The sequence below is a fragment of the Ictidomys tridecemlineatus genome, chromosome 11 (assembly GCF_052094955.1).
Source record: "Ictidomys tridecemlineatus isolate mIctTri1 chromosome 11, mIctTri1.hap1, whole genome shotgun sequence".
Classification (NCBI taxonomy): domain Eukaryota; kingdom Metazoa; phylum Chordata; class Mammalia; order Rodentia; family Sciuridae; genus Ictidomys; species Ictidomys tridecemlineatus.
In genome coordinates, this window is record NC_135487.1 from 48,229,020 (window position 1) to 48,373,198 (window position 144,179).

At 44.8% G+C, this 144,179-nt stretch overlaps 1 protein-coding gene, 2 long non-coding RNA genes and 2 pseudogenes across 5 annotated transcripts; 3 read left to right on the forward strand and 2 right to left on the reverse strand.

The window, feature by feature from the left end:
- Positions 1 to 10,498: 10,498 nt before the first annotated feature.
- On the forward strand, positions 10,499 to 19,769 carry LOC144367719 (uncharacterized). The gene is made up of 4 exons (XR_013427242.1): positions 10,499 to 10,570; positions 11,201 to 11,264; positions 17,409 to 18,506; positions 19,503 to 19,769. It is a non-coding gene; the product is annotated as an uncharacterized LOC144367719 (long non-coding RNA).
- A 7,895-nt stretch (positions 19,770 to 27,664) lies between these two features.
- Positions 27,665 to 29,131, reverse strand: LOC144368568 (nanos homolog 1-like; annotated as a pseudogene).
- Positions 29,132 to 35,285: 6,154 nt separating this feature from the next.
- LOC120890979 (KN motif and ankyrin repeat domain-containing protein 4-like) lies at positions 35,286 to 107,524 on the reverse strand. Of its 3 annotated transcripts, XM_078026392.1 has the most exons (10): positions 107,154 to 107,524; positions 67,015 to 67,100; positions 58,756 to 60,666; positions 57,389 to 57,500; positions 54,190 to 54,405; positions 52,459 to 52,546; positions 49,984 to 50,203; positions 44,864 to 45,006; positions 40,025 to 40,225; positions 35,286 to 37,131 (listed from the first exon to the last, which is right to left on the reverse strand). In XM_078026392.1, exons 2-10 carry the CDS (start codon positions 67,028 to 67,030, stop codon positions 37,027 to 37,029), a joined length of 3,012 nt encoding a protein of 1,003 aa, XP_077882518.1. In that variant the 5' UTR covers positions 67,031 to 67,100; positions 107,154 to 107,524; the 3' UTR covers positions 35,286 to 37,026. The 3 variants fall into 3 exon arrangements, with proteins under 3 accessions (XP_077882518.1, XP_077882517.1, XP_077882519.1); XM_078026391.1 differs by lacking the exons at positions 67,015 to 67,100; positions 107,154 to 107,524 and adding an exon at positions 62,528 to 62,777; XM_078026393.1 differs by lacking the exons at positions 35,286 to 37,131; positions 40,025 to 40,225; positions 44,864 to 45,006; positions 67,015 to 67,100; positions 107,154 to 107,524 and adding an exon at positions 62,528 to 62,780 and having other exon boundaries at positions 50,049 to 50,203; positions 57,435 to 57,500.
- Positions 71,294 to 83,795, forward strand: LOC144368077 (uncharacterized). The gene is made up of 3 exons (XR_013427844.1): positions 71,294 to 72,329; positions 75,654 to 76,971; positions 81,205 to 83,795. It is a non-coding gene; the product is annotated as an uncharacterized LOC144368077 (long non-coding RNA).
- A 7,013-nt stretch (positions 107,525 to 114,537) lies between the features above and the next one.
- Positions 114,538 to 115,110, forward strand: LOC101963565 (myosin regulatory light polypeptide 9 pseudogene; annotated as a pseudogene).
- The last annotated feature ends 29,069 nt before the right edge of the window (positions 115,111 to 144,179 follow it).

A 144,179-nucleotide genomic window follows, 5' to 3' on the forward strand; every position in this document is an offset into this window, starting at 1 on the left:
CCTGTCTTAGAAGAATTACTGAACCATGTGCTCCCACAGAAGGAAGAACCAAATCTAGGAAGAGAATATGGGATCCCCATAAAAGGGGTAAGTATATTAATGTCAAGTTATATGCAAATCGGAAGTAGTAGTTGGTGCAGTTATTCCAGAGAAAATTAGTTTTGTGGGGTTTGTTTTTTGTTTGTTTGTTTTTTTGGTGCAGGGCTCTGAACCCAGGGCCTTGCGCAGGCAAGATTAGCACTCTACCAACTGATGATGAGAACTGAGCCCAGGGGTACTTTACCACCAAATTACACCCCCCCCCCCATGTATAGGCCTATCCACAATATGGCTGTATGCTGGACCGGAAGTCAGTAACGGGTATGATCCAATTGCAGTGGTATCTACCTAAGACAGGAGGCTGACGCCTAGAGGTCAGTTTTTCCCATGACGGGTAAGAACTATATGTTGAATTGGACAAGCTACCAGGCACGGTCCTTAAGCCATATTGCTTGTTGTTTAATTAATCAGAAGAGTGGAGATGCTGAGAGCCATTGCCAAGTAGGAATGACACATGGCAATTTCTTTGTCAGCCTACTCCATGTTGCTTAGAGGAAGGACTCTCCATTGTGGAAATGGGCTTGCCTTTGGACCCAGGTCATTTGCAGTGACATTGCATGTATGCTTGAGTAAGGTGACCTTGCTCAAGGACCAGGGTGGATCCAGGTTTAGGGTGTATCCTGCTGGGATTAGGGAGTATCCCGCTCCTTGGGTTTAGGGCAGTTCCAGGTTTAAGGTGTACCCTGCTGGGAATAGGGCGTATCCTGCTGCCTCAAGCGCCTGCCTGCTCCTTGAGTTCTCGTTGAGTTCAGGATTCAGAGAGTATTTGAGAGTATTTGAGATCCAGAGCCTGGTGGAGTACATGAATTTTGCCAGAACATGTATTTCCCTAGAACGTGTGTAGAGTGCCGGTGTGAGTTCGGGAATAAAGAATTGCTGTTTGAATCTACAAGGCTGTGAGTGGCTCGTGATTTTGTGCCCAGCCAGACTGCGGCATAGCTGGAGACCTGGCCTCTGCCATCCCTCCACCCAGGGATCCTATACCCTTAGATACTAATCAGAAGGTTTGTCAGGCACGTGGGGCAATGTCCAAACACAGCATAGTTGAGGGCCCCTCCATGATTTCACTTCCATGGAAGTCTCCAGCAGTAGATTAACTCTTGTCTAACAAAACACGGCCCAGGACAAGCTGAGCTCTCTCACCTTAGGCCTCTGTGAGTGCTATCCCTGAGCACTGATGGCAGTTCTCCAGGCATAGGATGGACCACCATCATCAGTGTCATTGGGAGACAAGTACATGTATGACCTACTTTGGAACAACTGGTACAGGACCTCTAGAGTGGGACCCAGAAATCTGTGTTCTGATGATCACCTAAGTTTGAGTACATTAGACCCCCATTGCCCTTTCTACTTCCAGTCTGTGGCCATTCACAATTGCCAGGTTCTTTTTGGGAAATACAACTGGACATCCATTTTAGAAGCAGATAGGAACATAGGTAAACCCTAATCATGGCCTCACTAGCGGAGGTAGGTCACACTGCAGAGCAAGCATCACATTGAGTCAGCAACTATATCAATATTTATTAGCAGCAGGAATAACATACAGCCCTCACCTATCCAGAAAGCCCAGCAAGCTAATCACTCTGTTTGTTTGAGGCAGATGGTTTTTGATTTTTTATTTCCAGTACTGGGCATTGAACCTAGGGGTCCTATATGCTAAGCAAGATCTCTACCACTGAGCTACACCCCCAGCCTTTTTTTTTTTTGAGATGGGGTGTCACTAAGTTGTTTAAGTTTACCTTGAACTTGTGATCCCTTGATTCAGCTCCAAGTAGCTGAAGCCTGTGCCACCACACCTGGCAGGACAGTGATTCATAGCCTCTGCTGTGCTTTAAAATCACCTGGGGATATTTTAAATTCCCATGCCCAGGCTACAACCCAGACTACTCAAATGGGAACTAGAGAGAGGAAGAGATGAAGAATTTTTGTTTTGTTTGCTTTGAAGCTCCTCAGAAGATTCTCAGGTGCAGCCAGAGTTGGAAATCACCGTTTTAGAGCCTCCCACAAACATTTGGCTTAAAGGCTTCAGTCATTCATCTATTAAAGAGCATCTAGGTTGGCTCTACAATTTAGCTATTGTTAATTGTGCTGCTATAAACATTGATGTGGCTGTGTCCCTATAGTATGCTGTTTTCCAGTTTTTTGGGTATAGATCAAAGATTAGGACAGCTGGATTATATAGTGGTTCCATTCCAAGTTTTCCAAGGAATCTCCATACTGCTTTCCATATTGGCTGCACCATTTTGCAGTCCCACCAGCAATGTAGGAGTGTACCTTTTTCCCCACATCCTCATCAACACTTATTATTGTTTGTATGCATAGTAGCTGCCATTCTGACTAAAGAGAAATGGAATCTTAGAGTGGTTTTGATTTATATTTCTCTAATTGCTAGTGATGATGAACATTTTTTCATGTGTTTCTTGATTGATTGAACATCAACTTCTGAGAATTGTCCCTTCTGAACCTTGGCCAATTTATTGATTGGGTTATTTATTTATTTATTTTTGGTATCTAGCTTTTTGAATTTTTTATGTACCCCAGTGATTGGTGCTCTATCTGATATATGAGGGGTAAAGATTTGATCCCAAGATGTAAGCTGTCTATTCCCCTAACAGATTGTTTCTTTTGCTGAGAAGGAACTTTTTAGTTTGAGTCCATTGTTGGAGACGAACCTTGCCTGTGACTGAGTCACACTCCCCAGCTGGGTACTGAGGTTCTCAGTCACAGAAATGTGGCAGAGCTATCACCACCCTTCCTGGGTTGGAGGGATGGTGTCTAGTGCATGGGTGTGTCTTGCTACAGCCCCATGGATGAAGCTACACTCACCTGTTCCTTAGTAATATAATCCCTTACTCTATTTATGATAGAATCTTCCATGGAAGTGCTTTGTGTGTGTCCCCTTCTCTTACTGTGCCCTTGGGTGTGGCCTACCAGATGTCAGTCAACCTGCTGACAGTGGACATCAAGAAGATAGACTCAGCCCTCTGAAACCTGGCCCCTTACCTCATTTGAATAGCTTCCCCTCAATAAAAGGGGTCAGCTTATGCTCTCTCTCTCTCTCTTTTCCTGCTGACCCTTACAGTCAGAGGAGGCATCACAGCTACCCCAAAGAAAAAGGTATTTGTGTCTCCTGTGTGGTTATTTTGATCAGCCCAGTTAGTCCAGTTTTGCCGGGGTCCTGCCCCAGCGGGGTCCAGGGAGTCCTGAAGGATGAGTGGCGTCGGCGAAAAGATGAGACAGGAGTCGTTCCGTTTGAACAATCTTCAGAGAGAGAGCTAAAGCTGCTTTCTCTGGGTCCCCTTTTTATTACAATTTTTCTCATCATTATAGATTCACAATACGTCATTAATTATATAATTTAAAACTTTGCCAAGACATGATATTTCCTTAACCATGATTGAAGGTACATTAATTTACATTTTTCCAGGATATGACCCCAAGCCATACAATCATCAAAAGTACAGAATCATCAATAAAACATGTCACCAATTTACACCCTTCAGATTTTCCCAAGATTTACTATTTTTCCCAAGATATGTTATTTTCTTATTAACTAATGCCAAACTACGTAACCAGACTCTAAGTCTCCTAACCAATCATTAACCTAAATTACACTTGTACTTTATTTTTAATCTAAAACTCCCATCTAGAAAAGTCCCTTTAAATCTTATATTTAAAATGTCCTAAAGTTTATGAATCATCCTTAAAACATCAGAAACCTATACAACTAAAGACTTAAGAATTTCTAAACTTAAGAATCTAAATAAAATAATATTTCTAACATTATTCTAAAACTGTGTTTTATAAAGCTATTTTAATTAATTCCTAAATTTATTCTCATAAAACTGGTTGAGCTGCTTTCTCAAAGAGTTTCTTTGTTTCTCAGTCAAGGTACACTAGTTCTCAAAGAGTTTGTTTCTCAGTCAAGGTGCACTAGTTCTCATGTCCTTTCAGAGGATGATTGTTGTCCGTAATCAGGTTTGTCCAGAATGTACTAAGATAGAAGAATAGCCTTTTACTTTGTCCTTTATATGCTGTCCAAGGCATGAACTACCTGTTATGTTCTAGCCATCTAAAATTTAATTTGTTTGGCATTTAACATACTCATGCCTCCTGTGAGAAACATAAGCATGAAAATGCAAAGTCCCAATTACATAAAAAGGGTCTCATGGTTTCAGTTACCCACCAACCAGCGTGGCTTTGCCAGCATTCATCCTCACTGTGACCCTGTGGGAGAGCGGCTTTGCCAACACTTTTTCTCACTGTGACCCTGTCAAGACAGTGAGTGGGGGATCGCCTTCACTACAGTTTATGTGGAGTGACCCCGGAGCCTTTTAGTCATGAGAACAAAAACCCAGCAGTCCATCCCATTTATTGCTTCTCGATTCTAATTCTTGTGCCACAGGAGTCTTATTAAGGAAGTTGGGGCCTAATCCCACATGAAGGAGATTAGGGCCTACTTTTTCTTCTATTAGACTTAGGGTCTCTGGTTGTATTCCTAAGTCCTCCATCTATTATGAGTTGAGTTTTATGCATGGTGAGAGATAGGGCTTTAATGCCATTTTGTTGCATATGGATTTCCAGTTTTTCCAGCACCATTTGCAGAAGAGCCTATCTTTTCTCCAATGCATGTTCTTGGCACCTTTGTCTACGATAAGATAATTGTAGTTTTGGGGGGGGTAGTTTCTGTGTCCTCTCTTCTGTACCATTGGTCTACTAGTCTGTTTTGGTGCCAATATCATGCTGTTCTTGTTACTATTGCTCTGTAGTATCGTTTAAGATCTGGGATAGTGATGCCACCTGCTTCACTCTGGGGATGGAGGCCTGTTTGCCTGTGTACCTGATGGAAATGGCAGGGATCAGTGGATTGGGGCTTCTGTAGTGGATGATGTGCAGAAATTTCCAACTTATTTTTTTTCGTGTTAACACATAATTTAAATCATATAAACCAAAAGTATGCATTCAAAAAAATACAATAAAATAAAATGTGCTGTTTGGGGGCTGGAGTTGTGGCTCAATGGTAGAGAGCTTGCCTAGCATGTGTGAAGGTCTGGGTTCCATCCTGAGCTCCACATATAAATAAAGGTATTGTGTGCAACTACAACTAAAACATAAATAAATATTACAAATAAATAAATAAAATGTACTGTTCTTTGGTGAAGATACTATGTAAGCTAGAACCAGCCACCACATCTGGTTTATGGCTCAGTTCTCCAACTCCCAGGTCACTTCATGCTATAAATCTCTTTAGGGATTTTAATCCTGAATCTTGGCTAAACTCTTCAGGTTTAACCTGTTGGCCTCAAAAATCCTGAGCAGTGGTTTACCTGTGTGCGTTCATTACTATAGTAATCAGTTATGTGCTTTCCTTGAAATTGAAGTGAGAGGCAACTTTCCATGCAACTCCAGTTATAAAATCTCAGGCAACTCTGCTACAAACAACAGCTAAAGAAAAGCCAAGAACCATGCCAGCACAAACAGACATTTCCACATGTGAAACAAATCAAATGCCATTTCTTGCAGCCAAAGATCTTTATGCCAAATATTCGATTGTGGGCTGGGGATGTCACTCAGCAGTAGAGCACTTACTGGTCTAGCATATGTGAGGCCCAGGGTTAAATTTTCAATCCTGCCAAATTTTTAAATTAAATTTTAAAAAGATTAGTCTCAGTGGCATAATGTTTGTCTACCATGCCATGAGGTCCTGGATTCAATGCTCAGCACAACAACAACAACAACAAACAACAACAACAACAACAAAACAAACAAAAACAGAATAAAAAAGAATAGATAAATAATTAAAGGTTTGTATGTTGACAGAGGTTGGCTTGTCTGCTTGTTTGGGTGCTAGGCATGAAACCAGGGGCATCTTCCCCCATGCTACTGAGGTTTTTACCACTGAGCACCAGTACTAGAGAGTAGTTTTGTTTTGTTTTAGAGACAGGATCTGAATAAGTTGCTTAAGGCCTAGCTAAGTTGCTGAGGCTGGCTTTGAACTCACGATCTTCCTGCCTCAATCTCCACAGTTTCTGAGATCACAGGCATCCTCCACTACCTCACCTGAGAGTCTTAAGGATCTTTTTGCTGAAGGCAGGGGCTACTGGGGATTGAACTCAGGGCTCGATCACTAAGCCACATCCCCAGCCCTATTGTGTATTTTATTTAGACACAAGTTCTCACTGAGTTGCTTAGTACCTCATTTTTGCTGAGGATGCCTTTGAACTCGGGATCCTTATGCCTCAGCCTCCTCGATGCTGGAATTACAGGTGTGCACCCCCAAGACCAGTCCAGTCTTATATTTTTGATATTTTAATTTTGACCTGAATAATTTTGATTCTTTCCTATTGAGATATAAAACAAAACTTAAATGGAATTGCACTGATTAAGTTTCATGCATATTGGAAATGTTCTCAAATGCAGTTAATTTTAAAATATTGTCTTACCATTAAAAAGTAACAAGTTGGGGCTGGCGTTGTGGCTCAAGTGTAGAGTACTTGCCTAGCATGTGTGGGGCACTGGGATTGATTCTCAGCACCACATATAAATAAATAAAATAAAGATCCATTGACAACTAAAATTTTTTTTAAAAAAGTAACAACTCTTCATCTTCCAAGCCTCCATAATGGCTTCATGGATGTCCCAGTTGATGATATTTTTATTTATTTATTTATTATTATTATATATATATATTTTTTTTTGGTGGTACTGGGGATGGAATTCAAGGTGCTTTACCACTGAGTTCCATACCTAGGGTTGCTCAACTACTGGGCCACATCCCCAGTCCTTTTTTTTTGAAATAGGTTTTCACTAAATGGCTTAGAGCCTTGCTAAATTGCTGAGACTGGCCTTGAACTTGCAATCCTCCTGCCTCAGCTTCCTAAACCTTATTAAGATGATAGGTGTGCACCTCCACGCCCTGCTCAGGCTGATGGCTTTAACAATGAGCCAGTGTGTAACTCACACCTGTAATCCCAGTGTAACAGTGGTCCGTTGATGATTTGGATACAGCCTTGCTGCTCTGCCACTGTGACTGATTTTTATTGATTGATTGATTTTTAAATGGACATACATGTTTTCTTTCTCTTCCTGCTCCTCCCTAATCTCATCATCCTCCCTATTCTCAGGAAAAACAGGATTCCTGGACAGTTTTCCACAGTTTTGTGTCCCTATTCACACACCCAGCACAGGAATAAAGTAATCCAGATTTTGGGGATGGCACCAGAAGATCTCAGAAATTACTATCTCCCAGATTTTAGTGGATTACAATACCAGACAGAAGACGTGAAATGTAGACTTTGAATAACCTCTTTACTTTTTTAAGTCTTTTTTTCAGTTGTAGATGGACACTATCACATGAGGCAAGGCAGGCAGTGACCAAAGTTGGCAGATTTAAAATAGCCGCTGAATGAGGCTTTATTCAAGATACCACACTAGGCGGAACCCATTAGACCCACAGAGTGAACAGGAGAAGGGTCTGAGAAGAAACCGTGTGGGATCTTGACAGGACTGGACTTCTATGAGGCTTACAGCAGGAAGGGAAGGGCTTGGAACAGGAAAAGGTGTGTTTATTGTCCTTTGTCCTGCTGAAGTTGGTTGGGGGACTTGGCTGAACTCCAGGATTGGCCAGGGGGTCCCGCTGATTGACAGGAGTTTCTCTGATCACCTGACTGTTTCTTTCCTGAGCCTGCTGCTTTGTTCTAAGTCACTGCCACTGACCTGACACACACAACATCTTTATTTTATTTATTTATTTTTATGTGGTGCTGAGGATGGACCCAGTGCCTCAGGCATGCTAGGCGAGCACTCCACCACTGAGCCCCAGCCCCAGCGCCTGAATCACCTCTTTAAAAGCCCCCTGCTCCCCTTGATGGGCAGAATCCTCTGGGACAGGAGTCCCCTGTGCTTGTCTTTTGCTACCAAAGCAACAAAACTTCTTTTTCCTTTTTCTCAAAAGTGTATCATGTTTGGGGACATAGGCTGAACATTCGGTCACATCAGGATCTCAGAAGGCTGAGGCAAGAGAGCCCCAAGTTTGAGGTCAGACTGGGCAATTTGGGAAGACCCTGTTCCAAAAGAAAAAGTAAAAATAAAAAAGACTGAGGATATAGCTCAGTAGTAAAGTAACTTTGGGTTCAACCACTAGTTAAAAAAAAAAATCAATGATGCTAAGATGAAAAACAAACACCAGTTTTTTTTTATTCTTACTTAGTTGGACACAATACATTTATTTCATTTATTTATTTTATGTGTTGCTGAGGATCCAACCCCGGGCCTTGCATGTGATTGGCAAGCACTCTCCCTCTGAGCCACAACCACTGCCATGTTTTTAATTATTTTTAAATTTTATTTATTTATTTAGTTAGTTAGTTATTCCCATTTTAGTGCTTGGGACAGTTCAGGGCCTTGCACATGCTAAGCATATGCTCTAGCACTGAGCTGCACCTCCAGGTCCCAACATCAGGTTCTTTTGGGGCTTGATCAGAGGTTGTTGCATGGTTTCTGTGATGATGAGGTATAGCATCAAGGAATTTGAAATCACTGATGATCACACAACTGGGAAAATTGTAAATTCACAAGCAGGTTAAACAGTTGGGGAGTCCTCAGCTTCAGACTTGATGTGCAACTCAAAGATCTAGAAAAACAGAAAAATGTGTTCCCATCCTGTCAGGTTGACTTCACTGTACTGATAATTTCAGGGTAAACATGAAGAAGCAAAAGAGAAACATAAGAGGGGGAAACCCTGGACTTTTTCTAGGGATGCAATATACACCAAACCAAAACATTTCCTCTGTTTTTTTTTTTTAATTTAGCATATACCTTTATTTATTTTTTTTTTAATTGTTGCTCTGTTTTTGTTTGTTTGTTTGTTTGTTTGTTGTTTTGGTACTGGGGATTGGACCTAGGGGAACTCAACCACTGAGCCCCATCTCCACACTGTTTTTGTACTTTATTTAGAGATAGGGTCTCGCTAAATTGTTTAGGACCTCGCTATTGCTGAAGCTGGCTTTGAACTGTTGGTCCTCCTGTGTCAGCCTTCTTAGCCTCCAGGATTACAGGCATGTGGGAGACCAGGCCCAGCTGGCCTAGAACTCTTGATTCTCCTGAGACATTGGAATTACAAGCCTTTGTCACAGTGGCTGGCAAAACAAAGGTTTCAATGGACAAACTATTCAAAAAACTTTTGCCAAAAGCTCAGTCCTTGTCCCTGTTAATGCTAATCCAATAACAAAAACACAGTTTTGAGCAAAAGGAAAAAGAAGGTTGATTGCTTTACCAGCAAAGGAGAAACACAGAGGGCTGCTGTCCCAAAGACTATGCTTCTGCCCATCAGCAGGAACAGGAGGCTTTTACAGAGGGGATTCAGAGAAAAGGTGATTAGGGAGGAGAGATCAGGAAGGAGGTGGGGGATTAGGGAAGAGAAGATGAGAGAAGCTCAAGGAAAAGAAGATCTGGTGTGAGAACATCAGCAAGAAGTTTAGGGAAAAGAAGATCAGGGAGGAGAAGATCAGGGAGATGAAGACTGAGAAAATTTAAAAAAAAATTTTTTTTAAAAATTAAGTTTCAAAGCCACAAGGGACATAGTCAAAGCACCAAGTGAACCCCTGTTACAAAGCTATTCAGGTCCTTTCCTTCTGGAGGGGTCAGTGGGCCCCACAGACAGCACACTGCAATTTGAAGACCTTTGCTCTAAGGAGCCATCACCCCAATGGCAGCCTCCCCCCCAGCCAGCTGGCTGTATGGTAGGTGCACCATAAACAGGCTGATTAAAGCTGAGAGGCTGCCTTAGTCTTTGTAGAGGGGCTGAGGGGAAGCCAGACCAGTTGGGGTTATTTCAGTGATCAGAGGGAAGATGAACTCGGACAGAGTTGGTGCATAGGAGAGGGATGGAAGTGGATTTAGGAATGGATAAACTGTGGGATTAAAGAAGATAGAAATCCTGAGTGGGCTGAGCATTAGGCACTGGGAGGTGCTTCTTTAAATTATTATTTTTATTTTATTGATACCAGAGATTGACCCAAGGGGCACTTTACCACTGTGCTGTATCCCCTGACCCATTTATTTATTTACTTATCTATCTATCTGTCTATCTATTTATTTTGAGACAGGGTCTCACTAAATCCCTAGGCTGGCCTAAAACTCATCATCTTCCTGCCTCAGCCTCAGGAGTCCCTGGGACTACAGGTGTGCAGCCACGGGAACAGGTACCTTTGCAGAGACACAAGTCTGCAGGCAGGATAGGTGGGGTGGAGATCTCAGTGGCAGGCTTAGGGAGAGACTCTAGGGAGGGGCCATGGCTGGGATGGGATTCCAGGGAGGGGAGGAATGCAGGTCAAGAGGGGATTGGACCTAAAATCTCAAAATCCTCAGGAGGGGAGGAGCCAAGGAAGAGGTGAGCAGTGAAATAGCCTTGGCTGAGACAGTCTCCCACCTTTGTTCACTGAGCCGCCCTGAGGTAGGGATCTCCTCCCAGGTAAGCCTGGCCCATGAGCAGGCCCTGCAGTTGGGCCCTCTTGCGTCTTGCCTTGCTTCGTTCCTATGAGTTGTGGGGTGCTAGGAAACAGCATTTTTTAAATCTCTAATTTCAAAATGGGGGTAGTTAACTAGCAGGGCCTTGAGAAGAGAGTGAAGCATGTGAAGAGGTCTATACAGGTCCTATCTGTAAAAAGTTGGCGCGGTGGGGGGTGAGAACTTAATAGTGTCTTTTTCAGGAGCAGTGTAATAGCCAGAGCTGTGGAGCAAGAGCCTGGTTTTCCATCTTCTCCATTGCCCACGGGGGAACTTGAATTCTTTTTTTTTTTTTCACTGAGAATTGAACCGAGGAGCACCCGACTATCCCCAAATCTGTTTTATATATTATTTAGAGACAGGGTTTCCCTGAGCTGCTTAGCACCTCCCTATTGCTGAGGCTGGCTTTGAACTCTCCATCCTCTGCCTCAGTCTTCTATGCCTCTGGGATTAAAGGCATATGACACCGCGCCTGGCTCCTGTCTTTTTAAGGAAACATAAGTAGACAACTAACTGCTCTTTTCCTTGTTGATAAGATGGTGATTTCCTGCATAAACTTAAATCTTGTCTTCAATATCATGGCCTTGACTTCTAGGTAGAGACTGCTGCACACATCGTGTAGACCACATCTGCTCTGTGAAACTGGCAGAGGCACCCAGGTGGGTGAGTAGCTGAGGCTTGGTCAATGGTTTGGGGACTGGACAGTGGCTGGCAAGTCTGCAGGGTGGGGGAGTCCACAGTGGGGGAAGGGTATCTTAGAGTGAATCAGGTAAAGTGACCCTTTACAATCTCAGGAGTTCTAGATTAGAACTTTAGTGCCTAGCTCCATGGCACACACTGTAATCCCTGCGATTTGGAAGGCTGAAGCCAGGGAATCAAAAAGTTTGAGGCCAGCCTCAGACATTTAGTTTGATCCTGTCTCAAAAAATGAAAAGGGGCCAGTCATGGTGGCGCAAGCCTGTAATTCCAGCATCTGGGGAAGCTGAGACAGGAGAATGGCAAGTTCAAAGCCAGCCTCAGCAAAGGTGAGACACTAAGCAACAGGTTGACACCCTGTCTTTAAATCAAATACAAAATAGTGCTGGGGATGTGGCTCAGCTGTCTAGTGCCCCTGAATTCAATCCCTTGGTACCAAAATAAAGAGGTTGGGAGGGGGGCACTGAGGATGTGTCTCAGTTATGGAGCTCTCCCCCAAGGATCAATGCCAACCCCCATTGCCAAAATAAATAAAAGGAGTTTAGCTTGGGGCTGGGATTGTGGCTCAGAGGGAGAGATCTGACTGGCTTTGTTGAGGCACTGAGTTCAATCCTTAGACCTTAGCACCACGCAAAGATATTCTGTCCACCTCTAAAAATCAGTTTAGATACCAAGTTTATAATGATTAAATATAAATTCTAGTTTAATTAATGAAAATAAATGTGATCAGTGATCAATTTCCCACTCAAGATCCTAGCTACTCTGAATTCAACCCACAGGCACTCTGGGTGGAGAGTCCCTAGGAAAGCAAGGTAAAACAGGTTGAGCAAAATTTCTGGTTAGCATTATAGACCTAAGGAACTGAAAAACTGAGCTTTATTTTTAAGCTCATTTTCTTGGTACTATGCAATAGGAGGCAGTATCCTTAGGAAGAAGTCAGACTGTTGAGCAATTCACAGGCCTGGGGCCTTAGGGCTGGGTTCAGTTCTAGTTAATGAGTATGCTTCCTTGGATCAGGGGCCTTTCTCATTTTTTAATGACTTCTTATTTGTTATGATTTTCTCCTTTGATACTACTGGAGTTTGGTTCTCATTCTGAGGCCAGGTGGTTGAGAACCTTTTAGTCTCTACAGATCTCTTCTCCTTGCTGTGAACTCTTCCAAAGTTTGGACCTTTTGGTGTCTTTGTTCCAAGTCAGAAGTGGGAATGTGGGTAATTTCCAGTTTTTCTCTCATGGTACCTGTGGCTTTTCAGGACACATGACCCTAAAAAGTGAGTGTTAGGTGACAGGGCCTCTGCCAGGTTATTTACTCCAAGATCTAACAATTCTTAGAGTCCCTTTAAATGCAGCAAGGGCAGGCTTTTGCCCCAGTACTGGCTGTAGGGGCTTTCAAATATAGGGATGTGGGTTTTTGTGTGTTATTTGGGGGAGTTTAGGGGATTGAACCCAGGGCCTTGGGCCTGCTAGGCAAGTACTCTGTCACTGAGCCCTGGCTCCAGGGAACTTATTTTTTGATACCAGAGATTGAACCCAAACTCAAAGGTGCTTAAGCACTGAACCACATCCCTACCCCTTTGTATTTTTTACTCTGAGACAGCCTGGGTAAGTTTTGAGGCTGGCTTTCAATTCCTGAATCCCCAGAATGACAGCCAGGTGCCCTGTACCCAGCTCCATGAAACTTTTGATTTGCATTCCCCAAATAATAAAATTGAGCATCTTTTTGTATTTATTCTCTGTGGCTTTTGTGTATATGCTTACAAAGAACATGACTGCAGTATATACTTTTTATGCTACTTTTTTTTTAAGCTGACGATTGAACCCAGATGCCTTTTACCACCAAGCTACATCCCCAGCCCTTTTTTTCTCTCTGAGGTGCTGAGGGTCTCCCTGAGTTACTGAGGCTGGCCTTGAACCTTCAGCCCTCCTGCCTCAGCTTTAGGTGGGATTACAGGCATGTCCCTCTGGCATAGTCATCTGTTTGTGTGTAAATCTATGTATATATACACACAGATTTCATATTATTTATCTTAAATTTGGAGAGGAGCAGAAGTGTTTCAGATTTATTTTCAGATTTTGGAATAAAGCGTGTGGGTCTATGTGTGTATGAAATGAGATGACAAAGTGTGATGATGTGAAGTATTTTACTGGTTTCATTTTGGTGCTCTATAAACTCTGCATTTTGGAGCATCTCAGATTTAGGATTTTGATTATGGAATGCTCAAACTACATATATACAAAATAATGTGCAAGTTTTTATTATATAATTGATGTGTCATAGATATTATAGAGAATTAAATGATGTGTAAACGTCATTGGATCAACCTTTGTCTTATCAGAGGTCATTGTTGTCTAGTCACAACACCCTCAGTATTCAAAACCTTGTTTGTGGTTTTTTTGTTTTTTGTTTTTTTAGTACTGGAGATTGAACCTAAAAGTGCTTAATCACTAAGTTACTGAGGCTGGCCTTGTACTTGGAAGCCTGTTATACCCTAGTGACTCTGGTGTAGTAGATGCATGCCACTAGGCTGTACAAGACATTCTTTTGTTGTTGTTGTAGATGGACACAATGCTTTTTTATTTTTATGTGGTGCTGAGGATCAAACCCAGTGCCTCACAAGTGCTAGGCAAGCGCTCTGCTATTGAGCTGCACATTCTTAAACAATTATATTTCCCAACTAGTGAAATTAATATTGCTTGATATCTGTTTATCCAAAATCTCTGCTTTATAATTAATATATAATGAAGAATAAACAAACATTACAATACATTTGGAACATTCTGGTAAGTCTACAAGTGTATGGCTGTCACAAGCCACATGTAAAAACTGTTGTTCTTTTTCGATAGATTTTTTGATAAGTTTTTTAAGCCTGAGAGTTTATCAAACTGAAGACAGTTTTAAAAAGTAAGCCATACACACACAAAAAAATTGGTCTATTCCAATTAGTATCCGAATAAGTCACACACATTGCATATAGCGAGTTCTGTTATTGTGAGCTAGAAAAGGCCCCTCTCTGGCCTGGGTATGAGTTTTCAAGTCCTGTACAAGGCTCTGTGTTGCGGGTTGTGTGGCTGCTTCCTCATTCGTGCACCACTCCTGGTGCTGGGTTGTCCTTAGTGTATTTCATTAAGAAGGTGATTTTTTTTTTTTTGCAACCAGTTTGTCTGTTTTAGATTTGCCCCAAAACTCCACATTTCCTTTGTTCCCCAGCTCCTAGCAATCACTTATGTGTCTATGAATTTGACTACTGTGGGAGCCTAGCTCAAATGGACTATTTCTTAGTTCGGGCTTACTTTACTTAGCTTCTATTCAGGTTTCCCTGTTGTATTCTGTGTCAGAATACAACATATCCTTTAAGGCTGGGTGATATTCCACAGCATGTATATGCCGAATCTTATCCACCTATTCACCCATGGTTAGGTATTTAGGTTATTTACCTCTGGCTGCTGTAAATAATGATGTTATGCTGTGGACTAGGAGCCAGGAACAGTGGAACCCACTTGTAATACCAGCAACTCAGGAGGTTGAGGCAGTAGGATTCCAAGTTTGAGGCCCATCTTATCAACTTAGGCCATAAACAATCTAATGAGACCCTTGTATCCACCTCCCACCATTGCCTTCAAAAAAAATAAAATAAAATGAAATTTTAAAAGGGCTTGTGATGTAGCTCAATGATAGAGCACTCCTGGGTTCAATCTTCAGTGTGTATATTCCTTCCCACCAAAAAAAATTATGCTGCAATGAACATGAATGTACAAATACCTGTTTGAGTCCCTGCTTTTCTTCTGGGCATATACATAGAAGCAGATGGCTCTTACAGTAACTATTTTTTTTACAGTAACTATATTTACCTGCACATGATAATTATACATAGTAGTGTGATGCATCATTCCATATTTTGTATATGCACATAACATTGTGATTAATCTCATCCCCAGTACCTTCTCTGTCCTCCCTTCTCCATGCTCTTGCTTCTTCTACTGAGCTACTAATTAGTATATGATGATTATAAAGAAAAGTGGGGTTTATTGTGACATATATGCACATGGGCATTGCATAATTTGGTCAGTATTGCTCCCTGGTACTTACCCATGCCTCCCCGTCCCCCTCCTGATTCCCTTTCTCTTTTGGTGGTCTCCGATCTATTTTAGTGAGATCTTCTGATAATTCTTCTTTCTCTCTAGCTTCCACCTGAGGGAAAACATACAGGCATGTGCACCATGCCCAATTTCCCTGACTTTTTGTTTTATTTTGAGGCAGGGTCTTGCTAAATTTCCCAGACTGGCCTCAGACTTGTGATCCTCTTGCCTCAGCCTCCCACATAGCTGGGATTATAGGGGTGTGTCATGGCACCCAGCTATTTGTTTTAAGATGGGGGTCTCTGTTGCCCAGGTTTTTCTGGAACCTGTGAGATCAAATATTCATCCCACCTCAACCTCCCTAGCAGCTGGGATCATAGGCACGAAGGACTACATACCTAGTTAATTCCTACTCCTTTTGATAATTTACCCTTATCTCCATTCCAAGAACCACTGAACCCCTGCAAGGTGGTGTGTTTTTTTTGTTTTGTTTTGGTTGTGTGGGCTTGAACCAGGGCTGTGTGCATGCTAGGCAAGCACTCTACCATCTTAGCTATATCACCAGCCCAAGGATATGATTTTTGAACAGCTTGGGGATTGTTGGCAGTGGTGAACTGGACTGATAAGACCTGAGTACCCACCAGGCCACAGAGAGGAAGAGGGTGGGATACGTTTGCTGTCAATCAAGCCAGTTGTTCTGTGCTTTTCCTCCCCTGTGCCTGTCAGCTGCTAATTCAGGAATGGAGTGGCCTGTTGCTGAGGTCAGGCACTTGTACAATACAGTTATTATGATTAAAACCAAAGAGGAGGTGCTGAGGCTGTGGTTCAGTGGTAGAGCACTTGCCTAGCATGTTTGAGGCACTTGGTTTGATTCTGAGCATCACATATAAATAAATAAAGTTCTATCAACAACTAAGAATATATATGTATATTCAATTTAACCGAAGCTCCTTAAGCAAAGATGGTCCTGCAGGATGAGGAAAGAGGGGTGTGGTTTACTTCTGCATTGATATTTTAATATTTGTATTCCAGAAAAATAATATTCTTCATTGACTTGACAGAAAATTTTATTATTATTTTTTTTATTTTTTTAATTAATTTATTTTTTTTTTGGTGCTGTGGGTTGAACTCAGGGGCATAGAACCACTAAGCCATATCACTATCCTTTTTTCTTTTTGACATTTATTGTTTAGTGGTAGGTGGACACAATATCTTTATTTTTTATGTGGTGCTGAGAATCAAAGTCAGTGCCTCACACATGCTAATCTAGTGCTCTATAACTGAGCCACAAACACAATATCCTATCCCTTTATAATGGGCTTGAACTTATGAGCGTCCTGCCTCAGCTTCCTAAGTAGCTGAGATTTGAGGTTGACACCACCACATACAGTTTGACAGCTGATTTTTGAGGAATGGTCCTAATGTTACCAATCTCTGTAATTAGAAAGACTTCTCTTCCTTGCTTTTGTGCAGGATTCCATCCAGGTTGGTATGATACCTTGTTAAAAAAAAAATGTTTGTTTTGGTTAATTTGTTTGCTCGTTATGCAGAATGTGAACTGAAAAATTAATATTATGGGAAATCAACTAGTTCCATTATTTTTAGTTATCAGCTGTCAGGCTCATCTGTTTTTCTTCCTGTACTGGGGAATGAACCCAGGGCCTTGCATATGCTACACATGTACTGTGCCACTGAGCTACATCCCCCACACTTTTTATATATATTTTTGTGAGACAGGATCTTGTGAAATGGCTCAGGCTGACCTTAAACTTGTGATCTTCAAGTTCCTGAGGAGCCTCAAGTTCCCCAGCTTCCTGAGTAACTGAAATTACAGTATATGCCACCACACAGCATGTCAATGGGTTTTAATGGTCATGCAAATTGTGAATACTGACTTTCTCATTCTAGTGTTCATATGCCCGTCTCATTAGGTGTCCTCTACCAATTTTTATGGAGAACATATTGTTAATGAAGTTCATATTACTGTGAAATTCATTGGTAAATAATTTTTTAATTTCTTTGTATTTCAGGATTTTATTTTTAAGGATTTTAGATTTCTGGAGCCTAGCCAGTGTGCAAGAACTAAAATTACTCTTCAAAATAGAAAACAATACGATCTGGACAATATAGACACCCTGTCAACTGTACAGTCCAAAATGTCTAGATTTGCAAGGGAACAGGAGCAAACCACCTGTGTGAAAAGAACTCAGCTAAGAGGAACTGATGAGGAGATACCTCGGATGTTAGATTTCAAGTACAAAGATTATATATCAACAACTATTGTGGAGAAATTTAAGATCTTCATGGAAATGCAGGACCTGATGTTTTTTGAGATGAGGGAAACCCTGAAAAATGACCTAAAGGAAATGCTGGTAAAAAGTAAGATTTCTGAAACAAAAGATAGAGAGCACTGTGGTAGCAGGGAAGAGTGGCAGGAAGCGAGAGATTTCGCTTCACAAAAAACAGAGTTGAGGGAACAAGAAGAAAAAAATTCTAAATTCACTGAATATCCTGAAAACTTATCTTTTAGAAAAGAGGAAATAGACGAGCCGAGTTGTAAATGGGACAAAGCCAAGATGTCCACTAGCAATCAAGGGAAGAAATTACCCCAGAATGAGCCCCAAAGTTACCAAGCCATTGGAGGGATGGCAGAAGCCTCAGATATGTACGACGACACATGGAGAAGTGGCAGTCACCACATACGACTGCCCGACAAAGAGAAGAGAAAGCACAGGGAGGGTGGAGCAGTAAGAGCAATGGAGAAAGAAAACCACCAGAGCCTCAGTAACAAAGAGAAGACCGTCAAAGCATCAAAAGAAGAAACTCTGATGGATGAAGGAGCCGTGCTCACCCTGGCTGCAGACTCTCTGGCATCAGCCACCTTGGAAGTCAGTAAGCAGTGGGGCGACATCTTCAACATTTTGAGAGAAAATGGCTTTTGCCCTGAGTTTCAATGTGAGGTCCAATTAACATTTAAATATGATTTTGAGACGAAGCTATTTTCAGACCTGCAGAGTTTACGACAATTTACCAGCCAAAAACCTGTTTTAGAAGAATTACTGAACCATGTGCTCCCACAGAAGGAAGAACCAAATCTAGGAGGAAGATATGGGCTCCCCGTAAAAGGGGTAAGTATATTAATATGTCAAGTTATGTGCAAAGTGTAAGTAGTAGTTGGTGCAGTTATTCCAGAGAAAATTAGTTTTGTGGGGTTTTTGTTTGTTTTTTTTTTTTGTGTGTGTGTGCTGGGCTCTGAACCCAGGGCCTTGCACAGGCGAGGTTAGCATTCTACCAACTGAGCTGTATCCACAGCCTGGAAAATCAGTATTTATGAAACAATTCCATTAAAGAAAAAGCATGACATTAAAAATAATTTCTTTGACATTTCTTTATAATTTTTATTTACATTTACTTATTTGGGGTGATGAGAATTGAGCCCAGGGGTACTTTACCAGCAATTTTTTTTGTCTTTAAGTTTTTAAATTCTGTTTTGTGTGTGTGTGGTGCTGAGGATCAAACCCAGTGTCTCACACCTGCTAGGTGACTGCTCCACAACTGAGCCCCATCCCCAGCCCTTTTTTGTATTTTATTTAGAGGCAGCTTCTCCATGAGTTGCTTAGACCTCAGCTTTTGCTGAGGCTGGTTTTGAACTTACATCCTCCTGCCTCAGTCTCATGAGCCTCTAGGATTATACGCAAGCACCACTGTGCCTGGTTACAAGGACTTATTGCAATAAACAGGCAAGTGATGAAAATAGTCATTTAAAGTCTGTTATGTACAAAGTATTAAAGGATAGGAATGTAGAAGGACCAAGGTAGGCATAAAAACATCATGAAAATTTGATGCAAGTACTACTAAAGTAGCTATGAATATGTTGGAATAATCATAGAGACACTTGCCTTGCTTGGGGACTAGGCCTTCCCAAACATGTAATTACTTCAAGGCCCCAGGTTTGATGCCTAGTATCACAAAAAAAAAAAAAAAGAATTATTGAAGCAGTTCTCCCAGTACTTACTCACTGTCAAATGGTCTTCATATTAAATTTAGAGAGTGAAGTGAAACTTTTTAATTCTATAAGAGACACACAATTTACAACAATTTTTTTTTATTTTTTTTATTTTCAGGGTAATGCTCTAGTAAATTCAAAATGTGAAGCTGGAGGAACAGCAAGTGATGGCTTGCACTTCTTATTCACCAAAGAGGTAAAAGTCACTATGCCAGAAGTGAAGAACATAGAGACTTGGGAGACGGAGTGGAAGGATAAAGGAATTCCTACCTTTGATGTAACAGGAGAAAACTCAGAGACCAACAAGGATGACATCATTTTGGTGAGGGCAGAAGAGGAAGAAGGGGCCTGTGCCATAGAAGAGGAGACCTCTGGGGAAGACAAGGAGGAGGAGGAGTGGTGGGAGGTTGAGGAGGAGGAGTGGTGGGAGGTTGAGGAGGAGGAGTGGTGGGAGGAGGAGGAAGACTGGTGAGAGGAGGAGGAGGAGGGTGAGGATGACTCAATATTATGTGAGAAACTGGACTCAACCTTATTCCTGCGAAAAGGACAAGTGTGATGGGAAAGATGGGAGCTGATGAAGAGATTATGGTGTTCAGTAAGGTAAGGAATTCTGACAACAAGGAGGAAGAGGAAGTAGGAGGGTTTTTATGCGGAAGACTCTTCAAACACAAACATCCAAAGAGGCAGACCTAATCCAGGAAACAGAAACAAACTACAGAACAACTGTGATCGGTGTCCTCAGAGAGATGGGAGAAGAGATTGGAAAAATTAAAAAATGCCTTCCAGATGTCCTGGAAACTAAGAATTCAATAGATGATCTGTGGAGTAGAATAGACCTCCTTGAAGAAAGACTTTGCAATCTAGATGATGAAACGGCACAATTCTCTGAGGATATCATAGATATTTTGGCCTATCACATAGCAATTAAACACTAAGGGAGAGGGAGGATAGATTCAGAAGTGCCAACCTCCGTTTGATAGGAATCCCAGAAAAAGAGAATGAAGAGAATGAAGCAGAGGACATACTGCAGGAAGTAATTGAAGATTTTCCAGAGCTTAGGCATTCTAGTCTTGGGATAGCTAGGGCTCACCGAATCCCCAACGTGATTGACAAAAACAGACTGACTCTGAGACACATCTTGGTGAAGTTTTTGAATTGTAGTGATAAAGAGAAAATCCAAAAGGCTTCTAGAGAGAAAAAAGAAAACACCTACAGAAAGGCTTTTGCCCTAGAATCCTGTATCCAGCCAAATTGGCATTTGATTTCCAGGGTCAAACAAAGATATTTTTTGATATGGAAGAATTTAGGAAGTTTATTTCTTGTGTACAAACTTTGAAAGAATTATTGGAGAAAACAAAAGTGGCTGCAACTTACACTCTCCTCACCCTAACATTGATCTAGAAAATTGACGAATACAACATCATGTCTGTCTGGAAGAGTGGGAGCTAACTGGGGATGAGGGAAAAGAAGTGGTCTTACCCAGATGTCAGGAAGGTTAAAGGGCATATTTTAAAAATTTAATGATAGTCATTGTAGTTTGCCTAGGGTGAAGATTCTGTATTACTGAGTGGGGAGGAAGGAATCTGTCCATGGAACAGATGGGGAAAGTAATAGAAATGTACAGGGTAAAGGTGGTAGGGTAGAGAAGAAAAAATGCAAATGCTGAATGTATGGGGAAGGATATTTCATAATTTTATCATGTATCAGTGAATCTGCTTTTTCCATTTGAATATACTCATTTTGCTTTTCCAACATACTTTGTCATTACTCTCTTCCCTGTGTTTTCCTTTTTTTTAATTGTTTTCAGTTTGAATTTTTAATATTTATTTTTTAGTTGTACCCCACTCCAGATGCAGAGATTAGAAAATGAGAAACCACAGAGGGTTAAGGCATTTGTTCTGGGTAGACAGTTGGGAAGATGGGTCCCTTAGTCAGAGTTGCCCCATTATCTTTTCATTCTCGAAATTTTGCCTTGACAGCTTTATAGAATTCCCACACATTTTTAGAAGACTTATTTCGGGAAGTTGCAAAAAATAATGTTCTGCATACTACTCAGCCTGCTTCCCATAGTATCATCTTCAATATCGAGTGTGACATTGTTAACTAGATGTTTAGGTTTCTATGGCCCTAAAGAAATTAATAAGATTGAAAATAGAAACTGAATTTCAGGTTTGGGGCCTGAAATAGTGCAGCATCACTATTATTTGACTGAAGTCACAATTATACCCTTCAAGGAGAATGTGTTCTTCCAGCTTCAAGTGGCTGCTGGCATCCCTTGGCTTTTGGTCAGGTGCCACGTTACTGCTGTTTCACTCTTGTCACCCCAAGGCTATTCTTTCCCAGAGGGAGTAACTCTGTCCCTCTCATAAGGATACTTGCAACCGCATTTAGGACCTATGCAGATGATCTAAGATCATCTTCTCATGTCCAAAAGACCATTTGGTCAAATTTCCAAAGTCCAATGGTGTGCCCGGGTTCTCAAAATTGGGGCATAGTTGCTCCCCCTTCAATACTATGGATTTAATTATGGGATTCTCTGCACTGAGCTACACCTCCAACCCCTATTTTAAGACAAGGTCTTCTAAGTGGCTGAAACTGTCCTCAGTTTGTGAGCCTCCTGCCTCTGTCTCCCTGGTGGGTGTTTTGAAGAAGAGTATGGCTTTGGGGCTACAGGCTGAGGGAGGTAATAAAAGATTGACAAAGCCACCCTTCACACATCTCTAGTCATCCTCTGTGAAAGCTGAAGGAGTAAGTGGTTATAGATTAAATAGCATCCTTCCTCCCACCCCCAAGTCCCTTGGAATCTCAATGTGACATTGAAAAGTGGTGTGATTCAGGTAATTGAGATACAGTCATGCTAGATTAATTGTCCTTAAGCCAATCCCTGGTGTCCTTGAAAGATCCACAAGAGCATGTCAAGGTGAGGTAGCTTGGAGTGATAGCTCCACAAGCCAAGGGACACCCTGTATGCCCAGCAACCAGCAAAAGCTAAAGGGCAAGGAAGGATTCTTGTGTTACTCTGTGAGCATGATCTATAAGCAAGTACCCTGACCTCCCTTCAGGCTGAACAGTCAGGCAACTTCTCTGTGAAGGTGTGGGGTGAATTGTGTGGAGACTCATGCTTCATATTACCTTCAGAACTTAGCAAACTATGGGTTTAATTACCAAGCCCTTCTTAAAGAAAAATGTATACACAGTGGCTGGGGGAGTAACTTGATGGTAGAACATCTGCTTATCCTGCACACATGCAAATGGCTCCACCCTGGGACATAAGATAAAAGCCAAACTTTCCTTTTCTCATCCATAATTTATTTGGGGGGGGATGAATTACTGGGAATTGAACCTAGGGATGTTTTACCACTGAGCAACACCCAGCACTTTTTACTTTTTATTTTGAGATAGTCTCACTCACTAAATGCTTAGGGTTTGCTAAGTCACTGGGGCCTGCCTGTAATCCTCCTGCCTCAGCCTTCCAAGCTGCTGGGATTACAGGTGTGTACCCCTGAGCCCAGCCACACATAATTTTTGCTTACTGGCCTTGTAGACTAAAATGCATGACCTTAAATGCCATTGAATATTATTTGTAAGCCAATCTGCTACTATTGGACACGGGAGCTGTTTCTTGACGGGAGACAGCCTGGGGAGGACCCAGGAAGTCAGAAGGTGGTGTCAGCTGAGTCTTCCCTTCATGGTAAACACTGGCCTGCTTTTTAGACACACATTATTTCACCCTCACTGAAGTCTCCTGTGCCATTATCTGCCATGTTATAGGTTAGAAAATAAAAAATCATGCAAATTACTTGCCCATATTTACAGAAGTAAATAGTAATATGAATGATAGAAAATTCCAAATGGTGCATCCTTTCCACATTTACACTATTTATATTTTTGTGTAATTCCTACATGTACTTATTATTTTGTTTATTTTTGTGGTGCTGGAGATGGAATATAAGATTCTGCTTGTGAGGTAATCGCTATACCCCTGAGCTACCACAGCCTTAGCTTCTTTTTTTTAAGATAGAGTTTCAATAAATTGCCTAGAGCTTTGCTACATTACTGAAGCTGGCCTCACACTTGCAATCCTCCTGTCTCAGCTCCTGAGTTGTTGGGATTACAGGCATGTACCATGATTTCTGGAGCCACAAAATTTTCATTTTGCCAAATTGAAACTCTGCCTGTTAAACACAACTACCCTCCCACTCCCCATAAATGTCAACTTTCTGTTTTTATTATTCAGAGTATTCTAGATACCCCATGTGAGTGGAATCATAGAATATTAGTTCTCTTGTGACTGACATTTCACTTCCATAATATCCCTGAGGCTCATCTGTGATGTAGCAGGTGTCAGCATCTCCTTGAAAAAGGCTGTGGAATATTCCATTGTACAGATGTACTGCATCAGCATTCATCATCCATAGATGGGCATTTCTGTTTCTTTCACGTCTTGGCTATGGTGAATAATGCTACACTTATTATGAGTGGGTAAAAATCCCTTTGAGGTCCTGTTCTGGATAAATATGGAGGAGAAAAATTATTGAGTCATAAGATAATTCAGTTTTTAGGGTTTTTTTGTTGTTGTTTTGGGGGTTTGGGGGAAATTTCCTTATCATTTTCCATAGTAGCTGTATTTTTTTTACATTTGCAACTGCATCTGGGTTTTTATTTTGACACAGGGTCTTGATAAGTTTCTGAAGGATTTGCTAAGTTGCCCAGGCTGGCCTCCAACTTGAGAGCCTCCTGTCTCAGCCTCCAGAGTCACTGGAATTACAGGCATGCACCACTATGCCTGGCTTAAACAAGATTTTGAGACATAATTTTTTCCTTCTCCTTCGTGGAGGTTCACATGCTGTTGCTTGAGCCCCCTGAGGCTCTGGCTTCTGGCTCAGACTGCAACCAGGCCTGGCCACCTGGCCTGCCCATGTCATTTGCAACCAGCACCACTGCTGCACCTTGACTCCACGCGCGCCCCACAAGTTGGAGCCAGCAGGACTGGGGTATCTGGTCCATGCCTTCCTGCATCTGGAGACTGCTGCTTCAACCTCCTTCTCTTTCATCCTTTCCCAAGGAGGCTAACTTAGTGGGCCTCCAAAAGTCACCTCTATCAAAAGCAAGCAAGTTTCATATGAAAGCAGGTTCTGGTTGGAAAGCCCACTGCTCTACCAAATAAAAGACCTGAATACCTGCTTCTAAGTAATCTGCATGCATCTTCTTTGGATAGTGCAGTGTAAGAGGGAAATCTCACTGCTGATCACATTTTCTCTCCACAACATTTTTCCTTCCTTCCTCTCTCCCTCCCTTCTCTTTCTCTTTTTCTCTCTCTCTCTCTCTTAGTGCTGGGGATTAGATCGGGGTCTTATACATGCAAACAGATACTATACCATTGAGCTACACCCCCCAGACCTACTGATTTAATTACTAACTCCTGATGGGATCCTCCAGTGTTTACCAAGCTTGATGCAAATTTAGACTTCTTGGACTTAAAACTCTTATAAAACAGACAGACTCAACACTGAACAACAAAGGAAGCTATGAGGGAATAAAATCAAAAGCATTAATGTAATCTTATCCACAATGCTGTCTTCTGGAATTTAATAGCTGGTTACAGTGTGATTATTGCTACCCACTGCAGAAAAGGCACATTTAAATTTTGTTTACCTTTTTTGAGATCGGATTTTAGAAGGGATTTCTCTCTTGAAACCAAAAGAAACCTTCCTTTCCCCAGTGTCAACAGAAGCTGCTGGTATTGGCATTGCTGAGACAATGACCTAGATGGTGCTGACAGCAAGCTCCTTTCTCCACCTCTCCAAGTTGAAACACAATTCAGTTGTTCCCAAGAACATGTGGACTCAATGTATTGAAACATTTTGCACTTGGCTAGCAAATTGTTGAGAAATTAACATGCAATTACCTGACGCAAAACTCCTAAATCCCCAGCAAGATGTGCTAGGTCGCTTAAGATGAAGAGGGCTGGGGTCTGTCTCAACAAATCCTCTTCTTTATTCCTATACTCTATCCCCAGGCCAAGAGCTCATAAGTGGAGACCTCTGGATTGGGTGCAGTGATGCATGTCTGTAGTCCCAGCAGCTCAGAGGCTGAGGCAGGAGGATTGTGAGTTCAAAGCCAGCCTCAGCAGTTTAGTGAGGCCCTGAGTAACTCAGTGAGACCCTGTTTCTAAAGGAAATATTTTTAAAAAGGGCTGGGAATATGGCTCAGTGGTTAAACCCCTCTGGTTTCAGCCCCCAGTATAAAAAATAAATAAAAAGTGGAGGCCTCTGTGTTCAGAGCACAGCCCAGGTGCACCAGGGCAGAAGACTAATGAGTTTTAATTGCAATCTGTTTGTAATCTAATTCCAAATTTGGGTATGGCTGCCCTATAGTAGATCTCTCCAGACTAAGAATAGACTCTGCTGTAAAGAAAGGCAAATGTTATACTCTGTTATTCTAGAATTTGTATTCTAATTCAGGAAATTTGAATTGTGAAAAGTGTATATATTCAAGAGACAATTAAAGCAAATTTCAAAATTAAGTCTAGGCAAGGAGTGAAGCCAGGGGCATTCTAGCCCTGAGCTACATCTCCAGCCCTTTTTATTTTGGGAGAAGTTCTCCCTGATTTCCTCAGGCTGAGCTCTAACCTACTAATTAAAATTATAAGTATAATTTTCATTCATTCCTTGCCAAGAGTGCCTTGGCAAGAACTTCTAGAATAGTGTTCAATAATATTTGTAATGTCAGGCATTATCTTACACCTGGTATTATCAGAAATGCTGCACTTTAGCATTAAACTCTTCCTTCCTTGGATTTACAGAATTATTTCCTATGGGCTCGACACCGCCATCTGTTGATCATCAATGGTATCACACTCACTAGAGATGGCCTTTTGGAATTAAGGATAATTTATCATTTAAAATATTTTATTATTTAATAATATGTTGTTGAGAACAGAATGTGTTTACTCAAAATTCATGTGTTGAAGCTGTAATGTGGTCATATTTGGAGGCTGGGTTTGGGAGGTAATTAGGTTCAGATCAGGTCATGAGTGTGGACCCTCATGATGTGATTAGAGTCCTTAGATAGAAGAGGAAGAGAGGACACACTGAAGAGAGCCCAGGGGAGCCCGAGGTGGGAAGGCAGCTGTGTGTGTGCAGGTGAGATGTGAGTGCCCCACGCCCAACTTTTTTTTACTTTAAAATGTTTTCATATCTCATTACAAGTAAAATTGGTCTGTAGTTATCTTTACTAGGTTCCCAGATGAGTGACATGTTGATTTTGTAAAGTCCATTAAGATGGTTCCTTTATTGCTGTATTGTTTTGAATAGTTCAAAATGCACATAATATCTATTCTTTGACTATTTAAAGAGTTGCATGTAGAATTACATGAGTCTAGAGTTTTTGAGGAGAATTCTAAAATTTTCTTTCTTATTCTTTATGCTTTGTATCTTTTTCTAATCTAATACAATTGCTTATTGAATACACATGCTTACTGAAGATCATCCATGCGTGGGTTTCAAATTTATTAAAGCAATTCGTAACAGTCTCAAGTGTATTTATATTTCTCTACATTGGAGCAAGTTTCCCTTTATTATTTCTTTCTTTTTTTGAGTGTATTGTCTTTTTTATGTTTTATTTTCAGCACCATCTCCAAGTGTATACACAATATGATTATGACTTGGCACAGTTTTTAAAGGTGAAAAAGGCTAGTTGCTAGTTCAGTTATAAAACATCTGGTACATAAAAGGAGCTGTATTCTACCTGCTCCAGACTGCATTTTACACCTCCAGTTAGGACGGAAACAAGCCACAAGGAGGGAATACCCACCCAAATTAATACTGAAAAGAATTAAATTTCACTTCTTATGATGCTTATAATTGCTTCACCTGGAATTAGAATATAACTAAGGACAACTAAAATAGTGCATCAAACAATAAAATAGTCATTTTGCTGACATTCTAAAAATCGTCCGTTTTAAGCTCAGTTCAGAGGCTATTAAAAAAATATACTAGACCTAGTAAAGTGCCTCCATTCATAAAACGAAACACCCAAGATTAGAGATAATTTCATAGCAACGCGCATCTAAAATAGGTCGACGTATACAGTAAATAAACAGCGTCTCTCGGCTGCCATATTCAGTTAGTGAAATACACATCCAGCCTTCCTCGCAGTTCTGGATGTGTGCAAACTAGAAACTAGAGACACAGTCCCCCTCGTCCATCCCACTCCAAAAAAAAAAAAAAAATCAGCGTCTAGTCTCAATCTGCTTGACAGTTCTCCGCACAGCTGACCTCATGACGTTCCAGGTTGAGCCAGTGCTGACAGCTGGGCATCTCCCCAATAAACAGGGAAAGATCGTTCGCAAACAAAACGGAGGGCAGGCAGCGAATGCGGTAGCGTTAGGAGCCCGCAGACTGGACGCCAGGTCCTCAGCGCAGCTTCCCGCCTGGCACGCTGTCCCTAGCGCCACGCGGCGGCGGACGCGCGGCAGGCAGGCTGGCACTTTGGAGAGCGGACAGTACTTGATGGTGTGCGCGTTGTCGCCGCTGGCGCCGCTCAGGGGGCACGTGTAGCGACGCAGCACCGGGCACAACACTCTCCCGTCGGGGCCCTTCAGAATGTGGGTGGTGTAGAGAGCCACCGCCTCCTTGTAGTTCCAGCAGAACACGCACACCTGCAGCTCGGGTTTGAGCAGCCGGGAGGCGGCCGTCCCCGAGGTAGCTTGCAGTCGGGTCTCGGCCGCCCACGCTGGGGCCCATTCCTCTCGCGGCGTCACCTCGGGGGTGGTGGTGGCGGCGGGCGCACAGCCCAGCAGCACCGCGGCGGCGCGACCTGCGAACTGGCTCAGGTTGGCGAAGCGCTCCTCCAGCAGACCATTTTCCGAGGGCCTGCGCAGAGCTCCAGCGCGCATAGCTCCAGCGCGCCCCCCAGGAAGCGGCTCCGGGACCCAGCTCCTCGCTGTCGTAACGTGGTTCGCGGTCCACCGCCTTGGAGGTGAGCATAGCGAGCCCCAGTCGTTCCACGAGCTGAAGGGCGCGGGGACGCGGCCACGGCGGGGCGAGCAGGGCGCCCAGGGAAAAGCCTCCACGGGCGGGCTGCGGGTCGCTCGCCGCCTCCCAGCCGAAGGCGCAGGCCTGAGGGAAGAAATGCACAGAGCCTGCTTGCTGGCCAGCTGCTCCCTTTATTATTTCTAATTTTGTGTTTTTGCTCTCTCCTTTTCGTTCTTCCCCTTTTCTTTCTTAGGCTATTATCAATCCTCGTCTTGTTCAGTGATGCACATTCTATATTTACAAATTAAATTTTCATAGTTTCTTAATCATTAACTTCTGACCTATAACACTTTTGCACTCTTTCTTCTGCTATTGGGGGGATTTAATTATTTACTTATTTTGTGGTAGTGGGGATTGATTGAACCCCGAGGCACTTAAGCCCTGAAGCATTTCCCCAGCCCTTTTAAAAAAGAATTCAGGACAGTGTGTTGCTAAATTGCTTAGGGTCTCACTCAGGTGCTGAGACTGGCCTCACTGGGGATCCTCCTGCCTAAGCCTCTGGAGTTACTGGGATTTACAGGTATTTACCAACAAGCATGGCTCAAAATGTATTGTGTTTTTTTGTTTGTTTGTTTCTTCTGTTTTGGTATTGGGGACAAACTTCAGGGCGCTTCACCACAGAGCCATATCTCCACCCTTTTTAATATTTTATTTAGAGACAGGGTCCCTTAGGGCCTTCCTAAATTTCTGAGGCTGACCTTGAACTCATGATCCTTGGTCCTCAGGCTCCTGATCCGATAGGATATCAGATGTGCACTACCTCCTCCGACCTCCTCCGGCCGTTTTGTTTGTTTGTTTGTTTTTAACTTCTTCATATAGGTGAATTTTCTTTTTGTGTGTGTGAGGTGTGGGTTTGGGTGGGGATTGTTGTTTTGTTGTTGTTGTTTTTCACTTCTGTTATTTTCTAGTGGCAGTTAGTGACTTTCTTTGGGGTAGCAGCGATGGGCTCAACTGCATCATCTGTTGACCTTCTGGGACAGCATGCCCACTGGAGATGACCTTTTGAAAGCTGACTACTTTTCAAGGTATTTTGGAACCTGTGTTCAAAAGACTAGAGAATCCTGAGCAAGATGGGAACATGCAGATACTAGGCTTGGAGACATCAAGGAGGCAGAAGGCACCATACAGGAAATTCTTAGAGGAGGGGAAAAGGAGCCTCACAGTCTAGCAGGAGGGAGTGACCCACTTGGGACTGGTGGGTGTTTGGAAGTGGGGAAGCTGGGCCAGACCACACTGGAGTGTGAAACCAAGGCTTTAGTTCAGAGAACTTCTGTAGGCAGCGGGGAGCTTTTGATGGGTCTATTGAGGGCAGGATGCCATGAGCTGAGAGGGGTTCGCCAGGTGCAGTGGACAGCTGGGCGGTGGGCACTCCTGCCAGGTCAGTTCTCAAAGTCAGGGTGTGCTGGAACTCAGGAGCACTTTGGAAGAGTCCTAGGTATAGATGTCCTTGGGATGAAAGTATTTGGAGAGGCTCTGGCTCCCTAAGGGAAAGGAGGGAAGAGAAGAAAAGAGAATGAAAACTTTTCAATGGGTAGGAGGAGAGAGGATCTGAGATGGACCCCTGAGGGAGGAGAGCCAGGGAGAGCAGCATGGCAGAAGCCCAGGACAGAGCAGCTCTAAGCTCAGGAAGTCACTGCATTAGCACTGCACATGGTGGAGGAGTGACAAAACAGAGGAAGAGAGAATGGGAGAGACTGTTTCCAGTAGAGGGCTCCCTCATTCTGGCACCAAACCTGTTAATGAGCAAAATGGAAGCACTGATGGGAAGTAGGTTCTAGAAAGAAGGGGTTCTTACTGTTGTTGGGAGGTCAGACTTTTCCTTGACTGGCTGGGTAGCACATTCTTGTTGAAGATATTCACTGGTGCTTTTTTTTTTTTTTTTTGGTGGTGGTTCTGGGGCTTGAACCCAGGGCCTTGTACATGGTAAGCAAGCACTATACCAACTGAGCTATAGCCCCAGCCTCTGGTGCTTTTTAAAAAAATTATGTCAAAGAAAAGTCCACTAGATGAAGAAACCTAAACTAAGTAGTATTTCCTTCATATTGAAGACTTGCTTCAAGTTTCTTATAAATAGATGTCTCTCTAAATATTGGGAATATTTGATTGTGGATTGTGAATATGTTGAAGTTTTCTATGCAAATGATGTCTAACAAATGCCTGTGGGCTCTCAATAAATGTTAGTCACCTCACCTTCCACTCCAAGTACTTTCTAGGTAAATCAGGCTCAGTGTTCCACCCTAAGAGGTAGGTTATTCCTGATTAGAAAGGAGATCAAGTCTGCTCCTGGGGCCATACGTGTCTGCTTCCAGGTCCAGGCTGTGTGCTTGCCAGCCTGGCTTGACATTTCCAGGCACATCAGCATTTACCTCTGCTAAGCCTGCTCTCTTCTTTGTCTCTCTCTCTCTCTCTCTCTCTGGTATCAGGGATTGAACTCACAGGCACTTGTTCACTGAGCCATATTTCCAACCCTTTTTTATATTTTATTGAGAGACAGGGTCTCACTGAGTTGCTTAAGGCCTCGCTAAGTTGCTGAGGCTGAGTTTGAACTTTTGATCCTCCTGTCTCAGCTTCTAGGATTCCAGGCATGCTCCAGGGTGCCTGGCTCACTTGGTCTGTCTACAACTGGGTAATCACTTTGGAAGTTACAGGAGAGTCCTCTTGCTTCCAGACTGCATATAGACCAGGAGGCATGTGGAAAAGGTCACGTGTCATCCAATGTGACTTGTCCTCCAACAAACACTCATACAAACCATGCTGGATTCTAGTAGATAAAAGTCTGTCCAGATCTTGAACAACTCTCCTAGCCCATGATGGAACATGAATTCAAAGGGCATCACCATGTTGTGTGGTGTGAAGGATCAGTTTCTGGTTTTCAGGATTATTTTTACTGTCTTGATAAGTGACTGAAAGGTGTCCAGGTTGACATGCTTGGCTATTCTGATGCTTATCTGAAATGCTTAGAATTAAAAATATTTGGGATTTTTTCCAGATTTTGGATAATAACATACACCTCATGTGTTTGGGATGGGAATCAAGCCTAAACATGAAATTTTAATTTGTGTATATGAGTGTATGTGTGGGGGTGGTCTGAAGATTGAACCCAGGGATGCTTTAACAGTGAGCTCAATTCCCAGCTATTTTTATTTTGAGATATGGTCTCATTAAATTGCCAAGTTTGGCCTTGAACTTGTGATCTACCACATAGGCAAAAAAAGGAAAATGCTTCCCCTCAAATTTGTGGCTGACCAGCCTTTTCATAAATACCCTTTTATGAGTTTTCTTGGACATCCATGTCAAATTACCACACATTGTGTGGCTTAAAGCCACAAAATTTACTTTCATAATTCTAGTTATTTGTTTCCAGCAGCTTCTGGCTCCGGGTTTCCCCTGCACGGTGGCTGCTTCGTTCCAATACTGCCTCAATCCTCAGATGGCCTCTAAGTGGGGTCTCCTTTGTTGAGCTGTTGATGTTGGTTTGGGACATGCTGCATTTGACCTTCCTGTGGGCTAGTCAGAGGGAAGTGTCCACATGGAAGTTAGGCTGAACAGGGGTGGTGTGGTAGATTCATGGCCTTTCATCCAGGTGTGAATGAGTCTATATTACTTATATCTAATACAATGTAAGTGCTATGTAAGTAGTAGTTTTACTGTATTGTAGAAGGACTCATGAAAAGAAAAATAGCCTGTATGTGTTTAGTACATATGAAATACATCTTTCAGTTCACAGTTGGTTGAATCCACAGATGTGAAGCCCTCAGATGTGGAGGGCTGGTGGGCCCGGGGAAGTCAAGCTGCTAAGCAGGTCTAGGGGAAGGGATAGCTCTCTGTGGAGCTCTGCCCTGAGCCAAGTACTGTGCTGAGTGCTCTAGCTAATTAAATGCTTGCAAGAACAGAGGAGGAACTCTTTTAGATCAAGAGCCTGAATGGCCAAGTGGCCCACTAGGATCCAACCCCTGAGAAGTCTGAGTAGACACCAGGCTTTGGTTGGCGTCTGCAGGCTGCATACCCAGGGGGAGTATGGGAAAGACGCTCACCTAGGGCAGTTACTGAAGGCAAGGGCGGTATGCATTGGAGCCTTCATGGAGCAAGGTTTGCCCTGGGCACATCAGGAAGTAGTTTCTCACCACTGCTCTGCTCTGACCATCTGCCCAGTCTTTCCATCTGAAGAGTTCCTTGTGACCTCAGCCCACATGGCTGACCTTGGCACCAGTAGCTTCTGAGATCCACATGTTACAACCTGGACACCAGAAGGGGGCTGAAGCCCTCTTCTAAATCCCAGCTTCTAGTTCCTGATTGGCACAGGTAGTGTGTGGCACCTGCCTTTTGGGGGCCAGATCCAAGTTAGTTCTCTTGCAGGAACATGGCAGTTTATTGGTGCACTCCATGGATGAGTGATGGGTCTAGGAAGGGAGGTTTCCAGGCCAGGGGAACTTGGTAGGAAGTCCAGGAGGCAGCTACTCCATAAGCTTATTCTTTGCTCTTGATCTGATCCCCACTCCTAGTTCCTTCTTGCTCCTACCTTCAATTTGTCTTGACCTCTACTCATGCAAATTCAGCTTCTGTCCTCATGTCTCTTGCACTCTGTGGTTGCAGTCTCTGACAATAATCCACCGCTATTGCCTGAAACTCTACATGTTTTTGTATTCGAAATGCTCAGATAATTCAATGGCTTTGCATCAATTTCCACACCACGTCATTTCAAACTCACTGGTTTACTGGCTACTTTAGGGGACCCAGTTTGTATTCAGGCATCTGCCAGGTGACTCCTTTCTGTAGGTCTTTGGGCTGAGTGCTTCCACTGTGGGCATGAACAGAGCATGGTACCAGGAGGAGACATCCACCATACCTAGCTTTGCCATGATGCTCCTTCCAAAAGGCTTTCCTAAGCTTTTCAATGATGAAGTCCACTTATGGTATAACATTAGACCCTTGAGATTGCCACAGGGTGCTGAGGACATTTGTCCAACTCAACAGAGTTCCAAATGCAACTGTGTCTTAAACAAGTTAGAATATTATTCCTTGCTCAAATATCAAATAGGGAATGAGTAGTCCAGAGCAGATTGGATGGGGACGAGGCTGCTTCTGACTCGCGGTTCCATCGTCCCTCAGGTGTGGGCCTCATCTTCAAGGATCAAACTCTCTGGTTACCACATTCCAGCCAGTGAGAGTGGGAAAATGCATCCCCTTCACTTTCAATGCAGGAGCCAGAGTTTGCACCCTTTGCCTTGCTAATACCTCATTAGCCAGAACTTAGTTGCTTGGCCACACCACACTCAAGGGGGGCTGGGTGGTCTGTCCCCTGGGTGGTTAGGTGCCCAGCTAAAATTTGGGAGTTGTGTAACTAAGGAGGAACAGAACCTAGATATGACAGACAATGGTACCACCATTCTCCTGTCACCCATTTCTGATACCTCTCCACCATTCAGTATGTCACCCCATGTTGGCATGCCCCAGTTCCTGATTCCTTTCCTGCTGGGCTCTGTCTTCATCCCCACCCAAACTGCTGTATACCCAGTGTCTCATAGGAATCTTCCAACTGATCCCTTTGCTTCCACTCTCCCCCTGTGATCATCAGAAGAAGTAAATCTGATCAAATGGTCCCACTATTCAGAAATTTTTCATTGGCTTCCACTGCCCATCGCAATTTGCTTTTTTGGTTTTTTTTTTTCTTTTCCTGTACTGAACTTGAGCTCAAGGCTACTCTACCACCACGCTATACCTGCAACCTTTTTTATTTTGTTTTATTTTTTATACCAGGAATTATACCCAGAGAGGTTTCACCACTGAGCCCTGTTCCCAGCCCTTTTTATTTTTTGAGACAGGATCTCACTAAGTTGCCTAGGGCCTTGCTAAGTTGCTGAGGCTGGCTTTGAACTTGAGTCACTGGCATTACAGGCACACACCACCATGCCTGGCCTTTTCCAATTTTTGTTTTGAGACAGGATCTCACTAACTTGCTGAGATGGATCTCAAATTGCTAACCTCCTGCCTCAACCTCCCGAGTTTCTGGGATATAGCTATGAACCACTGTGACTGGCAGGGGGGTGCATGGGATTTCTGAATCTTTGAAGTTAGCAAATTTTGCACAGATGTGCATTTTTCTGAGAGCTTCCATTCTCCAAGTGGTCTGTGAAGCAGACTTCTAGAGTTCCAGGCTCAAGTCCTAATTCTTAAGATTAACACGTGACGCATCTCCCCACTTCACCCCCAAATCTCATCTCTGTGCACTTCTCCCACACAACTAGACTCATCCTGAAGTTCTCTCATTGCTCACCAGGCCACGCCTTTTCATGTGCCCAGTCCAGTGTCTGCAGCTCTGTCCCCAGTGCTCTAGCTAGCTCCCACCCACGCTTATGGCTTTGTCCAAAGCCACCTCCTCTGGGAGCTTTCCTGACTCCCTCTGGCAGTCAGTTCCCACAGCACTGTGCAGTCCTTACTCCCCTGTGAACCAGGAGGAGGTGTGGAATGTTGAAGAAGAGGGGTCTAGTGGGTGGTCTTTAGATCAATTGGGGATGTGCCATAGAAAGGAATTGAGGTATTTCTAGGGGGACCCTGGTTAGTTCTTTTATGAGGGGCTGTCAGAAAAGCTGGAGCTCAGACCATCCAGCTCTCTAGCTTCCTGTTTCAAGATGTGATTCTTCCTCTTCCATGAGCTCCTATCATCTGTCATAGGTCCCTTGCCAAAGCCTGGGCCATGAGGATTAGACTTACAGCCTTCAAAACTGTAAGCAAAATAAACCTCTTTTTCTTCGTAAGTAGGCTGTCTCAGGTATATTGTTATAGACATAAAAAATATAGACCTGCACTGCGAGTTTCCAAGAATGAATAGCAGAGAAATGCCCAGAAATTTTGAGACAGAAGACTGAGAGGCAGCACTTTTAATATACAAACAGTAAGGACAGGCCAGAGCCCTGCTACCTGAACTCTGGATGTAGCCCAGTAGCCTCAGCATCCTCTGGAAACTGGTCAGAAATACAGACTCTCAATCCCCACCCCAGACTTATTTCTTTCTAACAAGGTCCCAGAGGATTTACATGCACATTAAAATTTGCAAAGCACGAGGACAGAGAACGTATAATTGTAGTTTTTTGCTCTAACAACGTGTTTTGTGGTCAAAATAAATCCATTTAAAGCAATTTTCCCCCTCATTATTTGCCCCAACCTCTTCACCTCTGAGCAGCATCAACACGCATGAATGCTCTTGCTCTGAGACTTGGCATCTCTTGAATCACAATAGCAAAAAGAAGTTTTCCACACCATTTCTGAGGACAGCCTTTATGGGTTACAAACTGGATTCCAAAACTTCCATCAGCAATTTGTTGTGCACCACCTCCAGGAGATAGGTTGTAGGATGATTTCTGCTTTTAGTGATGATGAATCCAGGGTCCCAGGAAGCTTTGTGACTCACCCAATGAGTGCCATGCAAGTTAGCATTCCAGCCACAAGGAAACCTCATGCTTTTGCGTTTTCAGCAGGAGGCTCACCAACCTGGATGTCTCTTTTCTTTTTATATAAAGGGGAGTTTTGTGGGTTTTTTTTTTTTTGGCATAAGAGATGTTCAGAAAGAACAATTCATAGATAATCTATGTGAGCTACTGAATATGAGCCATGCATGTGTGGGGCTAGAGAACAGGGAATTCTCAAGGAGGAATTGTCCAGTGGAGAGAGGTCAGTGCGGGAAGAGCCCTGCCCTGTTCACCCACTCCTGCTGCAGCTATGGCTCAAGGGCTCTTCAGCTAGGATCCCCGACACCTCAGAGCAGGTGCTTGCTCACAGGAACAGCACTGGGGATTACTGTGAGGCTAAGGATGAATGTGGTGGCTTCTGAATGACAATAATCCATCTCCAGGATCTCACTCGGATTCGTTGCCTCCATGGGCTGGGAATAGCTGATAGAACTGGACCCTGCCACTCTGTGATGCACATCATTGACTTGGACTTCCTGATTAATTCCATTTCTAGGGGCAGATTGGAGCCACTTGATGACTCAGAAATGGTCAAGAGCATTATAGTTGGCAATGATGCCAATATGCTTCTTCCTACCTTGTCTGAATTCAAGATTTCTCTGTCAAGCCCCAAATGGGACTTGATCGTTTTCACCTGACTTCATGGTGATTTCCCGAAGGTCCTCTTGGGAATGATTCAAACCCTTGCCATCCTCTCTAGACATGCATATTCAATGGGACATATATGTATATATTTGATTAAAAACAAAATGACAGTGCATTTTAAAATTCCTTGTAAAAAGTATTGCTTTTCTAACGTGTGAATGTGCTCCTGCCTGCCTGCCACACGGTGTTGCCAAGGCAGAGTCACAAGGAATTCAAAGCTGAAGATGTTTGGGATTTGGGCGGAAGCTAATGTACCCTGCACTCTGCACCTTGCACTCTGCAATGAAACCCTTGAAGTTCTGGGGCTTGGCCTTAGGCGTAAACTACAAAGCATCCTAATGACCAGAATTTCACAACAGGAATGTATGTACATATGACATAGTTTCTTCTCCTGAGGGGCGACCCTCAGGCTGTAACCCTGTCCTCTCCAAGGGCGAAGGAGGAGTGCAGAGAAGGAGCCTTTTCTTCCTGGCTGCTGGTTCCTCTGCAGCCTCTACAGCCCCAGGGACCTGCCCCGCTCTGCGTGGGCCCGCAGAAGGCCTGCAATTTCCACATGGGACGGTGATTGCAGAACGATGGACAGAGCGGTGTGGCCAGCCTACAGAGGAGGAAGAAAGGAGAAACAAATTGTACCCGATCTGCCTCCAGATCCAGCGAGAGAGGGGGATAGGGGGCACGCCTGGGGCGGAGGGGTCTATGTCAAGTAGCCCAGGGAACGTGCTCTGTGCCTCTGCCGGGAGTTCTGTGTTGAGAGCAAATGTTCACTGTTGATGAGAGATGCTGGGCCTCGGAGCCCCCACAGGAAAGACTCCAGGAGCAGAAGGGCTGCCCTCTCCTGTAAATGCAGAGCAGCAGGCACAAGCCTCAGTCCCCACCAGGCACCTTCCGCTGGAAGGAGACACTGTTCTCACCCAAGTCACTCTGGGTGTGAATTCTGGTGTGAATCCTGAGGGAAGCCTGAGCCATGTGACTGGCCCCTGGTGGGGTCTAGAACCCATCTTCATGCTGCTCACACTGCCTGGCTTTCCTACCCTGACCCACCTCTGCTAAAGCAGATACCTGCCTCCCTGTTCTACCTAACATTAATGTCCCTCCTTCCAGGTTAGAGCCTTGCCCTGCCCTGCCCTGCAGCAGACCTGGCCCTCAGAGCTGCCCTGGCACCTCCCCACCCAGCACTTGGGGGGGGTTGGCTGTCTAAACTCACTTGGATTTCAGTACGCGCCCAACCCAGGTTCTCACCAGCGGCTCTATTGACATTTGGGGCCAGATAACTCTGACTTCACTGCTGTCCCTGGGCACCGTCAATGTTTAGAGCACCCCGGGCCTCTGCCCACCAGATGCCAGGAACACTCCTGCGCCCCTGGTGATCCATACAGATGGCTTCAGACATTGTCAAATATCACCCGAGGGGCAAGATGACCCCCACCTGAGAACCACTGGACTAAACAAAGTATGGCAGCCAGCTGGCTTCTCCTTCAGAGGCCTGTCTCCCTCCACTGAGTGACACCCCCTGCCCCACTCCAAACCTTCACCCTCCCTATTCCCTCTGGATACTGCCTGTCAATGCTGATGTGCCAGCTGTTTGGTTTTCGTGTCACTGTTCAATTAGTCATAATCATCACAATGACCATCAACAATATACGTCACAGAAGTCCAGTATGGTGTTGTGGTCATTACAGCCTTAGGCATAGTATACTGCTAAACCCATTTTACTGATGAGCATCACAGAGGCTCAGAAGGGGTAGGTGACCTTCCCAAGGCAGAGTCACTGGACCCAGATTCAAACTCCTGGGCTTTGAGTTTTAAAGTCAGTGCTTTTAACAATCACTCTTGAGGTGTCCAAAGAGCAAAAGATACCCACCCCCATCCCCACCCCATGGCTCTTCTACCTCTAGAAAGTGGCCACTTAGCTCTCTTACCTGTGACAGAGGTTAAGGGCCCAGGAGAACTCTCACATTCCCTCCTTGATTATCTGGGCTAACCAGGAACTCCCCAAACTCACACCCTGCCGGTCCCACAGCCCTCCCCTCTCAGCCCTCTTCTGGGCAGTAGTGGTGGTCACTTCTGAGAGTGCTCTGGGCCTTTGATGTACAGCCCTGTTTTAGGTTAAGGCTGCCTCCTTCATCCGCAGGGCACCCTGGTAGGGAGCTGGGGAACCCAGACCTTCTGACCTCATGATATTTGGAAAGGGGCTTGTATCTTCAGCAGCCCACCCTGTTCCTGTGTGAATTTCAAGAGGGTCTGTGTTTTCTAATTATTTCAGAAATGACTTTGGGGCACAGCTGGGGTTTGCAGGACATGGGGACACTGGACAGGGAGCCTGATGTCTGGTGTGATGCAGGGGACTCGGCTTGAAAGCTGAAGGGTCAATCTTGGGTAGTTCAGATATGACCAGGGAAAGGTGCTATCCCTGGGCAGGGCTCCCCTCTCCAGGCTTTTGTTCCCCTAGAATTGAGGATGTTAAGAAAGCTTAAGATGTCTGCTTGAGCCCTGGGATTGGAATGCCAGGGTAATGGATGCCGGAGTCAGGCCGGAGCTGGGATCTCTGCTCTAAGGATGGGCTCCCTGTAGCTTGAGCATGTGAGGGAACATTTCTAGGCCTGTTTCCCTATCAGCAAATGTGAGGAAAACTGTGCCTGCCTCGCTGGATCATGAAGAGGATGAGCAGTGATGCGTGTGAAAGGTTTAGTTCCCATGAGCACTTCAGAAACTGTGCCTCCTGTAGCTTCTGATGAGTGGTCTCTAAAGTTTGGGGTTCACTTATTCAACTGATGATTCATTTGCTGATATGTGGTAGACTCTCTGAAAGATGCAAAGATTCACCTGAGACCTAGAGATATGCTGCTTCGGTGGGACAACAATGAGGATGATGGGAGAGCTGGATGTTGGGCTCAGGAGTTCAAGGGAGGTGGGTTCCACCAGCTGTGTGATCTTGGGTGCTTTACCCCATGAATCTTATTATTTAGGACCTCAATTTCCTCTAGCAAAATGGTGGCAGCTATATCAACCTCAGAAGGTCATCATGGTTTTAAATGATTTTAGCACAGGTTAGTTATCATCATCATCATCATCTCATCATCATCATCATCATCATCATCATCATCATCATCATCATCATCATCAATGTCCTCACCTTACCGAGACATTTATTTAAGAAGCCTGGGCCTAGCAGGTCTACTTCACAGGCTGGCTCGGTGGAATGGGCCAGTTTGCAGAGTGGATCAATATCAGAGAAGTATTTCCAGTTTCACACTAGAGATGACTCTGTAAAGTTTGCTTCTTCATCCAGTTGTCCAGAGCCGTGGGTTTCCCAGCCGTCAGGCTCCAAGCACTGTATTGCCTCATTAAATCTACAACAGCTTTGTAAGGTTGATTTTTTTTTTTTTTTTTGCTACCACCATATGGTTCCCTGGATTCTGCTGGCCTTCGAGGCACTTTTCAGGACCAAAAGTTAAACACTAACCTACTTGTTAACTGCCCATAAGTCTCACCTTATCAGTCAAGGTGCTGTCACAAGCCGGGTGGGCCAGGAGCAGGCGCACCAGGTCGGCATTGCCATGGTGACAGGCCATCATGAGAGCTGACAATCCATCGTGGTCCTGCAGATTGACGTCTGCCTGGCAGCTCAGTAGCGCTTGGACCATGTCCTCCCGGTCGTGGGTGACCCCCAGCATCAGGGCAGTCTGGCCTCCCTGCACACGGGGCAACGGGGATATGGTGAGGCTGCGGCCGGTGCCAGGGTGCTCGGCAGGAACTCCTCAAGAAAGTGACCATTCCTTCCAACGTGGCTTTCCTTCTCTGTCTGGCAGAATTCTCCTTCCCCAGGGTGCTAGTCAGGTACTCCATCTGCTCTAAAGGCTTTCCAACCCCACCCCCAACACCACTACCCAGGTGGGATTCATCACACTGGGCATTGCAGCTTGTCAATCTCTCCTATTCTCAAGGCTACACCTCCTGTAATTTCTGATGATTGGACTCCAAAAGTTGGGGTTCACTTATTCAATTGTTGTTTCATATGCTGATATATTGGCAGGGACTGTCATCTTTGTCTCTGTCTCCACAGGACCTAGCACCCAGCACTGATACATGTGGAGCCATGGGGGACATGAAGGTTGAGTGCTTCAGTGGCCTGCCTTCCTATCACCTCCCTGGCCCAACCTTCCCCAGGAAGCCTTGGTCTGCTCCACGCCTCTGGTCTTTTAACATTAAAGATGCCCAGAAGCCTTTGTTTCAATAAGCACTCAGGTCCCTGTGGCTTTTCTAATACATAGTCATTGACATCCCTGTGATCACCAGCGGACAAAGCAAGAGAATCCGAAATCGAGTCCCATCTCCAGCTCTGCCAACCACCAACGTGGGACACTGGCTGACTCGATGCCTTCCCTGAATTCTAACTTTGTTTACAAATGAATGGCCTTTCTATGTGTATCTCACAGGACTTTTGTGGGAATCACATAAGATAAAGGATGTAAATATAGTAATGCGTGGTGGTAATTTTTCTGATTAAAAACTGACAATTTCTTACTTCCCATAGATTTTCTTGTATATACTATTTAAATTTTTTTATTGGTTCTTTTTAGTTTCTCATGACAGTAGAGCATATTTTGACATATTATATATATATATATATATATATATATATATATATATATATGGAGTATAACTTCCCATTCTTGTGGTTGTACATGACGTGGAGTTACATTGGTTGTGTATTCATATGTGAACATAGGAAACTTATGTCTGATTCATTCTACTCTTTCCCATTCCCATCTCCCTTGTATACACTATTTACATGTTGATATTTTTCTATAGTCCTCTTATACAGATTTATTATATTTTGCCCCTGTGGTTCTCCTGAGTTCCAGACAGGTCAGCGATTTCTCTCTGATGGGATAATGGGCTTTGTAAAATGGCAAGAATCAGGAAAAGTCTGTGTTTTCTTTCCTTTCATATACCTTATGACTCTGAACACCATGTCTAAAAAGAGCTGAGGACGTGTTTGCTGCTGTGCTGGCTGATTACAACCTCAATCTACAGTCCCTGTGCATTCTGCTGCACTGTTCAGCACCCTGGGGCTTTGAAAAAAGAAAGGGGGTTTGGAATCAGAAAAATCCAGGCACTGCCAGTTAGGACCCACATGAATGTGTGCAAGATATCCTCCACATCTCTCCCTGGTCAGGGAAGACAGGAGTGACCAGCATTCTTGGTCTAGTGGACTTGTAGTGAGCGCTGGGCATATGTTACCTGTCAGGGTCTTCATGCTGGTTGGAGATGGTGTATGGCAATTGCCAGTTCTTGACAGTTATGCCATCATCTATGTTCACTCCAAATGGATAGGGAAGGGGCTAGGGTTATGACTCAGTGGTAGAGTGCTGGCCTAGCATATGTGAGTCCCTGGATTTGATCCTTAGCACTACATAAAAATAAATAAATAAAACAAAGGTATTGTATCCAAGTACAACTGAAAAATAAATATTATAAAAAGGGAGACAGGAGAGTGAAATGTACCTATTCATTCCTGTGTGGTCAACATGGCAAGTGACCTTTGAAGGGCTCCCCAATGTTCTATGCAGAACCTTGTCCAATTCAAAGTCCTGCTAGGTAAGACCAGTCCCCTGCCCTGTGTTCTCAAGAAGAGGATTCCAGGCCCCAAGGCTCTGATTGCCTTGAATACCTTTGCTGTTCACAAGATCTCTCTTGGTGTGAATCTCAAACAACTTCTACCTAATCACTCTATGGGAAGTTCAGAACACTGATTTTGGGTCACTTTACACATTTATCAGAGTTGTTTGGGGTAACAGACAGGCTGCTTGAGAAGAGCATCGGGTTCCTGACATTGCAGGTCATGGGCTCAGAGAGCATTGTAATGAAGCTGGAGGCTGGATGCCTGGCATATGCCTGTAATCCCAGCAGCTCAGGAGGCTGAGACAGAAGGATGTGAGTTCAAAGCCAGTTTCAGCAATTTAGCTAAGCCCTAAGCAACTGGGTGATACCCTGTCTCTAAATAAAATACAAAAAAGGGCTGGGGATGTGGTTCAAGGGTGAGTGCCCCTCAGTTCAATCCCTGGTGGTAATAATAATAATAATAATAATAATAATATTAAGATGAAGACTATTTGGTATTTTACAAATTAAAAAAAAAAAAAAAGGGAGGGGAGGAAATCACCGAGGTGACTTTCAAGTGTTGTTCTTACCAGAGGCAAAAGTACCCAGTGAGTTAGTGGGCCCATGTGTCCTAGTAGACCCTAATGTCCTGACTCCCTGGCTACTACCTTTGTTGTAGGGCCCTTTTAGCTCTGGCAGAAATTACTCTCATCATCTTGACCCACAGGACTGTTCCTGGGAACCACAACATGATTTATGTGCCCAAAACAATGTCATCACACTGGTTGGTGGAGTGGGAAGAAACACAGGGGCATTTTCTTTATTTTTATGTTTTATTTTTTGGATACCAGGGATTGAACTCAGGGGCACTCAACAACTGGTCCGCATTCCCAGCACTTTTTTGTGTTTTATTTAGAAACAGAGTCTCGTTGAGTTGCTTAGGCCTCAGTTTTTGCTGAGGCTGGCTTTGAACTCACAATCCTCATGCCTCAGTTTCCCAAGCTGGTGGGATTGCAGGTGTGCACCACTGCACCTGGTCCTCAGCGATGTTTTCTTTTCCTTGTCTTTTTTCCTTTTTTTTTTTTTTTGTTACCAGAAATTGAACTCAAGGTCACTTAACCACTGAGCCACATCCCCAGTCCTTTTTTTATGTTTTATTTTGAGACAGGGTCTTGCTAAGTCCTTAGAGCCTCATGAAATTGCTGAGGCTGGCCTTGAACTTGAGATCCTCTTGCCTCCGCTGTCCAAGTTGCTGGAATTACAAGTGTGTGGCATTGTACTCAGCGATGGGTATTTGAGATCTGGTTATTTCAAGGACTGTGGAAGTGTGCCAGGCAGAGTGCTCACTCACCAGCAAAACTCTCTAATGATGCTCTCATCCAAGCTGAAGCCTGGGAAATGAGCGTCCTTATCATTCCTGGGACTGGTCAACAACAGTTCCTGTATGTCCTGGCTATCTGTCAATTCTGTCCACCAGGCTGGAAACTGATGACTTTGTTAAAAGCCTTTGGAAAGGAGGAATGACAGAGGTGGTAACTTCCTTAAAGGACTAGGCCTCCAAAGAGCATCCTCACTGACTAGATGCCTGTGGGTCATGATCAAAGTAGACTGCCAATGGGGCTTATTTTTTTATTTCTCAAAAGGCTAATGGTAGAAATGTTTGGTTCAAAAAGCCAAGTGCAGGTGGAATATGCTCAGCTTTAGAAGGTCACTGACCCATTCCCTGGCTGTCTGGGTCTCAGGAACCTTTAAAGAAACCAAATGTTCTACCTCTAGCAATTAGAGAAATGCGAATTAAAAGTACACTGGGATTCCATCTCAGTCCAGTCAGAATGGCAATTATCAAGAATACAAGTCACAATAAATATTGGCAAGGATGTGGGGGATAATGTACGCTCATATATTGCTGGTAGAACTTCAAATTGGTGCAACCTATGAGGAAAGCAGTATGGACATTCCTAAGAAAACTTGGAATGGAACCACCATTTGACCCAGATATCCCATTCCATGGTTTATACACAAAGGATTTAAAATCAGCACACTACACTGACACAGCCATATCAATGTTTATAGCAGCTTAGTTCACAATACCCTTAACCTAGGTACCCTTCAACAGATGAATGGATAAAGAAAATGTGGAATATATATACAATGGGATACTACTCAGCCATAAAAAGATGACTTTATGACTTTGCCAGTAAATGGATGAATCTGGGCACTATCATGTTAAGCCAATCTCAGACAATCAAAGGTCAGATGTTGTCTTTGATATGTGGATGCTAACATACAACAAGGGTGGAAGGGAGAATGGAAGGTCAGTGGATTAGACAAAGTAGAATGAAGGGAAGGGAGGGGAATGGGAATAGGAAAGACAGAAGAATGAATCAGACACCACTTTCCTATACTTATATATGAATACATGACAAACGTGACTCATATCGTGTACAATCTCAAGTATGGGATCCTAATTAGAATAAGCTATACTCCATGTATGTATAATATGTGAAAATACACTCTACTATCATGTCTGTCTATAAAGAACAAATAAAAATTAAAAAGAAAACCAAATATTCAGGCTTTGGATGGATGAGGATTGGAGGCCAAGCCTTCTTGGGTGAAAAATTCTCCATGAATCTGTATGGAATTTCTTGCCTCACCGGCAGACTAAAATTTGAAGGTTTCCCACATCTATTAAACAGGAGAGAGATCTCCTTCACGCCACCTACCTGAGTTGCTTGGATGTTCACATTTCCTTCTCTTAAGAGCTTCCAGACAACAGCCATGTCTTCATCGGTCTCCGCAGAAGCCAAGGGAGTGATCATCACGGCAGTATAGCCAGCTTTGTTCTGGTGGTTGACATTGCAGACCCCTGCAAGATGAGCAACCAGGGATGGAATAGCCTCAAGGGGCCAGAAGGCAGCCTCCACTTTAGCCAGGGCAACAAGACGCTGCTTGCTGGTTAATAATCCAAGGAATAGAGCCTCGCCACCCACAGCAGGAGTCACTGGTTTACAATTCTGGCAACATTTAAAGCTGGCTACCTTTCTTTAACAACTTTTCTGAGGATACCCAGGAAGGGCGGTCCACAGGAGGCCAAAGATGGCCAAAGGGTCAATGACCATGACTTTACTTCCTAAACCTGAGCATATAACATTATTCTCATTTTACAGATGAGGACTCTGAAAGGCTAAGAAGATGCATAAACTATTCATGTGCAGGTGAAGCAGAACCAGGGCTCAGGACTGTCTGGGTCTTGAGCCCATCCGTCACCAGCCACATGTACCCACAGCTGTGTACTACAGGTCTCACTCTCACTAGCTCATATCTGTATGGAACTCAAGCTGGTGGCTGGGCATGTAAGTCCTTTAGGATAAACATAGAAAATCTTCCAGAAATGACCATCTCACTTGAAAAACAGTGAGATAAAAACACCATAACTTTTGAATAAAAGAAGAATAAACCTTTCACAACAGAATGAAAAAATGTGCGAAAAATTCTCAAACATGCACACACACATTTTAAATTTTATGTTTCTTTTTTAAACATATTTCTGTTTTTGAAACAGGGTCTTGCCAAGTTGTCCAGGCTGGCCTTGAACTTGTGATCCTCTTGTCTCTGCCTCCCCAGACACTGGGATTACAGGTGGGTGCTACTGCACCCAGCTAAAACTGGTATACTTTTTGAGATGAAGTAATAAAGAAGAAATGAAAAGAAATTCTTGGTTTGTGGTCCTGAGGCTATCCAAAGGAGAAGTAAGGATTGTGAGACACAGATGTCTCTTATGTAAATGATGTCACTTCTCCAGGGTAGTATTGTGTGCAAAACCAAATTGTCCCTGTGCAGTTGTTCATTAGAAAAGCCTAGGTGGCTCTTTTGGGCAAAATAACAAAATTATCTCAGTAGATCAAGACAGTCTTTCTTAGGCTGCCCTCCTCTGTGGAAAACAGTGAACTACAGAACCTACCTCATAGGTTTATTGTGGAATTTATAGTTAATGTATTTAAATCTCTCAGAGCATGCCTAACACATAGTAAAAGCTTAGTGTTAACAATGATTATTCAGAATAGTATTCTTGTAGATTAGGAATTCATTAGAAGAAATCTAATTATGGAACAATGTCAATTAGGGCTACTTACAGGTTCTGTGCAAGGAGAGAACCCAGCATTTGTTTGATATTCCCTCTGCTCCACCCCAAGCATTTTTAGGAAGTGTGCCATTGTTATACCTGAGTGCCAACGGATCTGCAAACCTTGGTCTGGCTGACTCATTAGCAGTTTTTCCTCTCAGCCCCTCTGACCATGGCTGTGATCGAGTGGGTTACGAACCTTGAATGATAACCCAGTGCACCACCTCAGCAGCCTGTCCTGATTAGGAGTGAGGGTGGACACTGCTGTGTTAACAATTTTTGGTTTTACCCCTACTTTTAGTTTGCTTTAAGATGTGAATAGGCCTCAGGTTACCAGCGCTCTTATCTCTTCAGAACATGATGTGCCCCACACTGCAGTGAGGTCCTCACCAGGGGCCCAGAAAAGGGCTGAGGATCCACATTCATGCCACATACTTCTGAAAGGCTCGCCATTGAGCATGCTCCAACTCAACAAGCTTGTACCACTAGGGACACAGCTTATGGAGGTGTACTCTGTGGTTCTATTCTCAATAACAATGAGTCACAGCCTGGCTGGTGGTGCACACCTGTAATCCCAGCAGCTCCGGAGGCTGAGGCAGGAGGCCCATGAGTTCAAAGCCAGTTTCAGCAAAAAGGAGGTGCTAAGCAACTCAGGGAGACCCTATATTTTAAATAAAATATAAAATAGGGCTGGAGATGTGGCTCAGTGGTTGAAGATCCCTCAGTTCAATCCCAGGTAAGAAGAAGAAGAAGGAGGAGGAGGAGGAGGAGGAGGAAGAGGAGGAGGAGGAGAAGTCACTTTCTGTACAGCACTTTACAGTTTGTAATGTGCTTTTCATATACTTCACAATGGCCTCTGAAGGGAGCCCAGGTTTGGGAGTGTGACAGATCTGTCACTCTCAACACCCTTTCTACTGATGAGAGAAAGTAATGGCATTTGGGGCCTGTTCTCCACAACCCTTTTCACCCTCTATGCTAGTACATCAAAGGGGAAGCTTCCAAACCACCTTAAAGTTGATGAGTGTTAGCTGGATGTCTAATCAATGGTAGCAGAAATTTACAGCACCCAAATCTTAGGGTGTCTGCTCACTGTCCTGGCCTAGCCCACCTAGAACTCCTAATAGGCTACAAGTCTGGGAGCTACTTAAGACAGGGCTCCATGTTACTAGTCTTTGGATTCTTCACACACATATTAGGTGCTCTCAAAGCCTCAGACTATCCCTGTAAACCACTTGAGGCTAGTAGAAAAAGTCTAGATTGGGAGAGTGACAGAACTTGGTTTGAATTCTGGCTTTGTGACAGATTCTGGGATCTCAACCAAATTTACTGACATCGCTGGGCCTCAGTTTCCTCACTTGGAAAATGCAATTAATATCTGTTTCACAATCTCCACAAGGATTGTATATGTGAACATGCATGTCATACCTAAACCAGTTTTGGGGATGGGGAAGACACTCAAAAGACTCTAGCTACTGTTCTTCATGTTCTCAATTGAAGGCCCAGAATACTGGGCATGGTAAGGGGAATACAGAGGCATGCTCCACTGAACCATGTGCCTCCCTCAACTGAGCTACCATGTTGATGGTACCCAAGAATCCATGAATAACTGAAATCAATAACATTGACTCAATCTTAGAACTGGAACTTAATTGCTGGGATTGAACCCAGGATCTTGTGCATCCGAGGCAAGCACTCTACCAACTGAGCTATATCCCCAGCCCCAATGGAATTTAATTTCTTGATGATGTGAGAATTAGAGAGAAGTTTAGGCTATTTTTACATATGTCACCTTTCTGGTTTGGAAGAGCCTAGAGGCTGCTTAAAAGAAGAGTGGAGAACTGGAAGTACACTGGAGTTTAACTGAACTCCAAGAGTCATCCATTACTCATTCCTTTAACAGAGAGCATCATCCAGGAACTGGATTAGGAACTTGGACAGAAAGGGACAGACAAGAGCCCCTTTTTACAGAATTATTCTATTGGGTAGAAATACATAAAAAGATCATCTAAAGAAAAATAAAACAGGTGTTCCTCTAGAGCAACAGATGGGGTGTAACCCCTTTAAATAGAGTCACCAGAATGACTTTAGGTGACATTTGGGCTGTGACCTGGGTAATAAGGAGCCAGTCCTACAAAAAGTTTTAGGAGAAAGAATCTAGATAGAAATAAAATACAAAGATCCCAGGAGCAATGAGCTAGGTGAGTCTGAGGCCAGCATGGCTGGGTGGAACACAGGAGGAGAGTGTGGTGACACAGGGACAGCTATGCCAGGTGGGATCCTGCAGGGCAGACCATGGAAGCAGGCAGAGGAAGTTAAGTTAGATGAACAAGACCTGAGAAGTGGGAAAGCTGTTGGTTTCTGAGATCAGACACTGCAACCCCCACCCCGCCCTATGCTTCCTTAATAAGGGAGCAGATCAGCCTCTGCTCCAATTCCTGGAGCCAGACTCTCCCAAGACTCCAGTGCTTTTGCTCTAGCCAGCCCCTCCCGAAACTCTACTACTTTAGATTTTGGATTTGGAATTCTCAATAGCTTTCTGGACATTTCCGCTTGGATGACCACTAGAAACTGAAAATCTGCCTCCCCACACTTGCTCCTTTCCCTTTTATAACACCATCATCTTCTCAGCCATCGAAGCTTGACAGAGAGCTCTGACTCCCCAGGTCCATCACAGCCAGGTGGTCACTAACTCTCCAGTGACTTTTTGCTCTTCTATTCCTGCTATGATCATCTAGTCCTCACTACCTCTCTGTGGACCCTTGCAGTGCACTCCCAACTAGCCTGCCACCTCCTCCTCTCTTCTTCCACTAATCTGCTCCTACCACCAAATTATGCTTCTTAGAGAATTGCCCTGGTGATAGAGCTCCCTACACAAAAATCTGTACTACTTCCCAGCACCTTTCAAACAGGTGTCAGTCTAGCACACAAGGTCCTCCATGCCAATGGCTCCAACTTACCTTCCCAACTTTTGTTCACATCTTGTCCAAACCAGGAGCCATTCTGACCTCCAGGTGTCTTGTCTTTTCTTTCCCTCTATGGTGCTCTCCTCACCTGGACACTTCTCTGCCTGTGGAACCCCATCTGCTTCAGGGCACCTTTCCTGCTCCTACATTGAATATTATCTCACTTCTTCTGCATCCCTAAATCACATTCTGCATCTCTCTTCGGAGCCATCTTGCCCTGCTCTTTTGCATATCAGGTTGTAGCCAGTATTGACCTCATAAGTAATCAATAATTATCTCGCAAACAATAACGGAGTCCAATTGGTCAAATGGAGCCAAGACCTTTTTTAAAAAGTATCTTAGAAAAACAAGAAATGGTGACCTTTCCTAAGGCAGTGTGGTAGAGCTCTGAAGTTGAAAAGACCAAATCTAGAGTCTGCTCTACCATTTATCAGCACTGTGACCTGAGTAAGTTTTAGAACTCTCTGAGCTTGCAAATTGAGAATAATATCATAAGTCTATTGTGGAGAATGAATGGCATGATATAGGCAATGTGGCATAGTTCAGTTTCTGGAGTAAAGAAGGAACTCTGAGGAGTGAAGAATTTTCTTGCTGGAAAGAGGTATGGTACAAGAATGGCCCTCAGCTACAGAGGAGGCTGAGAGAGAAGGATTGCTTGATCCTAGGAGTTGGAGGCCAGCCAGGTAACAAAGTGAGATCCTCTTTAAAAAAAAAAAAAAGGTCTGGGATCCAGACTGCAGGTGCAGTCGTTTCTGACCTGTGTCCAGCAACAGCTTCACGATGGAGAAGTTGGAGTGGGACACACTGTAGTGGAGGGCTGTGTTCCCGTTATGATCAGCCAAGTTGACAAGCAGCTTCAGGAGATGTGGGGAGTGAGGCTGGACTCCAGCGAGGTAGGCGGCCACCATGGCAGGGCTAGATGACTTCCGGCTGGAAACCCGGAACCACTCTTGACTGATGGTGTTCAAGCTTTGCCTCTGAAACCCCAAAAGATTCCAATTCTGAGAGGTTCCCTGGTCTAAGATGTCCCACTAGACACCAGGAAGTGTCAGCTTTGAATGTTTCTGCCTCCATCCCTTATCTCCCTGTATCCCTGCAGGGGATTTATGCAGGGGACTGACAGACAGCAAGGCTGGGAATGCAGGAACACGTGGGACCTGTGATCAACCCTCCATGGGAGGTGGCAAGGAGTTCTGGGATGACACTGCAATAACCAGGAACAACTCCCTTTCCTAGGTGATGGCCTGAAACTAGTGTAAGTTGAGGTCACATCCTGTGTGCACCAGATTACTAAAACTCTCTTTCATGCCCACATGGTCAGATTACATTGACTTACCCCATATGGCATGAGGACTCTTGCCTTTTTATACTAGGCATAGCTGGAAAGTCACAACATTATACAGACAATCATATGCAATTTATGCTGGAAATAAAACCCAAACAGGTGGGCTTGAATTATTCTTGACTTTCTTTTCCTTTTTTTTTTTTTTTTGTGGTGCTAGGACTTGAACCCAGGGCCTTGTGCATTTTAGACAAGCACTCTACCTCTGAGCTACATCTCCAACCCTGTTCTTGGCTATGAGTTTTGTTGGGCTCTCCAAAGGGAAAAGTTTAACAATCCATGACAGGACCCCTGCTCTCTGTAGCATCTGGCTCCCCTGGACCATAGGAGTGTCCAAGTCAATGACATCAACTCTGTATGTAACATGACCTAAGGGCTTAAGATGACACAAGTTTAGATTATTTACCTAAAGGGGAGAGGAAGCTATTGGGGTATGATTGTTATGAATGATTTCATGCTCATTCTGGAAAGAGCACTGGGTTTGGAGTCACTAAATCAATGTGATTAGGTTTGAGTCCTGTTTCAGCTTGCGACCTTGGAAGTATATAATGTTTTTGAATACTACTTGTCCCTATTACAAACTGGGAATGGAAAAATGGGCTGTGTTCCTTATTTCCAAGTCTCTGCAGAGTGGGGTTCTTGCATAGCCTGCGTTGTCTCTCAGGCAGGGGCAAGGAAGGAGCACAGGGGGACATCCATGCTCAGATCCTAATGTGGGTGTGGTTGTGGGGTTGCACATACATGGCCTCTGATCACTTGCTTTTCCAAGTCAGGAACAGAGAAATCACTTGTGGCCAAAAGACTTTTACGTATCAGAATCTCTCCCTGCCTTTCTCCTTCTCCCTCCACCTTCCTTTCTCTCTCTCTCTCTCTCTCTCTCTCTCTCTCTCTCTCTCATCCTAGAAAGGAATATCTGCTTCACCCAAGGAATCTTCAAGAAAATCTGGAGAAAGACCCTCATAGGAAGGAGCATAGCACTGGATTTTAAATGAAGACGTAAGACTTAGTTTCATAATTTGTTTAAGAACAAGAAACAGGAGTTTCAATTCACATCCACATCGCACACTGCTTCTTTAAGTCTGGGAACTGCCATATGCCAAATCAGCTACAATAAAATAATAAAAATTGCCTGGCCAAGTAATAAACTCTGCTGAATTGATATTTTTACTCTTTGGGCTCTTCTGCAGAGGAGAGCAAAATAGGTTTTAAAACGCTTACAGGTTGTTCTGCTGTGTTTCTGACAGCTCTCTCCTAACGTGGGAAATGTGCCCATGTCAGTAGCTCTTGATTAAAAGTAGGACCCAATCATCGCATGTTCAAATCTCCATGGGCCATGAAGGTACAAAGGAGCAAACATGGATTTTCTTGTTTCTGGACCCATAGGTGCACTTTAAGAAAAGCAGTAATAACTATGGAATTAAGTGTCAGAGCTTCAGGGGGTGGACACATATCACTCATCACCACTGTTGTGTTGATGAGGAGGCAGGCTCTGAGCCTTGCCCTCACCCACTTCCTGCCTCACAAGTGAGGTTCTGGGACCAGAACCCACAGCTCCCATTCCACAAGCTCTTCCCACTCCACCCATACATTCCCCCAACCTCAGGGCAGAGGTTTGAGCCTCAGCCACAAACACTTTGGTGACAGACACTCGGGTGGCCATGCCGAATCTCGCTTGGTAAATGCCTCTGAGCCCCTGACCTACTTTCTCATGCAGATTGATCCTTCCACATCCTCAGCATAATCCATCATTTTGGGTGGCAGCATTTGGGTAAATGACAAAATTCTCTGAGGACAGGGACTCCTGTGTGCACACTCACACCCCGGCATAAGGCAAGGGGCCAAAGTCACACCGGTGGGAAATCTTTACACGACAATGGAAAATCAGAGTACCAAGAGCTGGTCGGTGGTGGTCCCAGTTTCCGGCAGATACTGGCTCAATGCTCGGCATGCGTTAAGAAATTCTTCTGAGGGTTTATATCTAAAGAAAACAAACACACACACAGAGAGAAGCACATTTATGTAATCATTCTCCACGTTGATAAAAAACAACCTTCATTTTCCTCTTTCACTTCTCAGCAACTCAAACACCCAAACCTGGTAACTCCCCCAGGATAGGAAACATTCCTCAGAAGTGTGGGGTGATCTGAGCACCCTGCTGATGTGGCTCTGAAGAGCCTTTGCATCCTGCTCTTCTTGGAACAGATAAACCAAGTTGCAGAGGCTGTGGGCTCAACACAATGCCTGACTCACTGGGGACTGGAGGGCTGCTGTTCTGATGCTGGATGAAATTTTTCTTCCTGGGTGGACTAGAAAAAAAAAATCCAACGAACCCAACACATACCAGCAAATCTCTTCAGGTCCTTCTTCCACAAAGGAACCACAAGGGCTCAGAGTTCATAAAATGAGAATCACTGACACTGGGTGCCACAGCGACATGCACACAGGCCTCAGTGGGCTCTAATGGCACCGATCCCCAAGAGCCCACTCACTTTTATTTATTTTTAATTTTTTGCAGTACTGAGAATAAAACCCAGGGGCGCTCTACCATCAGATTGCCATCTCAGATATTTTTATTTTTTGAAAGACAGAGTCTCACTAAGTTTCCCAGGTTGACCTGGAACTTGAGATCCTCCTGCCTCAGCCTACCAAACAGCTGGGATTGCAGGTGTGCACCACCACGCCTGCTTGCTCAGCACAGTCTTATTGGGCTGCCATACAGAGCACCCTGTGCACCTGCTCACAAACCAGCCTCTGTTGTTGCTCAGCATTCCCCCAGGAGCAGGCTGCAGGTGGTGATGATGATGATGGTGGTGGTCCTGACTCAGCTATTGCTACTCTCATCGGGAGCCCATTCCATGGCAGGAACTGTGTGAGGCACCTTAGTGCTTTTTCTTACACAATTTTCAGATCAAATCTAATAATAGTGATTATTATTATCTACATTTTTTTCAGATAAGGAAAGGGATGTGACCCCAGCTTAAGGACCTTGCCAAAGAATACCATGGCAGAGGCAGTTCTTGAATCAAGGTGTGGTCAGCTCCAAAGGCTGATCACTTTCTTTTCAAAGTAAGGAAAAGAAAAACTCCCCCTCTCCTTTCTTCTTCTCCCCCACCTTGCTTCTCTCTCTCTCTCTCTCTCTCTCTCTCCCCTCACCCTCCCCGTCACATCACGTGCCTCCCATCACTTTACAGGGTGGTGTCACCTGGCCAACAAGAGAGGCAGAGAAGTATGTGGTCAGAACCGGCAGGTCCAAACTGCTCTGCTAGAGCATCACTTCCCTCCACAGCCTCCATCTCCACACCTGTAAAGTGGGGATCATAGTGATGGCTGCCTTGCAGGATGGTGAAAAGGCTTATATAAAATAATACTTGTCCATCCATCACATTTCCAGGGCTAGGTGAATGTTGGCTTTATCCGCAGAGCTCTACCTATGACAGAATATTCCAGGAGTCATGTCTGTTTAGTTCAGCCACTGCCCAGAGCCCAGCCTGGAAGAAAACTCAACAAACTCTGCCCAACGGGTGGATCAACAAATGACCCAATGACCGGATGGAAGGGTGAGCGCATGCCCTTGCCCCTCACCAGAGGAGTGGCTGTCCCCTCTGCACCCATCTGACTCACCTCTCAGCCTTGGGATGGGGGGCTTCTTCCCCAAACCCGCTTTCCTGGCCTGTGCTGTCAGTGCCCTCAGGGACATCCCGTCCAGCCTCGCAGCTGGTGGCATCTTTGCCCCGCCTGTGTTCTGAGCCACCACATTTCTTCTCAGCCTCGCTGTCAGACAAGTCCTCTGGACAGCTGTCCTCACCACTGGTCTCCTCGCTGGAAGTGGTCTCATAGCTGGAGAAGGAGAAGAGGTCACTCGTCCTGTCCTACCTGCCCAGGGCTATGTCATCACCAAGGAGAACAAGGCAGGTCTCAGGTCACACTCCCCAGTTTACTAACCACATCCCGCAGGCCAGGATGAGGAGGCTCCCAGGAACCCTACAGTCAGAGAAACAGGCTCTGGTGCCGGATACTATTTGTGAAGAAAAGCTAATTTTTGTCTTTGCACAAATACACCAATACCCTATCCCTGAATTGGCTGATGATTTGATGATTTAGACAGGCAATCCAAGGTTCTCACAGAGCCATTTGCTTCTGGAATCCTAATGTTAGGTCCAGAGAGGAGCCCAAGTATAGGTTAGCATCCCCACCTCCACCCTGAGTTCCCTGAATTGCCGACAAGTCTTCACATCTCTGGGTGGAAGGCAGGCCTCCTGCGGCTCTCTCCTCCCCAGCCCAGGGTGAGACTGGTAAGGGGTGAGCTCACCTGCACCTGCTCCCAGCAGGACTCAGATACTCAAACACACACCTGCTTTTCTCACCTGAAGCCTGTTAGAACTACAACTTGGAGCAGCAAAAGTGTGGTCTCAGGTACTTGTGGCTTTGCTCCTGACAGTGATTCTTACATTCAGCTATAAACGATCCTATTGCCTTGTCACAACCAGAGACCAGGGGCATAGTACTGAACGATTTACCGATTCCCCTGCCGATATTCAACAGGAGATCCCAATGGAGGATGCTGGTATTAAGATCTGGGATTTGAGAACACTCCACAGACCCACAGGGATCAGTGACTATGGTTGCTGCTGAACCCCTAAGGTCCTTTATCCATCAGTGGCTTCTACATAAGAAGTCTGTGTTCACTGGATCTGCAAACCCAGCAGTCTCCCGGGTATGCCTGCATTCTGTTTTGCTTAATTCTCAGATATTTCTTCTCCATTGTGTTTGGAATAACAGTTCCCTTTTGTGATAAAGAAATGGGGGACATACTATGTTTACCAAGCTGTGTTCATCTTAGAATTGCTTCCATAAAAACTTCACCTAGGGCTAGAAGTGTCACTCTGTGGTAGAGCACTTGCTTAGGATGTGCAAGGCCCCAGGGTTTTGATCCCCAGCACCACAAAGGAAACAAAACACAACAAAAACCAATTCAAATAAAATTTTTACCTGGAAGAAATTTATTGAGCACCTACTATGTGCTAGGTAGTGTTCTAAGTGCTTATATCAAAGCCCCTGCCTTAGGGGAGCTTATATTCTAGTAGGGAGAGGCAGATACAGACATGCAACAAATATTATATACAGAAAGTGATAAGAATAATGCACAAAGTTAAAAAGGGCCATGGGCTAGTGATGGGAGAAGAGCTGCTTCAATTAGGACAGGGGTTCTTAACCTCAGCTGCATATTAGAACTCTTGGAGGTGGGTAGCATTCCCATTAGGTGGACTGTCTCCCAGACTAATTAAACCTGAGTCTTCAGGATGGAGATCAGGATTATTTATGCTCCCGCACCCCAGGAGGGGCTCAGTCTAAGCATGGGAAGCAAATGCCAGGGCCTTGAGATGGGCCTGAGCTCAGCATGTTGGAGGGAGGCGAGGCAGGAGCTGAGGTGGAAGAGAAGGCTGAACCATGATCTAGTTCCTCCAGGTTTGGGCACAGAGAGGGACTGTGAAGGGCATTTAAGCTGGGCAGCAGCATGACCTGCATTAGGCTTGGAGATTAGGCTGATCCTCCTCCTCTGCATGTGAACTGGTGAAAGCACAAAACATGGCTCTTCATGGGCCAGAGGGTCACACACCAGAGGAAGTGGGAGCAGCAGCCCACCCGAAACCTGCTTCATCATTTCTGATGTTTCTCTCACAGAAACTACAACAATGATGCCACCCCAGATTGTGTCTAGTGTTTTGTGTGACTTAAGTTTGCAGGATCCCCACTTTTTCTGGGGAGTCTCCCGGACACACCGCCTACTGGGCTGGACCCCTCCTTAGGCTTCCACAGCATCCTGTGCTTCCTTGACTAATACAACTGGTCTTGGCACGTCAGCATTTCTCCCTTGTTTCTTGACGTATCTGAGAGCTAAAGGTAGGGACCTTGATCTATTTGACTTTTTTTTTTTTTTAGTACCCACGACCTAGCATATTGCTGGCATTTAATAAATGCTGAATGAGCAATTTAGAAAATACATTCATGTGCTTAGTGACATCATAGATGTTTTGACTTTTGTAAGTACTTTGTGGTGTCCCATAGTGACAAAAAGTGCCTAATGCTGCATTTCTTAGAGGTATCCCTGGTTGTTAGGTGACATGTGACTGTAATTTTCTTTCTTTCTTTCTTTCTTTTTGGCACTGGGGAATGAGCCCCAGGGGGTTTTACCACTGAGCTACATCCCAGATCCTTTTAAAAATATCTTTTCTTTTTAGACAGGGTCTCACTAAGAAGCTGAGGCTGGCCTCAAACTTGCAATCCTCATGCTTCAGCCTCATGAGTTGTTGGGATTAGAGGCATGTGCCACTGTGCCCAGCTGCAGGACTATATTCTAAATCCAATGTTTAAGTCCCTAGACTACAGAAGGCTTGGTTCATGTTCTTTATCAATAGACTGGTTGTTTCCCTTCATTGCCCCAAACTTGGGTTTGGTTTGCAGTAAGTTAAAGGAGAATCATTTTAAACACATTCAATTGTACTAGTTTCAGTGTCATGGTTCGGGTTAAAGACCTTACTCAAAGGGTCTATGTTCCCCAAAACTCCCAGAAACCACCCAGAGTCCTGGCCCTCGGGGAGACCAAAGCCAGTATATTAAAAGCAGAGGTTCCAACAAACCAGCACATCTGGCAAAGAGCCAAACATGTGCAAACCCGACATGGAGTTTTAAAGGACCTTGGAGATTAATTCCCTTGCAGAAGAACAAAAACCAGATGCTTCCCCCTAGAAAAGAGAGCACCGAGGACAACAGCAGGAGAGGTAGCAGGGAAGGCAGTCGGGGCTTCACAAGCGATGCTTACCCACCGTTAACCCCAACAAACTGAAGGTTCTTTTTGGTCCCATTACCTCCTGCACGGAAGCCATAGTCTTTCTTTTTCATTATGGATTTAAGGCTGGTCGGCGGGGAGCTCTCTAGGTAGATACAACATCACAGGTTAGAAAGATCTTGGAGTAGCAAAAGCAGGGCTTTTCCTTTAAGGGGATACAGGTTGCAGGTGTGTGAAAAGGTGGACAGGGACAGAAACAGATAATGCAAATCAAATGTTTTGAGGACTTTGGGCAGAAGTCTGGCTTTCTGGTGGCTGTCAACAGAATGGTTCCTGTTAATGATGCCCCTCTCTGTATGGCTGAGTAGAGAGACTGGAACATTCTCCCAGGGAACCACATGGGCACATGTCACTGTTGTCCCTATCTTATGGCTAGGAAATCTGAGACTCAGGCTTCCTTGGGGAATGGCAGAGCAGGAACAGAACTGAGGTCTGTGGACTCATGGTCCAGTACCCTTCTCCACTCAAGGGCACCTCAGCAGTCCTTTCTAGCTCATGTGCACATTGACACTTGTGATGTGGGGGTAGTGATGACACTGGAGACATGTGAGCAAGGGCACAACCTCATGCTGTGCTCAGTGGTATGGGAGGCATTTCCCAAGGGACAAGATGGAAACTAGTGCCAAAATGAGAAGGCAGCCAACCTGTGACCTGTGGCAGGAAGCAGACTTGCATGCTGCCCACTGAGCCAAGCATGGTAATGGCTCCACTCTCCTCAACAGTGAAGAGTGTGAGATGGGTCAGAAGAGGAGGAGCTGCTCTGGCCCATGTGAGCCCCTGCCCCCATGCATTCACACAGAAAATACAGTGAACAGTTCCCAATCTCTATATAATGCTCATCCAAAACCAGGCTAGAGGAAACCTCTGATGTGGGAGGGACAGAAAGCATTTTTCCTGTTCCAGCAGGAATGCTGGAACCCAGGAAACCAGCAGGGAGGCTGAGGGGAGCACCCAGGGTAGGACCACCCTTGGCCAAGACTTTGCCTTTGTGTGATGAAATGAGAACAGCGCCCCCTCTGCATAGACCCAGTGCTGCAGGCACATGGTTTGGCAAAGGGAGCCTGGGCTGGATTTCAGCTCCTATTTGCCCTCCCTGGCTGGCATCTTCGTGGCTGACACTATCTGTACAGCTGTATGTGGTGGCCCTGCAGTCAGACTCACACCTACACAAGGAGAGTAGAGGTGCGGCCCCATGGTTACACAGGTCACTTTTTATTCCACTAGGCTCCTGGAGGTGCTCAAATCTTTTTAGAAATCTACTCATGTAACCAAAACCCCTTTTCCCTTGGATTTGTCATATAAAGGAGAAAAGGTTCCCTGCCTTGGGCACCAGTATTTACCAGTTGGAGGGGAGGAGGGCGGGGCTGCAGGCTCCTGTGGGGGAGCCTGGGCTGAGTAGGCAGACAGCAGCTGGTTGAGGGAGCTGAGCAGCTGGCTCTGGATGCTGCTGAGCTTGGAGGCAGGCTGCTTGATGGCGCTGGCCAGCTCCGGGTACCCATGCTCCAGGCAGCTCCACTGCTCCTGCAGGAGCTCCTGGATCTTTTTCACATATTGCCCAATGGTGGCATCTGTTGGAGAGCTTGAGGGCCTTCCAGGGTGCTCCTTCCCTGGGAGCTCCTCCCTGGCCCCTGGGGCAGCCTCTCTGTCACTGCTCCAAGAAGAACCTTGTGCTGCCCTGGCCAGGCTCTCGCCTCCTGCCTGCAGGCCTCCCTCGTGCTCAGAGCCTGCTTCTTCAATCCTGAGTTCAGTGGGGAGGCAGCAATGTAAAGGGGAGGCAAGGACCTTCTCAGGTCCCTGTGGCAGTGAGAGCTGGGGCGGTAGCACAGGCTCTGCCAGTCTCTGACCCGCTCCAGTGTGACCATTTTGCCCCCATAGGAAGCCATTCTCCTCTCCTGCGGCCCCCCAGCTTTCAGAGTCTGTGATGCTCAGAAGGTTGACCCCGATGCTCTTGTCACATGACTCCCCTGGGAAGAGCCCATGGGGAGGGTCAGTGTTCACCATGGCATCAGCCTGGCCCTGGGCATCTCTGGACGTCTCTTGGCTAAGCTTTTCTTCCAACTGGGCTACAGTGCACTCCAGCTCTCGAATCCTCCGCTCCCGCATCCTGATTTCCTCTTCCTGCTGCTGAAGGGCAGCTCGGACCTGGGTCAGTTCCTTGGTTCTGCCAGACAATTCACCCTCAAGGGCTGAGACCTGCTCCTTCAGGGTGGAGATGCTGTTGGGGTCCACCAGGGCAAGGCCCAGGCTTTCCTCAGTTACCCGGATGCCGATGCTTCTCACATCCAACTCTATGGGCGGCGGGGGTGGGATCTCACTGATGTTGAGCTCGATTTCCTCCAGAGGGAGCTCATTCTCAGGGAGGGGAGATGGCAGAGGTGGGGGGCTGGGCGTTGAGGAGCCAGGGGTGAGAACCCCCTCTGCTTCTCTGGTTTGGTGTTCCCCTTCCACATCCTCTAGGAGTGCATTCTGGAATGCAGGAGGAGGCCCTGGGAGAAACAGGTGATTTGGAGCCTTCACTTCCCCCTCTGCAGGCTCAGCCCCCTCCTGGACCAGCTCTGGGAGCCCTGCCACCAGGTCTCCCAAATCGCTGACTGTCAGTTGGGCTGATGCTCGAGGGCTGGAGCTGTGAAAACCTGCAAATCCTTCCGCTGGGCCAAAGGTGCCATCCCAGATGCTGCCGTCCCCCTGCAGAGGAGGGAAGGCAGGAGGTGCTGGAAGACCCGCACTTAGGTTTGGCTCCTCCAAGGCCCTGTTTTGTGGCAGCGTGGCTGGCATGCTGGATGCTCTCAAAAGCTGGGGCCGCCCACTCCCAGAAGTGAGCTGGGCTTCCCCTGGAGCAGCAGCCTCCAGCTGCCTGGAGGCCTCCGCCAATAGGGCCTTCCTATGATAGCTCACCTGGCTCCCGGTGGCTGAGACATGGGGAGGATCACCTAGCAGCAGTGACTGGGTTTGCTCCTGGGTCCTGGGTGACACCTTCCTTGGCACTGCGGGAGACCAGTTTTGCTGGGGGATAGTAACATGGGGGCGAGCCCCACTGTCGGGAAGGCTGAAATTGCGGGGCAACGTGCTAAACTTGGCCTGCTTGGCTCTTCTGTGGATAGGAATCCTTTTGATGGTGTTCCCTTTCTCAATGTCATCTACATACTTGAGGAAGTCCAGGTCCAAGTGAAAGCCATATGGGGTCTCCACAGAGTACGGGTGGCTCCTTGGAGGGTCTTTCTCTTCATTCCCCTGAGAGATCTGGTCTTTGGCTGAGAGGAAGAAGAAGGAGAAGGAGGAGGAGGGGGGAGGGGGGGAGGAGGAGAAGGAGGAGAAGGAGGAGAAGAAAAGTTAACAAAATTTACAGGGTGATGAAACTTAATATCTGTGATTTCAACTTGACAATGTCACGTGAGATTTCTCCCAAATGTTCTAGCCTCTAAATTATGCTGAGAAGCTCACAGTTCTTTTGACTGTACTGGGAAACCATCTTATTAAAGCAATGTGTATTTAGCCAGTGCCTGCAAGGGAACAGGTAGAGAGAATGATTTTTAATTTGCACTATGTCATCTCAGATGTTGCTGTGGAATCTGCCTGTAGACCAGAGAAACAACATTATCTCATACGTTTTTTCCCAGTTGGAGTCATGTAACCATTGAAATGAAGTGGCCAGGAACTGGCACATCAAGGGGACTAATTGGCAATTATGGATATGGAAGGTTTTGAAAGATGAGATACACAATTTGCTCAGCATAAAAAAGAAACTTGCATTACTCAAATGGGAACTAGTAAATCTTGCTACACTGGAGGTATCAAGGAGTTACGCCCTCTACATTATTGAAGCTTCCTCCCATGCCTGAGCGTCCAGTTACAAGAAGATCAGAGAGAACTGCAACAAGTGAGCCTGCATAGCTAATGCTCTTTCCCCCTGAAAACTGCTTAGTGCTTAACAAGTGATCATGCGTAGCTGAATTCCACTTTCAAACACCATGCCCTGTAAGGGAATACATGTTTCATAGGTTGGAAAAAAGGCAGGGAGGGAGAAGGGCCAACAAATGTCAAAAGGGACACAGGGCCAATGTTTTCCAAGAGATATGGACTCTGTGGATCCTGTGGCTTTTAAGGCAGCCTGAACTATGGGGGATGCTATGGGAAACTTTACACCAAGGTGCCATTGGGTTCCTTGCAGCATCCACTAACTGGCCCCCACAGAGGCCACTAAGAACAAGTCAGTCCTTCAACTGTTGGTGTCCCTAGCAATTTGTATCCAGGCATCCTCTTCTTCCGGTCAGAAGAACCGGGTTCTTTCAGCATTCCTCATGTGATACTATTACCTCTGACATTCTGCTGAGCCTAATCTGAAAAAGCTGTCTTGAAAGAGGTTCAGAATACAGATTCTGGAGCTCCATCGATTTCTCTGCTCCTAGACTTGCTGCATTTCATCATCTCTAAAGTGGAAATAATAATAGGTAATATAGCATTATTGTGAGGCCTAATTAATTAATAATGAATATAAGGTGCCTGACACAATGCCTAGCACATGATAAACACCTGATACCTGCTCAGTAGTGATTATCTTTGTGGAAGACCAAAATCTTGAGAACTGAGGCCCCAGGATGGAAATCAACCCATGTGATTCACTGTTGCATATTCTGGGTCCACAAGTTCTTTGTGACTGATTCCTTGGCTCTAAGGGGAGGGGGGCCTGTGTGGAAAAAGCAGCTAAGCAACAAAGCAGCAGTAATTCAGTTCACTTCCCTCAGCCACGATTTATTCAGCTCCCATGGGTCAGTTGCTACGCTAGGTCTCAAGGGCATAAGGATGAGTCAGGTACAGCTGCCTTGCCCTCCAAGGACTGATGTGATCCAGTAGCAGCACTGCCACACGTGCGGTATAGGAGGGTGAGGGGTACAAACGCAAGCACAAGGTACAGTCTTCTCTGACTTATTTTTCCAGTTTCTCTAAAAATGATTTTCTTAAACATGGAAGCTAATTTTGCCTTGGTGAGAGAGTAGAAATCACAAAAGTGACATAGGACTGGGTGTTAAATGAACAAACTGGAATTTATCAGGAGAATAGGAGGGTGAAAGATATTGTACCAGTTTATCTCCAGATGGTATCATCAATTCCTACCCTCTTTAGACAAGCAAGCAAATTCCACATTGAGAGGTGGAGTCTGTTTCTCCATGCCTTTGGATCTGGGCTGATCTGTGACTGCTTTGACCAAAAGAATATGGCAGAAATGATGCTGAGAGAATTCTATGCTGGGTCTCTTAGGATGCCCAGTTGGTGGGAAGTTGGCTGCCATGTAAGTCCAAATTCCCTTAGGCTGCTGTGTGGTGAGGAAGCCCACAGAGGGAGAAGGGTCCTGCAGAGAAAGGAAGAGTGATGTCTCACCAGCCCCCAATGATTCCAGCCATCCTAGCCCAGGTGCTAGGCAGGAGAAAAACAGTCACCAACTCAGCTGGGCACAAATGGCACAGGCTTGTAATCCCAGTGACTCAGGAAGCTGAGGCAGGAGGACTGCAAGTTCAAACCTCAGCAACTTAGCAAGACCCCCATCCCCAAATAAAAGTGTAAAGAGGACTGAGGCTAAATATCAGTGATAAAATATGACTGGGATCAGTCCCCAGTACTGCTAAATAAATAAACACACATAAATAGAAGTCAGTAGCTGTCATCCGACTTCAACTACTGGAAGGGCCCCAAGTGAGAAACACTCAGTTGAATCTGTATCAATATTAAATTATGGTGGTAAACCACCAAGTTTCAGGGGGGATTGCTATCCTCCAATAGATAGCCAGGACAGATATTCTAGATAGACACCAGAATGTGCAAAGACATGGAGACATGGAATTGCATAGTGTGCCAGGGCTCTGAAAAGGCAGTTCATATGGCCAGAATCTAAAGTGTGGAAGAGAAGAACAAGGAGCAGAAAAAGAAAATTGGAAAGGTAAGCAAGCACAAGGTCATGGAGCAACCTACATATATGTCAATAAGTTTTGATCTTATTCTCTAGGTAACAGGAGTCACTGAAGGGTTTTAAACAACGGAGTAGGGGGCTGGACTTAGCTCAGTAGTAGAGTGGGAGCTCAGCATGCATGAGGCCTAGGATTCATTCCCCAGCATTCCAAGAAAAGATTAAACAAGGGGGAGACTAAGTCAAGTGTCATTTCAAAAGGAGCATCTTGCAGAGGACTGTTATTATTATTATTCTGTGCTTCTAGGAGTTGAACCTATGACCTTGTGCATGCTGGAAAAGTACTCTGCCCCTGAGTAATACCCCCAGCCCACTCAGAGAACTGGAAGAAGGATATAACCAGGGACCAGCTGGGAGACTTCTGATGTGGTCAAGGTCAGAGAAACTAAAGGTAATAGAGGGAAAAGGACAAGATGAAAAAAGGTGCAAATGATGGTGCTACCTGGGGCACACTGGGGCTTGATTTTCCCTGAGGATGATGATAGATTAGGGCTGAGATCTTCCCATGTGCCTGCCTGATAGCTGCTTCTTCTGGCTAATGCCACATGTGGGCCAGGTGGCTCTCTGTGCTTAGGGAAGTATAGTTGCCTCCAAAAAATGAGACAAAGCCAACTAGACATATGAAGACTGAACTCGTGAACATGAACTGCCAGCCATCATTGCTGAGCAGAGCCACAGGCCTGTGGGCAACTATGTCACAAGCACGGTAGGGAACAGGATTGCGTTGCTGCTGATCTACATCATGGTTCCTGTTGGGCTTCAGAACTTCTGTAGCAGCTGCCTGGCCTCCAGGTAGATAAGGAGCAAACACTCTTCCAGCACCCCCCAAAACTCCCTATCACTTCCCATTCACCCACAGTTTTTCTTATACCAACTACATCTCCCTTCCACCCCAAAGCAGCAGGCTGGCTGCTTCAGAAAATGAGAGCAATGATTCCAATTACACTCAGCTATATTCTTAAGTGCTTTGGTTCACTCAGAAGCCCCCTGGAGTACAAGGACAGGCCAAATCAGAGAGGAGACATTTGTCTCAAGTTAAGTGGAAAGCAGATTTATGACCCAGAAAGCGAAGACCTCTCCTAAAGGAGAGTCTGCATTATTTACCCTTATTGCCTCTGTTCAGTAGAAATGCACTGATTTGCCCAGAGGCCTCTGGGAGCAGGTTCAGAACACAAATGCAATAATAGCATCAAGTAAGAAACAGCAGGTTCAGAGGCAGAATCTTCCACAGGGAGGCAAGGGGAACCAAAGGAGTCAGAGAGTAAGCAGTTATCATGGATGAGAGGTTTAATAGGCACTTTCTTAAACCCATCCTCATGCGCACACACGCACACAGTCTCACTCGTGGTCCATCACGCTGCCTTGACTGCCACTTGCCACTCTTCAGCCCTTTTCTTTTTCCCAGTGCAGGCAGAATGTTGGACCTCAATGATGGAGCTTGAGCTGATAGGCAGGGAGACCCAGCCTCACCACATGCTCCACTCCTGTTAATTCTACCTGGTGACAGGTATGCAGGAGCTCACAATTCCAGGCATGGGGCCAGGACAAGAATTAGTTAGATCTGTCTGCACTCAAAATGACATTTGGATCAGATAAGCCAAGCACAGCTAGGCTGTCTGGATTTGAATTCTGGCTGTCTCCTACCTGTGAGGCTCTAGGCAAAGTATTTCATTTCTCTATGCCTCAATTTCTCCATATATAAAGAGGAGATAATAATTCTTAGAGTTGTTGCAATATTAAGACTCATGGCACAGAGTAGGTACTCAATGAGCATCCTAAAGGTGGTGGAGTGGTGGGTGGGGGAGGATTTGCTAAAGACTCTCTCCCTAACTCTGTGAGGACTACAGCCTCAGGAGGGAATGAGAGCCCAAGGAAATAATTCTGGAGAAAAAAAAATGAGTTTGGGGAAAAGAAAAAAGTAAGCTACAGGAGGCTCGCAGCTACCAGGAACTGTCTTTTTTGAAAGCAAAGCCAAGGAGTAGATGCCTGGGAAGGATGCAAAACACAGCCATCAGCCTCAGAGTCACACACAGATGGGAGAAAGAGGGCTGGGAAGGGACAAGCTAAGGAGGGAGTGCCACAGAATAATCTGGAGGGACAAAAGAAAGTTCAGCAGGTGACTAAACCAATTAGACGCACTGAAAGTGAGAAAGAAACATTCAAAAGTCTGTAATCAGTGTCGGGAGGAAATGGGAAAAACAGAAACAGGAGAGAAAAATGGCTAAAAATAAAGCCAGAAAGAACGGGAATTAAGTCAGCCTCTTCAAAAGGCCAAGGCAGCCAGGGAGGCTTTCCTGCTTGGCCTTCACTCTGAGACGCTGTGCTTGCAGGGAGGGGCGCCTCTTGGGAGCTGCTGTGGGTAATCTGTGGAGATGGGTGATGCTGAGGATGCAGAGCAGGGAACAATGAGGCCAGGTGGCAGGATGACAGGTCCCCAGGCACTAAGGTATTAGCTGGTGCTCTGTGGGAACCACTTCCAGTGATGCACTGCAAAGAGCTCTCTGGGGAGAAAAGTAGGCCCTTGAAATATATGGCAAAGCATCTGGAAAAAGGCAAGAGGCAGGGCTGCAGCTGATGTCTGCTCCCTAGGTCCTGGGCCAAAAAGGGCCATGTGATGCATTGGGGATTCCAGGCTTTCCTATTTCTAACACTGGGTGATCTGGAAAAAGAATTTCATCTGAAGTCAGGACATCAGAGTCTAGACTATGACCTTCAGCAAGTTTCTTGGAAGGGAAAGAGGGATATATGTATCGAGACATCCACTGTGCTTGAAAGTTGTTATTCAACAACTTTACATTCATTAGCACATTTAGTTCTTTACCAATCCTAGGAAATTGTATTCATACCTGTTTATAGAGAGGGTATGGTAGACAGTTTGCATACACAGAGATGAGCATTGGTTGTACATTGAGATTTGTCTCTTCTTGTTGTGTTTGAACACTTCTGCCACCATGTGTGAATGGGCCCCAGCTAGCTTCCTGGATGTTGAGCAACAGTTGAGCAAGCCGGCCAACACCAACCATCACTGACAGCCCAGGTGACATGCTCAACCATCAGACATGTGAATGAGGCCATTGCAAACTGTCCAACCCAGCCAAGCCACCCAGAAGGCCATGTGAATGTGCCTAGGCAGCTCAGATCAGGATAACAAGCCTGCCAACCTAAAGAATCTTCTGACAAATAATAACTGGCTTTAAATCACAAAAATTTTAGTGGTTTACTAAGTGGCAAAGCTACCTTACCTACAAGGGAACTGAGGCTCAGAGACATTAAATGACTTGTAGAGTCACAAAGCTGTGAATGGAGACACTTTTGCCACGTGCCTCTTGACTTCAAATTCCTCATCTATAAAACAAAGGTAATGAAGGAGGGTACCCTGCTCCCTTCCTGATGCTTGGGTGAGATGAGAAGATGCTCTGAAAATTACACAGGTCCAATATTTTGTATTTTATGATTTCATTTTCATTCTCTATTCTTCTGTAGTTCACACCTGAAATACATGATCTGGGCTTCCCCACACTGCCTGTTTAGGGAACGTCTCCTACAGGCCTCTCATAGGCTATTTCCAGGATTTATGGTAACTATCCCATTCCAACCCAAGTGTCCCTTTAAACCAGGGAATAGAAAGCCCCCTGCCTACCATCTGTCTTCTCCATCTTAGGGAATGTGACTCTCCACCTCTCAGGCACTCTTCATTCGCTCAGTCTGTAAGATTCCTGGAGAGTTCTGAAAGAAAGAAGGGTAGAGGGTGGAGAGTTCCTTCAGAATTAAGAGTTGAGGAAACACAGCATCAAAGAAAGTAACATGGGTCTCTGCCTTTCTCCCAGGGTTCACAGACCCCTGAGGAAGGACAGAAAGAGCCTGAACTCATTCGTAGAGCCCAGTTCTGGTGTGTCTTTGTGGATTGTGAGCCATGGTTGACAGTGAAGGAGCACTTGGTCCAACCCCCTAGTTTGGGAGATAAGGAAACTGAGGCTGAGGAGAAAAGGGTCTGTCCAAGGTGTCTCACACTATTAATGAAGGAGCTGGAACCAGACCCAAGACTTCTCACAACCAGCACAGTGCTCCTTCCATAAAATCAACAGCTGATATTTACCTACCCATAACCTGGTAAGAGACTTCCAATGCATTTTGTGAAAAGGTTAGAATAAGAATACCTGTCAATGACCTGCAACACCCCAATCAAATACAAGACAAAGATGAGATAATTGTAAGTACTGACAAGGGGCTGACACATATGGATGATTTCTTACTGTGGGCTGAACAGAGGAAGTTCAACCCAGGTGGTCAGAAGACATCAGTAACTACCCAAGTAGAACATTGTCCTGGCTGAATTAGTGTCCCTTGAGGTTTGGCCATAAATTCTCCCAGAAGTTTTAATCCATTCCCAGGACTGACTCTTAAAATGGTAAACAACCTCGCTCCTGCCCCCATTACAATAAATCACCCAGGAAATTGGCTTTTTATGATTATAACTCCACACACATCAGAATAATGAATTATCCGTGATACCACAGCAGTGAAAGCAGGGCTGTTTTAGGAATTCCAAATTGCTTAACGATGACATCCAGACCAGAAAGGTGGACTGCTGATGAGGGAAGGGCTGGCGGAATTGAGAGGAAGAGAGATCCATGAAGAGGGTGGAAAATAGGGAACCAATAAGTAACCAGAGAAGAAAAATATCAGGCCTGTCAAGAGAGAAATGCTGTTATAGTTTGGATGTGAGGGTTCCCCAAAAGCTCATGTGAGAGATAACGCAAAAAGGTTTAGCTGAAAAATGGTTGGATTAGCAAAGGCTTAACCCAATCAGTGAATCAGTCCTCTGATGGTGATTAACAGTGATAACTGGAGGCAGTAGGTGTGGCTGTAGGAGGTGGGTCACTGGGACATGCCTTTGGGATACGTATTTTGTTTCTGAAAGTGGAGATCTCCCCCGCTTCCTGATCATCATGTGAGCTGCTTCCCTCAGCCATACTCTTCCACCATACTCTTCCACCATGTTGTTCTGCCTCACCTCGAACCCTGAGAAATGGAGGCTGCTGTTTATGGATTGAGACCTCTAAAACCAGGAGCCCTCAAATGAACTCCTCCTCCTCTACAAATGTTCTTGGTCAGGTCTTCTAGTGACAGCAGCAAAAAAAAAAAAAAAAAAGCTGACTAAAACAAATTCTAAGGTTTGCCCAACCAAAAGTTTGGTATGGCTTCCTTCTGTGAACATGCCTTCTCCCTCCAAACCCAATGCCCTCTGTCCTGCCGAGACTATTCCAAACCATTTTCTATGCAGCTGCCACAGGGGCTCTTCCTGGTGCAGGTCTGATGGAGTTCCACAGGGTGGAGACAGAGACACTCCTTGCAGAAGGAATGCAACAATTGCTACTTGCCTTACCTTGAGGCCACAGCACCTGACGTGCAAGTGCTTGTGAGTGACGGAGTTGGAGTATTCCAGAAGTTGAGGATAAGGAAGGCGAGAGCATGGATGGTCTGGGAGCTAAGTGTGGCCATGAAGAAGGCAAAGAGTGGAGAGGTATGGAGGGTTCTAACCTGGGCCGAGGGAATGTGATCCTAGGAAGGCTCCAGGTAGAGGACTCAGCTGCCTCTCTCTCCCAGCCAGGCCTGCAGTCTGTGCCAGGTGATGCCATCAGTTAGGGGAGGATCGGGAGAGTCAGGTGAAGCCTGGGGAAGAAAAGGGTGATGCCTGGCCCTTCCATCATCACAGCCTCTGCTCTTTCTTCTGGGCCTCTCTCCCTCCAACTGCATAGCATTACTAAGCCATGGGAATAGATGGAGCATTTGACGTACCCAGTTAATCTCTTGAAATCTTCACACCATAACCCTGAGGGAATTATTATTATTCCCATTCCTCAGAGAGAAGAAATTGAGGCTGAGAGTGGTCACACTCACTCAAGGTCACAAAACAAACAACAAGCATTGGAGTAGAATGTGGCCTCGGGCTTTGCCAACTCCAAGCCTGTGCTGAGAGCAGAAGTGGTTTGGAAGCATAAGTCCAGCCCTGTGCGGTAGCCCTGTTCAAGACACTCTGATTGGTCCTGAGTTCTCCTGAGGGGAAGATGTTCTGACAGATGTTTCTCGGCATATGAAAATCCCTCAGGTCCACATGTGTGGGCCTGAGGAGGAGAACATCTGTCTCTCTTACAAAGCCTCCTGGGCCAAAGGAGAGCTCTGCTCCTCCAAGGTGGACATCAAGCACTCTACCTTGAGAGGGGGGCTGCCTGGGTGCAGCTGGATGTCTGACTGAACAGATTCTCGCCAGCCCCTTGGGGACATCAGTCAGGCTGGCTGCCTTTGGCTAGAATTAAGAATTCGGCCTGTCGCTACCTGATAGTAGGACTATGGATAATTACTCAGCACACATTAGGTCAAATTTCACTCAAAAGAACTTTGTAGAGACCTCTAGGTTTCCCTCTCTGTCTTGAATTTTGCTAATATTAATCATTTCAGAGCTAGAGATTTTAAATGTGGTTGGCACCCCAGCTCCCTGAAGAAGGGACTCAGTGATTTTTCATTCTAAAGGCCTCTATAAACACAGGAAGGAAAGGAGGGGACTTTCCTGCCCACGACTCACCACTTCCACCAGCCCTCGGCCCCCTCCCTCCACAGCCTTCTCCACTTCCATCCCTGGTCCTTATGGCAGATGTCTTGGGGTTTAGCTAAGGGAGATTCCTTGGAGTGGGTGGACGTTTGATGTGGTTAGGTGACTGGAAAAGAAGAATAATTGCCACATCAACACATGCTACTTTGTTATACAGTAGAATAGGAAAATAGCTTTGTTGAACAGAATTCCCTATTAAAATGGAAACTTGCAAGCCTCTGGAACATTTAAGGCTCTGACATAAAGCAATTTCTTCCTCGTTCTGTTAAGCTGTATCCCCAATGTTCAGCACCTGTGAAAACCTGCTGTTATTATGTAAATTTTCATTCATTTGTGGACTATCCCAGGGTCAAAGATCCCCAATCAGGTCCCAGTCTTTCTCGTTAGCTTCATCCTCAAGATTTATGTAGTGTTCTCTCTCTAGCTCTTCTCTCCTAGCCATCTGTAAGCTTGCAAAGGTCAGAATTCTTGCAAGATTCGTTCCTGTCCAAGTCCCCAGGTGTAAAATGTGGCAGGCATCGTTTTGAAAGGAACAAATGAACTCAGCATGATTTTTAAATGAACAAACAAGAACAGGAAAAAAAAATGTCCTGATTTCAAATGGAATCCATGGAAAGAAATCAACAGGTGCTAAGCACTTACTCTGGGAATCAGGTATTTGGGCATAATTTCTCATTTTACCTTCACACAAACCATCTTGAGAAATAGGGCCACTAACAAATGAGAAACTAGGAAACTGGGCGTGGTGCTGCACACCTATAATCCTAGTGGCTGGGGAGCGAGGTGCTAAGCAACTCAGAGCTGGAGATGTGGCTCAATGGCCAAGTGCCCCTGAGTTCAATCCCTGGTAACCACCCCCTGCCCAAAAAAAGAGAGAGAAACTAGGGCACAAAGAGGTGAGTAGCCAACTCAAACTTTCCCTGTCAATCAGACACCTCATGTGGCTCTATCATTCTGCGGTATCTTTCAAATCCTAAAGGGCAGTGAAGCAGTGGGGACCCAGGCTGCCCATTCAAATCCATCAAGGCTGTCACTGTCCAATAGCAATTATGGTCCTCGTGTAACTACCAGACCATGTTAGGGATATCTTCAAAAGGTCCACACTCCTTCCCAAGAGCATGGATTTCCCCGTCAATCCAACTCTGGCAGCATTTACCCACACCCTCCTCCTTTCCCCATTTATTCCTTTCATGAGCCATTTCAACCTCGTTTCTAACCTCAAATCCAAATATAAAGAATTTTTCCCTTCCTTAGTCCTAAAACTGAAAGCTGGTTCTGCATTTTTGTTTTCTTCAAACCCTTCTTTATTCTGTAATAATAAAAATGCTGTATTTCATCCCAGGGCAGGCTGCGTGCCAAAATAAATAGCACCTTGGATTTCCTTGAAAAGAGAGCTTGGCTCAACACACAACCTCACTGCCACGGAATTCTTGGAGAATTCAACCTCACAAAGTCAAATATTTAGCAAGGTAGTACACCCAACAGCAACCCACCCATCCCTGCACCATCGCTTGCAAAGACAAAGCACCCTTTCCAAAAGAGAGAAGAAAAAAAATCATCCATACCTGGGACCGATCCTGCCAAGATGATGGGAGCTTCGCTTTCCCCATCCCAGGACCCCCAAACCTCCAAATGGAAATGTTTTTGTGCTAAGAAGCAGGAGGCATCTGACAGCTTGTCATTGAAATGGTTGAAGCCCCGGCACTAGAGGAGGGCAGAATCTAAGATTTTTGCCAACCGAGTTTTCCAGCGCGCTCACTTCCCGCCTCGAGAAACAGGGAGATAACTCATGCTCAGTGAAGAACAAATTAACACAATCTCATTAACCCCATTCCCACATTTTCCTGCAAGTGTCTGTCATGTTTTGCCTGCATTGCAGCAGCTGCATCTGGAGCTCCACGAAAAAAGAAAGAACAGTTGGGGGCAAAGCTTGTGTGCACATTACCTTCCCCAGCATCCTCCCCCTGCACAGCCTGGATTGGGAAGGACTTCTCCCTCCCTCAAAGCCAGCTTGAGGCTGCAGGAAGGCAGCAGATTCCTCTGAGTTCAGGACAGCCCTCTGCTTCCCAGCTGTGAAAGGACTTGGTCAGGTGATCCGTGACCTTGTTGGAAAAGCAAATACTGACTTCCCTTTTGCTCCCAGGGATAGGGGTCAGAAAGGAATTCACCGCTCAGTAGGTTAATACTGAGGGAGAATGCTCAAAGCCTTCCACTGCAAAGTTAGTTCCCTGAGCTGCCATCGTTTCTGAAGGACCCATCTAGAGACATTCCAACAACATGCAGCCTTCCTATCGGATGCTGCCAAATCTGGAAGCTCATCCCGGACAGGACAGTGACAGTCGCAAGTAAGTCTGCTTTTCCTCACCCCCACCCCCCACCCCCACTGCAGCCGCTGTGGCTCATTAGTGAAACTGATCCTAGTAAGGACAGCAGTCTCTTGAGGAGTTGAAAGCCTTCAGGAATGCATCACTTTCTTTCTGCTCTGCGTTAGAAACAACTATCCCCTACAGCTCTCCTAGGGTCCCAGGACCCCGTGAAGCCTTGATCATTAAGTGAATGATAGTCTGGCAGCAGACAGGGCAGAGCCAAGATAGGAACAATGACCAGTGAATAGCTGGGCTGGGCTGGCAGCTCCTGCTTCCTGCTGCTCCATCAGTCTGCTGCCCTTGAACACCCCAACACATCAATTGTGGCAGAAGAGAAAATCAGGCAAGTACTTGCTATGACAACCAAATTGTTATCCAGTGGCTCTAGCTACAGCCAGGGTTCTAATAACTGTAAAGAGCTGTGACTTGGGACGGATGGGGTGGAGCAGCCAGACAGAAGTCACAGCTGTGGGAGGAGGAACATCCCAGGTTGTCCTAGGCAGGCTGAGGAGTCCAACCAGACTGCTGCAGCTCTTTGGAGCAGAAAGCAGGAGTGCTGCTCCTGGACCTAAAGCAGACAGGCACTGTGGCATGGTCCAACACGGGGCCCAGAGAGCTTCCAGGCTCCTATATGCAGGCTCAGCAAGAGGATTAGAGGGACCTTGTCCCCTTGACCTCCCAGGACTCCAGCCAAGCAAGATCATCCTACAAAGCAAAGCCTCACCAGTAAGCAACATCAGAGGCACTTTCCAAGGCCAAGGCAGGGTCCTGTCTATCCTATGCTGAAATTGATGCTGGTACCAAGTGTCACCCTGAAATCCTGCCTGCATCATACCTGGTACACTCAGAAAGCACTTCGCATCCCTGTTGTACAGGTAAAGAAAATAAGGCAGATGGTCTAAGTCACTTCCCTTCCCTCCCACAGGAGTAACGATTACTGGGGTAGAATTCTTTGTTTTTCCCATTATTTTCCTTGAAAGATCTCTAGAGCATCTCTAGAGCATTTTCATCTAGAGATGAAGAGATTTCCTGAAGGGCACGGGATGATGTGATGGTCCACAAAGCCATGGAATCAGCATGCACTTTTCTCAACTGTTGTAATTATTTTTCTGTGTTAACTAAATACATAGACCAAACTATCAGAATAAAAAAGAATTGGAAGTATACCTTGAACACCAAGGTTATATGAAAAATATACTGAGAAGCAAGCTGCCTCTCTGATACATTTTAAATAACCACTGACCATCTCCTCCAAACTGGTAAGAGAATGGTTAAAGACATACAGCATTTCTTTAAGAAGCAGAGTGAAAAAAAGCCCTCCATTTTAGCAGTCCCATGTCTTTCCAGCCCCCCACTCTTCCCTCTGCTCTACCTAAGGACAAGCATTCTCTTTCCTCCTCCCAAGATAAATTCTTATCTAAGACAACGAGGTGCAATGCTTAACCCCAGGGCTGCACCTTTCCTGCAAAACCCAACAATCCACCTGGCATGCTGTTATTCCGCCTCGTCTTCCTATCGTCTGAGCCTCCAACATCCATTGCAGGTGCACTTCCTGTCGCCATGGCTCCTGTCTGCCGCACTGCAGCGTGTACTAACTAAATTCCAATTGCTGCCTCTGTTTCTCCGACCAGCACCTCAGGCCAGTGGCTCCACAGAGTGTGTGAAACAGAGCTCATCCACAATCCCTTCAGATAAACACAGGCCACCTCTCAGATACTCCTATTTATGACAGGGGAGCACCTCTGCTTCAGGTGTCTCATCAGACCAAAGAGTGAAATCCAAAAAAGTTGATCACAAAAGTTGAGAGTAGAATGGTGGTTACCAGAGCCCGGGGAGAATAGTGGGGAAAAAGGATGGGGTTTTCCTGAGTTGATTACTACTCAATTGAAACATCACACTATACCTCACAAACAGGTATAAACGCTATGTGCCAATCAAAAAAATAAAATAAAATATTAAAAGTAAAATTATAAGAGAATGCAAAATGAGGGGAGGAAATACTACCTCTGTTGCAGTGCCACCTATCAGCTTGGCTTGGATGCCAGGACAGAGACACACAGGAAAGAGAAGGCACACCTACACACACACACACACACACACACACACACACACACACCCCAAGTTTCCTTAACTTCTTCAGACCTCCTTCTAGGAAGAAATAGCACTTACTGTTCTTGAGCTCTGTTTGAGAGGCTGCGATAAAGCACTGTGCCAACTGCCTGCATCTCTCAGGGGAGAAGAAATTGTCTCTTGGTATCTATAACCTGCCCAATACCCTGTTTGAACTCCATGGCCATGGCCAAGCCGGGGAAAGAGCAGAATAGGAAGTGGTACCCTCCACTCTCCACATGAGGAAGTCCAGGTTCAGAGCTAAAGCAAGGCAAAGCTTTTTTTTTTTTTTTTTTTTTTTTTTGGTACCGGGGATTGAACTCAGGGGCACTTGACCATTGAGCCACATCCCCAGCTCTCATCCCACGCCTGCATCTCAGTGTCTCCTGGGCTTCTGCACTCTTCTCAGGCAGGTCAGTTCTTTGGCAGGCTGTGGGATGGTGCAGACTAGGGAGAGGCACGTGTGTTAGGTATACACCCATTGAAACAGAGCCTCTCAGAGTACACTAGCCACGGCCACAGTCACTCTCACTGAACACAACCTGCGTGGGCAGAGAAAGAGAGATCATTTGTGAAGCCTTAGGTATGGCAATGGGGTGGGGGTGCTCAGGAATCAGTTGTTCTAAACACTGAGTCCTTAAAGCAGATGAAATTTTCTTAAGAAAGGACAGGGAGAGAGAAGGCCATACTGACTCATGGAAAATGCTCCTTGAAGAAAAAGAGAGACATTAGGGTCTCCACAGAAAAGACCTCCACCTCTTCCTTCATTCAGACCCTTCTAGATTGCTTAGTCCTTGCCTGAAACATCGGTAAAATCAAGATGCCAATACACAAACAAGGAAGAGGCATGAGCAGGCAAGTCATCAAAGAAGAAATACAAATGGTTAATATTTAAAAAACATTTAACCTCATGAATCAATAACTGAAAAGACGCCACATAAACACTGAAATGCCGCATTCCTTATTTACCCTGCAATGTGCCAGGAACTCTAGGTCCAGTGCAAACACTATCTGACTTAATTCCCACAATAACATGATGCAGTAGTTGGGCTGTTTGTCTTATCCAAGGACAAAGCTGAGGCTCAGAGTAGCAGTTTCCCCAATACTGAGACCGTGGTGTCAAAATTCAAATTCATGTTTTTCTGATGCTAATGCACTGTTCTTTTTTTTTTTTTTTTTTTCTTTTGCTACCAGAGATTGAACCCAGGAGCGTCTAACCACATCCTCAGCTATATATATATATACTAGAGACAGGATCTCACTGAGTTGTTTAGACCCTCACTAAGTTGCTGAGGATAAGTTTGAACTCACAGTCCTCCTGCCTCAGCCTCCCAAGTCACTGGGATTACAGACCTACGCCACTGTGCCCAGATGTGCTGTTATTAATCACAGTAAGACAGACTCTCCTATACAGGAGATAAAAAACGTTTTCCAAAGAAAGACCCTCAGTGTCGATAAGAGTGATGAGAAGAGATGCACCCTCCCCAGTAGACTGTCCCAGAGCAGGGCAGCTGCAGCCAGCGAGGGGCTGCAGGCTGTGGCAATGTCTCCAGGCAATACACGCCCGGCATGCTCAGTGGTACTGTTGCTTGCACAAGTGCATATGGGAATCCAAAATCAAAAGCAACGAAATAAAATAGTGATGAGTTAGGAAGACAGAAAGGGACCATCACATGTGATTTCTTGGCCTAAAAATCATCATGATTATGGATGGGTAGCTTTTTGGAAAATGAAAGATAAATCGAGGTAAAAAGGAAGGGAAGTCACCGACAATCTTACCACCTGTATAAAACAATTTCCATGTCCATCTGTTTTGCATAGTTTAATTGAAGAGCCTGGGCTTCAAGTCTAACAGTCAAAAATCCCAGCTCTGCCACTTACTGGCTAAGTATCTTTGGAAAAATTATTTAACTTCTCTGAGTCTCAATTGCTTGCTTTTAAAGTAGGTCTAGGAATATTTCTTGCAAGCCATGGAGCTGTCAGGAGGATTAAATGAGATGATAGTGTAAACACTTAGAACAGAATCTGGCATATAGTCTGTTCAAGAAATAAATATACTAGCTATTAGTATAATAATTAGTTGTTCAATTATTAATTCAAATTTATTTAGAATTCTCTCACATAACCATCTTAAACAGTACAGTTATACTTGCCTTAGAATAATTATTATAAATGACTGTACAAGACTCCACTGACTTCCCCTTGTTTTCCAAACCCACTCCCTACTGGAGGTCATCCCACCTCTTATTGAACTTTCCCTTTAGTGCTGCCACATCAGCCAGGCTGACAGGTGGTCTTCAGGGCAGGTCTCCAGGAAAGAGCCCAATTACAGATGGTTGCAATCCAGCTTCACAGACTTTGAGGTCAGGGAGACCAAGCTCAAATTCTAGCTGTGTGAACCTGAGCAACTTCCTTATTCAAGAAGAGCCTCACTCAGTGCACCAGGTGAGGACTGCAGGAGAGAAGAGACGCAATGTTCTTGTGCCAGTTCCTGGTGTATAACGAATACTTGGTAAGTTCAGCTATGATTGCATTTGATTGATTGATACAGGGTCATGCTATGTTGCTCAGGCTGGTCTTAAACTGATCCTCCTGCTTCAGCCTGTTGAGGGCCACAGCCGAGTCAGGATGACACATGGCATTTTTGCCAGAAGTAGTGGTTGAGAGGTGACGCCAGCGAGTTCTCAAGGAGTTCCCATTGAGTTCCAGTTCAGCTCTTGCGGGGATTCCCGGAGAGTTCCCATTGGTTGGGGAAGTGCCGGAGGAGGGATATTTCCAGTTGCTGGTTGCTGGACAAGCCGCGTGGCGTTAGGCAGATTTCCCGGAGCGTGTGTGGAGTGTACTAGTAGAGTTCAGAAATAAAGTTTGTTCCTGCTTCAGTGGCTCGTGATTTGTGCCCAGCCAGACTGCGGCATCAGCCTCTGGAGTAATGGGAACTACAGGCATGCATCACCATGCAGGCTTAGGGTTATAATTTTTTTAATATTTATTTTTTAGTTGTAGCTGGACACAATATGTCTATTTTATTTATTTATATGTGGTACTGAGGATAGAACCCAGGGCCTCACACGTGCCAGGTGAGTGTTCTACCGCTGAGCCACAACCCCAGCACCTTAGGGTTACAATTTAAAACACAGTTTAAAGAAAGAAAAGGCAAGAATCAGGCTTATTTTATTCATTGCCCTATTTTTAACACTTGAAATGGTAGGAACTCAATAAAAAGGTATTGAGTTAATGGACAGATGGGAAGATTGGCATTGAATGGATAGATTAGAGACCACTGCAGCTGGAAAGGATTTTTAAGTTTTCTTGAAATATAATCTACATACCATATAATTTATTTATATAAATTCTACAATTCAATACTTATAGTATACTCAGAGATGTGCAAATATCACCACAGTTTAATTTTTAAAAATTGTGGAAAGATACATGATATTTATCATATTAACTATAAATATATAATTGATACTAAATGCAATCATAATGTTGTATAACCATAAGTGCTACACATACTCAACACTTATTTATTATCTCCAACACAAACTTTGCACCTATTAAACAACTCCTCATTCCCTCCTACTCCAGTCCTAGCAACTTCTTTTTTTTTTTTTACTTTCTGTCTCTATGAATTTGCCCATTTTAAGTATCTCTTAAGTAGAATCATATATTTGTTCCTTTGTGTCTAGCTTATTTCATTTAGTGTGTTTTCAAAGTCTATCCAAGTTGTAGAATACATTAAAATTTCCTTTTTTAAAAAAAGGCTGAACAGTATTTCCTTGTACGTAGCATAACAAGTAACACATTTGTTAACTCATTTGTTTACTCATTCATCACTCATTTGTGAACACCTGGGTTGCTTCCACCTTTTAGCTATTGTGAATAATGGTGCAGTGGATGGCCACTGTGTACAAATACCTATTCAAGTCCATGGTTTCAGTTCTTTAATAAATACCTAGGAGTGGAATTGCTGTGTCATGTGGTAATTCTATGTTGAACTTTTGAGAAACCACTAAGAATCTACAGCAGTGGCACTATTTTACATTCCCACCAGCAATGCAGGAAGCTTCCAATTTCTCCATATCCTAATCAACACTTTAAAAAAAATACAGCCATTCTAGTAGGTGTAGTAGGTATGAAGTAGTAACCCATTGTAGTACTGATTTGCATTTCCCTAACCACTAATGATGTTGACTATCTTTCTTTATTTTCCTTTAAAAAAAATGTCTATTCAAGACCTTTGTCCATTTCTGAATTAGGTTATTCTCGGTTTTGTTGGTGGTGGTGGAGTTCTTTATGTATTTTGGACATTAACCACCTAACAGAGATGATTCACAAATCATTTATTCTATTGTGTAGAATGTCATGTTGCTTTCTTGATTGCATCCTTTGATGTACACAGGTTATTAATTTTAATGAAGTTGAGTATATCAATATCGTCTTTTGTTGCATGTCATACTCATGAAATTGTTGCTAAATCCAATGTCATGATGATTTTTCTCAATGTTTTCTATCTCAAGTTTTATAGTTTCATCTTTTAAGTTTTGATCTTTGATCCATTTTGAGGTAGTTTTTGTATATAATATAAAATAAGGGCCCAGGCCCATTATTCTGCATGTAACTATTCTGTTTTGCCATTTGTGGAAAAGACCACAGTATTTTAAAATACATTCATCACCCTGAGAAGCAGCCCCATACTTACTAACACTCACTGCCTATTCCTTTTAACCTGTCCTAGCCTTAGGCAATACTAATCTAAAATAGATTTGCCTATTTTGGACATTTCACATAAATGGAATCATATAACATGTGGTCTTTGATGACTGGCTTCTGTCACTTAGAATGATGTTTTCAAGGTTCATCAGAACTAAAAGAATTCTTTTTTTCTTTTTCTTTTTTTCAAATTGGGGATTGAGCTGAGGGGCACTCTACCATTGAGTTACATCCACAGTACTTTTTATTTTTTTTATTTTGAGATAGGATCTCGTTAAATTGCTGAGGCTGGCTTTGAACTTGTGATCCTCCTGCTCAGTCTCCCAAGTTGATGGAATTACAGGAGTGCACCACTGCACCCAACTGGAAAAGTTTTTTACAGATCATTTAATGGAATCCTATTTTTAGAGAAGGAAAGTGACACCAGTGTCACACAACCCCTCAGTAATGGAGTCCATACCAGGGCCCAGTCCAATGTTTTCTTCCTTAGTAACCTGACCCAATTCCTAGAACCATCTCAACACATAAGAAGTATGAGTTCTCAATATGTAGGAAAGACAGCATTTGGACCCAAAGCTGACTTTTGCCACTTCCTTAGTAACCTAACCCTCAGTGAGAACTACACTCTAACCCTCCCTATTAAAGTTTTATTTATTTATTTTTCACAATATCTTTATTTAGTTTATTTTTATGTGATGCTGAGGATCAAACCCAGTGCCTCACATATGCAAGGCTATAAAAGCTTTAGACTTAGGTCTCCCCTTATTCAGACTGTGCCACTTGGACAGAGACCACTCTTTCCCTACATTGCATCTTGTCCAAATCTCAACCATCCCTCTCAGCCCATTCTCCCCCAGCAAGCCATCCCAAGAGCTGTTCCAGTCTAATTCTCCATCTTTTGAAATCTCATGGTAGAGAATTGCCTGGTATGCAACCTGGATGAGGCCACATGGAATGAGGAATCTAATTTCTAACCAGAAGAGGCTTCTTCCAGTTGGGAATAACAAATCTCTACTTTCTTGGGGGGTGAGCGCTGAAAGATTTAGGGAAATTTTGATTTATCTGGCATCTCTGGATATGTTTTGGATCATCTTTTCTGTACAAAGAGACCAGTTGATGAGCAACTCATTTCTCTTTCTGGACAGAGGAGTAGCAAAAAGTCAGCTTTGGGTCCAAATGCTGTCTTTCCTACATGTTGAGAACTCATGCAAGTTAACTAACCTGCCTTATGGTACTTATCGGTGTGTGTTAGTTTTCCATCACTATAATAGGTACCTGAATAGTTAACTTATAAATAGGAATGGTTGATTTGGCTCATGATTTTAGAGGAACCAGACTCTGATCAGGTGGATCCATTGCCTTTAGGCTTCTAGTAGAGGCAATGAATGGCCAGGAGGCAAAAGAAGGAAAAAAAGAGACTGGGGTCCCACAATCCCCTTCAGGGGCACACCCCCAATGACCTAAAGACTTCTCATAGTTGCCCAACTCTTAAAGGTCCCATCACTTCCCAATAGCATCACTCTGAGGACCAAGCCTTCAATACATGGGACACTGGGGGACATTCCAGTTCCAAACCATAGCAGTACCGTGTCCTGCCATCTTCCTTGGTGACTACATAGTTATCCAACTCTTCTTGTTCAACCAAAAGCTCAATGATGGTGAGAACCAAGCCTTTCTCATCTGAGTCCCTCACAGTACCCAGGGTCTCTTATTAGGAGCTAGAAATGCCCCTGCTACTATATGCCTCAGATCCTCAAATTGATAATTCTCAAAGCAGAGTCCCTGGCCCAGTGGAAGTGGGCAAGAATTTCTAAAAGAGCCATACATAGATGCCGAATGCATGTGATTTCTGCAGTTCTTATAAACAACTGATATAACTACATGGGATTTTATTTTTCTAAGGAACTAGCAACATAATAAGTGAGTTATTAAAGATTAACTAAGGTTGGAATTAATAAACAAAAATCAGTCTGTTATATGAGTCTATTGAGGACATTAATTCTTATTTTTTTTAATTCTTTATTCTGCAAAGAAGGGTGACCTTCATCATCACTAAACAACACTGCAAAACTATGTCGGCACCAGAGCCAAGATCTGGAATTCCTGCAATTCTCAGGAAGGGCGTTTTGTTATTGCTGCAGGAGACAACTGAGGTGCTCTTTTCAGCTACTCAACACCTTATGGACACCCTCCGATGCCTGGTTATTTCCCTCCTTTGGCATCTCACCTTCTCAAGGTTTGAACTGGAATTGGCAGTGCCAACCCTTTCACAACCAGGAGATGGTCTTGGGACCTCTGCTCAGCTGGCAGAGATGCTCAGGCCAGACTTCAAAGTGGAAGAAAGTACCTGGGAAAGGAAAGGGTAGAGGGAAGTGAATTGTGGAAGCGTGCTGGAGTGACATTCAGCTACTTGATAGCCTTTAATAAATTCCTCTTGCGTAGGCTTGCCCGAGCAGGTTCTATTGTTTACAGCTATGACCCTCAACTGCTCCAATGCAGCACTATTGTCCTAGTTTTTAATTGCTACTGTTTTATTAACTTACATTACTTATAAAATTACTTTTAGGAGTTTTTGTTGAATGTTGCCCTTAGCATTTGCTGCTTTACCACTTTATTTTTTTTTCTTTTTATCCTTTAACCTTTTATTATCAAATTATTTCCCACTCAGAAAGTGGCAAGTGGACTACAAAGTCTTTTGCTCTGCCTAAGTGGACCAGTGGGAATGACAACTCGGAGGAAATGTTTCCCAGGAATTCAGCTCCATCCCCTCCCTCTGGATCCCTTCCATGAAAACATCTCAAAGAGTAGGGTCACACATTCCCAGGTTTCTCCTCCCCTTGGGGCAGCTCTCATCCCCAGCATCATTGTCCCTGATGAGAGTCCAGCTGAAGGCATCAGCCTGGATGCTTACTGGCAGCTGCAGGTGTGGAAAGTCTAGAGCTTGCGGGGGCTGTGGCATCTGCCTTCTGGGCTGGGAGGAAGGTTTTTCTTGGCTCAATTACACACAGCCTGAACATTCAAGAAAGTCAGTTTATACCAAACTGAGCCTGAGAAGTGATCCCCAGATACCTGGGGGGAGCCAGTGATTCTTCCAGATTTTTCAGGCAAGTTGGAAGGCTTTTATTATTATTTCATAACACCCCACCTGGCCTCTACAAGTTCAGTCAGCAGAGGAGAAGGAATATGTGATATGGGCCAAACCAGGATGACAGGCACTTGGACTCAGTAGTATGCTGGCCCAAAGAAGGATTGGCATCATCTGAGATGAATCAGAGAGAGACAGCAAAAGAGGAAGGACTCTAGAAACTTCCATTGACCTCAACTTTTTCTGGAAGGAGATGGAATTCATTCAGCCTACCACCTGGCAATACAAAGGAATCTTATATACCGTTGAGGTCCAGGTTTTGTTTTGCTATAATGTAGGTGTTACAGCTTGAATATATTTCTCTAACTTCATGTGTTAGGAACTCAATCCCCAAGGCAACAGTATTGAGAGGAGGGGCCTAATGAGAGGAGATCAGGTCATGAGGGCTCTGCCTGCATGGATAGATTAATGTCTTTATTACAGAGTGTTAATTGCAAGGAGAATGGGTTGTTATAAAGGTGAGTTTGGCGCTCCTGCTCAATTGCTCTTGCCCTTCTACCTTCTGCCACACATGTGGCAGCACCATGTTCTTGAACTTCCCAACCTTCAGAACTATTAGCCAAATAAATTTATGTTCATTGTCAGTCTCGGATATTCTGTTATCTAGAAATATCTCAGAAAACAGACTAAGGCAGTGGGTAGAGTCACTAAGAATTTCGGTGCTGCCGAAATTCACACACCAGGTTTCAGTCAACCCACAGTGGCTCAGAGGTTGGGCATGTGGAGCACAGCACAGGCAGACCCTCATTTGGCAACTGCGCTAATCTTTTCCAGCCAGATGATGGGCTTCTTCAAGTCAAGGCTCCTTTTCATGCTTCTGCAAACATTTTATGGCATCAGTCCAGGGTCTTGCAGGTGGCATGTACCCAGTCAGTCCTGCTTATTCTACAGTTAAGAGAAAAACACAATAGGACCTTGGACATCCTCCTCATTTGCTAATGGGGATACTGAGGCTCCATGATTTTCCCATACATTCATCATGGCCAAGGTCAGATTCTGCTTTCTAGACTCCTGATCCAGTGTTCTCCTTTATAAACCTCATTATGATGGCACTTGTCTGCAGTGTGATATTGGAGGATACAAAATTGATGGTTTCTTTAAAAACAACACAGTGGGTGTTCCAGTTCAAATGGGGAATAATGGAGTTCTCATTGTGGTAACATGTGCCAGAGAACTGACCACACTCCTGTTGGTGACCTTTGTTTGCAGCCTGTGGCTACAAGGAAATTACCATGCAATAATAAAAACAGTTGCTAACATCATTTAGGCACTTTCTCTGTACTAATAAGTACTTTACTCATCTTTACCCATTGCCTGGGATTGTGCTGTCCTAACTCCTTGATAAATGAGGTAAAGATGGCTGTCTCGTGGCTCAATCTGAGTTCACCGCTGTGTGCAAAGAAATAGCAGTTAAGTAGAAAAAAAAATTAATTGGAAGCAATTCAAACCTTCACTTCAGTCTCTAGAGAAAATACCAAAGGGGAAGTGCATTCTTAGCACAAAACAAAAGTCTTAAATTTTTGCTTTCCTCTCTCTGCTGTTCTCAGTATCTATTTCCAGCACAGCAACTGCTTCAGAAGCAGTGAAGTCTGTTCCCCAACATCCCTGAGCAGACTCATCCATCCACTGCTCCTCACCCACCCACCTCCTCACCTCGGCACCCAGTCACCCATTCTCTGTCTCTGCACCCTTCATTGGGAATCCCAATATTGCCTTCATTTGTCCAGGGCTTTCTCATTGTTGGATAATTTATCTAATAACAGAGAAGCCACGGCCAAACAGGCTACGCCAGAGATTTCCTTAGGCTTAGCTCCACAGGCAAAAAAACAACAACAACAAAAATTTTTATATCAGGGATTAAATTCAGGGTGCTTAAAAACTAAGCCACGTCTCAAGCCTCTTTTTTATTTTTTATTTGGAGACAGGGTCTCACTAAGTTGCTTAGGGCCTCACTAAGTTATTGAGGCTGGCTTTGAATTTGCAATCCTGCCTCAGCTTCTTGAGCCGCTGGGATTACATGTGTGCACCACTTGCACCTGGTGGCCACAGGCAAATTTTGAATACTCACATGTTAATGTTTGTATTTCCTGTAAACACATATTTTGCAGATGAGGAAATTGAAGCTTAAAAGTAATAATAGCAAATAATTATATTGTTATAACAAAAATAATTATTATTAGCTAGTTACTATTCTATATTGCATGTATGCTAACACTGAATTTCACAATGATTATAGTAGGTGCTATTGTCTCCTTTTCATAGGTGATGGTTTCAAGGGCACAAATCTAGAAAGTGGCAGGGTTAGAATTCAAATTGAGGTTTGTCTGACTCCAGAGACCAAGCTCATTACCACAGAGTGTTGTTTTCTGACTTTTGGGTCTTATTTCTATAACTGTCAATGAAGCAAGAGCCAGTGGTGTCTAACTAGAAAGAGAAGGAACCAGATGTCAGGATTTAGCAAAGGAATGAATCCCTTAAATTCCATCACCAGCCATGCTCATTAAATGTCAGATGACTATTAGAATGTAAACAACATTGTAGGGGGGGACGTAAAGGTCTACAAATAAGACAAATTCATTTGGAAAGGAACAGCCTGAAAAATGCAGTGACTTTCTAATTAACTTAAAATTATTTAATCAATAAAACACAATTACTTTTCACATTATCTTTGAAAGTACCAAAAAGTCTTGACGTACTTAATTGCTGTTTAACCAGAAAGCAGCAGTCAAGTTACACAGATGTCAACTTTATACAAAACGCTCTTTGCAGATCTAGCACTCTGTCAAAATTTCCATTACAAAGACATTTTCAGGCCTAATACAAGGGTTTTAGGTTACAAATTAATTTTGTTTCTCTGTCATCCACCAGGCAGGGCAGGCGAGACTGCGGTGGCTGAGAAAGGCATCCACGGCATTGCATAACTCTGGACAGTGATGTATCTCCTGGTCAGCAGTGCAGTTTCCCCAGACCAGAAAAATGCTGCTGCCAGTGGTCCTTAGTGGACGCCCATGTCCAACCCAGCTCTCCCCTAATGACAAATATAAACTGTGAGCTTCCTGTGGCCAAAAACAAAATAAAAATTTTTTTTTTTTTGAACTGGGAATTTAACCCCGGAGCACTTAGCCATTGAGCCACATCCTTAGAACCTTTTAATATATATTTTTTAGAGACAGGGACTCACTGAGTTGCTTAGGGCCTTGCTAAACTGCTGAGGCTGGCTTTGAACTCACAATCCTTCTGCCTCAACTTCCCAAGCAGCAGGGATTACAGGCGTGTACCACTGCGCAGAGCCCTTTAGCCAAACTTTGAGTCAAAATTTGCATGGATTCACTCATATTCACTCTGCTTACCCTGAGGAACCCATGATGTGAAAGCACTAGGCAGGAGGGATGGAGCAAGGGATACAGATCAGAGTCTCCAGGTAGGAATCTGTGTTTTACCAGCCATCCAGGCCATGTTTATGCACCTTGTAGCCAACTTTTTAAAACACTTTGTGAACTGGCTGGGAGTGCTGAGGCAGGCCTGTAATCCCAGCAACTCAGGAGGCTGAGGCAGGGGAATCACAAGTTTGAGGTCAGCCTTAGCAGCTAAGCAAGGCCCTAAGCAACTTATTGAGACCCTGACTCAAAATAAAAAGGGGTGGGATGTGGCTCATTGGTCAAGTGCCTCTTTCTGAGTTCACAGTACAAAAAAAAATAAAAAATTTAAAAAAAAAAAAACAAAAAACACTTTGTAAACTATAATTCAATGCCTTTTCAACCATATTATGCATATGCATTTAAAGCTTCCAAAGATCTTGTTACCATGCAGATGCAGGCTGATTCTGTAGATAGGTCTGGAGTGGAGCCTGAGAATTTGCATTTTCAAGAAGCATCTAGAAAGATGCTGATGCTGCCAGTCCTGGCACAAAGTAGCAAGTCATGTGACCAAGGTGTCTGGTTGGGAAGCTGTGGGGAAGGGCCCGATGGACCTAGGCACAATTCCCAGCAGCAGAGCTTGCAAACACTACGACCTTGGGTGATTCACTTTACCTTTCAAGTCAGCTTTCTCAGCAGTAAGGATATAAAATAACACAATTGACTTATCATTATCCAATTTCTAAGGCTGTTCAGATGGCTACATGCCTGTATTTAACACAGTACTTGGCATGTAGAAAACACTGAAAAAGAAGCTGTGCTTGTTGCTTTTCCTAACGGAAGAAAAAAAATAAAACCAGTGAGTGCTCAATAATTGTTGGTTGCTTTGCTATTATTTATTGAGAGTTGCTGTGTGATACATGAGGCACCATGCCAGGTATTATATTATTATATTATTATCATTTACTCTTCCCTAGCACTCTTCTATGTGCTAGTACATGGTCACTTGCACAGGCCACGAAGTTTTATGGTGGTTTTGTTGTTGTTGTTGTTGTTGTTGTTGTTTGTTTGTTTGACAGATTATGAAGCCAAAACTCAGACAGGTTTAGTAACTTGGTCAAAGTCACAAAGATGGTAAAAGGCAGAACTGAGACTGAATTAAGGTGCGCCTGTCTGAGGTTTTAACAATCAGGCCAAGGCATAGTTCTGCCCACACCTGTGTTAAAGGCCTGAGTCTGAAGGGCTGATAAAGGGTAACTGCCAGGAGCCATGATTCAGGCCAGGGCAGAGAGACAGAGAACAAGCAGGAACTCTGAGGAGCAGAGGGAAATGGGGCCAAAGAGAAGGAGTAGGGCCACATTCCACAAAGATTTGAACACTTGGCAATCAGGAATGGAGCCTTAAGGGACAAGGACTGTGTCTTTGGTTTCTGACTCCTGGTGCTAACTAACTATAGCACCGACACTTAATGGTGCTCCATAAAGATACAGTTGTTGTCCCAGTGACTGGGGAGGCTCAGGCAGGAGGATCACAAGTTTGGAAGGCAGTCTCAGCAACTTAGCCAGACCCTGTCTCAAAATAGAAAAAGGGCTGGGGATGTGGTAAAGCATCCCTGGGTTCAATTCCCAATACCAGAAAGAAAAAAGATAGAGCCATTGGATTAATGAATTAAATGACAGGTTAAGTAACATTTTGAAGGCAAACACTGAATTGAAATCGGTGGGTGGGTTGTATTCGAGCCGGGGAAAGATTTTCGCTTCTGGGCTTTTCTTCTTGAGAAGAGGGAGCCGTGGGACATAGAACAACTGGAATATTTCCCTTGGAGCGCCGCCAGCGCACACAATGCCTCCTTTTCTTCGTGGGTCAGCAGCAGGCGTTTGGGGCCCAGCCCCAGCCCCTCGGCATGTGTGTGCAGCCCGCAGCCTGCCCGGCAGACCGCCCCCCTTGTCCTCTGAAGCGCCAGAACTCGCCTGCCAAGCCCAACACAAATGCCTCCTTGACCACAGCCCCTGGCACGTGGGGCTCCTGCTGCCCCTGCTTCTACGAGTCCCCTTCCAGGGCCAAAGAGAGGCTCCTGGGGCGGGTTTTGCCTGCTACTACTGGGGGACAGCAATGCTTCCTCCACCATCTGGTCACTTGCACAGGCCACGAGGCATGAAGTCACAGCCCAGCAGCTTCAGAGATTTGGAGGGCAACTGTCCCCTTCAAAGACCAGCTTCTGCTTGCTCCACCAAGTCTGCCTCTCCTCGGCTCCCTCAGCCCAGCTGGGTCCAGCCCAGTTCCTGGAGGACGAAGTTCATGTACAAAGAGGAGCCTCTGTTGGAGAGGCACTGCTCTGAGGGTGAGAAAATCCAAAAGAAATACCCAGACCGGGTCCCATGATAGTAGGAAAGGCTCCTAAAGCTCAGATAAGCAAGCTGGACAAAAGAAAAACTTGGTGCCTTCTGCTCAGTTGGTTCTGACCCACCTTCTGCAGCAGCATCCTACCCGCCAACACTTCCTCTACCACACCCTTCCACCATGATGTTCTACCTCACCTCAAGCCCAGAGCAAGTGGAACTGGCCATCTATAGTCTGAGGCCCTTGAAACTGTAAGCCCCAAATGAACTTTTCCTCTTCGAATTGTTCTTGTTAGGTCTTTTAGTTACAGTGATGAAAAAGCTGACAAAAACAATCTTTGTCACCTCCAGTGATTGTTTTGGTTTCTGTTCCTTTTCTAACTTCCCAGGGAGCTCAGAATTTCAACGATCCTTTTCATTACCTTCTTTTGTGGGGTGCGGGGAGGAGGTAATTTCATTACCCTGAAATTGTGGGAGGCACATCAATAAAGAGGAAACTAGCTGGGGGGATGGGGGAAACCAGTCTCTCCAGATGTGTGCAATCACTGGTCCATCCAAGATCAATGTCCAGGTCCTAGGCCAGGTTCTGTGGATTCATGGGTGAATGAGACAAGAGTTCTTCTCTTTAGGAATTCACAGTCCAAAAGGAGAAGCAGAGACCTGAATAAGGACATGGCGTGTTATGTTACAGGGGTGTAGCTAAGGCTTCACAGTGGATTAGGAAACATCACAGATGTTACTTGAGCTGGGCTTTGAAGGTTGATTAAGAGTTCACAGGCAAATGGGGCAGAGATGAAAATACAGCTTCAGGAATGATCAGCACATCTGGCCAGAAGTTAGGACAGTGGTGGAGGATGGGGGAGGCAGGGGCTGGAAGTCAGCTGGTTTCATTCTGTAGAGTAGGAAACCTTCAAAGTTTCCCAAGCAGAGAACAAGATGAAATCTGGATATAACTCTGACTGCAATAAGGGGCCGTGTCCCCAGATACTGGCCCATTAGTAGACACTCAATAAATATTTAGAGAATGAGCAATTAATTTTGAGAGTAGCAAGTCTGGTAAGGAGTTCAGCCAGAGTTAATGCTTTTCACAAAATACTCCTATTTTTTTTTTCTTTTCAGATAAGAGCAGATTTTCCTTTATTGAACTATTACAGATGTATGTACTCTGAAATTGCAGGCATAATTACACACAAGTTCTTTATATGGCTGGCAGCTTTCTAAATGTTGGCTTTGTTTTCCTGAGTAATTCTCAGCTCTATGACAGCTGGGACGATGCCTTTTGTGCTCTCTGCATTGCCCAGCAGCCTCTGTCCTGTACAGAGCACACAGAGGTTCTAGGCAAGCAGAACCATAGAACAGATTCAGGGAGCACACGAACTGGACTGGCTCTTGCAGATAACAGATCCAGCTCCCCTGCTTTACAGGAGGAGAGGCTGAGACACAGGAAAGGGGAAATAACGTGCCTTATCCAAAGATGTGCGTGCATTCCTATGGCCAGGCTTTTGCAGGGACCCACAGCAGGGACCTGGGCACATTCAAGACCCTGAAGGGTTAACAGCAGGGGTCCAGGCACAAACTCTGAAATATACCAGTGATGAACCTGGATAACAGCAGGGTAGACAGAACACTGACACACAAACACAGAAGAATGTGTAGGTATGTGTGCAAGGTGTTCAGTAACCAATGCTTACCAAATTCTGCTGTAAGCGTAGCCTGGGACTAGACCTGCTAGAGGCAAGACAACAGAAAGGTTAAGGGCTTGGGCCAGGAATGCCAGCTCTGCCACTTAACCATGTGTTTATCCAGTTTCCTAACTTCCCCCAGCCTCAGTGTCCACAATGTAAAGGAGAGAAAAATAATTTCCTCCCCTGTGCATTGAATCTCATCCTAGTTAACAAGGATGCGGTACATAGGATGCTCATCACAGTGCCTGCAAGGGGAGCTATAAGGTGATTCACTGGAGAAAAAGTAAGGAAGAAAACAGTAGGACCTTGGGAGTCATCCACCATCCAACCTTTGGCCACTGAACACATGGTTAGATCAGGCACTGGATGAGGAAGGAAGGGAGAGATTGATTCCATCAGGGTTTCTAACCTGGGTAACTAGAGAGGTGGGGACTATGACGGAGTTAAGCAAAACAAGAAGGAAAAGAGATTTGGGAGTAGGAGGAGGGTCAGCTCCATCTTGGGCTAGGGGTTCACACAAAGAGGCTGAGAGAGTGGCTCTGCAGACAGCTGACAAGAGAAAAACCTGAAGATTAAGGATTCCATCCCAGAGTCTTGCATGTCATTGTGATCCCATGAAGGGCAAGAAAGACCAGAGGAGTCGGAGGAAAACTCCTGGAGTCACATGTGGGCAGCAGATAAGGAAGAAGAACTACCATGGCAGCAGCCCAGACACTCAAAGGGGTCAGAACATAGAAAACTCTTCTATGGTGTGAGATGTTGCAGGGTCTTTCAGATGAGGAGGACCCAGCTCCCAGCTCCGTTTCAAAGGTTGGGGGTCATGACAAGAGTCAATAAAGATGGTGGCACCAACAGATGGGGCTACTCCTGCTGTCTCCAGTGGAATTCAGAGAGTAAAGGACAGCAGCTCAGGGGAGGGTCAGGGGTGCTGAGAAAGGTAAGGAAGGGCACATGTTTTCAGGGGAAGAAGTATAAAGATAATGGATCGAGATGCAAGCAGAGGTGGCCCAAGAGCCAACATTTACAGCAGGCAGTGTGCTAGAATGTGCAACGAAGGTTGAATTTAATGTTCACCGCAACCATAAGAACTGGGTGGTTTTTATTATTTTACTTCATATTTTGTAACAAGGAATCTAGGCACCGTGAAATGCTGTAGACTGAAGGTGTGTGTGCTGCCCAAATTCATCTGTTAGATCCTAACCCCCCCTGTATGGTGGTCCTAGGGGCCTTCAGTAGGTAGAGCAGATCCCAGGAGACCCCTCATCCCCTACACCACGTGAGGACACATTGAGAAGATGACCCTATGAACCAGAAAGCAGGTCCTTGGCAGACTCAGCACTTTGATCTAGGATTTGCAGCCTCCAGAACTGTGAGAAATAAATTTCTTTGATTTCTAAGCCACCCAGTCTACGTCCATTTGTTTCAGCAGCCAAATGGACTCAGAGAGGTTAAATAACTTACCCAATTAACAGTTGGAGGAGCCAAGATTTGAAGCCAAAGCTCTAGAGTCCATGGCTTTTACCCAAAGAGCTGTTCTGATGGGAAGAGTTTCTAGAGGTGGAAGGGAAGGTTTTTAAGGCTTAGTTGTAGCAAGGGAGAAGAGAGCAGATGGAGAGAAATAGTGAGGTAGAGATGAGGGTAGGAAGGAGGAAGAGGGCCCGTGCTGGAAATGAGGGAAGTGTGAACGGATTTGGGAACCCCAGAAGAGCAGCTGTGGTTTGCAACAGTCAGCAAGGAGATTGGGGTGAGAGAAAACTGAGACAAATATGAGGGATGCCAAGCAGCAGCTGAGGTCAGAGGTCATGGATTTAACATGGATCCAGCAGTCCTGAGGCAGGGTCAGAGAAAGCAGATGGTCAAGTTTAACCTAGCATTCGGCTTATGAAATTGAAAGGAGTTAAGAGGGGGAAATTGTAGGGCACAAAGAAGGACACAACCAGCATTGGAGGACACAAACAGTTGGCACAATGGGGAGGGAGAATATTTTCAATGTCATTTCATCCATAGCAAAAAGCACAAAGCTGAGGACAGAGCAAACAGCTATGATGGGTTATACCCAGGTCTGCCAGTCAGCTGCCCAACAAGACGCCCTTGGTTACACCCCAGCCCAAACAAGTTTTGTTGGTTGAACAGTAAAGATTCATAACTCCACTGCTCAATACCATAGCCACTTAAATCCTGTGGCTACTGGCACCTGAAACATGACTAGTCTGAATTAAGTGTACTGTAAGAGAAACCTGGACTTCAAGACTTAGTATGAAAAATATACTTTTTGATGACATGTTAAAATGTTAACATTTTCGATATAGTGAGTTCAGTAGAATATATTACAATTAATTTCACCTGCTTTTATTTTATTTAATGTGCGACTAGAATGCTTAAAATGTGATTCAGAAATTATTTTTATTGGCAAGAACTGGTATACAAGGAGACTATGATATTAACTTTGGGCTAAATCTGTGCATTCGGCCAATATGCTCATTTAAGCACAGGAGTTTGGCTGAACAGCTCTCTGAGCTATTTTGAGAGAATGGGAAAGAAAACCGATAAGAGTTGATTTGCTGGACATGGGAATAGAGGGCCAGGGCAACCTGACCAGAATTAGGAAAGAGGTCCTCTCTGGAGTTCCAGAAGATTTTATGGTATGACTCTAAGTGGGGCAAGAAAAAGGGCTAAATATCAATAGAAATCTACAAATCCTCCAGGGATGACAGGACTGACCCTGAGCCACTTCCCATTAAGGACCCCTCTTTGGTGTCCTTGCTTTTCCCCTGGACCATTCTCAAAGTCCTCAGCTTCCCATCTGCTCCCTCCACTGACCTCACGGTGACATCCAAACATCCCCTTCCCTTGTTCCCACCAGTCTCTGCCAGAACACCAGGCCCAACAATCTCACACCTTCCAAAAAGCCTTTTCCGACTGTCCAATGAAGACGAATCACCCACTCCCCTAAATCTCCCCCCTTTCAGGAGCCGCCTGCCAACAATTAAGAATGGCAGTAACATGATACAGCATGACCAGCATGGCTTGCAGGCCAGGAAATCCACATCCTAACCCAGATTGGCCCGATCATTTTTTCTGTGTGAGTTGAAGGCATATTACAACCTCTCTGGACCTCAGCTGCTTCATTTGCTACCTACCAATCTGACCCAATCTACAGAGTTGCAAAAGCATTCAGTGAGGTAATGGGAGAGAAGTGATTAGCTAAAGGGATGTATGTGTTCAACAAAGAAAAGGAATGTTGTAATTTAGAGCTGGAAGTCAGAGGAGGAAGGAGGAAAGCTGGCTATAGGAAGGGGATGTTTTTCCCAAAGACAAGGTATAGGTCCCCTTTGGTGCTAAGCGGTGGCTTTTCCCACTAGTAGGGGTGGGGGTGCCCTGCCCAGCACAGGCCAGCAAAACACACACCCAACTTCCCAACTTTTCCTTCAGCTGAGTAAATAAAAGTGATTCCAGGGAAGATGTCCTAAACAAAACCTGAATGCAGCTGTTAATGAGCTGCTTGAGAACTGAATGCTACTCACAAGGGATTTTAAATCCATTGTGCAAAGTTATAATTCATCCCAGACTCACTCCCCACAAGCTTCCCCAACACAGGGAAGGGTGGAGAATGAGGAATCCAAAGAATGGAAGATGTAATCAGGGTTTGCCCTTCCTCCACGGTGCACTGGCTCTCACCGCCCACCGCGGACTGCACAGAGCACATTCCCACTTTATTTAACCTTCATGTGAACCTTTGAAAGATGGAATTATTATCCCCATTTTATAGAGGAGGGAACTGAGGCTCAGAGGGACACAGCAAAGATTCAGACTAGCTCCTTCTAGGCAGTAAGGTATCCCATCACGGACTCTATATGAGCTCAGACAAAATAAACAACCCGAAATTTGTTCAAAATACAGCATTACAGGAAACACATAGCAGGTCAGTTTGTAAAGCTCCATTACTTATTAATTTTTTTTCTATGTAGATAAATATATATTTGGATCCAGATCTAAATAAGCATGTGTAGTTGTATGCCTTATAAGTATAGTGTTGTCTAGAACCGAATGCTTCAAACGGTCCCCTACGCCCCAATCACCAATTCTTGACTTTATATACGTCTAGATTATTTTAATGTTTGCTATGGATTAGTATGAGCAAAAGGGCCCACTCTAGGGCCCCACCATTCCCAAACTTCCAGGTATCCACCCCCATCTTTCATTTCCTGGAGCTTTCTACCCTAGCCATCAGACATCATTCCTCCCATTTGTCGAACCTAACTGCCTTTTTTTAAATTTACAATTTAAAATTACCAAAGAATAGTGAGATTAATTCCTGAATCTGATAAAGGGATCACAATGGTAAATAGTCTGGAATTTCCTTTCTCCTCCCCTGCAACATATTAGCATTTTATTTGGAGTTTTCTGAGCACATGGTATTGTATTAACCCTAGAGTAACTTGATGGTGAAGATTTTAGGCAAACTACTTGGCTGTGGGACCCCGCTGATTACCTGAAGGTCTACTCTTCAGCCAGGTATGGCCATATGGGGTTAAATTCTAGGCTAGTATTGCCAGATCTGATCTTTTCCAAAAGAAGCCAGGAATGTGGATTTGTGTAAAATCTGATTTTGAAATGTTGGCCGAACGCTTTTCCTCTTTTAAAATATCGTGCAGGTCAAAGAAAACTTGAAGAAAGTTAAAGCAACCCATGTGATTCCTGGTGGGTCTTAGTCCCCCTTTTTAAACTTGTCCCCAACTCCTCTGCCCTCATGAATGCAGCCCAGCCCTCACCCTTCCTTAGGGGAACGACTTAGGTGGTACCTCTTCTCAACTCCTCCCAATCCTAATTATTAATCTTCATTAATACTGCCATTCTCCAAGGCTCTCTTCCGAAAGCTGCTTCTCTGCCCTGCCTGTATTTCCACTGACTTTTAGCCTGCTTCACTTTTCTGCTTTGAGCCAGCATTGTTTCTGCATGTTTAAATCTTTCTGGTAGATCATACACTCGAAGAAAGGAAGGAAGTATTTTGTGTATGTGTGTGCCAGTTATGACTTTAGTACTATTTTCCTCAATTTGTAGGAGAGAAGGCCAAAACTCAGGCCATGTGATGGTCCTGAGCTTTCTGCCTGTACTACAGCTTGGGATGGGAGGTACCCTCTCAACTCCCTTCCTCTCCCTCAACTGAAATCCTTCTCCTCACTTCCCCATCTGTAACTCCTACCCAACCCCAAAGACAGCTTTACTTGCCAGCATCCTCCCCTTTGCTGTGCACCAAGTGGTACTGGAAACTTTCCCTCTATTCTGGGCCCCAAGGCACCTGTAAGAAAGTCTGTCAGCCCCCATGAAACTGCCACATAACTCACTATTTGATTATTCATCTCTTCTGATGGACCATAAGCTCCTTGCCTAGCAGAGTACCTGGCCTGTATAGGTGATCCATCAATGTTTACTAGACAGCAGAAAGGAAGGGAAGGAGGGAGAGAACAATAAGGAAAGGGAGGAAGGAGGGAAGAATTGACAGAAATGGGCCACTTGCAACCAAAACATCTGTCTGAGTTGTAATGACAAGATGGTCCCAAGCACTGTTTCTGAGTTGGGATGGCTGCGGCTCCATTGTGCTACAAACTGAAAGCAGACCATTGGGAAGTCTCCAGCAGCCACCTCACCAGGGGCCAGGCAGATGGCAGGTTGCTCATTGGCTTCCAGGAACTAGCATCCACCTCCACCTGCTTATTGCTCCTGGTCTCCAGCTCTGGGGGAAAGTGACATGCATCAGTCAGATGCTCTGCTCTAGGAGGATAGCTGCAGTTCGGATGGATGAAGTGGAGATGAGCCTTCCCCAACAGCAGGCAGGGAGTGAACCACAGAGGGTGGGAGCATGCCACATGTGTAGAGGAGAGATGACCAGCATCCCTTCAACCTCAGGCAGCTGTCTGATCAGAAAATGGGCCTTCTGCAACAGACAAGGCAGGAGAGGATCATTTTTCCGAGAACCCTGGAAGTGAGTCTCCATTGCTTGCTATAAAACTGGGCAGCTGCACACCCTACCCCTCATTCACAGGCCACCAGGCAGGACCACTCTGTCAACACTCCAGGGTACCTCTCCCTGCCCGAAGCCACAGAAACTACAGAGACAACTGCTGATGTTCTCAAAAGCCCAGCATCTCTCAATTGAGTTTCCAACACCCATGGACACCCACCTTGAGATCAGAGGGTAGAAGGGAGCGCTGGCTTGCTCACCACCACTGCCATTCCAGCTGAGGAGGGAGCACCAAGGAGAGCACTTCGCAGGAATTAGGAGCTTCAGAGAAAGATCTGGGAGAAAGTCACAGAGTTCATACTCCCCACCCAGGCTGAATCTAAGCATCTGGATGGAAAGCAGGAATGATCCTCTTGACTTTTCCTCCCTCTTTTTTAGCAGTTCCCTCTCTAGTGATGCACCCAGGACCTCCCTCCAGCCTCCCAGTGGCTTTGATCCCTACTTGCAGGATGACTCCAAGAGACCAAGTGGCTTGGTCTGCTTTGGCCACTAGAACAAAGTGCAGTACCAGAGACTGGGTGGCTTAGAAATAATGGACATTTATTTCTGACAGTTCTGAAGGCTGGAGGACTGGGCTCAGGACATCAGCAGGGACAGGTTCTAGCGACTTCTTGTATCCTCACACGGTACAGAGGGTAAGACAGATCTCTGGGGTCTCTGTGATAAAGGCACAGATCCACTCAGGAGTGTTCAGCTTCATCGTCTACTTGCCTCCCTAAGGCCTGCGTCCCAGTCCATCACCCTGAGGTTAGGACTTTAGCATTTGAATTCAAGAGAGGCAGATCTAAACAGTTATTTATTTAATTTATTGGTACTAGGGATTGAACCCAGAGGCCCACAGAGTACATCCCCAGCCTTCCCTCTTTCCTTCCTTCCTTCCTTCCTTCCTTCCTTCCTTCCTTCCTTCCTTCCTTCCTTCCTTTCTTTCTTGGCAGAGTCTCACCAAGTTGTCTAGGCTGGCCCTGAACTTGCAATCCTCCTGCCTCAGCCTCTCACATACCTGGGATGACAAGGACCTAAACATTTAGACCATACCACCAGATGCTCATCAAGGACCCCTGACAGGCCTGGAATTACCAGGTGCTTTAGCTCAGTAAATCCTCAACAGAAGATGAAAAAAAAAAAAAAACCCCAAAACTAATTCTAACCTATTTTTAAAACAAGAAAATAAAGTTTAAAGCGATTTTATAATCAGAAAGAGGAGGGACACCCTAAAATGAAAGGAGACATTACTTAAAAAGCAAACAAAAAACATAACAGGTACTAGGACCTCGGGTAGAGAATTTGCAAATAATGCTACCAACCTAAGAAAGCAGAGGAAAACAGCAATTTTATTGTCTACTTATATGCCAAGTGCTTTGTGGGCCTTCTCACTCCATCCTGGGGTAATGACACAAACTCTTTTTGTCCCCCATTTTACAGACGGGAAACTGAGGGGTAGGGAAGTGATCTCCCTTAACCAAGGCCCAGGGCACTCCACTGGACAGGCCACACTGTAGTGGGTTAACAGGCTCCCTTCAAGGAAACATATTTGCATTTGAACAATAGCTCTCTGGAGAAGACAAAGTCACTCCAAGGAATGGCTTCAATGTGGGGAATGCCAGGCCTCAGCTCTGCCAGTGGGCCACGAAGCATCACCAGAGGCGGCCACCTACGGGTCCAACTGACACAGGGCTCCAGTCAGCAGCTGGCAAAGCTGAGGTGCAGGGGCTGGACTGAGGGGGAAGCTCAGGTCAGGAAGGCTAGCCCCGGGCAAGTGCAAGAGCAAGGCAAGCAAGCACTTGCAGAGGAATGTGTTCCTCATGTCCCCGTGCCTAAAACTGTCAGCCCATTTAATAGTGTGGAAGGGACACAGTCATAGTTAGTGGCAAGGCAGGGCAGTGAGCTGGAGCAAGAGGACTGAGTTGTCGTTCAGCTCAGTCACCTCCTCCCTGTGCAACCTAGGCCTGGTCCTCAGCACCATCATCTGTGGGACCAGGCAGATAGTCGAGGCTCCTCCCACTTTCATTATAGGAGCCCTAATAGCCCAGCACTTGGAGTGGCAGCATTAGGGCCAAGAGGAGCATGTGGGGGCTGGGGGAAGGGAGAGAGAAGCAGAGACAGAAAAAGGTGAGACAAACTCTAGGTGACAGAGTCCAACATAGGTGTCTGGGGATGGGATGAACTAGGGATACCAAGAATGAGCCAGGAGGTGCTGAATAAAGGATGTAAGGACACCAGTCATTTGCTGTTACCAGGGTTCTACTGGGAAGGACCAGATGCCAGATGCTACAGGGAGCTCTGGGGAGGGGGCAAAGAGAGAGCCAGGTACAGTAACACGAATGAGGTTTTTCATGGGACCAGAGTGGGCCCACCTGCTGGAGCCGTGTGTGAAGAAGATGGCTCTCCAACAGAATGGACTACCCAAAACGACTCCAAAGCACTTGAGAGAGGATAGGTACATTTGGAAAGGAGTCTTCATTATCCCCACTTCAGAAATTTGAAAACTGAGGCCCTTCATGGTCAGAGTCAGGTGGCAGAATTGGAATTAGAACCCTGTTCTGCTTGACTCCACAGCTTTTGCCCTATCTTTACTCCTGCATATGCCTGTGTGGGGGTTAAAGGTCGGGGAGAGGAGAAGGGAGGGAGGGGTGAGAACAGGGAAAAGTCTGGAGAGATGGATTGGGGAGGAGGAAGATGGGGATGGATGGTAAAGCACTTTGTTAGAGAAACAAAATGGCAGCCAGAGTTTTTTCAGATTCTTCTGTGGTTACCTGTAGCAATTTTTTAAAAAATATTTTTTTTTAGTTGTAGACAGACACAATTCCTTTATTTTATTTATTTACTTATATGTGGTGCTGAAGATCCAACCCAGTGCCTCACACATGCTAGGCGAATGCTCTACCACTGAGCCACAACCCCAGCCCACCTGTAGCAATTTTCAAGAGCACAGCATTCTAGAATTAACCAGATCTGGACTGAGCTTCCGCCTTCACCACTTAATACCTCTATAACCTAGACCAAGTACTGAACCTCCTAGAGCCTCACTTTGCTCACCAATTCTATGGGAATAATAACAGCCATACCTCATTGGGTAGTTGGTAAAGATTAAGGACTGCCACATTTAGAGGGCTTGGCACAATGTCTGGCACATGTTAAGTGTTCAATAAAAGGCAGCCGAAACCAGCCACTCCTCTCATGTTGCTCCAGCAGACTCTCCTCTCTCTTGGCCTCCTTCTCAAATCAACATCTGGCCACACTCCTCCCTCTCCCTCCTCAGCTGCCTCCTTTGCATTCCCTTCATTTCAGAGCCCACTTCAAAGCTTCTGCTCCCTGAGCATCCTTTCCTTCCTAGAATTCTGGTTTGCGCGATGACTGAATGATTCATCAACTTGTCTACACCAACTCTTTAACATCTCAGGAACAGGGATTCTCAGAAACTATCCTGAGTTGTTTCAATGGACTGGTTTGTATGGGACTGGCCAAAGGATAGACGTGGGGCTCTGGGGCTATGGGTTGATAGGGATTACCTAACCAATTTCCCATGTGTGCCTGCATTTTGTAAATGAACCTTTGGATGTACATCAAAACCTTTACCCAAACCACAAATCCTGGGCCTTTGCAAATTTGCCAATTATCAAATGAGCCTTAACGACTACTCAACAATGTCTTCCACTAATTAGACAGTGATAGATGGGTATACAAAAGGTTGGTGGGGGGCGCTGAGAAGAAAGTTTATTGACCTCCTGACAGGGGTCTTAACCATTTTTGTGCCTTCACCACTTTCGCAGACTGGTGAAGATGAAGGAACCTTTCTCAGAGTGCTTGAAAATCCAAAACATAAAATGCATAGCTTGACTACAAAGAAAACCAATAACATGTAATAATTGTAACAAAACTAATAATTCTAAAGTACAATTATTAAAATTTAAAAACTGCATATTATAACAATACATATTCTTATTTTTCTTTTTTCTGTTCTTTTTTCGTACCAGGGATTGAACCCATGGGAGCTTAACCACTGAGCCATATCCCCAGCCATTTTTTTTTTTTTAAATTTTGAGACAGGGTTTCACTGTCTCAAATTGCTGAATTGTCTCTAAATTGGTGAAGCTGGCTTTGAACTCTGGATCCTCCTGCCTCAGTCTCTGAAGTTGCTGAGATTACATGCGGATATTATTGCCAGCTGGCTGGCTGGCTGGCTGGCTTCTTTCTTTCTTTTTATTTATTTATTTATTTATTTATTTATTTATTTATTTATTTATTTATTTTTAAGACATGGGTATTGAACCCAGGGGCACTTTATCACTGAGCTATATCCCCAGAGAGACAGATATATATATATATATATATATATATATATATATATATATTTTTTTTTAATTGCTTAGGGCCTCACTTAGTTGCTGAAGCTGGTTTGAATTTGCGATTCTCCTGCCTCAGTCTCCTGAGTTGCTGGGATTACAGGCGTGCACCACTAAGTCCAGCCATGTTCTTTGTTAACACATTGTTATGCTTTAGATATGAAATGTCCCCCATAAGTTCATATACTAATGCAGGAATGTTCCAAGGTGAAATGATTGGGCTGTGAGAGCTGTTGCCTAATTAGTTCATTCTAGTTTGAATGGACTGGATGGTAACTGCAGGCAGGTGGGGTATGACTAGAAGAGGTGGATCACTGGAGGCATGCCCTGGACGGGTTCATCTTCTTTTTGACCTCTTTACCCTTCTCTCTTTCTGCTTCCCAACTGCTATGTCCTAAGCAGCTGACCCCTAAGATGTTCTTCCTCCATGATGTGCTGCCTCACCTTGAACCCAAAGCAACAGACACAGCTGACCAGGGACTGAATCTCTGAAACCATGAGCCAAAAATAAACTTTCCTTCCCCTCAGTCGTTCTAATCAGGTATTTTGATCACATCGACAAAAAGCTGACTAACACACATATCGAATAATAAGCTCCAGGTGTGATAACCACTGTAATTTCAAAGCTGCAATTGATATAAATATTTCAAGACATCAGTAGCGGTTAAAATGCAATATGAAATATCCGTGATTTCTACTGGCAACATTGTTACAGGTACTACAAATACATTGGGTTGTTGCTTATATTGATAATAAAGAAAATGCCAAATGAAGATATTCTTTTTCTCCTAATCAAGTTTACAGACTCCTGTATATTCTATACATGGATCCAGTGGGGCTGTTGACCCCAAGCTAAGAAGGCCTGTTAGGTCCTTTACAACTTAGTAAACACTTATACTGGGCAAAACCCTTAGTTCCAGCTCACCCTTATCTCCTTCTTGAAAGGTCTCCACTCACACCTTTCTTGCCTCAAATCCAGAGTTCTACAGATACAAGCCTACTCTGTCTGTAGCAGGGGGGAGTTTTGCCTTGGCGGAATCCCATGCCCAGGCCACCTGATCCCTGCCGCAGATGGTCTGCAGAGAAAGTCTCAGCTTCTAGAGGGCCGATCTCAGACCAGAGGATCCTCTCTGGAACATCAACAAAGGAGAGATCCAGGTGATTAGCTCAGCAAAGGCCAAGATGCACAGTTGAGCCACTGGCCCTGGAAGGTGGCACCATGGAGTGAAGACCAGAAACCAGCTGTAATGTTGGTGTGGCCTGGAACTCAACCCTCTCCATAGGGTCATCTGCCCTGAGGATGTCTGGCCTCCTTTCAGACCTGGGCTTTGATGCCAGTGCTACATTTGATGGCTTCTCTTTTCCTTCCTCAGAGCCAGCCTAAGGGGGGGTCCCTGTTTGCTGCATCAGAAGAGCACTTCATCATCAATATTATCAACACCATTTTACAGATGAGGAGGCTGAAGTTCAGTGAACTTAAACAATGTGCCCAGGCTCACAGGGCAAAAGGCAAAGCTGGTTTTCCTCTCCACCTCTGCCTTTTATTGAGGGGCAGGTAGGTGATGCCCTTTCATTATCTCCTTATTTACAATCACACAAATCATACATGAAAACAATCTCTTAAAAAATTCAAATATTACTGATAAAAATGCTCTCGTGCATGCACTCAACATTGTATCTGGGAAACACAGATCTGACCCTACCATATATTCAGCCATCACCCAACTTGACATTCTGTCTTTTAAACCTTTCCCCAAGAGTAGGATGACCCGCTTTCCAAGGCAGAAGGGAGGGAGCTGAGGGGACATAGTAAGCAACAGCTGTGAGCGCAGCACCTGGAAACACTCAGCCCCCAGGCCTGGTGCCCTGCAAGGAAACCTAAACCTAAATCAGTTTCATTGAGAGCCAGCCTCGCTGGGCAGCTGGGCAGAAACCAGACTGTGGAGGGGAACCAGCATGGAAGGCTGCTGCTCTTTTATCTTTGCATGGAGCAAATTCTCCCCATGCCATATTTCTCTGCCTTCTTGTCCCTTGACGTCAGAGGCCCAAACCAGAAATAAAGAAGGAAACTCAGCAGACACAAAGAATCCTTCAGCACCAGAGGGGGAAAAGCCACAGACACATTTAAATTAAAAAAAAAAAAATGGCAGCCAATAAGTTTTATTTACTTTAGGGGAAAGGAATGGGAAGGGGGTGGAAATTAGGATTTGTGTTTTTCTCCCACATTGTCTGAGTCCCCACAAAGTTATCTGACGAGCAGGGCTCAGGGCCCAGGAGAGACAGTGAGGCGCTCCTTGGGAAAATACTGCAGAGTCCTTTCCTTGAAGAAGGAACACACCAGCCTGCTTCTTCAGACACCACCAATCTATAACTGCCTAAGCAGCACATTAACCATCTACTTAAAATCTTGGGACGGCATTTATTCTATCCCGGAAACTGCGATGGGCCTATTTTTAGCAAGAAGGCCCTTCTTCTTTTCTTTCATCCTACTTTGAAATACGATCTGTAGAGACCGGATGCTGTTCACAGAAAGGCCTATTAAAAGTTTTTTAATCTAACCTGGGCCTGCAGGATTAGCATTTTGAGGCACAGAGAGGTTAGGGTCCAGCTGTAAATCACACAGCTCCTTAGCAGCAGACTTAGTCTCCAATTTCAGGATTCCCTGACCTCTAAGCCCATGCCTCTTCCCACACACTGTACCACAAGAAAATCACAATGTGCTTCACTGTCTGAGCTCCAGAGACAGAAAGCTCTGTCAAATCGCAATTTCATGGTGGGGCACCGTGGCACATGCCCATCATCTCACCAGCTCAGGAGGCTGAAGCAGGAGGATTGAAAGTTCAAAGCCAGACTTAGTAAGTTAACTAGGTCCTAAGTAACTTAGTGAGACCCTGTCTCAAAATAAAATGAGATATTAAAAAAAAAGGACTGAAAATGTAGCTCAGTGGTAAAGTGCTCTTGGGCTAATCTCCGGTCCAAATATACATATATATCCCAGTTTGCTTGTTTCATGACCCTGGTAAGTCACACAGAGTCTCTGAGCTTCCTTTTCGTCACTGGGTATTATGAGAATAACCATCTGAAGGATGACTGTGAGAACCGAATGTGCCAGGGTTTGGCACACGTGCACATTGTGATTGTTCTGTACTGCTCCAAACTCAGAGTTGGGTAGACCTACAGTCACTGTGTCTGCTTGACCACCCAGAGATGGGGGGAAAGGACTGTTATCAATCCACTCACAGTGAGCAAAACTGAGGTTCCCCTGGGGTGACAGAACCTGCACAAGATCAAAGGGGTCCTGTTTGTTATTTTTCAGTGCTGGGGATCAAACCTGGGCCTCACGCATGCTAGGCAAGCACTCTACCACCGACCTCCATGCCTACCACCCCAGACGCTGAGATGAGAGTTTTCAAAGTGAGCACATCATCAGCATTCAGAAGTCGTAAATGCCCACCAGCCAACTTGCTTAGACATTGGTTAAATTAGTAGTAAAGCTACCTCTATCTTCCCCCAGCAGAGCAGAGCTGCAGAAGCACTGGCCACACTTCGGGACCATCCTTTGTGCACTGGAGCCAGAACAGTAACTGGTACAGATCAGAGGTTTTACTCGATTTTGATGAATGAGTGAATTACTGATTGAATGAAGATCCTGATCTGCAGATGAGAACAAAATGGCCTAAAGCAGGTGTTTTGTTTGCAGAAAGGGGTGGTGAGGTGGGTAGGCAAGACCCCAGAGACAGCAAGCAAGAGCCCTGCCCTGTAGGGAGGAAGCCTTTGACAAAGCCAATAGCTGGTTCCTTGACCTTAATGGTCCTGTCTAGAACATCTCCCAGCCTGGCCCGCCAGACCCCATCCACCCTCTCCCCCACCCCGCATACTGTGAGGCACCTGTTATTCTCCTCCAGCTAAAACAGATGTAATAACATTGCAGACTAGGGGTGGCAAATAGGCCAGCAGAATTGGCCCATCTGTCTTCCTAATTGTCAAGTGTGCCCGTAATAAGATTTTTCTCCCTGTCACACCTTAGGCTGCTCCTGAACTGAAGCAAAACCAAGATATACATTTTTCAGCCAGGAGCATGGCCTTCATAAAGTGCCAGGAATGCAAAGAAGCTGCTTGGCTAAAATAAGCATAAAGAACCAGAAGGAACTCTGGACTTCTTGGGAAATTGGGGTCCTTGCTCCTGACCACTGGGGGGTACTTGGGCAGTCACTGTGCCTCACTCAGTCTCTGTTTCCTAAAATATTGCAGTCTAAACTTATGGAGTTGGACATGGTGGCATGCACCTGTAATTCCAGAGGCTGGGGAGGCTGAGACAGAGGACTGTGAATTCAAAGTCAGTCTCAGCAATTTAGCAAGGCTCTAAGCAACTCAGCAAGACCTTGTCTCTAAATAAAACACACACACACACACACACACACACACACACACACACATGGGTTGGGGATGTGGCTCAAGGGTTAAGTGCCCCTGGGTTCAGTCTCTGGTACCAAAAAAATAAAAAATAAAGGTATGGAAATTGGGTCCATGGAGGAGGAGCTATGAATCATATGATATTGTATACAAGATATTTTAAGTTATATGCATTTGAAGGACAGTGTCCATAATTTTCAACAGCATCTTAAAGATATATGCAATACTCCTCCATTTAAAAAGTTAAGAAATACTAAACAATTTCTATCCAACAGTTATTGGGCACTTTCTATGGTCCTGATCTGTGCTAGGCACTGGAGACACAAATATGACAGAAAAGTTCTGCTTTTAGGGTACTCAGTGCAGTTGATACTCACTGTAACAGAAGCCTACTTTTGGTGGATTGTTGTGTTTTTATTTTTTGGTAGTGCTGAGGATTAAATCCAGGATCTCATGCATGCTAAGCAAGTGCTCTCACATCTCCAGCCCAGGACATGCCTTTGGAAACAAAGAAAAGGCAACCTTTGATTCTGTCTAGTCAGGAAAGGCCTTCTGGGAGGGGAACCTTAATGTTGAAGTTGAAGGCTATGTATACATTCAGTAGGTGAACGAGTGGAAGAGGATTTTAGACAAAGGGCAGTATGTGCAAAGACAACAAGTGCTCCACAAATTGCCTCAAGTGTAATTGTGAGTAGAACACTTCGGGGAGGCTCACTGCAGGAGACCAAGGAAAGTGGTGGAAGCCAGAGATAAGGCTGGACAGGTAGGGAGGGCCCAGATTAGGAAATGCTCTGTCCACCACCCTAAGGAATTTTACTTTGTGGACAGTGAGTTCTTTCCAGCTGCAAAAGTCTGACATGAACTTTCACTCTCTGCATGAATTTTCCTAAATGCTGAGCAGAGGCCTGGCAGTTGTGAGCTGAATGGAACAACACGGAAGGAGTAAAGAATTGCTCTTGGCACCATGAGTGGACACATGAGCTATCTGATCAAGGTACTGGTACTTAGTGCACATGTTCGGGGTGAGTCCAGCAGGGTGCTGTCAGTCTCTCTCTATTTCTCTCTCTGCATGTGACCTGGATGGGGGCAGAGAGGGGAGTGTCTAACTGCTCATTATTATAGCCAAGAAAGAAAGATGCTGATTGGCCCACTCATAGGGATGCAGAACTAAGGTACATGCCTATTTAGGCCCCTGGACCTCACCTGGCAAACAGGTTTTCAGTTTCTCCACTTGACTCTACAGCTCCTTTTGCTCTAAGCCTCTTTCCATCCTCCTCAGTTAACTCCTATCAGTTTTCAGACAGAGTGACACTGGACCAATCACAGGTTCTCAGGACACCTAACGGTTTCCTTTAAAATAACTCAGCACTGTGAAGCAGTCTATACTTATTTGAGTGATTTGATTCATGTCTTGGCCACTGGTCTGTGAACTCCATGAGGCCAAAGAGTGCCAGTTCTTTTACTTTTGTATTTCTCTACCTTGTCAGTGCCTGGCATGGAGTTGATTGAATGACAGCAAACTCTCCCTGGGACACATTATGTTCCAGTGAGGCAGGAAAGCTGGACTTGAAAAGACAATGAAAGAGAGGACTAAGCTTAGGTTCCAAATGTAGATCTAAGGTCTCCTTTGTCACGTCTGGAGAGGCTCTAAGAAACTCAGATTTGATTTACTCAGGTAGGTCCTTTGGAATTATACTTAATTCAAATGCTTTCTCCCGGAGCTTCAACCTGGTCAGTGGCTACATCTGACCCTTCCCTGGCCATGCCTGGTGGATACAGGACTCTCTCTGCCCTGGTCTCAGAGGATTATCCTTGGAGAGGAGAAATATTCTCCTCTTTCTTGGAAAATACTCCCTCCCCACCTTACTGGCCCACATCCCAGGGTGCTTGGAAAATAAGAATTGCCAGGGTTTTGTAGCCCTGGTGGATGTTCAAGGGCAAGAGTAGGTTCAGAGCTGGTGTAGGGGTCATGAGTTTGACTTTCCAACTCCCATACTAAGTAACCGGCCAGTTGAAGGGGCAAAGTACTTGGGGTCAAAGATTTGACCCTAAGGGAGATGTAAGAGAGAGGGGAGCTCTCCCAGTGGCCCAAGGCTTGGCAAAATGTTCCGGGGCGCTCTTGTACCTGGCCCCCAGATAACCCCAGCCTCCACCCAAGGTCACTGGAGGGCTGGAAACTTCAGCCAGGGACTGAGGAATGTCAGGCCAGGAACTTGGGGCCAGATTTTGCACACGCTGAATTCCAGGTAGTCCTAGGAGCGGGCGGTAGGGTGGCCCCAGTCCCGCAAGCTGCATCCCAGAACGCAGGGTAAAGCTGGGCAGGGGCTGCACCACCTGGGCCGCAAGGACGACGCGGTCTCTCCTTCCCCAGTGGTCTCAATCCTCCAGGAGATGGAAAGGGAGCGGCGCCCACCCACCCGCAGCCGGCGCAGCCCCGCAGCCCCCTCCCGCGCTGTCGCGGACCCCAGGCTCCGGGGCGGGGGCACCCGCTCGGCCCTGGCTGCCGCAGCCTCTGCCTTAAAAGGAGCCGGCCACGCCGCGCTGGGAGGGGGCTAGGATGGCAGCAGGGACCAGAGAAGAGTGGCCCAGCGCGGGGGCCAAGCCCCTGGTAGCGCAGGGCGGGGTGCTGGACGCCCCAGCAGACGCACTGCTTGGGGCTGGGGCGCAGAGACCCTTACCTTGGCTAGCCGCGGAAGTACGGTGGGAGGCGACTCACTGTGCCTGGGGCCCCGCGGCGGGGCGCCCACCCTGGCTTCGGGGCGCACGCAGCCTCTGGGTGCAGGTCCGCGTCCCGGGCGCGCACCCCGCTCTGGCGCACCCTGGTTGTCCGGGGCGCGCACAGCCTCCAGGCGCCCTCTGGCCGGGGAGATCGGCCAGGACTCGGGGTGCACACCCTGCGGGCACACCCACCGCGCCGGATGCGGGACTGGGAGGCGCGGCCCGCCGCCGCTTCGCCCCTCGTAGCTGGCTGCCAACACCACCCGAGTCCCCGCCTTCGATAGCGGGGGTGAAAAAGACTCCTGACTCGGCGCGGGCTTTGGTGTGTGGGAAAGGGCCGAATTGCGAAACCGAGGGGGAGGGTCTTAGCCTTGATAACTGCAAAAGCCCTTGGACAGAGTTTAGGAGAAAAACTTTGAAAAGAAACCAGAAAACTCCTAACTGGTGCATATCGCTTTTCAGATTTCCAAATGTGCTTTCACATACCGTTCTCTCAACTCATCTAGACATTTCTATCTTCGTGATACATGGGGAGACAGCATCAAAGTAACGACTTGCCCAAGACAGGACTTGAACCCAGGCCTGGCAACTGGGAATCTGTGTGCAGTGAGGTCTTAGCCAGGGAAGGTGGGGGAGTGAAGGTGGGTAAGGGATGTAACAGAACTTGTATCTCTCCTAAGGCATTTCTTTTTCCATCTCCTTCCAAGTCATGGTTGTAGCCCCACTCAGAATCCTAAATCTTTCACTTCGCAGCCCCATCTTCCACGGAAGCAGTTCATTGAACTTTTATTAATGAAATATTTGCCTATTTCATTAATTATTTATAATTTCATGTTCTGCGTTCTGCATTGTGCACAATAGCACTGGAAGCTGCTTCTACTACTCCTTTTACAGATGGGGACAAACAGTGGGGTTGGAGAGGAATGCAGCCTGCTGTACTCCAGATCCCAGCCCTGACCACCACTAGCGTCTTTCCTTCCACCCGATAGCACGTAGTGAAACTGAACCAAAGGGGTTTCATTTTTGACTTTGTGATCCATATGAGAGAGATAATTTGAGGCAAGAGACATTTCTGGGGCTTTTATTTCCTGTTTTGACAGAAGCATGGTTGTTAGAAGGATTTCACCCCTGCTAGGATTCCAGCAAAGCAAAGGGATAGCCCCAGAGCAATCATAAAGGGGAATGGAAGCTTGGAGACAATAGGGAGTGATGGGAACTATGGCAAGCTGGAGAGCATCCCATCCCCCATCCAGGCTCTTGTCCAAGGCTTCTGCTACTCATCTGCAGTTGATTTCTGCCATCCAAGAAAAGGAATTAATATGGCTTGATCCTATCATTTTTGGGAAAAGCCATAAATCCAGACATTTAAATGAAGTCTCCTAATTTGTTGGCGATTTATTTAAAAAATGCTAAACCTATATATATAGGTCAACATTGTTTAAGTCAAAGAATGGGTTTATGGATCAGATCCAGCCTATAGACCAAGGGTTTGTGCCCTCATGTTTGGAGTACTTAATCTGCTTCATTTAGGTTTCCGGTGGGGTAGACCCAGCGTGGATCACTATTTCTATTTTAAGGAAAAGGACACCAGTTCTGGTGGGTTTCAGGTAGGTTTAGCCCAAGGTCACACAAGCTAATTGGTGGAGCAGGAACTGAAACCCCAGCATTCCAAGCCCTGATCTTGAACTCTTTTTCTCTGATCTTATGAAGAATTTGTTTCTTCACTTCTGGGTATTGTGAGCCAAATTAGGCATGGGGCTGGCACTGGGGTGTGGAGACATAGCACCTTTCCTAGGAAGATGAAGCTGCAATGCCAGACTGCTGTCCTCGAAAGCAGGAGCTCAGCCTGATGACTCAGAGACGAAACTGTGTCTTCAGGGTAAAGCTGAGTCAAAGGAAGCAAGATCTGAGTTGGCTTAGGCTTCTGAAGCACAGGTTAGGGCATCAAAAAAAAAAAAAAAACTGACTAAGCAAATGTGCCCATCTTATAGCCTCCTCCCACCACCCCTAAAACAGAAGCCACACACACAGGCACCTCTAGAACATTGCCTGCTTTTCCTGTCATGAAAGGAAGGCAGCAAGAGCTAGCTTAGGAAGCAGACTCCTTGTATGGTCCTGGAAAGAAGCAACGCCTTTCAGGCAGCAGGTGTTCTAGCATCTCAGGTTTGGGTGTTTCTGCTTCAGAACCCAGCCTGGGCTTTTCACACAGTGAGGGTCTATGTTGAACGCTGATTTAGAATGGGAACAACCCTGCTGTAGCCCAAACCTCCGCAATCAAAGGAGTGAGCAGCAGATAGAATGGAGAGTCTCCCTACCCCCGCCCCCTACTGGAGTTTGGAGTGAAGTGTAGGAGGATTTGTATGTGTTCACCATCTACTGCATGCTCTGCACTGTGCTGATCATTTCACATACGTGATCTGTCTCACTGGGACTCACAACAAAATTGTGAAGTAGCTGTCATTCTCCTGCTGAATGGAACGAGGTACAGTTCACTAGCCTAGTCAATTGAAGATATGGATTCAAACTTGTACCTTGAAGACTGAACTTCTCTAACTGAAGGCCTGGAAATTGGGGCCCACATGGAGATATGTCACTCAGACCCTATTCCATGACAGGACTGCCTGGTTGCCAGCAGTGTGGCAATTCCTGCAGAGTGGGCCTCAGTCATGGTGTGCTGGTAAGGTTTAACAACAGGCTCGCAGTGGGGTCATTTGTCATGCTTCTCTATAGTTCTCCGTAAGCCCTGAAAAGTAGCTTCAAACACCAAATAGTGAATACTGAACCATTCCTCCTGGCTGAAATACAAAGTTAGATCCCTGTGAGACTATGGTCACATTTTCATCAACCCATTAACATATGTAATAGTCTCCCCTTATCCACAAGGGTTATGTTCCAAGCCCCCGTACTGGATGCATGTACGATGTACACTGTATGTACTGTTTTTCTTCCTGTATATGCATACCTGTGATAAAGTTTAACTATAAAGACATAAGAAATTAACAGCGATAATTAATAACAAAATAGAATAATTATAACACTATGTTGTAACAAGTTATGTGAATATGTCTCTCTTCAAAATTGTCCAACATGCATGCTCCCAGCTGAGTTAATCAGGGCAATACTCCCCCCCTGCTTATCTTACTGTTCTGTACTCACTCTTGTGATGTTTTGAGATGATGCAGTGCCTGTGTGAGGAGATGAAGTAGGATGGATGTCACAGGTATTGTGACTTACATAGCCTTAGGCTGTTATGTGAGGGTTACTTTAACCAAACACTGTGAAATCGTGATAGTTGATCTGATAACCAAGAAGACTACTAAATGACTAAAGGAGTGCTGGGTGTACAGGACAGTGGGATGATTCACATCCAGAGAGGAATGGAACTGGCAGCACCAGATGTCATCATGTCATTCAGAACAGTTCTCAATTTAAAGTTCATAAATTATTTATTCCTGGAACTTTCCATTTAATATTTTTGGACTGTGGTTGACCATGGGTAACTAAAACTTCAGAAAGCAAAACTGAGGATAAGGTGTTGAGGGAAATACTTTAATCTTATTTTCTGTGTGTTTTTCTGTTGAAAGACACTTTTTTTCGGTGTATATTGTTGACATTGAACTCATAGCCAAATAGCATTATGCATACCTGGTCAAAGCTTGTCTAATACACATATTTTCTCCATAAGGTACACCACAGTCTTCTTGTGCTTAGTAATAGCACCTGAACACTAAACTTGGGGGCTATTTTAAACTCCGAAATTATCCACAAAAAAGCACAAACATATGAAAAACACGGCAATAGATAAACTGCAGAGAGTAGGCTTACAAGATGAGAGCTGGAGCAAAAAGCAGAGCTGTCCGACCCAGCTGTGCATGCTGGCCAATTCAAAATTTTTGCCACTCCTTTCATGTCTACGAATGACCATAACAGCACAGTAGGTATTGACTGAAATTCACACAGGTCAATTTTAACACAGATGAATTTGCAAATACAAAAATCTGAAAATAATGACAATGGATTGTACAAGTATCTGCATGCATGTGTAAGAATCAGTTTATTATAAATTTTACTGATATGAAGAAGTATAATGTATAATTTCTCAATGATGATTCAATATACAATACTCTGTTATGTATTCCATAGAGCCAATTAATTCTCACGGGAAAGTTTTGCTGCTCTTTATCTCTCATATCTAAGCTATTGTACCCAACATGCACTTAACAAATCAGTATGGATCTGACATAAAAATTGATTGGTAGCAGGGTGCAGTGGCACACACCTATAATCCCAGTGGCTCACTTGAGAGGCTGAGGCAGGAGGATCACAAGTTCAAAGCTAGCCTCAGCAAAATCGAGGCCCTAAGCAACTCAATGAGACTCTGTCTCTAAATAAAATACAAAATAGGGCTGGGGATGTGGCTCAGTGGTCAAGTATACCTGACTTCAATCCTGAGTACAAAAAAAAAGTTTTAAAAAACTGATTGATATTTTTGTTTACATTAAGGAATAATATGAAATTAAAACAGCAAAATGTATCCTGGGAACTTCACTCATTCTTCAGTGGCATTGGTGATTTCCTTGTGAATCAGATAACAGTTTGCAAATACTAGAATATTCCTCCAATTTTTGTGATATTTACAATGTAACAGCTACAGCCATATATACTCTTAAGTTTAATTTGATTATTAAACTTTTTCTTTTACATTCTATGTCTGGAACACTGCCCAGGTTTTTGTGTCAACAAAAATTTCCATCTCCTTAGGATAAAAATGCAGAAATGAGATTGCTGGGTCATGTTTAACTTGATAAGAAACTTCCCAACTGAAGTAACAGATCAGTTATTCCATTTCCATCGCCACCAGCAATGAATGAGAGAGGCAGTAGCTCCTCATTCTCACCAGCCTTGGTTATTATCAATATATTTTTAAAAACTTTAGCTATGTGTATGCACAGGTGTTTCATCACATTTTTAATGTGTATTTCTCAAATGGCTGATGATCTTGAACCTTTCTTCATGTGCTTATTTGCTATCCATATTGTATTTTTAAAATATATTCTATTTAATTGTAAGTTTATATAATTTAATTTTTATTCATGGCTAGGCACAACTTCTGGCTCATAAAATTTCTGAAAATGTAATAGTCAGCTATTGTGAGCTGGAAGAAGCTGGCTCCAGTGCAGCTCCTCTCCTCTGGGCAGCTCCCATCCAATGACTGAGCAAAAAGGTGGGAATCCTGGCCATGTCCTTCCTGGGCAAGACTCCTCTCAGGGCCAGGCTTTGACCCCAAGCTCCATTCGGGCTACTTGAGACCTCGCCTGATCTGCTTGACCATCCAAAGCTCTCCCTGCTCAGTTCCACTTCTGCTTTCACTGGTGCGATTCCTATTGAACTCATGCTCCCATAGGTGTTTTCTGGAAGTTCTGCTGCAAACTTCTCCCCTGTTGCCTGTTCTGGTCTCATGATCACTCCTCCTCAGGCCTTCAAAGTCCCTCATGCCCCTCCCATAGACAAATGCACAGCAGCCCAGAGAGCAGCTAGACTTGGCCCTACCTGACTCACAGCGTCCTCTGGGCTGGGTGGGTGGGTGCTGCATCTGAGCCCCACATTTGTGCATTGACTTATGGTAAGAGTGTCCCATCTGCTCCCGTGGCCAAGCCAACCACTGCTGCTGCATTCAGGTGGCTGCTCTTGGTCCCTTAAGTCATTTTCGGGCATAATCCAACAGCATCACATGTGCCAGAAGCACAGAAATGTTAACATTCTGAGACGTGACAGCTCTCATCTCCTGCCCCCTGGGTCTCTGTGAGAACTTCCTGGGAGACTGAGCATTTGCCTTAGCTCAGCGAGGACCTGCTTCCCTGTGTGCTTTGTATTGTTCTTCACTCTCCTCTCTCACTCCACTTTTCCCTCAGTCTGGCTTCCCTGGGATTGCTTTCCCCAAAATTTGTTTGCACGTGAGTCTTTTACTTCAGGTTTAGTCTTCTAGAGTAACCAGTCGACTAAGTCATTATTTATAAACTACTCACTGTTGCCTCTGGGCCCCTCATGCCAGACTTACACCCCATGATCCTCCAGCCATGCCCCCAACATGCCACATACATTTCCAGCTTTGTGGGAAAAGCTGCTCCTTCTGCCTCCTCCTTCTCTGTTTCCCAACTCATGCACATGCGCCCACTGTGTTTCCCATGTCCAGATGACTCCACTGCCCAGTTGCTGGTGCCCATCTGCACTTCCTCTATGAAGTCCTTCCTGATGCCTCAAGCCAATGAGACTTTTCCCTTGAAGCCACCTGGCATTTTGAAGCCTGAATCAGATATTGCTTATGTTCTACCTTGTCATATAAGGCACCCTAGCGATCTTCAACACCCACAAGACCCATCATGTCACTCCCCTGCTTAAACTCTTCAAAGTGCCTCCCATTTCTGAAAAAAAAAAAAAAAGTCCCGATTTCTCTAAGGTGGCTCATAAGTCTCGCCTCTTCCATCCCTCAGTCTCGTCTGTGTCTCTGACATTCTCAGCCCTTAGCCACACAAGACTCTTCTCAGTTCCACTAATACTTTGGATTCTTCTTTGCCATGTTTTTTTTTTCTTTTTTTTCTGGAAATTTCTTCTTCCCAATTCTTTCTCTAGGTAAGTAATACTCATCCCCTGGGCCTCAGTTTAAACATCATTTCTGCAAGGAATCTCTCTGATGCACCTGTAGTCCTAGATTTAGGATTTGTGGTCTCCATTCTCATGTTATCTGTTTTTCTTTCATAACACTCAGCAAAATTTAAATTAAATGTTTTTCATTTATCCCCAAAAGATTGTAATTATGTGAGAAGAGTGCCTGTATCTCATCTGGTGTGTTGCAGCCTCTGGTTTAGTTCCTGGCATGTGTAAATATAAATCCTGGCTCGATGTTTTATGGATGAATACATGATTAAGTGTCCATTTCCTTGAGACTTGATGGGGAGTGAGGAGATGGCAGATAGGTAAAATAAATTTTCAAATTTTCTTTTACTCCTTTGTGATGTTAAATTACTACTATACTGGTACTTTATAGGCAAATTGAATTCTAAATTCAAAAGCATTATCATTATTATTAAATTCAAAGGGAATATGCCACAATACATTGTATCATACACAAATATCACGAACTATATCACACGCAAAATCATTTAGACAATGTAGATTAAAATGTAAAAGGTCATCAATAAAGTTTCTAGATGATAACAAAGCTTCACATCCTAGAAGCAGGCAAATATTTCTTAAACAGGACACAAGCACCAACACTAAAGAGAAAGATTGGTATGTTGGGAATACATTAAAATTAAGACCTGAGAGGCATCAAGGGATTTGCTAAGGTGCTTGATTCTCATGGATTTAACCACTACCATGTCGAGCAAAAGAGCAAAGACCAAGACCACCAAGAAGTGCCCTCAATGCACAACATGTACATCCAATGTGTTTGTCATGTTTGACCAATCACAGATTCAGGAATTCAAGAGGCCTTCAACATAATTGACCAGAACAGAGATGGTTTCATTGACAAGGAAGATTTGCATGATATGCTTGCCTCACTGGGGAAGAATCCCACTGATGAATACCTGGATGTCATGATGAATGAGGCTCCAGGACCCATCAATTTCACCGTGTTCCTCACCATGTTTGGTGAGAAATTAAATGACTCAGATCCCAAAGATGTTAATAGAAATACATTTGCTTGCTTTGATGAAGAAGCTACTGGCACCATTCAGGAGGATTACCTGAGAGAGTTGCTGACCATTCATGGGCGATTGGTTTACAGATAAGGAAGTGGATGAGCTGTACAGAGAAGCCCCTATTGACAGATAGGGGAATTTCAATTACATCAAGTTCGTGTACATTCTTAAACACGTAGCAAAAGACAAAGATGACTGAAAAGAACTTCAAATTCCAGCCAAATGTTTCTTGTTGCCACTTTGGGTATTTCTGAGTTTTTTTCTCTTAGAGCCTATTGTATGCCCTTTAGCTTTACAGTTTTTGCCTTTCTTGTTTTGTATTTATTCTCAGTCATTTTGAGTCTCTTGTATCTTTATAATCAAACTGGAAATGGGACTTTTTGTCATTTTCAGAATAGAAAATAGGGTAATTTTAAGTTACCATTGCCCTCACCCCCAATAACTGCAGTCTACGCAGAGTCAAAATATTTTTTTTAGAGAAAGTTATTTGCTCAATTTTTTCTGAATCATGATTAAACTTTATGATAAAATTTTTTAGAAATTAAGAATTTTGTTAATCAAAAATTATTGATGCAGGGGCTGGGGTTGTGGCTCAGTGATAAAATGCTCACCTAGCATGCACGAGGCACTGGGTTCGATCCTCAGCACCACATAGATGTAAAATAAAGGTATTATGTCCACCTAAAACTAAAGAATAAATATTTTTTAAAAAATTATTGATGTTGCCCTTCAATGGATGAATGGATTTAAAAATGTGGCATATATACACAATGGAAAATTATTCAGCATTAAAAAATAATAAGATCATGACATTTGCAGGGAAATGGATGGCATTAGAGCATATTATGCTAAGTGAAGTTAGCCAATCCCAAAAAAACAAATGCTGAATGTCTTCTCTGATATAAGGGAGGGTGACTCAAAATGGGGAAGAGAGGAAGAGCATGGGAAGAAGATTACCTCTAGATAGGGAAGAGAGGTGGGAGGGAAAGGGAGGGAGAAAGGGAATTGCATGGATCGCGGAAGGAGACCCTCATTGTTATACAAACTATGAAGATGTGAGGAAAAAAAAAATAGTTCTACCTTAGATTAGGTAGAGAGAAGTGATGGGAGGGGAGGGAAGGGATTGGGGAGATAGGAAGGATAGTAGAATGAAACAGACATAATTATTACTGTGTGTATATATGTGAATGCATGAATAATGTGATTCTGCAACCTGTATACCCAGAAAAATGAGATATTGTATCCCACGTGATTCAAATGTATGATATGTCAAGGTCATTGTACTGTCATGTGTAACTAATTAAAACAAATTTTTAAAAAATTATTGATGCAAAAAACCCAACGATTTCTTATGAACAACTCATTCCCATGATTCCACAGATTGAGAGGGCTTGCTGGGCATCTCTGCTGCTCTACATGTTGGCTTGGATAGAGCTCTTTTGGCGGTAAGGTCCAGGGTGGCTCTTTCACAGTGCTGGGAGTTAATTCTGTTTATTGGTTGATGTTCAGCCAGGAATGCTCACTCGGGAGCCTCTCTGTGTGGCCTGGGTTTCTTGCAGCCTAATACCCCACAAGCAAATATCCCAAGAACAGGTCTTCTAAGAGGGAAGAATGTGTTCTTTCTCTCAAAGACTTGGCCTAGAAATGGTACAGCCTCATTTCCAACATGTTTTATTGTTTAAGCAGTCATTGGGAAAACCTGGACTCAAGAGAAGGAGGAAGAAATGTCAACTCTCAATTTAGAGAATGAAAAACAACTTACAGCCATCTTTAGTCTTCCTTGATATCATTAAGAGAGTGTAACAGCAAAACACAAACTGGAAGATTTCTTTCTTCTTCTTCTTCTTTTTTTTTTTTTTTAGGACAGGGACTCTCTACGTTGCTTCAATCTCACTAAATTGTTGAGGATGGTTTCAAACCTGTTATCCTCCTGCCTCAGTGTCACAAACTCACAAGCTGTTGGGATTGCAGGCATGCACCACTGTGCCTAGCTGGAAGTTTTTGGTTTTTTTTGTTTTTGTTTTTTTGGTGCTGAAGATTAAACCCAGGGCCTTATGCATGCAAGGCAAGGCAAGCACTCTACCAACTGAGCTATATCCCCATCCCTGGAAGATTTAAAAAAAAAAACAACATGTATATTACTAAAACTACAAGTGTCAAGTTTCTAACTCCAGCACCTCAAAATGTGACCTTATTTGGAAATAGGGTCATAGCATATGTAAGCAGTTAAGATGGGGTCACACTGGAGTAAGTGGGCCCTAATCCAATGAAACTGATGTGTTCATAATTGAGAAATTTAGATAGGGTGAATGCCTTGTAATGATTAAGATAGGCATCTATAAGCCAAGGAATTCCAAAAATTGCCAACAAACCACTGAACAGAGAGAGGCATAGAACAAAATTTCTCTTACAGCCCTCAGAAGGAACCAAATCTGTCCACACCTTGATTTCAGACTTGCAGCCTCCAGAACTGTGAGACAATAAAGTTCCATTATTTAAGCCACCCAGTCTGTGATACTTTGTTAGGGGGTACTGTCTTAGAAAACTGATATAAAATGTAAAAGATGTCTTCAAAGCAATAAGAAAAAGACAATCCAACAAGGAAATGAACAAAAAGTACAAACAAACACATTGCAAAAGAAGATACCTTAAAAATCAACAGCAGCTCAGGAGGCAGAGGCAGGAGGATCGTGAGTTCAAAGCCAGCCTCAGCAATTGTGAGGCACTAAGCAACTCAGTGAAACCCTGTCTCCTATAAAATACAAAATAGAGCTGGGGGTGTGGCTCAGTGGTTGAGTGCCTCTGAATTCAATCCCCGGTACAAAAAAATCAACAACTTAAAAGCCACTTACTAGCAGTACTGAGCAAATGCTAATTAAACCTTAGTAAGATGTCACTGCATATCTTTGGGAATAGCTTAGTGTAAAAATATTGATAGTATGAACTATTGGCAAGGATATAGATGTGTCATACAAATAAAATTCATAAACATTGCCCCTGGGTGTGTAAATTAATGCAACCACTTTGGAAAACTGCCAACATCTAATAAACCTACCTCTACATGTACTCATAGTGTTGCAGTTCCACTCCAAGGCTTAGGTCCAACAGAAATGTGTACTTATGTGTACCATAGGGCATGATCATGAGTGGATATAGCAGCACTACTTGTAGTTTCTTTAAATTGGAAATAATTTATATTTTTACTGTAGAATAGATAAATAAATTATGGTTTAATTAATGAAATACTATATAGCAGTGTAAACAAACCACCTATTACCACAAACAACATGGATGAATCTTACAAAAATGAATGATGAGCTGGGTGCAAATGCCTGTAATTCCAGCAGCTCCGGAGGCTGAGACAGGAGGATCTCGAGTTCAAAGCCAGCCTCAGCAAAAAGTGAGGTGCTAAGCAACTCAGTGAGACCCTGTCTCTAAATAAAATACAAAAAAGTAGGGCTGGGGTTGCGGCTCAGTGATCGAATATCCCTGAGTTCAATACCTGATACCAAAAAAATAAAAATGATGAGCACCAAGTATGAAGAGTATAGACTAAAGGATACCATTTATACAACATTCAAACAGGCAAAACCACTCAATGATGATAGAAATCAGGATAGTAATTATCTTTGGGGAAGAGGGACTTGAGAACTGGGAGGTGACACAAGGGAAGTTTGCAGAGTGACAACATTCTGTTTTAAAAACCTGCACGATGATTACAAGACTTTGTGAGTTTTTGTTGGGTGTGCATTTTGCACTCAGAGTTCAATGTAAAATTTTATTTAAAAGTTGAATAAACACATTCCAAAGTATGAGAGAATCTCCACCCTTTGATAACTGAAAATTTGGGTCATGCTTCTTGCATTTGTAATGATCTATAAATGCGCTCTACTGGGAAATCATCCTGAAGGGTTTGGGCCACTTTTGTAAAGAGGTTGTAAGTTTATCTTATGAAAAGAAGCTTTGTTGTGTATGTAAAATATTCAATGTTGATTAATCAGCCAAAATTTGCTTAAAACACAGAGCAGACAAGAGCATAATAAGGAAGGAATTTGACATTTAGTTGGGAGGCACAGTCTATCCAGTGGACTGTGGCAAAGTCATCAGGCAAAGGCAGCTTGCTCCCTAGCATAGATGGCAGCCAACCCTTCAACCTTAATGGATTGGCTGTTCCTCCAGCCTTGGGCTCTTCTACTGCCAGGTGATTTTACATTCAGCATTCTCTGCAGAAGACAGTCTATTTAGTTCTTTATCTGGATAACCCCTAAAAAGAGTCCAGGTATCACCTGCTATAAGAATCTCCTTTGTCTCTTATGATACTTGCTGAGATGGCCCCCAATGATCCCCTCCACTTAGTAATCATGCCCTTGTGCAATCTCTTCTCCTTGAACATGGTCTGGACCTAGTGATTCACTCCTAACAAAGAATATCCCAAAACTCATGGGATGTCACTGACAAGATTAGGTTATACAAAGCCTGGTTCATCTTGGGATCCCTTTCTTCTCTCTCTTTCTCAGAACCCTGACTGTGGGGGAATCCAGCTGCCTTGTTGGGAGTAGCCCCGTCTTGAACCAACAGGGCTCAAGGCCTGTCAAGAGCCAAGTATCTCGGATTGAATTACCCTCCAAGCCAATCATTCAGATGACTATTTCCCTGGCTGACACGTTGATTACAGCCTTGTGGGACCCAGAGCTAGAGGTACACAGCTAAGCAGCCCCTGGGTATTTGACATAGCAACTGTGAGCTAAAAGTTTGTTGTTCTAAGCAGCTAAAGTTGTTACATAGCAATAGAAAACTATCAAATACAGTCCACTTTCACACTTCCCACCCCTGGTGTTTCTTCCCAGTGTACCCTATAATCACAACATTTATCACATCTTCCTGGACTCCACCGCTTACCCTTCTGACTCTCCTCTGGAAGCAACCAGAGTCAGACTTTACAGTCATGTCTTACAAGCTTTTTCATTTCAGTTCCTGTAACAAAGTTGTACTCAATAAATGTTTGATTAACAATGGAAGAATAAATAGACCATAGCTGTTTCACCTTGGAAAGTAATAACTTCTCTGGTTCTTAATCTTCTGATTTTGAAATGTTAAAAAATTCATAGAAGCATTTAAAATACAAAATGAGCCTAACTGGGTAAATAATTAGATGTGAAAGGTAACAGAAAAGGAGTGAAATTTGAGCCACTAGATACCCTTAAGAGAAAGAATGCCAGAGGAGGAACTAGTTTATAGTGGAAGATGTTGAGTTTAACTTTGGACAAGCCTAAATTGAGGGATCTTAGAACATATCCACTAGGCTTATGGGTATGCAAGTCTGACACTAGGGAAGGGGCTTGTGGTGGGTAGATTTGGGAGTTAATGGTATGTAGTTAGTAATTAAATTCATAATAGGGGTCTCTAAGCCCAAAGTATCCTAAGCTATGGGCTGAGTATACATCCTTGGAGAACATTCTCCTTAAGAGGAGGACAGAGATGCAGATTGCCAGGTTTCGTTCACGACTAAAACAATCAAGGGTCATTCCAGGTAAACTAGGCTAACTGGGTTGCACAAAATAACCACACAAGAGACACAAATACCTTTTTCTTTGGGGTTGCTGTGATGGCTTCTCTGACCTTAAGGGTCCGCAGGAAGAGAGAGAACGAGAGCACACGCTGACCCCTTTTATTGATGAGAAGCTATTCAAATGAGGCAAGGGGTCAGGTTTCAGGGGGCTGAGTCTATCTTCATTATGTCCACTGTCAGCAGGTTGACTGACATCTGGGTAGGCCACACCCAAGGGCACAGTAAGAAAAGGGGACAAACACAAGGCACTTCCATGGAACATTCTATCCTAAACAGAGCAGAGGATAATATTACAAAGAAACAGGTGAGCATAGCTCCACCCACGGGGCTGTAGAAAGACACAGTCACTTGAACCCTAGAAGAGCGGGGCAGTCTAGCAGCATGGGTGCTTGATGCCACATCGCCCAGCAGGGAAGTTAACTCAGCCATGTGCGGGGTTGGTCTCCCACAGCAGAAGATAAGGGTGGAGGGAATGGACAGAGGTCTGTCTAGAATAGGAGGAATGTGGCAACCCAGATGGATGGGGCAGACAGTTTTGCAAGGCAGGGAATCATCAACAACAACGAATCCAGCAGAGATCAAGGTATTAACTGAAAATGTCCCTTGGATTTAGTAGTTGGACCGTCAATGAAGTCTGTGATGGACTGTTTTAGTCAACGTTTTTCGCTGATGTGACTAAGCACCTGACCAGAACAACTGTAGAGGAAAAAAGTTTGAGGGCTCATGGTTTCAGAGGTCTTAGTCCATAGAAGGCCTGCTCCATTCCTTGAGGCTCGAGGTGAGGCTGAACAGGTGAGAGAGGATGGCAGAGAGAAGCAGCTAACATGATAATCAGTAAGAAGAGAAAGAGACTCCACTCCCCAGATACAAACATATACCCCAAAGCTATGCCCCCAATGCCCACCTCCTCCAGCCCCTCCCTATCTGCCTTTGGTTACCACTCATTTAATCTCCATCAGGGGATTAATTCACTGATTGGGTTAAGACTCTCACAATCCAATCATTTATCCTCTGAGCCTTATGTTGTCTCACATGTGAGCTTTTGGGGGACACCTCACATCCAAACCATTACACTGATTGTATTTTTAAATGACTGCAACACTTCCAATCACATGCTCTTCTACAATGTGACCTCATCCTCATCCCATTAAGAGATGAGGTTAGCCCCTCTCCCCTTGATTTGGGGTGGCTTGTGACCACTTTGACTAATGAAGTAGAGTGGAAGTGACACTATGTGACTTCTGAGCTCTTAATAGTCACAATGGCTTCTGAGACATCACAGATGCTGCTGCTTCCACCTTGTCTGTTGACTCACTGGAGTACCCCATGTAAGAAGTCAGACCACCCAGAGACCACTCCACAGTGAGGAAGCCAAGCCACCTAGAGAGGCCATGTCTATGTCTGTTCTTGGCAGACCTGGTCTTGGCACCGTCCTAGCAGGGGTGTTAAACGTGGCAGCAAATGAGCCTTCAAATGACTGTAGGCCATATTGCCATGTCACTCTCAGACTTCAGGTCTTCTCCAATCAGGCTCCAGTTGTGGTGAAGCAGAGAAAAACAAGACCATGTGACCAATACTATGTGATCAGTCTGGCTTCCTGACCCTCAGAATCCATGAGCTCAATAAAATGATCATTTTATGATATTAAGTTTGGGAGTAATTTGTCATTTGTTATACAGCAACAGTGTCCGAAACTGTGACTTTAGAGAAAGCAGTTTCTGTGGAGTGGTCAGGACAGAGGCCAGAGTGCATTGGGTTGGGATACGTGCAGGGGGTGAGAAAAGGGGTGACAACAAGAACAGATGAAAGTATTGGGGGGTGACAGAAGAGGGTTTAAGGCATTTCTTTCTCTTCCTTTCTTCCTGCCTTTCTTTCTTGGTACTGAGATTGAACCCAGGGGTGTTGAAACACTGAGCTACATCCTTAGCTCTTTTATTTATTTATTTTTATTATTATCATTATTATTTTGGTACCAGGAATTGAACCCAGGGGGACTTCACCACTGAGCCACACCCCCAAGCCCTTTTTATTTTTCATTTTGAAACAGGGTCTCACCAAGTTGCTTAGAGCCTCACTAAGTTGCTGAGACTGGCTTTGAATTTGCCATCTTTCTGCTTCAGCTTCCTAAGCCACTGGAGTTACATGTGTGCACCACCCTGCACAGCTTTATTTTTTTATTTTGAGACAGGTTGTTACTAAGTTGCTTAGGGCCTCACTAAGTTGCTGAGACTGGCCTCAAACTTGTTGTAATCCTCCTGCCTCAGCCTCCTGAATCACTGGGACCAGAGGCATACACCACCACCCCTGGCCTTAGGGAGGTTCTTGCTGGATGGAGTAGATTAGAAGGATTCATAGGACAGGAGAAAAATGACAGAGAAGGGGGAGAGTTGATGCAAAGGAGAAGGGGAGGTGCAGGGCACCTGGTGAGGAGCTGGCTGGAATGGTCTCACTGAAACTGGAAGAAAATAACTGGATTTTTTGGGCAAGAAAGGCACAGCCATATAGCAATGAAAGGGAAATAGTAGTACTGGTGTGAGCACGGTGGAGATGATCACAGGATCCAGACAGGAGGACAGAGAGACTAAGGGAAATGGAAGGGCCAAAGGGCTGGGGTCTCCTACAGGTCAAACTACAGATGTCATGAGTGTGAGGCTTGAGATGGCTCATCAGATGGGAGAATGCAGCCATCAGTCAAGGAAGAGACTGTCATGACAAGATCCAGGGTGGGGTCTGGGTGTGACAAGATCCTTGGTGGCCGAAGCACAGTGGAAGTAAAGCCCCTGGAGTTAAAGAAATCTAAGATATACAGGCCAATCGGTTGATTCCCCTGAGAAATGAAAACTCTGAGGATGACGCAGGACGTGACCTGGTGAGGAAGACGATGAACCAGGTTGCAAGTAATTCAGTGAATGAACACTGGACAGGTTCAGTGCTTGGATAAGGGTGTTGGTGGGAGAAATGAGGGGGGGTGAGAGGTGATGTAGATGAGGGAGCCCAGACAATCCAGACGCCATTTGTGCTGAAGAGCTGTGAGCCCCTTTCTCCCGAAGGGTTGCAGAGGAAATGCAGACTCCTGTTAAGAGGAAAGCTGCTGAGAGCCTTCTGTGAGACTTTGGGGGAACAAAGGAGTGTGTTCTCAATGGTTGGAGGGCTCCAGAAGGTCATGGCCACACAGGATTTGGAGCTGGAATGAGAGAGGAGAGAAAGGATGGCAGTGGGAAGGAAAGGGCAGGGTTTAAGGTGGAGAAAGAGCTTTCTTATTACTAGGCCCTTGTTCTAGGTCAAGGTCTCCTTCCCCCAAACCTACTTCTTTTGGCCCCAGTTCAGGCCTCTTTCCTTGGGCTTCCTCCATCTGGAGCCTGGAGGCCCCTCTATCCGGCAGTGTGGGCTGAGGCTGGACGACTCCCCGTCAAGGACACGGGGGTGGGGAGAGGTGAACAGACGGGGTGGCGCTAGACTCTAAGACACCTCAGACAGCCTGGAATCCTTGACTCAGGAAGTTACACAGAGCAGTGGATCTTCCTGTTATGACTGTTTTGCTATAAATGAAACAGAAAAATATGAGCGAGTTCTTGAACTCTCCTGAGAGGAAGACAATAAAAAGCCATCTAACCACCCAAGTGGAAGCTCATTGAAAATAACTTTCTATGGCTATTTTAAGACAAAAAAATGGACACACTTCTATTAATAAGCCTGTAACCAAGGCCTTATCTGCTGCAGGGTGACTCTGAAAACTTCCTTCCCCACAGAGCCCCCCAAGGGCGACAGAGAGAAGAGTGTGCTTCTGTGGATGGACAGGCCCACGCTGGTCATCTCATGCTGACTAGTCCATGGGAAAAGAGATTCCTCAACCTCCCATTCCACCGCCAGCCTTTCATGGGGGAGTCCATGTACTTAATCACCAGGGCTACAGGAGAGGATTCACCCTGGGCCAGAGAGGTCTGGGGGTAAATTGGGGGTCTTCCAGTTTCCTGCCACCCCCAATAACTAAGGAAGGAGGGTCTGATTCTGTTCTCATTAGTGACCTGGAAGCCAAGACTCAGGAGAGGCCATTTCCCTCAACTTCTTTTGTTATGAATTCCTTGTTCTAGTCAAGGTCTCCTTCTCCAAAACCTACTTATTTTGGCCCCAAAAAGAAGTTTGAGTTGGGATTTGAGACGGTCCAGCTCCTGTACCCACATAAGTTACCACTCCAGCTCCGCTTCCTGAGGCCCAGCAAAGCTTGCGGGAAACCTTCAAAGCTAACTTCCCTTTGAATGTTGCCTCAGATGTGGTGGGAGGAGGCTGATCACCACCTCAGACTCCCTCTGCCTTGTTCACGGGGCTCTTCAATGTCATTGAAACCTATGAAGTCACCAAGGACTGAGGTTCAGGTCCCTAGCAACCCAGAACCATCCTGGGGTGGAAGTCACTGACCATTGTCCCTCAGTAGCTCAGCTAGGTTAGGAAGAGAGGTGGAGTTGGGCTGGGGGACAGGGACCGAGAGGCCCTGCTGAGGAGCTTCTGTCTCTCTTGGTCCATGTGTCTCTGTCTCTATCCCCACCTTTCTGTCTTTCCTCACAACTGACTTTTCGCAGCACACCTGCTAACCAGTTCTCCACAGACTCTGGGTCTCCCTCCTCCCCACATGGTTCTTGCAGTTTGAATTCCACCCTATAGAATCTTCCAATGCATTCCTTTGGCCTCCAGCCCCACTGTTTGTTATCTGCCTGTATGTCTCAGCATTTCTTGGTTCAAATTCCTCAGGCAGGAATCTGACCAACCCGGCTCTTTGTGCTGGGCCATAGGTCATAGGTCACAGGCTGGCATGCGTTTGACCTTTGCTGGCACTTGGCCCGGTTATCCTGGACAGCCAGGAGGGAGTGGAGTGGGACAAAACATGCCTCAGGAATCCCCCTCCCCGCCCAGCCAAGGGGGTGTTGAATTGTTCCTTTTAGAAGGGACAATGCCGACATTTGTACTGTAGTTCTAAAACCTCCTGCCCTGAAGCAGGAACACAGTCTTTGGAGCCTTTGAAAGGAAGAGTTTTAGCGGCTAGAAATGATAACGTGCAGGCAGGCTCTCGCTCCAGGCCTCCCCGCTGCACTACCCGGTGGTTCTCACACTACCTTCTCCCACCACCCAAACCTCTCTCTACCTCTGGGAGGTCCCACACAGTGACTCCTGTGTTAGCAACCAGTTCAGTGGCTCCCAGAGACCTCTGTGTGCTGTCCTGTTGCCTTCTGCCACCCACACCACCGCCCCCCACCCCAGCACTTATATCTGTGCTACTGGGATTGTGTACCTGGCTCCTGTCCATGCCCTCAGCACACCTGAGTCCTACAGTGTTTAAGGAAAACCCCGGGGTGGGGGGTGTAGAGTTCCTTTCCCTGCTGTGTTACCCACTATTAAGGGGAATTTCAAGCCTCAGGCTCCCAATGGCTCAGGGGGCTTGAACCACTCTGCTCTTTCAACATTTACTCTAGGGCCACCTTTCCCAGACCCAGGCACAGAAGAATAAAAGGTGGAGACTGAGGAAACCAGGGCAAAGTAAAGGAGGGACAGTGTGTATCCCTCTGGGTCAACCTGCGTTTGATTATCAGCCTTGGTCACATCCCTTGGGGCAAGCATTTCCCAGGAGACTCCTTGGTCTCCTGGAGTAAGAGACTTGGGTCAGGCCTGTCCCTTAAAGCCTGACCCCGCGTGGGAGAGGTGTCTTAGAATGGAGCACCCATCACCCGCAATCTCTCCCTGGCAGTGGGAATAGGATGGCCTTTCCACTCTTCATGGAATCTCAAGTAAAGGAAGAAAGACAAAACGGCATGATGATGTGGCCTTGGGGTCAGACTAGCTTGTCATCCCGTCTAAGTGTCACCACCTGAGCTGGACATAGAAACCTTGAGCTTGGTCTTCTTATCTATAAATGGGTAATCTTGCCTCCTACAGTTGTTGTGACAATTAAACTAAAGATAATGAGATGAGGTACCAAGAGCTTGTTCCATTCCCTGACAAAGCTTGACGGAGGCAGATGCTATTATGACCCAAAGACTAAAAATCAGATTGATCCATTCATCCCATGGGTCATGAGCACTGCCTCTCAGGATTAGGGGATTTGGGCTCAGAGAATCCATGAGCAAGCCCCAGCCCCAGAGCTGCTGGGAAAGTGATTGGCCCTGAGGGACACGGACCCTTTAGTTTCCACTAGTCTCCTGTGCCTCTTTCTGCCTTGGGGTGACAAGAGAAATAAAGAACAAAATAGGGGATGTAGAGAGATTAATGGGGACAGAGATTAGGCCAGATAAGAGCAGCCCCACAGCAAAGGGTGCTGGGTCAGCAAGCACCTTGCTGGCAGCGGGTGGGGGCTGCTCCCTGGGAGCCAGGCCTTGGTAAGGGACACTCACCTATGCCTGTGTGTCAACTGGAAATAGATGGTAAGGACTCAGTGAAATACCCAGGAGCACATCTTCAGGAGTCAGACTGCCTGCACTGTAATCCCAGCTCCACCCTCCTCAAGCTGTGTGACCTTGGGCCAGTTACTCTAAGCCTCAGTTTCCTCAACTGTGAAGTGGGAGTCACAGTAATACCTATTGTGTCTGGGTGTTGGGAGACGTTACCAGACAAAACACAAAATTCTCAGAGCAGCGCTTATGTGCTCATCATTGTGATGGAATTCATTCATTCTACCTTCTCCGGCTCTTCATCAAATTCCTCAAGGGACTTCAGTTTTTGCTTTCCTCAGTGTAGGCCCATGTTGATTCTAGGAAAATGAATGAATGAGTGGAAAATAAACCTACTTACAATTTCCCACGAAGAAGAGTTTATCTTCATGCGTGTCTTTATGTGTTTACAGAGGTCCATCCCCTCTGGGCAACTCTGGGACAGACCCCCAGCCACAGCTCCCCAAGCTCTCCATCCACCCACACCCCCACCTCAGCCCCACCCCACCCTCCACATCCTATCCTGAAGCAGTCTGGGGTGTTGAGAGCCACAGCCAAAGGGGCTCCAGCAAACTTCCAGCTGCCGGCTGATGATTGGCTCACAGCGGCCCCAGCAACATCTAGCTGATTGGCTCCTCTGCGGTGATGTTCATTGAGCTGTTTCCCCGCCCTTCAGACTGCCGGCTGATGATTGGCTCACAGTGGCCCCAGCAACATCTAGCTGATTGGCTCCTCTGCAGTGATGCTCATTGGGCTGTTTCCCTGCCTTTCAGACCACGGAGCTGCTCATTGGGGGACTTCTTTGGCTCTGCCCACGCGACCCAGCCAATCAGACTCAAGAGCAGGAGGATTGGAGGAGTGGAGAGGCTGGTGTGGGGGTGAGAGGCTTGTGGGAAGCAGGTGGTGGCAGTTGGGCTCTGAGGGTTTTTCCTGAGGAGCTGTTTTGTTTGGCGTGTGTAGTTCTAAAAATAAAGTTAGTTTCTTTTGACAAGTGACTCCTGAATTGTGCCCAGCCAGACTGGGGCACTGGGGAATGTATTTTCCTTCTCCATCCTTCCTTAGGGTGAGTCAGGAGGAGAAGCTGCCTTGCTGACTGTTTGGGGTTTTAAGCTTCTTGCCCTTTTCTGCCCCCTCATGGCTTGCCCTGCCCCTGTCCTCCCTCCCAAGGGAAAGAAAAGGGCTCAGAGAGTCCAAGCCTGAGTTTCTCAGGTGCCTTGGAAATGAAGCCACAGTTTAGAGACCATCAAGAGTAGGAGTCACCTTCACTGTCCTCATGATTTCCTCCTTGGCTACTTGGAGAGAAACAATTTTTTTCTCAAATCCAGAGGAATAGAGCTAGGCTCAGGAGCAACTCCACCACATCTGGATTTGCCACCTTCAGGGAAGATTCTAACCACCCTTAGCTCATCTCCACAGTAGTTTTGTGTTACTTGGGTAATAAAGAGCAGAAAACTGACTTATATTTAAGATATTCTATATGAGTAAGATCATTTAAAGCTAACAGCAAAGTAAAGTTGGATAGCTCTCTATTTTACAAATGAGGCAAGGAAGCACAAATGTGTCAGTAATTTGTCCATGTTCACAAAGGTTCTGGTTAGAGGAAACCCCACTGAAAACACCAGTCAGTAAGTGGCAGAGCTCAAATTCCTCTGGTTCTAAAGCTATAAATTTAAAAAAGTGAAAGATCCTCTCTATAATCTGAAGTCTAAAGTAAGTGACTCCACTGCTCCAGGGAACAACTTTGCTACGGCTTGGCCTTGTCTTGAACTTGCCTAGTGATACACAAAGCCCTTTCCTGTGAGGGACTTCAATATGAAACCGTGTGTGACATGGCCACTTTGCTTTTCTGGAGTGAGGCAGACACTTCCTCTGGACTCTGGCAGGAAATGTCTCCTTTTATTTGCCCACCTGTCCACTCATCCATCTGCTCACTCAACCGTCCATCCCTCCACTCATCATGGTGCATACTCCACCCATTTACCCATCCACCCATCCATCTGACAAAAACCTTCCTCAGCCCCAATTTCCTCATCTATAAAGTGGGGGTAGTAAGTTAAGGTGAGGTTTAATTGATGTAAAAATGTCAAATACCTAACACATCACGGGATCATTAATGCTTATTCTGTGAATGTCTTTTGCCTTTTTAAGGTGTCATTTTCAGGAGGATTTTAATTCTTTGGAACGGCCCAGCCCTGTGTCTGGATATGTTCAGTGCGCTCCATCTTGATTTAATGCCCTAGGGGCTTGGAGTGACAAGGGTGCAGGATCCTATTTATTATCAAAGGCATCTCTCTCACACATACACACAGAGAACAGTAAAAAAAAATCCCAAGCAGAAACAGTCAGCAGGGGCCTCATGAATGTAAAAAAAAGGCAGGCCAGCTGAGCCCTTACCTCAAAGGAGCCAAGCACAGGGTTGGGGCTGGGTGTAGCAAGTTCAGATTAGCTTCCTGGCTTTTTCTCCAGTCTCTCCCAGAAGGGGAGCTTGCTGAATGCAAAGTGGCGACTTTGATATGTCTTCTGTGTAAGTGGCTACAGCTGGCTCCAGGGGAGAAAGAAGATGACCCACCAAGGCCTTTGCTACTTACTGCAAAGAAAGTCAGCAAGGCCACGGCCTGGAGTGACTCCTGAAGACAATGGTGGTGAGATTGATTAAGTCTGACATTTACTCAGCACTATACAGTTTGCCCTGGTTTGTGCACATGCCATGCAATCACCACCCTGTGTGTTGGGAAAGACAGGCATTTTTATACCTATTTTAGAGATGGAGGAACTAACATAGTAACAAATTGCCCCAGGACTGTACAAGATCCAAACCTTGAGTCCACATCCAGATCCCTTTCTGCCATTTTCCAGGTCCCCGTGTCACATAGCCCCTGGACCCTTCACTGTGTCTAAAGGAGACGTGACTTTCAAAACCACTTGGAGAGACCTCTCTTAGTTGTTTTCTAAGTTTTAAATTAACCAATTCTAATTGATTTTATAGAGGATCTGCCAAGCGTTGGGAGCTCTACATTGAAGTCAGGAGGCTGACCAAATGCAGGCCACTACTTGTCAGTGGATAGGGCCATAATTAGGAACCTACTGCTCTGGAAGCATCAGCAACAAGTTCCCTGACAATAACCTCACAGGGGGAGGGACTCAGCTACTGAGACTTGAAAGATAAGTAGCTTGGACTCAGGCAGAGGGAGGAAGAGAAGATCTTGGGTAGAGAAAACCCCACCTCTACCCAAACACTGGGATGCAAAGAGCTGGTGAGTTTGAAAACTCAAACAGGTTCAGTAGCTGGAAGGAAGAAAAGAAGGAGGGAAATCAGGAGTGGTGAGACGCTAGGCTGCAAGGGACAGGGACTGGTGTTGGAGGACCTTAAGTTATTTATCCTAAGAGCAAAAGGAAGCTTTGGGAAAGTTTCAGTTGGGGGCCTGGGATTGTGGCTCAGTGGAGTGCTTTCCTAGCACATGTGAGGCACTGGGTTTTATCATCAGCACCACATAAAAATAAACAAACAAAATAAAGATATACAAAATTAAATAAAATAAAGGTATCGAGTTCATCTACAACTAAAAAAATATTTTAAATAAAAAAAAAGTTTTAGTGAGGACTTCAGGTGTTCATTTGCATCTTCCTGAAGTGTGAAGAATGGATCTGAGGAGAGGAGAAGTGAAGGGCTAAACCGGGGAGGTTTTGGTTCTATCCTGTTTTTTCAGCATCTGAAAGTGAGAGAGTAAGTCCCAAGTATGGTCCTGAGATTGCAGTGCTCCCATGAAGCATGTTTTTGGAAGAAATGAGCCTCTATAATGAGCATTAGACCCTGGGTGCCCATCATGTGCCAGGTAGGGTCTTACCTACGCCTGCCCTCGCGGGGCCACAGACTGGTGTGGTGCAGAGACAAAAACCCATCCTGCAGTCTGTAGCCCTGTGTGGCCCCCATGGGGTCCTGACTGGCTCCCAGAGATGGAGAAGCCCTCTCAGGGGAACTGAAGTGCACACTGAGGAATGGAGAGGAGTTTGTTGGGTGGATAGTTTGGGGTCAAAAACAAAGATCTAAACTTTCTAAGAGAATTGTAAAGTAAGGGATGACTTATTTCACATGCTAACAAGAAAATGGTTTTGTGGCACCTGCAGCACCCATGGCAAGAGCCATCAGCCCCAAGCAGGTCCCATCACAGCTGGTGGCACATCAGGAGACTTTGTCAGGACTCCCCCATGCCTTCTCCCCTGTTCTTATAGGTGACACCTGAATCCCTCACCTCACCCTGCCAACCTGTCAACACTGGAACTTCAAATCTGTTCTGTCCCCTGACACTGGGTTAACATAAAGGAAATCTGGAATAGCATTGCCATTAAGAGTGGACAGACCTGGCTTCCAATCAGAGCTCTGCCACTTTAGCTTACTAGGCAAGTCACCTTGACTTTCCTAAGGTCCTGGGTTTCCTCATCTGCATAATGAGAGTGATAGCGGTCCTTGCACTGCACAACATTAATGGGAAGATTCCTGTACCGTCCTGAAGCTATGGTGTCTCAGCTGCGAAACTCTGCACTCTGGGGTGTTGGGCCTCAGTCTGTGCAAGCTACATTTCTGATCAGCTAGATGACTGTCTCTGAAGTTCTGCCAGTAAGGACAAATGTTACACAGAGCCCCTGTAACTGAATGTGCTCCTTCCAGTCTGCATTCTGTGGGCTTCCTGTCTTTTGTCTTCCAAAGAACATCACCATAGCAAAATTTTTTTTTTTTTTTGGTAACATAAGTTGAACCAGGGGGCACTAAACCACTGAGCCACATCTCCAGCCTTTTTATATTTTGTTTTGAGAAAAGAGTCTCACTAAGTTGTTTAGGGCCTCGCTGAATTGCTGAGGCTGGCTTTGAACTTGTGATCCTCCTATCTCAGCCTCCCAAGCAAACCAGTGGGATTACAGGCAAATACCACTATGCCCAGCTCAGCAGTGCTTGCTTTTTAAAAAAAAAAAAATTCTTTAATTGTAGATGGACACAATGATTTTATTTTATTTGTTTATTTTTATGTGGTATTGCAGATCCAACCCAGTGCCTCACACATGCTAGGTAAGCACTCTACAATGAGCCACAACCCCGACCCTCAGCAATGCTTTTTAACCCTGGCAGCAGCAAGTCTTCCTTACGGTAGTAGCAGGAGCCAGTGTGCAGTTTTTGCAGTGCTAGCAGAATTTGCTTTATCCAAACCAGACATTTGCACCACCCTGGCAGGTGCCCTCTCCAGTAGTCTCAGGTTCAGCTTTCAGGCTTCTTTCTCTATCCCTCTGAATTTTACTAATTTAAACTTTCTTCTTGTGGTCCCTCATCCCTAAATGAGTGGATGCTCTTTGCAATTGCTATTTCTGTTCTTGCTATGGTTGGAATATTTGTGTCCCCCCAAGACTCACATGCTGAACTCTAAGGTCATGGTGTAAGAGGTAGGACTTTGGGAGATGATTTTACGGGGTTGGTGGCCTCAAAAAAGAGGCTTCACAAAGCTGCCTGGCCATATGAGGACCCAGGAAGGAGATGCCATCTAGGATCTAAAGAATAAGCCTTGCCAGGCACTGAGCCTGCCAGTGCTTTGATCTGGGACTTTCTAGCATTTTAGAACTGTGAGAAATTCATTTCTGCTGTTTATGAGCTACCCCATTTATGGTATTTTGTTATGCCAGCCCAAACAAAGACTCTTCTCATTTTACCCATTCAGATTCCTGGTTGAAAAATTTATACCTAGTTAATAATCCATTACATTAAATTCCCTCTGACCTAGTAACTGATGAGGTTTCAGTCTCCTGTCTATTATAACTAATTAAGAAGATGTTGGCCTAGGGGTGTGGGCTCAGTGGTAGAGTACTTGCCTAGAATGCATGAGGCCCCAGGTTCAATCCCCAGCACCACACGCATACACACATGCACATTATAAAATATTTGGCACAAACTTCCAATAAAGTTTATTGTTATGATTCACTGTGATTCCTAACAGTCACTCATGGATTCATCTTATACTAATTTACCACTATGGGTCAGGCCCCATCCAGGCATTGGGGTGCAGAATTGAAGAAGACACACACACCAGCCTTCATGGAGGTCACAGTGTGACTAGAAATCACCAAGGACATGCGCCAACTTTGGGAATGGTTCTTGGCACCTCCAAGCCGCTCTTACAAGCATTCTTCTCTGGCATATGTTCAAAGAACTGTTATCGACAAACCTCTAGAAGTAATAGTGTGGTTAAGGTTAACTTGCTTCTATTTCATGTTATTACTTATTTGCAAATCTTACCATCCTCCTTAGGTGGTAAATTACTCGTGATTTATTTCCCCAAATAGCTCATTTCTGTATCAATTTAAAGAGCTAGAACAGTACATTGGACATGACAGGACATCCCCCAAAAGATGGTGAATTAATTAATTCATCTCTTCAGCAAATATTCCCTGAGCACATAGGCTGAAGCAGGCACTAGGTATGGGGGGTGGCACAAGGACAAGGAAAAACCAAGTGTCCCTGCCCCTCATGAATGGATGTCTAGTTCATGGTCTGGGCAATCTCGAGAACCCTGCCCTTCATGGGGCAGGAAGGATGCTATCATCCTGGTGTGATGAAGACTGTTCTGGATGTCCTCTGCCTCCTTCTGGAGGAGTTGAGCCAAGCCCTTGATGGGAGATGGGCGTCGCTGTGGTTTACCTTATGTCCTGAACACTCTGAGCTGGTGGCCAAGGGCTGTATTTAAATAGCAAACATTTGCATTTTTAATGTTGACTGGAATTGGAAAAGCAGAGATAACCTTTCCAAACTGATATTGGTTTTTACATGATTGAAACAGGCTGGGCCTTGGGCATTTCTTAAATGGAAATTTTTAAGTATTTTTCAATATCAGGGAGAGTGCAGAATCATCCTAGAATGCTGGGCCCTGCTGGTGTTCTCAAAAAATATCACTGTCGCACAGCATTGTTCCTTCCCCGAGTTCTCTCATCCCCCTTGGAGGGGACACCTGGGAGCACTGCTCCTCCCCATTCCTGGGTGAGGAAGGCGGTGCTCAGAAAAGTGTAGGAAGCACAGAGGCAAGGGCCAGGGCCTCAGAACTGGCTCTGAACCCTCTCTTCTCTTCGCCACCTGGGACATGGACAAGTTCCTCACCTCTCTAACCTTCTTGTCCTCACCTATAATCTACTTCACAGATTTGCTGTGGTGTTTTGTTCAAATGTGATTGTAAAAATGCCTAATTCCCCACGGCTGGTACCTTGCTAACACTCAATGGATACTTGTTCTTGTCCTCAGCGATCTCTCTAGGCAAGAACCTTCAGCTCCTGAGCCAAGACTCTTTCCAAGAGGCCAGTGGACACAGATTAAAACCTGCAAGCTGAACTCAGTGTGCATGCCTGCAATCTCAGCTACTCGGGAGGCTGAGGCAGGAGAATGAAAAGTTCAAGGATAGCCTGGGAAATCTGGCGAGAACTTGTGTCAAAATAAAATAAGAAGAGGGCTGGAAACATAGCTCAGTGTTTACGGCCCTAGGTTCAACCTCCAGAACCACAATAAGAAACAAAAGCAAAAATAAGCTTGCATAGTCAGGAGGGGGGTTAGTGTGTATGTTTTGTTTATTTGTTTGTTTTATGCTGAGGATTGAACCCAGGATTGAACCCTTGCTCGTGTGAGGCCCATTTATCACCAAGCTCTACACCTGGTGGCTCTTATAGTTGAGTTCAAAGGATTTGTTTTCCTCTTTATTTTGACTACTGTTATAAACCAAATGCACCATGACATCCTGGCTGGAGAGTTCTTGGCATCCATATTTCACTTCTGTTTTGATTGCACTGTCTAATGTGCTAGCCAAAAGTCACCATGTGACTATTTAAACTGAAAGTAACTAAAATTGAATAAAATTTAATACTCACTTCCTCAGCCACAGTAGCCATATTTCAAGAGCTCAGTGGCCACATGTGGCTAGTAGCTGCCAGTGCAGATATAGGACACCTCCATCATCACAGAAAGTACTGGTGGACAGTGCTAAGTGAGAGAATAGCGGGCAAGAAGAGAGGAGAGGAGAGGTGGCGTGTGAGTCTCCTATGGCTGCTGTAACAAAGTCCGACAGTCTTGGTGGCTGAAAACATCAGAGATTGATTCTAATAGTTCTGGATGTCAGTGTTTCTAACATTTAAGGGGTTGGCAGGGCTTGCTCCTTCTCATGATGGTATCAGGCCCACTCAATAATCCAGGATAATCTTTCCTCCTCAAGATCCTTAATTTAATCACATCTGCAAAGTACTTTTTACCATATCAGGTAGCATTCACAGGTCCTGGGGATAGAATATGGACATCTTTGTGGGCTCCTTATTCAGCCAGTCACAGAGGAGGAGAAGAGAGAAGGGGGAGGGAGAAGCGAGGAAAGGAAAGGAGGAGGGACATAAGCTGCAAATTGGTTCCCCAGAGCATTCCTCATTCATAAACATTCTTGCAAGTGCTCATCCAGGTATGGAAATTCATCTCAGTATTTGCACATTCTGATGGAAGAGGGGAATTCTCTCCTCTGAAAGAGTCAGTGCTAAGAACTTTTACAATTTAGTTCAGTTCAACAAATATCATCATTTAAAACAGATGTGATCCGTTCATTTCATTTGGTTCAAAATAGTTGCATGGCTCTTTGCACTTTTCGGGAAAAGCTCCAGATCCTCAGCATGTTCTCAAGGACATCCATGCTTGGCTCATACTACCGCTCCCAGGCTCCCTTCCCACTTTATCCTGCTCCCCCACCCCCGGACCCATGCACAGTGCATGCACACGTGCACACACAGGGGCCTGTGCTTGCTGGGCCTCATGGTTACCTTCTCTGATTCACATTTTGCTCTCCTTGCCTTGGCTGCTATGGCACCCATGTTGGAACACCCTGAGAGGTACCACCCCTACCTGTGGACATGGGTCTAACCAGCTCAGGTGTTCCTCCTCCCTGTGCCTTCTCCCATCCTGCGGGGCTGATGTTCTCTTTTGAATGCAGCATTTTTTTCAGCTGTTCTCCAGAGTATTTGCCCAGTTGTACCCTGTCTATTTCCCCATTCTCCATCCACTGTATCCCTGACCCCCAGTTGTGGTGATTCCCAAACTCTGTGGAGGAAAAACCAGTGTCTTTTTGTTCGGTTTTTGTTTTAATAAGTTTCCAATCCATTGCAGACTGTTGATTTTACTTTAAAAAAAATAAAATTTAAGAAAGTAAAAAACAAAGACATACATAAATGTATTAGTCCGTTTCTTGTTACTATAATGAAATACCTCAGGAAAAGTTGTTTATCTATTTACTTATTTATAGTACTGGGGATTGAACCCAGTACTATAAATACCACTGAACTATATCCCCAGTCTTTTTTATTTTTTACTTTGAGACAGGGTTTTTCTAAGTTCCCTGAGCTGGCCTCAGACTTGTAATCCTCCCTCGTTTGTCTCCTGAGTCACTGGAATAACAGGTGTCAACATTTCACCTGGCAGAAGTTAGCTCACAATTCCAGAGGTTTGAGGATATGATGCTGGCATCAGCTTGGCTCAGGTCTCATGGTTGATGGCATCACAATAAGGGAGCATGTGCCAGACTAAGAGACCACATGGCTAGACAAGAAGCCCCAAAAGATGGCAAATGGCCAGGTTTGTTCTTTCATGACAACACTTTTGTGAAAACCAGTTCCAGGTATCATGAGAACTAATTGTCTTAATGCTTTTTAAGGGCAGTCCCTACAATGAGCTGAGACCCCCTTTGGACCCTACCCCTCAAAGATCCACCATTTCCCAATACTACCACCCTGGGGAACCACACCTCTAGCACATGAACCCTTGGGAACAAACCACATCAAAGCCGTAGCAACAAGCAAAATAAAAGCCTGTTTTATGATTCTATTCAAACTGCTATGTAGCTTTCTAAATCTTACTCTCAATTTCTATACTTTACTCATCTTTGACCAGTAATAGCATTCATACCACACCAGTGTCTAGGCCACTAGTGTGCTGCTCTCCAGCCGCTGGAAATACTCTGATGTGGTCAACCTTTGTTGTACTTTGTGGAATCCATTTGAATCTGCCTGCCAAGTGCCCTGCCAGATATCTGGAGGGATGCACAAAGGAGCAGTCTTTGTGGAGAGGCTCTCAAGATGAGGCGGCTCCCTCATGCTGACGCTTAAAGGCAGATTTGGGTGAGGACCTTGGTTCTAAGTGGTCTCAGAACCCTGGCTATGTTACCTGAAGGTGGCTTTGACCGAAAGCTAGACTAAGGTTGTTAAATTCTTCTACACCATGCACTTCTTTGATAGTCTGAGGAGGTCTATGAACCTCTTCTCAGAATGTTTCAATGTTTACTATTTAAAATGCAGAAAAGGGAAACCACAGGATTTCAAAGGAAGTTCACAGTACTCAAAAGCAATTATGAAAATGTTTGATTCAGAAGTGTTTCTTTATTAGCATTAAAATGATAATATCTTGTAGTGTTCAAAATATCTACGGTAATTTAAAGAATTCACGAGCTTAAATTGTATTACAAGTTATCTACCAGTATAATGTGATTTGAAAATATCAGTGATTCTATCGTGACAGTCACAGACATAGCCTAAGACTATGGTGATTTGTTGTCACCTGTTTCATGATTGAAGAATCTGTTCAATTTCAGTTAGGAAATAATGAAAGTAAAGATATCCTCTATCATCTGGACAAAGTGCTTTCTAACTCATTCATTCATCCATCCAACAGGGGTTTATTGAGAACCTACCATGTGCTTGCTATCATTCCAGCACAGGCAAAATTTTTGCCCTGACTAAATTTTCATTTTTGTGTGTGAATCAGATGACAAGCAAATAAATTGATTCTAATTGTTTGCAGCAGTTATGTTCTATGCAGTCACCACAAATGGTGAACTGGCAAACACTGAACCATTGCTCTCAAGGGAAATATAGGGTTAGTTTCCTGTGTCACAATATTTTCATGAACTGATAACTACATAACTTGTTTTATGTGTGTTTCTGTTTAAAGACGCCTAGTGTACATAGCTGGTTGACTAACATTGAACTTGAACAAAGCTTTTCTGACTCACATATTTTCTCCATAAGGCACATTGTAGTCTTCTTGCATTGAGGAACACTGAATAGTGCACTTCAGCACTACCATCAGGTTCATTTTAAATGGAGAAATTAATAACAAAAAGCACAAAAATGCAAAAACCATGGCAGTAAATGGACCACAGAAAAGGCACATCTGTATGAGAATTAAAATAAGAAGACAAAGGTCCCCTTGTCTGACCTCAGCTGGCAAGGTACAAATGAGGTGACTCAAATTTTTCAACACTCTGTGGGTGTCTATGAATGACCTCAAAACATTGCAAGTAAAACAAAAATACTGCTGTTTGTTTTGGGATCACATGTAAATTTTAGACAGTAGATGAATTCATAAACACAAACCCCACAAATAATGAGGATCAATCATAGATTTACAACTCATGGTACATGATGGTGAAATAAAGAAAACATTGCTGAATGCTGGTATGGATCAAAACAATTGTAAAATAAAAATTAAAAGAAAAAAATCATTGTATTATCTCGAGCAAATAACAAAAAATAAAAATTAAAAGAAAAAAATTGTAATTTTGGTTGCATTCTAAAGACAGAGCAAATAGGATTTGCTTACAAATCAAATATGGATGTAGGAGAAAGAAAGGAGTCAAGGTTTTTGTCCTAAACAACTGAGCAACATGTAGTAGTTAATGTTGGCTGAGCTGAAGAACAGTCAAATATTAAGCCCCAGCCTCCTGCTGTTTGCTGCATTTGAGGCTCAGGTTGCAACAATGAACACACAGCCATGGTTTTCTGGAGTAGTAAAGGGAGCAGCCCTTAAAAGGGACAAACCAATTGGCCCCAGGGCAGAGAAAGACCTGAATCCTGCTCTGCTCAGCAATGGACCTGACTGACTCCAGAGATGGGGTAGGCATTCTGGCAACTGCAGAACTCTCTCCTTCTTCAGTAAGATTTTCCAGTGACTATATTGTCCCCCCAAAATATGATCTGTCACTGGGACACGTTTGCCTAAGTCAACCAGAGCACTCATGAGCTGACTAAGTCTGTGTAAAGGTATTCTGGAGCTATGGAGAAGGAAATCTAACCTGAAGGACCCTTGTCCACCTTCCACATGGTACCTGCAGGCCCTCTTTCCTCAGATGGTTTGTGAGCGACAAAGGCTAATGACTGGAGCTGTGTGACTCTACCCTAAAGTGAATGCCTAAGTTAAGGCATCACTTGGGGAGGGCTGGGGATAAATGGGCTCAAACAGTGACATCTTTCTTTGAGGAAGGAATACAGTTCTTAGAAAGGCAGGGGTCCATTCAGATGAATAGTGCTTGGGGGAGTGGGGAGGGCTTGCCAGCGTCCCCCTCTGTGTGGAGGCTCCACATCTTGGAGCTCACTTGACATGAGGAAAAAGTTCCCACCTTCCTCTGGTTGAAATCATGTACACAACACTGAACAACCTCGAAGATGAGCCCAGTGATTGGAGGGAAGCCTGCCTTCCCCGTCCCCTTCCTGGGGCTAGTGGGGGAGAGGCCTGGTTCTAGGAGGTGGCCACAACTTGGGGCTTCCAGTGGTAACCCTCAGTAAAGAGGATGGTCTACAGAGGAGCTGGGAGCAATTGGGAAATATTAATAGACAGGGTCTCACTGAGTTGCTTAGCATCTTGCTTTTTGCTGAGGCTGGCTTTGAACTCACGATCCTCCTGCCTCAGCTTCCCAGCCACTGGGATTACAGGCGTGAGCACCTGGCACCCCCAAGGTTCTTGAAGACAGAAAAGATTCTTTATTGTCCTCAGTAACTTAGTAACAGGGCCTGGCACATAGGGGCCCCTCAAAATTATTTGAAGAAAGAAAGAAAGAAGGAAGGGAGGAATACAAAGGGGTTGACTTTTAGAGATACTGAGGCGTTCCAAATGACAGAATTTTAGAGCTCCCAAGGCCCTTAAAGATTATAAGTGGCAACCCCCTTGTTTGAAGATTTAAAATTACACAACCTCCAATGAACTAATCAATCAATGTGTCTAATGGACATAGATTGAATATGACTCCTCCGCAACCAAGCATCTATTCTGTCACTGGAATACCGAAATGAGTGAATGATATCCCTTTACTCGCTGACAGATACAACTATTGATGTGATGTAGAAGCAGCCAGAACACAAAGTCAGGGGTGCAGAAGGAAGAGTAGTTAATTTCACCCAGGAGTTGAGGGGTCAGGGATGGAGGATGAGGAAAAGGCCTCATGAAGGAGAGCACATCTGTGCTGGCCTTGGGGCCCCGGTAAGGTGGGCAGAGGTGGAGGAAAAAGGAAGTCAAGAGATAAAATCAGTCAAGACCTTGTCTGGAGAAGGGCAGGTGACCATTGACTGAAATGTCAGGGCCTGGGGGTGGCAGTGGGGAGTGGTGGGCACAGCATAAAAGGCAAGTCTGGAGGGACCTACAGGCTAATGTGGGGAACCCTGAAAGGTTTCTGAACAGGAAAGTGAAATTATCACGACCATCCTTCAGAAAGATGACATCACCAAGGAGGAGGCCATCGTGAACATATTCCCCTATAAACTGGAGGGAAGAGAGGCTATATGGAGGGGGAGCACTGTCCATAGACCTGGAAGGAGAGGAGGGAACCTGACCAAGGACAGAGTTAGCTGGAGTGCAAAGAATGCCAGGGACTCGGGAAGGATTTCTGATGCAGAATTAACAGGGCTGTGATGCCCGTTCTCCCCGCTTCCCATAAAAACCCTCCTAGATAGACACAAGTGGGAGGAGGTATTTGAACTTCAGCTGATCCAAGTTTCAAATTCAGAGGATAAAATACATGTTGATGTCATTCACTGAGAGAGGAAGTGCAAGGAGTGAGTCATGTGAAGGGCAAAAGGGCTGAATTCCATTTTGGACATTCCCACAGGACAGCTGAGAGGAGACCCAGTTTCAACTGGAAAAATAAGTAAAGTCTGAAACCCAGGAGAGTGGATTTGGGTGTCATTGGAGCATAGGAGGTGGTGGAAGCCATCGGGGGACAGTCAACCCTCTGCTAACTGGGGAGGTGAGGGTGGCCCACACCAAACAACCAAAAACTAGCACCTGAGAAACTGAAAGACAAAATGTCCCAATATGTCAGAAATAGTAAGTTCTGCTGTCATGAGGAAGAGAGGAGCGACAACTGGAAATGCTAAAGTGATAATAACCGTCATGATTTCCGGGAGCAGGTGGCTTGAAAGCAGTGGGAGGCTGCAGGGTGAGGAGGCAGAGAGAGGAGTAGGGTTCTAGGTGGGTGCTGCTGGTGGGAGGGGGCAGCAGGTCCAGCAGTGGGTGGCAAGGTCACTCACCCCAAGAATGTCCCCGGGAAAGCACAGTTCAGGAAAGAAACAGGGAACCAACAGGAAACTCTCTTTGAGGAAACTGGTCACCAAGGTTGCCCCTGGTGAGAGGCAGAGTGTCCACAGGGCAAGCTGGAGGGACATATCTCTCTATGTCCTTGGATCTTCTAGATATTTTTACCTTGTGCACCAGTTGCTTTGTTTAATGGTTTAGATAAATTATTTGGTTTTGACCGATCAAGTGGTCCATCTGGCACAGAAGGGAATCAAATGGATCTGAAGTGGGGAGTGGTGGGCACAGCATAAAAGGCAAGTCTGGAGGGGCCTACAGGCTAATGTGGGGTCAGATTTCTGGCCTGCCTTTTCGACAGGAGGACAGGCCCAGTCTCCAGTGGAGGGAGCAGGGTTGGTAGTTGGAGCTCAGAATCTAGGCCCCAGGAAATCTTTGACATGGATTTGGTCCTTGGAGAAGTTGAGGAAGTGAATGAGCTGTCTGGAGAGCACAGGAAGGCAGAAAGAGAAGATGTGGTGCATGCTGGAGCAGGACAGTTTTCAGGGACATAGAGGTACGCCCCCAAGGCAGATTGATGGGTCGGTGTTGGATTAAGTATCAGAACTTTCTCTCTCATTACCTGAACAGTTCAGGTCAGATTATGCTGCTGTGCCAATGCCAAGACCTCAATTGACTTACCAGAACGTGTCTCACACAGAGTTGTCATGGGAATTAAATAAGATCACCACCACCACCATCATCATCATCAAACATTTTTGAGGACAGTAAGTAATGTGCCTGGTGTTGACAAAAACTGCTCACCTGATTTTAATTCTCATAAAAACCCTTTGAGATAACTTCCATTATTGTCTCCATGTATTAATGTGAGAAATAAAGCACAAATGTCAGTGACTTGTCTAAGATTCCATAGTAATAAATGAGCTAACCAGGATTAAAAATCCAGTTCTCTAACTCCGGAGTTTAATCTCTATGTTAAAACACTCACATAGCCCAGGGAGAGACACATAGAGCATTAGTCAGGTTAGGTTAAGTAATGCTCCAGCAACCAATAGTGCCAAAATCTCAGTGGCATCCCAAACACAAAAACTTGTTCCTCACTCCTGTTTGTTTCTAGTGCAGGGTGGCAAACCTGACTCCTTGCAGTGACTCCTGGACACAGACCCTGGGGATTCATCTTGTCACATGTGCAACCACCAAGGCAGGTAAAGGGAAAGAATTTCTCCCACTCAATACAATACTATTTATTTGTGATATAGTACAAATAAATACTATTATTTATGCTCTTCTTCCATTTGCCAAAACTAAAGTAGTGGGGAAGTAGAAATTTAACCTTATGTTCTAGAGATGAGGACCAAAAAATTCACTAATATCTGTAATGACTATACATAGGTGTTCATTAAGTGTTGGTCCAATTGAAGTTGAATGGCCAGTTCTGGCCAGACTGTCTCACCCAGCACAATTTATCAGCATTTTGAGAATCTGCAAACATAAGCACTATCAATCTTGCCTTGAAAGCCACCAGAAAACTGCTGCATCACTGATTCTGCACATCAGGCATTTCTCTGTGAGGTCTGCGTGTTGCCAAGAGACCACAAATGGTTCTGGTTATAGGACTTAAAGCATTCCTGAAAAATGTAATTACTGTCCTCCAACCACAGTCCTTCATCCCCTCCCCCCATCTCAGACCCCTTTTTGTGATGGCTTCTTACTTTTATCCTTTTCATGGTTTTTTTTTCTTTTCATGTTCTTCCATTAAACTCACATGAGGTATATACAGAAATATGGCAAACTTATGTGGTAGAAAATTTTCTAATTCATTTGTAAGTGCACATTTCACTGGCATTAATGATGTTGATGATGTTGTACAATCTTCACCAATATCTATTTTTCAAACATTTTCATCACTCCAAATGAAAGCAATAAGTTGTTCTAAAGTAGAATTTTTTTTTTCAGTACAGGGGATTGAACCCAGGGCCTTATGCATTCTAGGCAGGCACTTTACCACTAAGTTACATCACAAGCTCTTTTTATTTTATTTTAAGATAGCATGTCACTAAGTTTCTGAGGCTGACTTTGAACTTGAGATCCTTCTGCCTCAGTCTCCCCAGTACCTGGGGATACAGGCAAGTGGAACCATGGCCCAGCAGAAGTACAAAATTTTATTTTTACTATAAAGATAAAAATATTTAGGATTAAGCATTTGCCCAGTATCACACAGGAAATAAGTGATGGGGACAGGTTTTCTTATTTCAAAGCCCATGGTCTTCTTGCTACAATCTGAAGACTCTATAAAATCTTTATTTAAGATGCACCACACCAACAGATTGAAGGACAAAAAACACATGATCATCTCAATAACTGCAGGAAAAAAAATTGATAAAATTCAACATCCCCTCTCATTGAAAAAAACTCTGAACAAATTATATATAGAAGGAATATACCTCAACATAACTGCTGAGAGCCATAGCCGAATCCGAATGACGCATGGCATTTTTGCCAGAACGGAGTGGTTGAGAGGTGACGCCAGCAAGCTATTGAAATAATAATGGTTATGTTAAGCTGTGTATATTAGACCCCTGCTGTCCGCCTGGGCCTGCTACTTTGGAGTTCTCGCACTACTTTGGAGTTCTCGCAGGGATTCCTGGAAAGTTCCCATTGGTTGGGGAAGTGCCGGAGGAGGGATTTCCAGTTGGTGGTTCAGGGAGGAGCACGTGGCGTTGGGGAGAGTTCCTGGGGAGCGTGTGTGGAGTGTGCTGGTGGAGTTCAGAAATAAAGTTTGTTTCTGCTTCAGTGGCTCGTGATTTGTGCCCAGCCAGACTGCGGCACATAACAAAGGCCTATATAATAAGCCAACAGCTGGCATCATATTGAACAAGGGAAAAGCTGAAGCTTTCTCTCAGATCTGGAATAAAACAAGATTGCTTTGTTTACCTCTTTCATTCAACATA

Bases quoted from the DNA above. Each gene is read 5' to 3' on its own strand.
- LOC120890979 (XM_078026391.1), bottom strand. From the start codon at position 62,702: ATGGCAGCCAACTTCCCACCAACTGGGCATCCTAAGAGACCCAGCATA. The intron at 54,406-57,388 runs GTAAGCATCGCT...CTCCTTCTCCAG, and splicing joins TTTGTTGGGGTTAACGGTGG to CTATGAGACCACTTCCAGCG. The intron at 45,007-49,983 runs GTCAGAAACGAC...CTCATCTTGCAG, and splicing joins GAAGCTGTTGCTGGACACAG to GGGTCTGCAATGTCAACCAC.